Source organism: Lygodium microphyllum, chromosome 7 (genome assembly GCF_053477565.2).
Source record: "Lygodium microphyllum isolate KBCC chromosome 7, Lygodium_microphyllum_v1.1.10, whole genome shotgun sequence".
Taxonomy (NCBI): domain Eukaryota; kingdom Viridiplantae; phylum Streptophyta; class Polypodiopsida; order Schizaeales; family Lygodiaceae; genus Lygodium; species Lygodium microphyllum.
In genome coordinates this window covers 50,019,374-50,163,552 of record NC_141141.1, presented here as the reverse complement: position 1 = coordinate 50,163,552, position 144,179 = coordinate 50,019,374, and the positions used below count along the sequence as shown (strand labels likewise).

The following is a 144,179-nucleotide window of genomic DNA, read 5'->3' as shown; positions in this document are numbered from 1 at the left end:
TTGACCAATAAGCCTATTAGGCTCGAAACAACGTGAGAGTGCGTAAGACGCCTAGAAATTGGTTGCTGCACTCACCCTGAATTTTCGCACTTGAAGTACACTTAAGGAAACTGAAAGCCTGATTGAGTACAAGTGCACATGGAAAGACACACACATTGAGTGGCCATAAATTGAGGATTGTATTCAATAACTGAAGGAACTCACCCAGATAAACCACTCAAGGAACCCTCCAGTAGGAGAGGACCTAAGACATAGACGAACCATCAATGTGCAAAAGTAGGACCAAGCAAGGGACGCCGACAAAGTGGATTTGACAAGTCTACTGAACTTGATCGATAGCTTGGTCCGCAAAGCATTGCAAAGCATGGCTGAATACAATAGGGATCAGCAGGCTAGGAGCCAAAGGCAAGGCATGGAGTTGCGAGAGGTGCAAGGGTGCTGAACCTAGCTGGCAGAAATCAAACAGACCATGAGAGAGCACTAGAAGGAGACTTAACATTGAGTGAGCTTCTCATGAAGTGGCTGCTCGATAACACCGCTACAGAGCAAAGTGCCACGGCTCTAGCAACATCGCTGCTCATAGGATTAGGAGCAAACCAGGGCTCAAAGTGCCAGTCTAAAATCCCTATTGTTGCCAAGCAACTCGATAAGTACCAAACCCAATCCATATAGCTTTGTTGAGCAGTTTGAGCAAGTCTGCGAAGCCAACGGCCTCAACGACCTGACTCAATGCTCTCAAGCTTTCGGGCTTTGCTTGGGCGACAAGGGTAGGACGTGGTATATGAGCTTAGATAACGCAGAGCAAGCCAAATTTGATGGCCTTAAGGATCTCTTCATTAAGAGATTCGCCGAGTCCGGATACTCCCATAATCTACTAGTACGCTTGATGAACGTCAAGCAAAAAGAGAAGGAGGACATTCGCGATTACATGACCCATGTGTGGAGTCTCTTCAAGAGAATCCCTACTGGAGAGCGACCAACTGAAAGAGTAGTATCAACTGTATTCATTAGTGGGATTTAGAACGAGGAACTATACAAGGCTTTGGCAGGCAACTCGAGCTTGCAGCGAGACGTGCTAGCCAGGGTCTTTGAGGAAGCCATCCGAGTCGACGATCAGCTGAAGGAGTGGAGCTCGAGAAGCGCAAACCTAGAAGAGACCAACTCACGAAGCTCAGAGAGAGCGTCAGCCTCGAGTGAGTGATCAGCCCCATCATTCCAGGACAAGGGGAAAACCACCGAGACGAACCAAGACTTGGCTGACATTAAGATGGAACTAGCCAAGTTGCAAGACATGTTGAGATGACCAACGCGCCCACACGTCCAATGCGTGTAATGTGGCAGAAACCACTTGCCAGCCGAGTGTCAAGACCCTAGGTCAAGACCTTGCACTAACTGCGGTAGGTTTGGTCATGACGTCGCGCATTGTAGATTGCCAAGGAGACTTCCATACTCACAACCATACGGCCAGCCTTACCTAGTGAACATGCCACTGCCATTCTTCGGAAGGGGAGCCCCATTGGTCCTCCTTGCACCTAACGACATTAAGCCGGCTGTTCTTAGGATGGAAATAAATCCTACATGTGTTCCTAGACCACCTGGTCCTTACGTAACCCATCCACCGAGTGTCGCTCCTGTCCACTATGTGGAAGAACCAAACGAGGAAGAAGCTTACATATGCCCTTACATCTCGCATGACGATGAGGAAAACGTTGTCCTCATGGATTATCGCCCCGTACCGGTGATGGCGTTAGGAAGAGGACGAGGTAAAGGCCTAGGAGGGCAGACGCAAGATCCAATCACTTGTTGGACTTGTGATCACCCAGGTCATGTCTCATCACGCTGCTTTGAAACGGAGCAGCAAAATAGGGACAAGGCTGACCTGAGTGTGGAATCACCCATCTCTTCGTCGATTGCCTAAGGCGAAATCCATCGTCTAGCTCGGCTAACGAGCCACCTATCCCATTGGGGTTGTTTGGTGTCGAGAACCACGATGGGGAGGCCACGCCTATCCCATTGCGCATCCTGACCTGTGCCCAAACGATGCAGGCCGGCATCTCTCTGCCAAGACTTAGCAATCTCGATGCAGCCTCAATAGGGAAGAAGAGCCGTAAACAGAGGAGGAAGAGGTCGGAAGCTAAAATCGCACTAAAAACGGAGAGTGCTACAACTTTGCCTGCTGGAAAGAAGGTCTCTGACGTAGAGGCAGAAATTTTAGCCCCTAAGACTGCCGAAAAAGAAAGTGCTAAGGTAGGGGAATACCCGCATCCGAAACGACAATTAGAGGCCATAGAAAAGGTGAAGGAATGGGTGAAGGAAGCCCAAGAGCATCTAAAAGATGCCAGCGCCCATCCTAGAGGACGAAATCGATGACCTCTCCAGCATAAGTACGCCAACCTCACCTCCACAACCAAAGTCGGGAGAAGCAACTGCACCACAAGCAGTGCCGCTAAGGCCAAGCCTCGGCGCTACAAGGCCGCGGTTCAGTCACGGCTACTGGTCAGGACGATCTAGGTTAGGGGAGAGCCTTACACCCAATGATCTCCTGACCATGTTGGTGACTACCCCTGTAACACTTAACCTAGGAGATTTGCTTAGGCAGCATCCCACCCTATGGCAAGATCTTAAGCAGTGGGTTGAAGGGTCACAAGAGCATGTCACGGCAGACCCTCATGACCATGATGCAGAGACACAAATACCGAGTTTGACGCTACACTCTATGCCTAAATCCTTGCACGTCAATGCCTTCTGGGAAGGTTCCAAGATGCATGCGGTCTTACCCGTTTTAGCCCTAGGCGATACAATGAGGAAGGGAATTGTGGACATGGGGGCTGAGGTTAGTGTGGTTAGCCACATAGTGCTTGAGACTTGGGAAAACCCACCCGTTGAGACTGCTAGGTTTAATGTCACACTAGCAAACGGTATGAGAGTCAAGCCATTCGGGGTGCTTAAGAATTGGCCAGTGAAGATCGCAGGTGTCTAGTTCTCCGTTGACTTTATAGTCATGAAGGGAGTGGACTATGACATCCTAATAGGCCGCCCCTGGATGCGCAATGCTAGAGTCATCGAAGATAGGGGTAACGGCTTGATCTTCCTTGGAAATAGGACAGACGCCGTGAGAGTAGAGATGGACACCTAAAAGACCTCGCCAATCGACTTAGATGCCATCTCTGCTATGCTCAAGGGTAATGCTTAGGTCAAGAAGTCCTATGGGCCCTTGACCAAGTATATTCCATGCCCGGAGGACGAAGGGGATTGGATGCATGTCCTTGCTACAATCGACCTGCTGTTCTCTGATCATGAGGCGTATGAGCAAGCCATCAAAACAACCGACAAGGCTAATGACACACCTTCCGTACCAGTCTACATGATGGCAAGAAGCCTTCGTGGAAAATCGAAGCTTGTCAACTTCCAAGTCCCAACCAACAAAAGGGAACTCTAGGAGATACTGGAATACCTAACGGACAAGCTAGCTAGCAATCCAGCTGCAAATTTCAAACCACTCCAGGATCTCTTAAATGAATCCAAGTGGCAATGGACCAGAGTGCATGACTTAAACCTCATGTATAACTGGGCCCTGGTTCCTGACCAACGACTAGAGATATACCAAGCCCTAGGAGACGACGAGTAGTCTGATGAAGAGAATTCTAACGATGAATACAAAGACTGCCAATCCTTCAGTGATGAAAGTGAGGGTGAGATAGATACTGTGGAATATGACATGGAAGGACAAGAAATAGAGCAAATACTAGCAAACTCCAAGCCACAGAAAAAGAGTATCTTTAGGATGGAGCGAGGAGTCATGCATATGGAATGTGATCGTGCCTGGTTGGAGCACGTAGGAGCCATATACCTTGAGCAAGCAAGCCTAGCCCAGCCAAGAACGACATCAGTACTTAGGACTAAATCACCATCTGAACTGCGCCCACCAGGGGAGACCACCTCTTCGCTAGAAGAGGGAGGGTTCGACTCTGAATCGGAGGTTAGTTCGGATAGTGATTTAGAAATCCCTAGGCCGTCCACAACCAAACACACCAAGGGGGACCTACCCGTCCACTTGAGGCGCAGACGATTAAGGTAGGAAAAGGCAAAACAACCCAGGGATACACGAACGGAAGAATAGCGAAAACTGCAGGTTCTTCATAAACGATTTACGAAATTCAAAAAAGGGGATAGGGTGGTAGTTCTGTTAGGTGCCAAATGTCAAGCACAGACAAGCGAACCAATCGAGGGACCAGCCAAGGTCAAGGAGGTGGATCTAGCCCAGGAAGGGGAAACACCCCGATCAGTCTTCATTGCCAATGACTTGACTAATGAAGAAGAAACGAGTCTTGTCGCTCTCTTGCGAGAGTACATAGACTTGTTTGCCTGGTCCTTAGAAGAGCTTAAGGGGGTAGATCCAAGTGTCGTGACTCACAACATACCCATGACGCCAGACGCAATGCCGGTCAACCAGCGACCGTACCCTATGAATCCAAAACATGCTCATGCTATCAAGGAAGAGATTGATAAGCTGATGAGAGCACAATTCATTTATGAAATTGAGCACACAGACTGGGTATCGTCCATAGTCATCGTGATGAAGAAGAATGGAAAAATCCGAGTGTGCGTCAATTACAAGAAGGTAAATGCTGCTACCAAGAGGGACAACTATCAGTTGCCGTACACTGAGCACATGCTTGAGAGAATGGCAGGCAAGGAAGCCTATAGTTTTCTGGACGACTTCTCAGGGTACAACCAGGTGCAAGTGCATCTTGCGGACATACATAAGACTGCCTTCGCCACTGAGTGGGGCATCTTTGCTTACATAGTCATGCCCTTCGGGCTGACTAATGCCCCTGCCACTTTCCAATGCCTCATGTGCACCATCTTTAAGGACATGCTTTGAAGGAGGTAGAAGTCTTTGTCGATGACCTCTGTGTCCACTCGACCTAGATCGAACACTTAGACAAACTCCGAGTAGTCTTTGGGCGGTGTCACTTATATCGTCTCTCCTTGAACCCCTTAAAGTGCCAGTTTTGGGTGAAGCATGGATGCATCCTAGGGCATGTGGTGTCGAAGAACAGCATTGCCACTGACTTCTCGAAGGTCAGGGTCATTGTTGACCTTCCACCCCCCAAAAAACTACAAGGAAGTTCAATGCTTCCTAGGCCACACTGGATACTATCGGCAATTTGTACTGAATTATGCATTGATCGCCAGACCCTTGTACAAGCTGCTTATTGTATTTGAATGGACTGAAGCATGCCAATGGGCATACGAAGAATTGAAGAAGGCTCTAACCACAGCACCAATCCTACGAGCCTCAGATTGGACCATCACCTTCCACGTGCATATCGATGCTTCTAAGTTTGCCGTGGGGGCAATGTTGTGCCAACCTGGCGAACACAATTTAGACTATCTAGCGAGCTTTGCTAGCAGACAACTCACTGAGATGGAAATGAACTACTCAACGATGGAAAGAGAGGGATTAGCCATGGTGTTCGCTGTGAAGAAATTCCGGTATTATCTTTTGGCCACGCCCTTTATCTTCTTTGTGGACCATCAATCCTTGCTCTATCTAGTAAACAAACCTTGCGCTATAGGAGGCATAGCTCGATGGCTCCTTCTGCTTTTAGAGTTCGACTTCTCCGTGGTGGTATGGAAGGAAAAACAACATTACATGGATGATCACATATCATGCATTCCCACCGGACAAGCCGCTGGACAAGGTGTTGTTGATGAATTACCCAACGCCCATCTGTTTAACCTGTCTAGCGAGAGAGATCTATTTAAGGCTGATCTAACGCCGTATTGGGCAAATGACATAGTCCAAGTGCTTGAGCATGGACTGCCTGACCGACCAATAAAAAAAGCCTGACTTAGGCGATTAATCCTTAGGATCACGCCCTATCAGCTGATAGCATGCCAACTCTATAGGCTGGGGCAAGACGGATTGTGGCGTAGATGCGTATGAAAATATGAGATGCACGATGTGCTCTTAGCAGCGCACGGTGGCATTGCCGGAGGGCACTTTAGCGGAGACACGATAGCATGAAAAGTGTTGCAGTCTCAACTGTGGTGGCCCACACTTTTTCGCGACGCAGCACGATTCATCAAGCACTGTGATGAGTGCCAGACGAAGGTCCCAATTCGCAAGGATCAAATGGAATTAACCCCAGTTATTACTCGACAAACCTTCAAAAAATGGGAAATTGATTTCATTGGACCCATCAGTCTTGCGGCGTAGTATTCGCAGGCCAAGTACATCATTGTGGCCACGGATTACCTCACTAAATGGGTAGAAGCGTGAGCAATACGAAAAAACGACGCTAGAACGACGGCTAAGTTTTTATGGGAGCAAGTGATTTCACGATTCAGCTGTCCCATCGAACTGGTCAGTGACCAAGGCACCCACTTCATCAATGAAGTAATTGCGCATCTCTTGTCCACCTTCCTCATCATCCACTGCAAATCCTCGCCATACTACCCTCAAGAAAACGGCCAGGCCGAATCAACGAATAAGATTCTTGTCAATGTCCTAACTAAGGTTGTCTCTGCTTCATGCAGTGACTGGGACAACAAGCCGATGGCAGCCTTGTGGGCTTACCACACAGCTTATAAAACGGCTGTCGGTCAAACCCCCTTTAGGCTGACATATGGAACAGAAGCGATTCTACCATTAGAATTCTTCGTTTCTAGCTTGAGAATAGCGCTTCAAGAACGATGGGAAGGGAAGGAGGCATGAACACAACGCCTAGTTGAACTCAAATGCCTCTCGGAGACTCGTCTTCTAGCCACCCATGCCCTGATCTATGAGAAAGCCCGATGCAAGAGCTGGTTTGACTAGCACATCAAGCAACGTGAGTTCGAATAGGGTGACTTAGTGCTCCTCTACTCAATTAAGGGGAATAAGAAAAAAATGAAATTTAGAGGTCTTGGACCCTTCAAAGTTCGTGCGATCAGCCAAACAGGCAATGTCGAACTTGAGATCCTAAACGGTGAAGGAATATGCTTCTTTAATGGCAGTCGTGTCAAGAAGTACTACCCTCCTACGCATCCTTTGCATGAGCCACCGATGTTAGAACTGCCTGTCAAAGTATGCGTAGCCACAATCACTAAAATTCACGACGAGGATGAGGAAGCCGTAGAACCCGCATACCTCCGTATCACAGTTACGGCAAAACAAACATGTGCTTTCAACGCCTTGATTGACGAGGGAGCATACATCAATGTCTTAACCCACGATCATTGGACTCAACTTGGCAAACCACAACTTCAACCCACCACTACCAAATTAAGTGCATATGGGGCCCATTCCTACGCACTACTTGGCAAGTGCAAAGCAGCGATTTCTATCGAGTCTAAGACTGTTCCAATGATTTTTTATGTGTTGCCAAATGCTAAAAACACAGGCACAGAGTCCTTGCTGGGGCGAACCTTCAAAAAGCAGACCCACTACAATGTTGACTACGCGTCGCAGCACATCCACCTCACAATAGTCAACGTTCACATTGTTATAGATTTAGCAAGGGCTGCATGACCTCATCCCAAGCCACAAAGCCACTGATAGAAACATATGAAGTCAAGTCTAGGGAGGGGGTAGTGCACGGCCGCCACTCCCCGAGTTTCATAGACCGCAATCCATAGTAGCCAAAGCTAAGGCCCCACAGCCTCGCCTTCAATGGATGCCTAAACAACCGCAACAACTGCCTAGGAGTCGATGCTCCTATCCTCATAAGACTAGAAACTCTAAACCTAGGAGGCCCAAATGCAGTTACAAGAATAGACGTGTAATCAATCAAAGATGGGTCCCCAAGGCCCTCTTGCACGCACAAGGCTACTATGAGGGCAATGCTTGGCTATGGATACCTAAGGCCCACACGGCCAAAGGCACCACTCGTACGCCAACCTTAAGCTTGGTCATCCCAAAAACTGTAGAACCTCAAGACCACACGCCGCAGAGCTTCCCTGACCCGCAACCATCAAGTTCATCCACGCGCGAACCCAAGAGAGTCGCCCAAGCCTATCGACCTATGGGAGCTTTCGCTCAACCGCCAAGACCCACGGACTGCTTATTGCTTCAAGCATTTCAAGCGAGCTCTAATGGCTATCTCTCACCTAGCCGACGCGTTGTCGATCCTACGAATGTAGTGAGCTTACCTTGATGCTGATGTGAGTAGCCTCCTCCCTCACACACCTCGATAGCTCCATGATTCTTGATGCTAGCTCAAGCATCCTCAAGCCTCCTTCATCTCCAAGCTCCATCCTCCATAGCTGCGCATATGGAAAAAGAGAAGAGAAGAGAAGAGAATAAGAGAAGAGGAGATGGTGAAGAGCTTCTCCCTCTTGATCCCTCACTCCCACACACTCACTCTCTCACACTCTCACACTCCCTCTCTCAAGAGCACACACAAGCAAGAAGAAGAGAAGAAGAAGAGAGCTCTTGTTAGCCACACACCAAAGAATGCGTTTCCATTCACTTTTTGAACTTTATATACAAACCCTAAAATCTCATGGGCACCCGTCCCCTTTTTTACATGACCGACCATTTTGGCAAGGTCCTTTTTCCATTTTACTCTTCTAGCATTATGCCTTTAGCATACACCCGTCTAATATTTTACAATTGGCACAGGAGGGAGCCTGGCGCTCTTTTACAAGAGTTTTCCAAGTTTTTGAGGTGCCTTTCATTTAAAATTGTGCTTTTTGTCACGGCTTAGCTTTAGCGGTCGCCTGCGTGTCTTTGCTCTTTTTCCGTGCTTTTTCTGCTTTTTCCTTCATTTTTCACCATCTTGACTTGGGGTTAACATTACCCTCCTCCTAGATGGGTGCCAGTCCCATGGCACTTCTGTGTTGTTGCAGAGTGGTAGGCAGTTGGACAAATGATGATGTAAAGGGGAGGGCCATGTGGAGATTTAGGTGCTCGTGGAAGCTGAGAAAGGATGGTTGTCGGAGAAATTTAACGGATAGCGAGTGGTTGACGAGGCCTCCGAAGTTGGTGGTTTATTGCTTTCTGTGATGCCTGACAGGAGAAGGTGCTGTGCTCTATCTAAGGAGAGTGTCTATTGTACCGTGTTAGTGTACTGTGCTCGTGCTAGTGGAATGGGGAGGTGGGTCTAACCGCATGCAAACCTGGGTGATGTCCCACACTTGAGGACCCCATTTGTGCCGAGGGAGGTGCAGTGCAAGTGGCTTAGGGCGACAGGTCTAACCATAGGCGAGTGTTACCTTCCTAGGTATGCCTACCCTTGATGTGCCCTAAGGGTGAAGTGGGGGAGCAAAAGGGGCTAGGGGGTTAGGAGCGGAGCCGGCCAACCGAATCCACCGGGCATGCCTAACTTGAGAACCCCTAGGTGTAGTGATAGTGCTTATGTGGTGATTGAGTGCTTCGACAAGTGAGTGCTTGGGTGGTCATGCTTTCTGCTTTGCCTTTCTTTCTTAGCTTTTCTCTTTTTGTACGTTCTTTGCTTTTCTTTTCTTTTCTTTTCTTTTCTTTTTTTCTTACAGAGGAGGATATGGCTACTGTTGCTCACTCTGATCATGTTGGGAAGGCGGTTGGGGTTTGCAGGATCTGTTAAGGAAGGGTCGGCTTTGCAGATACCTACATAGATCGAGGCGGGTTTAGAGTGTGGTGGTGGAGAGGAAGGGATGATTACAAGTCGAAAATTGGCTCTCGCTCATATCCTCTAAAAGGGCTAGGCAAAATGAGGGTAGGAGCGTGGCTTGCATCATGAGACGGGCCATGGCACAGCTATCGATCATGTTAGGATTGAAGAAGAGAGGGGGTAAGTTGCGCTCTTGCAGAGTGGGATCTATCCTAAGGAGAATTCTAAGTAGGCGAAGGTAATTACAAGTGGTGATAAATGCTGGGTCAGGGCAAGAGGAGAACGTGTCTAGGAAGTGTACAATGGCATTACATAGATCGCTAGGGATGAAGGTAAGAGCATTCTTGTAATTTGTACAATTAGGGTTGTAGATGATTGGGAAATTATACCTTCCATGGGCACTTTGGTCAAAATTGACTCCAATCCTCCGAGGGTACGACATGTGAGTGGGATTGTTACGCTCGGAGGGGAGTGCGTTGCAAAAGGTCATCCAAGTGTGCATATTCATCAAACATAACCTTCTCCTCCATAGAGGCTGGCTTTCGAATCCTAGCACAGATCTTGGCGGTCTAAATATCTTGTTCTGCCAGTATTCATTGTCTACATTGCTCCATGCAGTCGGATGCTGCTCTCTTTCCAGCAACCACCTGTCTCGTAGCCTTTCAGCAACACCTATGACTTTGTCCACCACTTTAATGGGTAAAGCTATTCTTAAGTTCATGGGGAAGCTGAAAGCAAAGTCATAGGATTGTCTATTCAGCTCCTGCTATTCCCAGGCGGTGATGTCTGCTTGGAAGCACGCAGGGTGCTCTTCTAGGGTGGCCAAAATTGGCACTGCGGCCGCTATCACTGGCCGAGCCCTCTGTCTAGCCCTGACCTCTTCAATAAGCTTCCTCTGCCTTTCTTCTTGAGAGGTTGCTCTCTCTGCAGATGGGTTAGTGGGCGCTGGTCTTCTGGTGGTGGCGAAGGGGGTGGATGGACCAACTCCTCCTCTTGAGGCCCCATTTCGAAATTGAAGTCGGTCTCATCCCCCTCTTGCCGTTGCTCTTGCTGCACTGCCTCTGTTGTGAAGCCCAATGAGTCTATTTCCTGGGAGATAGCCCTGCCTTTAGTAGTGAATTACGTTGTTCTTCTAGGCTTGGGCTGGCTCTTGTCATTCGAGCCGGCAGCTGTAGTCTTGCTTTTAGTGCTCTACATGCCATGCCTAGTTTCTTGCAGGCTATTTCCATGGTTTCGTTGTCTTTTGGCACTGTTACATCCAGCAGGGTGGTCATGAAAGTACGTTGTTGAGTATTGAAGCTCATGAAGACGGCACCTGCCCTGTTTTTCGCCATCAGTTTATCTTTCTCCAGTTGTCCTAGGCATTGGGCGAGAGTCTTCACCCGCCTTTCATTATGAGCGGCCCACTCCTCGGCCCTCTTTCTCATATCCTCTAGACTCTCGCCTTGCCTTTGAGCCAACGCTGCTAGTGCTACTCTTGGTCTTGCATGTCCTTCTTCAGCTGTACCTGTTTCTCTTACTCTACACTCAGCTCCTGTTTTAACTTTTCTATCTCTTGCTCATACCTACGAGCTCTCTCTTCTTGTACCACTTCCAAGTCATTCATAGCCTTCTGGATCTTCTCCCCTTGGGCTTGCATATCCTCGCAAAATCCTACAAGTTCATCATTTCGCTGTCTTAAAGATGCCATGACCTCGGCGTCTTCACTGGCCTTGGTCTCATACTCGGCTTTTGCATCCTCCTTTTCGTGGAGCTGCCCTTTCAACTCGTGTAGTTCTCTCTGAGCTGCGGCTAGCTGCCTCATTGTTTCCAGCTGGAAGGCAGCTCTAGCCTCTTTCTCAGCTTCCAGCTCAGTAGTTGCCGCCGCTTTCTTCTCTTCCTTTGCCTTTTCGAGCTGAGCTAGCAGCTGCTTCATGTATTCATCATATTCTTGTGCTGGCATGCCTGTTGTGGGGACGGAGGTGGTGGAAGTTTTTGTTTTTTGTCTCTTTGGGTCCCTTTGCGACTCTGCATCAGTAGCAGCTATAGGTCTCTTAGTTCCGGGTGCAGAGGGCGTGACCTCTCCTCCTCCTTGGCCCATCTGCTTGTCAACAAAAAACTGCACCCACTCCAAGACATTGCTGAGATCAACCTTGGGAGTGGAGCCTTGGGTGGCGGTGGTAGTGGGCGTTGTCGTGATGAGAGTGGCTGGTGTGGTAGGTACAAAGAGAGGGGGAATTGGCGCCATTGGTTCTTTGCCTTTTCCTTCTGCTGGGGGCGGGGGTGTGATTTCCAGTACACTGGTACTGGAACCAGGTGCTTTTGTTCTGCGCGGGCTCTTTGCGCCCTCCTCATCTCTTTTATGCTGTCCTCAATGAAGCGACGAGTAGCCAATGCTATTTCTTCCCCTTCCTGTCTTCTCAACTCCTCTTCAGTCTTCTTCCTCTCCTCCTTTGCCTTCTTTGATTCCATCTTAGCTAATCTTGCCTCCTCTTGCTCCTTCTTTTTTCTCTTCTCCTCATTCCTGAGCGACTCCCTCTGAGCCCTCTCCAGATCTTCTTTTTCTTTTTTCTTGCACTCTTCTTCCCTCTTTCCATGCAGGGCTTTCGTTCTTTGTTCTGCATGCCTCTGTGGGCTGCCCTGGGACTCTCCCTCTTCGTCTTTATCAGTCTCTGTTTCATCTGAAGACCTGTGCTATTCTTCTGTGTGAGGTGAGGGTTGTGATGGTGACTCGTCACTTCCTTCTTTGTCTCCCTTCTTATCTTCTTCTTCCCGTCCTTGCCCTAGTGCTTCTCAGATTATGGCAGTAAGGACGCCTCCAAATCCTATGGTTGAGGCCTTGGAGGACGATGCCTTGCATTTTGATTTGGACGATGGGGATTCTCCTCCAGCGGCTCTTGCTCCCATTGCTAGAGCCTTAGCTGAAGCCTCTATGGTTCTCCTCACAAACCCGTTTAGGTTTACCTCGTCCAGTGATTGTGCCGCAATGCTGTCGAGCATAGGCACATTGATCCGGCTCATTATGGAGTTGTACCTCTGGCTCGAGAACAAAGTGTGCACCATTTTTGCTTGCAGCTGGATATCTGGGTTTGGGATGTCTGCCAAGCTAATCCCATCGTTGGTATGGACCTTCACCTTGTCCATTCCCAACATGGCGTAGACGTCCCTCTTCGGCTTTCTTTCCACTTTAGTTGGTAGCCCTAGTGCCCTCTCCACCAATTCTGGGGTCATCTCAATCTGTACTTGCCGGGTGGCTTCATTCTCGCGCACTGTGATGGTGCCTCTGTTTCTATTAAAGGTGCGCAAAAAGTCGGTGCATTGGGTGTAGTCCACCCTCTGGCCCACTGCTTCTAGGTATTTCTACAGATGGCACTAGTCTATAATCTGGCGCACTGCCGGCTCTTCGATGGCCACCTCTTCAAGGTTGAAGATGTGATGGAACTTCAACTGGCTAAAGGCTCTAGTCTCCACCGTGAGCCCATACTTCGCTTGCTCCTCCTCCGAGAAGGGGAGCTTGCTAGCCTTGTCCTGGCTTGCCATGATAGATGCCTGCAAGTTCAGCCATTTCCACTATTAGTGCTTTTTGACAAGTAACTTGTTGAAAGAAGAAAAGCATAGCAGATTTTATTGATTTGAAATATTTTGAGTATAGCCTTAACTTTTCTTTTTAGACTTCTACCATTACATTTTACCATTGCATTTCAACTTTTATTGACATTTCATACTTGGTTCATTTTTTAAATTCCACCTTACCCCCTCTCCCTTTGGAATGAGAAGAATCCGTCCCAGGATTGGAGGTTGAGAGGACAAGGGCATTCAGCATACAGAGCGTCGGTCTATTTGCGCAGGAGCCAAGCATAGAAGTTGGGGTTGTACTCTAGCTGAACTTCACGGTCTAAATCGAATGGATGGGTACCCACGTGCGTGATGTATGTCAGAACATCGATTAGGAGATCGCCAGAATCGACGTGACTAGTAATGTGGAGTTCTTCCTCTGCTAAGAGGCGGTCAAGGTAGGGATGCCCCTTGATGTGCTCTTCCATGGGTCGGCCAACGAAGAGTGGTTAATACTCGATACACGGTTGGTGGGATGTAAGTGGGATCGTACTCTGCTGTTTTGATTGCACGGCAATGCTCAGTGTTGGTCATTATGCGGCACCCCTCAACTTCCCATTGCAGCTTAAGAGTGTACCAATGCTTCAAAAATGTGGAGTTAGTATCAACAAGCTTGGATAATTCTGTGATTTCCTGATCAGTGATAGCAGAAGTGGTTTGCTGATCGTAGGATGTGATGAGACGTTGTTTAATGGCTTGCTCTTTGGAGATCTTGCTGTTGAGCAACTCAGCAACAGCAGAGCGAGAAGCTTTTGCAAATGCGAATTCAAAGGTCTCCCAAGAGCAAGGCATATTGCGCACTTCCGTTGCAAAGGATTCTTCTAATAGACCTAAGTCCAAGCAGTCGTAGTTGAGGGCTAGCAACACGAAGGTGGCATCGAGTCGTTTAATGCATTCCACCACGTCATCCTCGGTGTCCTTAGCGAGGTCGGCGGCTAGTGCTAGAAAGGATTTTTGTTCATAGGAGGGCGTAAGGCTGACAGGTGGTCGAGGTTTGACAGAACAAGAGCTTTTGACAATGAATAATGGGCGGTTGGGAGGGTTTGTGAGTTTGTGGTTGGGCCGCTTGGATGTTAAGTGGATTGGGAGTAGCCATGACGGATGGGCTGCTGCATTCAGGTTGGAGTTGGGGAGGCGGATTGACTTCGGCGGGTGATGACTCTTGTGATGGAGCCTATGGTTTGGGCCAGTAGACTTGTGAGACTCCCTTGGGTCTAGGCGTGGATGAGGTAGATGGTTGTGGTTCAGGAGAGCACTGCGGCTTGCGGTTTTGAGGGTTTATGGAATGCGGTTTGATCAAGCTTGAGGGCAGTGTATTGAATGGTGCCTTTGGGCGTGTGGGCCTTAGGGATCCACAGCCAAGTTTTTCCCTCATAGTAGCCTTGCGCATGTAAGAGGGCTTTAGGGACCCATCTTTGCTTGATCATGCGGCGCTTTCTGTTACTGCGTCTTGGTATCCTAGGGCTAGAGTTTTTGGTTTTACGAGCATAGGAGTGTCGACTCCTAGGCGACAATTGCGGCTGTTTGGGCTTCCATGAAATCTAGGCTGTTGAGTCTGATGTTTTGCTACTGTGGGCTGTGATTCTTGAATTCTGGAGGGTGGTGGCCGCGCACTACCCCCCTCCGTAGATTTGGTCATGGAGAAATCTATCGGTGGCTTTGCAGACGATGATGAAGTCGCCCAACCCTTGCTGAAAGCTGTGACAATGCGAACGTTGCCTATTGCGAGGTGGATGCGCTGCGACTCATAATCAACATTGCAGTGAGTCTGGTTTTTGAAAGTGCGTCCTAGCAGTGACTCCGTGCCTGCGTCTTTAGCATTTGGCAATACGTAAAAAACCATTGCGACAGTCTCAAACTCGATAGAAATGGCTACTTTGCACTTGCCAAGGAGTGCATAGGTATGGGCCCCATATGGGCTTAATTTAGCATTCGTAGGCTGAAGTGGTGGGTTGCCAAGTTTGGTCCAATGATCATGAGTTAGGACATTGCAGTCTACTCCCTCATCGATTAGAGCGTTGAAAGTGCAGGTTTGTTTTGCAGTGACCATTATATGGAGGTATGCGGGCTCTACGGCTTCCCCATCCTCATCATCAATCTCCATGATTGTGGCTACTCATACTTTGACAGCCGGTTCTAACATCGGGGGCTCGTGCAAAGGATGGTTGGGAGGGTAGTACTTCTTGACATGACTGCCATTGAAGATGCCTATTCCCTCACCATCTAAGGTTTCGAGTTCGACATTGCTTGTGCAGCTGATTGCACGAACCTTGAAGGGTCCGAGACCTTTGAATTTCATTTTTTGCTTATGCCCCTTAACTGAGTAAAGGAGCACTAAGTCATGCTGTTCAAAGTCGTGCTGCTTGACATGCTTGTCAAACCAACTCTTGCGACGGGCCTTCTCACATATAAGTGCATGGGTGGCTAGAAGACGGGTCTTTGATAGGTGTTCGAGCTCGACCAGGCATTGCGTCCATGCCTCATTCCCTTCCCATCGTTCTTGAAGGGCTATTCTCAGGCTAGGAACAAAGAATTCTAAGGGTAGGATTGCTTCAGTTCCATAGGTTAGTCTAAAGGGGGTTTGGTCGACAGCCGTTTTATAAGTTGTGCGGTAGGCCCACAAAGCTGCTATATGCTTGTTGTCCTAGTAGCTGTGTGAGGCTGAGACTACTTTGGTTAAGACATTGATGAGAATCTTATTCATGGATTCTGCTTGACCGTTCACCTGAGGGTAGTATGGCAATGATTTACGATGGATAATGAGAAAGGTGGACAGGAGATGCGCTATCACTTCGTTGACGAAGTGCGTGCCTTGGTCAATAACCAGTTCGATGGGGTAGCCGAATCGCGAGATCACTTGCTCCCATAAGAACTTGGCAGTCGTCCTAGCGTTGTTTTTATGCGTGGCTCTTGCCTCTACCCATTTCATGAGGTAATCCGTGGCCACAATGATATACTTGGTTTGTGAGTACTGCGCTGCAGGACTGATGGGTCCTATGAAGTCGATTCCCCATTTTTCAAAGGGTTGTCGAGCAATAATTGGGGTCAACTCCATTCGATCCTTGCGAATCGGGACTTTTGTCCATTGTTGGCACTCATCATAATGCTTGATGAATCACGCTGCGTCGCGGAAAAGCGTGGGCCACCACAGTTGAGACTGCAGCACCTTTCGTGATGTCGTGTCTCCGCTAAAGTGTCCTCTCGCAATGCCGCTATGTGCCTCCTAGAGAACATCGTGCATCTCATGCTCACATACGCATCTACGCAGCAATCCGTCTTGCCCCAGCCTATAGAGTTGGCCTGCAATCAGCTAATAGGGTTGGACCTTAAGGATTAAGTGCCTAAGTCGGGCTTTTTCTATTGGTTGCTCAGGTAGTCTGTGCTCAAGCACTTGGACTATGTCATCCACCCAATATGGCGTTAGATTAGCCTTAAATAACTCTCTCTTGCTAGACAGGTTAAATAGATGGGCATCGGGTAATTCATCAACGATACCTTGTCCAGCAGCTTCTCTCGTGGGGATGCGTGACATGTGATTAGCCATGTAATGCTGTTTTCCCTTTCGTACTACCACGGAGAAATCAAACTCTAGAAGCAGAAGGAGCCATCGAGCTATGCGTCCTGTAGCGCAAGGTTTGTTTACGAGATAGAGCAAGGCTTGATGGTCCATGAAGAAGGTAAAGGGTGTGGCCAAAAGATAATGCCGGAATTTCTTCACAGCGAACACCATGGCTAATCCCTCTCTTTCTGTTATCGAGTAGTTCATTTCTGTCTCAGTGAGTTGTCTGCTAGCAAAGCTCATTGGATAATCTAAGTTGTGTTTGCCAGGTTGACACAATACTACCCCCACGGCAAACTTAGAAGCGTCGATGTGCACGTGGAAGGTAATGGTCCAACAATCTAGGGCTCGTAGAATTGGTGTTGTTGTTAGAGCCTTTTTCAATTCTTCATATGCTTGTTGGCATGCCTCGGTCCATTCGAAGACGATTAGCAACTTGTATAATGGTCTGGTGATCAACGCGTAGTTCAGTACAAGCCGCGATAGTATCCCTTATGGCCTAAAAAGCATTGAACTCCCTTGTAGTTAATTGGGGGTGGAAGTTCAACAATAACCTTGACCTTTGAGAAGTCAGTGGCAGTGCCGTTCTTCGACACCACGTGCCCTAAGATGCATCTGTGCTTAATCCAAAACTGGCACTTTAAGGGATTCAAGGAGAGACAATACAAGCGACACCGCTCAAAGACTGCGCGGAGTTGGTCTAAGTGTTGGATCCAGGTCGAGTGGACACAGAGATCGTCAACAAAGACTTTTAACTCCTTGCAAAGCATGTCCTTAGAGATGGTGCACATGAGACGTTGAAAAGTGGCAGGGGCATTGGTCAACCCGAAGGGCATGACTATGTATGCAAAGACGCCCCACTCAGTGGCAAAGGCGGTCTTGTGCCTGTCCGCAGGATGCACTTGCACCTGGTTGTACCCTGAGAAGCCGTCCAAAAAACTATAGGCTTCCTTGCCTGCCACCCTCTCAAGCATGTGCTCAATGTACGGCAATGGATAGTTGTCCCTCTTCGTAGCAGCGTCCATTCACCTTCTTGTAATTGATACACACTTAGATTTTTCCGTTCTTTTTCATCAAGATGACTATGGGTGATACCCAGTCTGTGTGCTCAATTTCATAAATGAATCCCGCTCTCATCAGCTCGTCAATTTCCTCTTTGACAGCATGAGCGTGTTTTGGATCTCATAGGATACGGTCGCTGCTTGACCGACGTTGCGTTTGGCGTCATGGGTATGTTGTGAGTCACGACACTTGGATCTACCTCCTTAAGCTCCTCTAAGGACCAGGCAAACACATCTATATACTCTCGCAAGAGAGCGACAAGACTTGTTTCTTCTTCATTAGTCAAGTCATCGGCAATGAATACTAGTCGGGGTGTTTCCCCTTCTTGGGCTAAGTCTACCTCCTTGACTTTGGCTAGTCCCTTGATTGGTTCGCTTGTCTGCCCTTGACGTTTGGCACCTAATAGAACTACTACCCTATCCCCTTTTTTGAATTTCGTGAAGCGTTTAGGGAGGTCCTGCGGCTTTCACTGTTATTCTGTTCGTATATCCCTAGGTTGCTTTGCCTTTTCCTACCTTAACCGTCTACGCCTCAGGTGGATAGGTAGGTCCCCCTTTGTACGTCTGGTCGTGGGCGGCCTAGGGATCTTTGGATCACTATCCAAACTAACTTCCAATTCAGAGACAAACCCTCTATCTTCGCTAGAAGAGGTGGTCTCCCCTGGTGGCCGCAGTTCAGATGGTGATTCAGTCCTAAGTATTGATGTCGTTCTTGGCTGGGCTAGGCCTGCTTGCTCAAGGTCTATGGCTCGTCCGTGTTCCAACCAAGCGCGATCACATTCCATGCGCATGACTCCTCAGTCTACCCTAAAGGTTTGCCTTTTCTGTGGCTTGGAGTCTGCTCGTATCTACTCAATTTCTTGTCCTTCAGTGTTGTATTCTATGGTATCTACTTCACCCTCACTCTCATCACTAAAGGATTGACAGTCTTCGTATTCGTCGTTAGAATCCCCTTCATCAGATTGCTCGTCATCTCCTAGGGGTTGCTACACCTCTTGTCGTTTGTCAGGGAGTAGGGCCCAGTTATACATGAGGTTGAAGTCATGCACTCTGGTCCATTGCCACTTGGATTCACCTAAGAGATCCTGGAGTGGTTTGAAGTTTGCAGCTGAGTTGCTAGCTAGCTTGTCTATCAAGTATTCCAGCATCTCCTGGAGTTCCCTTTTGTTAGTTGGGACGTGGAAGTCGACAGGCTTAGGCTTTCCTCGAAGGGTTCCTGCCATCATGCAGACCGGTACGGAGAGTGTGTTGCTAGGCTTGCCGATCGTTTTCATGGTTTGCTCATATGCCTCATGCTCTGAAAATGGTAGGTCGATTGTAGCAAGGACGTGCATCCAATCCTGCTCATCCTCTAGGCATAGGATATACTTAGTCAAGGGCCCATAGGACTCCTTGACTTGAGTGTTACACTTGAGCATAGCGGAGATGGCGTCTAGGTCGACCGGTGAGGTCTTCCAAGTATCCATCTCTATTCTTACGGCATCTGTTCTGTTGCCAAGGAAGATCAAGCCGTTACCCCAATCTTCGATGACTCTAGCGTTGCGCATCCAGGGTCGGCCTAATAGGATATCATAGTCCACTCCCTTCATGACTATAAAGTCAATAGAGAACTAGATGCCTACAATCTTCACTGGCTAGTTCTTAAGTACCCCGAATGGCTTTACTCTCATACCATTCGCTAGTGTGACATTAAACCTAGCAGTTTTGACAGGCGGGTTTTCCCAAGTCTGAAGCACTGTGTGGCTAAGCACACTAACCCCAGCTCCCGTGTCTACAATTCTCTTTCTTGTTGTGTTGCCTAGGGCTAGGACCGGTAAGACTGCGTGCATCTCAGAATCTTCCCAGAAGGCATTGACGTGCAAGGATTTAGGCACAGAGTGCAGTGTCAAACTCGGTATTTGCGTTTCTGCGTCATAGTCTTGAGGGTCTGCCATGACTTGCTCTTGTGAACCTTCGACCCACTACTTAAGATCTTGCCATAGGGTAGGATGCTGCCTAAGTAGATCTCCTAGGCTAAGTGTTACAGGGGTAGTCACTAGTGTGGTTAGGAGATCGTTGGATACTCGTCTTTCCCCTAACCTAGATTGTCCTGGCCAATGGCTGCGACTGATCTGCGGCTCTGTAGCATTAAGGCTTGGTCTAAGCGGCACTGCTTGTGGCAAGGTTGCTTCTGCCAACTTAGGTTGGGGCGGTGCTATTGGCGTGCTTATGTTGGAGAGATCATCGATCTCATCCTCTATGATGGGCTTAGCGTCCTTGAGATGCTCTTGAGCGTCCTTCACCCATTCCTTCACCTTTTCTATGGCCTCTAACTGTCGCTTTGGATGCGGGTATTCCCCTACCTTAGCGCTTCCCTTTTCGGCCGTCTTAGGGGCTGAAGTATCTGCTTCTGTGACTGAAACCTTCTTTCCAGCAGGCAGAGTCGTAGCACTCTCGGTTTTTAGTGCGACTTTAGCTTCCAATCTCTTCTTCTTACGCCTGTGGCTTTTCTTCCCTATTGAGGCTGCGTCAAGATTGCTAGGTCCTGGTAGAGAGATGCCAGCCTGCTTTGTTTGGGCTCAGGTCATGACCCACAATGGGATAGGTGTGGCCTCCCCATCGAGGTTTTCGACACCAAACAGCCCCAATGGGACAGATGGTACGTTGGCTGAGCTAGAAGATGGCTTTCGCTTTGGGCAATCTACAAAGAGATGGGTGATTCTGTACTTTGCGCACCTTTGGTCAGTCTTGTCTCTGTTTTGCTGCTATCTTTCAGGGCAGTATGATGAGACATGACCGGGGTGACCACAAGTCCAACAGGTGACTGGATCTTGCATCTGTCCTCCTAGGCCTCTACCTCGTCCTCTTCCTAACACCATCACCGGCACGGGTCGATAGTCCATGAGGACAGTGTTGCCCTCGTCGTCATGCGAGATGTAAGGGTATATATAGGTTTCTTCCTCACTAGGCTCTTCCACATAGTGGATTGGAGCATCGCTTGGTGGATGGGTCATGTAAGGACTAGGCGGTCTAGGGATGCCCGTAGGATTTATTTCCATCCTAGGAATAGCTGCTTCATATCGTTAGGCGCGGGAAGGGCCAATGGGGCTCCCCTTCCAAGGAAAGGCTACGGCCTGTTCGCTAGGTAAGGTTGGCCGTAGGGTTGCAAGTATGGAAGTCTTCTTGGTAATCTGCATTGCGCGATGTCATGGCCAAACCTACCACAGTTACTACAAGGTCTTGACCTAGGGTCTTGAAACTCGGCCGGTAAGTGGTTTCCGCCACAATACACGCATTGGAAGTGCGGGCGCATTGGCCATCTCAACATGTCTTGCAACTTGGCTAATTCCATCTTGACATCAGCCAAGCCTTGGTCTGTCTCGGTGGCCTTCCCCTTATCTTGGGATGATGGGATTGATCGCTCACTAGAGGTTGACGCTCTCTCTGAACCCTGCGAGTTGGTCTCCTCTACACGAGCTCCTGGAGCTCCGCTCTTTCAGCTGATCATCGACTCTGATGGCTTCCTCAAACACTCTAGCTACCGCGTCTTGCTGCAAGCTTGAATTTCCTACCAAAGCCTTATATAACTCCTTGTCTCGAATTCCGCTGATGAATACAGTCGAAACTGCTCTTTCAGTCGGTCGCTCGCCCAGAGGGATTCTCTTGAAGAGACTCCTCATATGGGTTACGTAGTTGCGAATGTCCTCCTTCTCTTTCTGCTTGACGTTCATCAAGCGCACTAGTAGATTATTGGAGTATCCGGGCTCGGCAAATCTCTTAATGTAGAGATTCTTGAGGCTATTGAAATTGGCAGGCTCTGCAGCATCTAAGCTCGTATACCACGTCCTACCCTTGTCGCCTAGGCAAAGATTGAACGCTTGCGAGCGTTGAGTTTGGTCGTTGAGGTCGTTGGCTTCGCAGACTTGCTCAAACTGCTCAACAAAGCTATATGGGTCGTCATGAGGTTGGTACTTATCGAGTTGCTTGGCAACAATCGGTATTTTGGCTTGGCTCTTTGAGCCTTGGCTTGCCCCCAATCCTGCGAGCAGCGACGTCGCTAGTGCGGTGGCACTCTGCTCTGCTGCTGTATTATCGAGCAGCCGCTTCATGAGAAGCTCGCTCAACGTCAAGTCTCCCTCTAGTGCTCTCTCATGGTCCATTCGGTTTCAACCAGCTAAGTTCAGCACTCGATGCACCTCATGCAGCTCCATGCTTTGCCTTTAGCTCCTAGCCTGCTGATCCCTATTGTACTCGGCTATGCTCTACAATGCTTTGCGGGCTAGCCTTCTCTCCTCTTCTAGATCTGCGATGATTGTGTCTACTGTCCTGCCGCGGTGCTCGTACCGGGTGTGCAGGTCGTAACTGCTCACTAGCTGCTGAATAGCATATGGGAATACGTTCAAATCGAGCTCCTCATTAGACCGATGGTCTGAGCTCTCTTGCTCCATGGTTGAGTTCTCGCGCTCCACTAAGCTGTCCATCAGGTTGAATAGACTTGACAGATCCACGTCATTGGCGCTCCTTGCTTGGTCCTACTTTGCGCTTTGATGGTTTGTCTATGTCTTGGTTCTCTCCTACTGGTGGGTTCCTTGAGTGGTTTTATCTGAGTGAGGTCCTTGACTTATTGAATACAATCCTCAATTTATGATCACTCAGTGTGTGTTGTTTCTCGTGCACTTGTGGTCAATCAGGCTTTCAGCTTTCTTATGTGTACTTGAAGTGCGGAATTCAATGTGAGTGCGACAAACAATCTCTATATGCCTTACGTCCTCTTGTCTCGTCTCGGGCCTAATAAGCTTCGTCGCTGAAGTCCTGGCCGTTCTAGCGGATTCTAGGGTCTGCGCTGCTTCTTGCTGTTCACTCAGGAGTCGATCACATGTCCTACGATTGGATTTCCATTCTCAACATGTCAGGTCGCTGGGGAGTGCTCTAGCACTGTTCACTTATCCCTTGGTCGTAACTCCTACGTCGAGAACTGCCTACAAGGCGTTTGCTATGTTGTCTTGGAGCGGGTTATGTGACCACTCGGACCAACCCGTCCGATTTTGGAAATCGGACCATAGGAAATTGGACCATGTGTCCAATCGGACGCCTTGTCCGATCAAGGCAATCGGATGCCTTGTCCGATCGAGGCAATCGAACTCACCCCTGTCCGATTCGTAGAATCAGACCCACGGATTAGGACACGTCAACAATCGGACCACTCACCTGGTCCGATCGGACCACTTGTCCAATTTTCAAAAATTCGACACTTGACCCTTGTCTGATCGGACGGTTGTACTACACTTGACCCCTGTCCAATAGGATGGTTGTCTGAGCGTCTGATTCTGAGAATCGGACACTGGATCGGATATTCGATCCCACTGACCCGAACGCACTTTCGACCATAAAATCGTCAAAAATCTTAAGGTATTGATTATTACAAGCTACAAGATTCAACAGGAATGATGCTAAAGTGATGAGGAAGAGATCTATATACCTGGGGATCGTCGATAGCAATGTAACTCCTCGCACTGATCGATCGAAATGGGTTACCCAAGCTCTCTCTCTCTCTCTCTCTCTCTCTCTCTCTCTCAACTAGTTGCAAATGAGGATTTCCTTGCCCTCCAAGAACTTATACCCCTGCTGGACATTACCCGGATGTTTCCGATCACTCTCCTTGCGATTCCTACACATTCAAACGAGCATTTCCTCCATTTTCCACTTGTTTTCCCCAATTTTCTCCCTGTTTTACAATAGCAAACCCTATGCCTCTCGGGTGCGATTTCCTAATGTTAGCCTACTCTAAACGCAACAAGAATCGAAAGCAAAAAATTGAAATAATTTCTCCATGTTTTCCAATTATCAAACACACAAAATGTCCCAAAATACTTACTTGTCTTTGAAGATCAAAAACACCCAAACTTCCTACCTATCTCAAGCTTCGTTTCGGGGATGAATCCCCTACTTTGATGCTCGATATGAAGCGTGCAAGTGCTCAAGCTTGAATCCATTTGTCCCGGCAACGGAACCAAAATGTGGGAGCTTTCGCTCAACTGCTAAGACCCATGGACCGCTTATTGCTTCAAGCATTTCAAGCGAGCTCTAATGGCTATCTCTCACCTAGCCGACGCACCGTCGATCCTACGAATGTAGTGAGCTTACCTTGATGCTGATGTGAGTAGTCTCCTCCCTTGCACACCTCAATAGCTCCATGATTCTTGATGCTAGCTCAAGCATCCTCAAGCCTCCTCCATCTCCAAGCTCCATCCTCCATAGCCGCGCGCGCGGGAAAAGAGAAGAGAAGAGAAGAGAAGAAGAGAAGAGGAGATGGTGAAGAGCTTCTCCCTCTTGATCCCTCTCTCCCGCACACTCACTCCCTCACATTCTCACACTCCCTCTCTCAAGAGCACACGCAAGTAAGAAGAAGAGAAGAAGAGAAGAAGAAGAGAGCTCTTGTTAGCCACACACCAAAGAATGAGTTTTCATTTACTTTTTGAACTTTATATACAAACCCTAAAATCCCATGGGTACCCATCCCCTTTTTTACATGACCGGCCATTGTGGCAAGGTCCTTTTTCCATTTTACTCTTCTAGAATTATGCCTTTAGCCTACGCCCGTCTAATATTTTACAATTGGCACAGGAGGGAGCCTGGTGCTCTTTTACAAGAGTTTTCCAAGTTTTTGAGGCGCCTTTCATTTAAAATTGCGCTTTGTATCTCGGCTTAGCTTTAGCGGTCGCCTGCGTGTCTTTGCTCTTTTTTCGTGCTTTTTTTTGCTTTTTCCTTCATTTTTCGCCATCTTGACTCGGGGTTAACAAGACCCAAACGACAACCGCTGTCAGAAGAGTCATCACTTGCCAGCATCGATCTGACTTTCCAAATCCATCCTGAAAGCAGCAGGTCGTCACTCGAGGCTGCTAGTAACCCAGCCTTCGTCCCAGCGACCCAATCGCAAGCTCAAGAACACTCATCATTGCAACTTTTCGTCGCCAAAGGCTCAAGTCCTACCAAACCCCAACCACCCCCGCAGGCCTTAGGCCCTCTTATGAGAGGAAATTCTTTCTCTCACTAGCAGCAGATTTAGCTGAAGAAAGAGGGGATGACGTGGTGGATTGCATTAAGCGACTGGACACCACTTTTGTGTCACTAGCTTTGAGCTACAATCGCCTCAACTTAGGCCTATTGGACGAATCCTTCGCAACCGAAGTTCAGACGATGTCTTGTTCTTGGGAAACATTTGAATTCGCATTTGAAAAGGCCGCCACCTCCATTGCTAAATTGCTCAGCAGTGAGATCTCCAAAGAGCAAGCAATCAAACAACGCCTCATCACGTCGTATGATCAGCGAACCACTTCTGCCATCACTGACCAAGAAGTGGCAGAGCTGTCAAGACTTGCTGAGACAAAATCCCAGTTCTTAAGGCATTGGTACGCTCTTAGTTTGCAATGGGAAGTTGAAGGATGTCAAATAATGACCAACACTGAGCAGCGCCGCGCTATCAATACAGCAGAGTTCGACCCCACATACACTGCGCCAACTTCATATCGCATGTTAACCACTCTTTGAAGCCATCCGATAGAAGAACACATCAAAGGGCACCCCTAGCTCAACCGCTTGTTGACTGAGGAAGAGTTACACATTGCTAGCTGAGTCAATTCTGGTGACTTCCTAAGAGATGTTCTCACATACATCACCCAAGTGGGGATTAAGCCCTGTGATTTGGACCGCGAGGCCCAATTGGAATAGAATCCCAATTTCTATACTTGGCTCCTTCACAAGTAACCCCTACACCTCCATGCCGAAAGCCCTTAACCTTCTGACCCCAAATCCTGGGAAGGATTCTTCTCAAGTTAGAAGGGGAGGGGGTAAGGTGAATCAAATCAGAATCAGTAAATCAAAGCAAAGTTAGTCAAATACATAGCCATATATTATAAAAAATAGATGGGGTAGGAAAAGGGCATGGAAACTTTGAAGTAAAGGGCAAAAAGTCAAAGTCTAAAAAGGAGAATCTGCATTAGATCTTAATGAATTCATTCAAAAGCATACAGTTTTTCTTTTTCAGCAAATTATTATGTCGCAAGCACTAATGAAAATTACGGTTTATGACATGAACAAAAAATGTCGTAGCAAGACCGAGCCCATCGACTCCCATTTACGGAAGAGGAGAGAATGCAGTAGAGCATCACCTTGGAAAGCCGCGCCTACAATAAATTGAAATTCCGAACTAATCACAATTTAGAAGAATTAGTGGCCAAGGAAGAGGTAGCCAGGAGAGTCATGGAAAGCTGCAACTTCAGGAAGTACCTGGAAAGTTCCGCACAAGAACTTGACCACACGAGCTGTGTGGAATTTCTCAGGTCCTACAATCCCGACAGCGAATGCGGCACCGTCACAGTGGAAAGAGGACAGAATGCCAAGCAAGTATTGGCGTCTAACCTTGGCCTTGGTGAAGAAGGCACTGGGATTGGAACGAAAGGTGGAAAAGAAGCAGAAGAGAGATGTATACGCCATGCTGGGGATGAGAAAGGAGGACGTGTTGACAAACGACGGCACTAGTATCCAGGACATTCCCAATGTAGAGACTAGGTTATAGGTGAAACTCATACATGCGCTCTTTTATAGCCAGTGCTACAACGTGTTGATGCACAGGATCAGTGTACCGATACTGGAGAATGTGGTGGCCCATATCCTGCACGAAGTCGACTCGAACGGCTACGTGCGCAAGACCATTGACCAGGTAGCTCGAGTGCTAGCCTTAGGAAGCATGCCCATAGGAGAATCCCCAGTGTCGAAGGCTGCAGAAAGAAAGAGGGCCTTCTCCAAAGCCTCGTTCATCGCCTACGGGAGCATCTTAACGGCGCTTATCCAGGAGGCTGTGAAGGAAGTGCATGAGGCACAAGAGGGGGAGGGGGAAACACCCGACAGATCACCTCCTCATCAACACCTGGAGAGGTCCAGTGATAGGACTGAGACCGAGGAAGAAGGGGAGGAACAGAAAAGTAAGAAGTAGGTCAAGGAGACTGAGAAGAAGGCAACGCAAAGGAAAAAGAAAAAGGATGACGAGGGCCACAGGAAAGAGAAAGAAGACTTGGAGAAGGCCAAGAGAGAGTCCCTTAGGGAGGCCAAAGAGAGGGAGAAGAAGAAAAGACAGGAATAAGAAAAGGAAAGGGAGCAATTATAGAAGGCAAAGAAGGCATCGAAGCAAGAGACAGAGGAGAGAAAAAGAAAGAAAAAGGAAGAAAAAGAGAAGAAGAAGGAAGAGCAGAGAAAAGTAGAAGAGGAAAGGCGGAGGAAGGCTGATGAAGAAGAGGAAGAGCTAAGAAGAAAGGAGGAAGGGGACCTGGTGGAAGCTACACGCCGATCCATAGAACAACAATGCAGAGCTGATGAACTGGGGAGTTTGAGCCCACATGGAGAAGAAAGGCGAGGGTCAAGCACACAGGTGCCAGATATTGTGCCACCTGCCATCACTGAGGGCAAGGGTAAGGTCCCGATCCACCCAATTCCTACTCTATTGGTGCCTCCCACCGAGCCGACCACCATCACTCCCAGCATCCCCACCAGTGCAGACGTATCAAATCTTGTGGCGTGGATGCAGTATTTCATTAACAAGGAGATAGCCCAGGGGACGAGCACTGAAACTACGGCTACAGGACAAAAGCGGCCGGTCACAGACGCCGAGCCGAGTCTAGGCAAGATCCTAAGCAACAAAAGGTGGAGGCCTCAACAACACCCATTTAAACAACGATGACACCGCCAGCTAATTACGATGAATACGTCACCGAGCTACTCTCATAGTTGGAGAGAGCTAAGGAGGAGCGAAGGGTAGCGGTGGCTGAGTTGGCAGTTGAGAAGGAATCAATAGCCACCTTCCAACTTGACAAAACAAGGATGATAGCCATGCAACAAAGGGAGATCGCAGATCTCAAACAGGAAATAAAGGCTAAGGATGACAGAGAGGAGCACTGGAGGCAATAGCTTGAGAATGAAACACATGAGCTGGTGAAGATGCAAAGAGAACATAAGCTCTTGATAATGCAATATCAGGAGCTCGTTACAAAAACTGCTAAAATTGAAGGACTCATGGCTGCACTCAACGCCAAGGATGAGAAAAGGAAGCAAGACATGGAAGAGCAGCAAGAAGAGATTGAGCGCCTAACCGAACAGTTGAACTCTGAAAGAGAAGAACAGGAGAGGCTGATTAGGGAATTGGAGGACCAAGAGCAAAAGCTCATGAGATTGACCCTGAAGCAAGGGGAGAGCATGGAGGACATGAACAAGAAGGCAGAGGAGTGGGCGGTGCATAATGAAAAGAGGGTGAAGACACTGGCACGGCATCTCGCTCTGGTAGAAAAGGAAAAGATCATTTCAGAGAGCAAGGCAGAAGCCGCCCAAATGGCCTTCAATTCCCAACAAAAAGCCTTCCTTGACACCATCATCGACACTACATGCTCAGAGGAAGAAGAGCTGTTAGAGGTGGCACAAAGGAAGCTCAGCATTGTACGAAGAGCCCTACGCACAGGAGTGCAAATGCCTACTGCTGGCCGGCCTAACCCCCAGGAAGCGGATGCCCTAGGATTTGAAGAGAGAGCACCACAGGAAGACCGGTAGGGGGAGGAAGCTGAATTTAAAGTTGACGTGAATAGATTCACGGAAGATGTCATCCCACAACCCTCGTCGCCGCACAATCAGGAATAGCAACCACTTGAACTGCCACTGGACAAACAAGCCATGCTCAAGGAGAGATGGAAAAAATTGGTGGAAGAAGCCAGGAAAAGGCCGCAGGCCAAGCTAGTCGTGCGGCCATTCGTATCCCTCCCACCATGCCCCGATGACCTCCCAACGCAATTCCACGTGGAGTTGGTGTTCTGGGAACGACAGGAAATCGAAAAGGACCCTTTCTCTTTCAGCTTCCTTATGCCTAACAGCCTGAGAAGGGTCTTGTCGATCAAAGTAATGGAGGAGGTGATCGTGGCTGGCAGCCGACTAGGCCAAAAATGGCTGGACGACAGGGCAAAGACCCCCACTTTGTGGGGCATGGAGGAAGCAAAATTTTGGCAAGACAGTGTACGAAGTGCCAAACACCGTAAGGGGCTACAACTGCCAACCCCTTTGGAGAAGGCGAATATGCAATACCAACATGCTTACTTGGATGGCATTTTGCAACACCCTACCCTATGAGAGGAACGACCCCACATTCATGGCGTATCCTCGTAGGGTAGGTGTGGATTTTGTCACCACCCTCCATGGGAGGCATGACTTCCCTGTCATCTACAATTCCAATGCCACCTCCTTTGAGAATGCTGTACTTTTTGATTTAGAAAGCCTAACCGACTCCATGATGTGCTTCCTCGTGGAGTTCTGTTCCTGTCCCGATCCCGCTTTCATAACTACGTGTAATTACCTTAGGCTCCTTAAGCTCCTACTCAAGCAAGATCTGGCACCGCAAGAAAACTGCTTGCCTCCTCTCTTTTTTGATCCCAATGCTATTGATAGCTGCACTATGGCCCGCTTAATGATGAGAACTAGCCTACTACATTCCTTTTGCCTAGCTCTCCTAGAGGATATGAGCGACAGCCAATTCACTAGGTGTAATCACCCCTTCCTATCCTCCACCTCCCTCCACATCCGCATGAACCTGAAAGGGTACATGCAATGCCACCAATTTTTACGCAAATCCATCCGCCCTCCTTCTCCCCCTCATTCCGATGATGAGAATTAGGCTTGGTTGTCATTCTCCTGATGTAATACTACCCCTAAATGTATCCATACAAAAAAAAAAGAAGGAAAAGAAAGGAACAGAAGAAAAGAAAAGCACGATCATTGCACCTAGGGATCCTTAAGTTAGGTGTGTCTGGTGGCTTCAGTCGGCTGGCTCCGCTCCTAACCCCCTAGCCCTTTTTGCTCCCCCACATTACGCTTAGGGCACATCAAGGGCAGGACACATCTAGGGAGGTAACACTTACCTATGTTTATACTTGTCACCCTAAGCCACTAACATTGCATCCCCTTGGCACAAATGGGGTCTTCAAGTGTGGGACATCACCCGGGCTTGCTTGCAGTTAGACCCACCTCCCCATTCCACTAGCAGGAGCACAATGCACCAACACGCTGAGGAAAGCACTCCCCTTAGGTAGAGCACCACACCTTCTTCTTCAAGCACCCCAAAAGTGCCAAACCACCAACTTCGGAGGCCCTTGTCTACCCATGACATCCAATGAGCTGCTCCGACGAACATAATTCTTGAGCTTCCACAAGCACCTGAGTTTACATGTGGCCCTCACCCTTACACCAATGCCGAAGTGCCATGGGATTGGCACCCGTCTAGGAGGGGGGTAATGTTAACCCCAAGTCGAGATGGCGGAAAAATGGAGGAAAAAGCAAAAGGAAGATGGAAAAAGAGCAAAGACACGTAGGCGGCCTCTAAAGATGAACTAGGGCAAAAAGCGCAACCTTAAATGAAAAGGCGCCTCAAAAAACTCAGAAAAATCTTGTAAAAGAGCGCCAGGCTCCCTCCTATGCCAATTGTAAAATATTAGATGGGTGTAGGCTAGAGGCACAAGGCTAGAAGAGGGAAACGGAAAAAGGACCTTGCCACAATGGCCGGTCATGTAAAAAAGGAATGGGTGCCCATGGGATTTTAGGGTTTGTATATATAAAGTTTAAAAAGTGAATAAGAGATCATTCTTTGGTGTGTGGCAACAAGAGTTTTCTTCTTCTTCCCTCCTTCTCACCTTCTTGCTTGTGTGTGCTCTTGAGAGAGGGAGTGTGAGAGTGTGAGGGAGTGAGTATGTGAGAGTGAGGGATCAAGAGGGTAAATCTCTTCACCATCTCCTCTTCTCTTCTTCTCTTCCCTTCTCTCTTCTTGCGCGCATGGCGATGGAGGATGGAGCTTGGAGGTGGAGGAGGCTTGAGGATGCTTGAGTTAGCATCTAGGATTGTGGAGCTACCGGCGTGTGTGAGAGAGGAGGCAACTCATATCGGCACTAAGGTAAGCTCACTACACTCGTAGGATCGACGGCGCGTCGGCTAGGTGAGAGATAGCCATTAGAGCTCACTTGGAACGCTTGAAACATTAAGCGGTACGTGGGTCTTGGCGGTTGAGCGAAAGCTCCCACATCCAAGGTTCCATATGCATTTGTATTGGGAAATTTGATGTATGACATGATAGCCATTCACCTTGACATGGCATTTGTAGTGGGGGTTGTGGCACATTATATGGCTACACCTAGTAGGAAACATTGAGATGTGGTGAAGGGTATCGTGAGATATGTTAAAGGCAGAGGAGATATCTGCATTTACTATGGTAGCAAGGATATAGAAGTCATGGATTACATTGACTCAAATTATGTAATACGCGTAGATAGTAGGAAATCCACTTCTGGATATGTATTTACCTTTGCTCGAGATGCTATCTCTTGGATGTCCAAGGTATAGAAATGCACAGCCTTGTCTAATATCGAGGTTAAGTACATTGCAACCACCATTGAGGCTTGTAAGGAGGCCCTTTAGTTAGATTGTCTAGTTGCAGATCCTGATATGACTATGACTCCTATACTGCGTTTGGATTTGATAAGTACCATTCAATTGGTCCATAATCTAGTCTTCCGTGAAAAGACCAAGAACATTGAGGTATACCATCACTTCATTAGAGAGGTGGTAGAGGATAAGTCCATTGAGCTTGTCAAGATCCCTGTGGCAGTTGATACAAATTCCACATATCCTCTCAATTGAATGATATGCCTTTCTTATGAAGATGATAGGCATAGGATGAGATGACGTTGTCAAGCGTTTTGTGAAAACTGAAAAGCCCTAGTCAAACTGTAGTTAGGTTTGATTTTTGCTAGCTTAGTTATTTGCGTGACAGTTTGTTTTGTTATTTTGTAGTTGGATTTCTTGCGTTTCTTTAGCCTAGGATTTGCTTCTGTCATTTTGTTTGATTTGTTGAGTGTGAAACTTGATAGCCTTGGTCGAGATTGGTATTTTTTTTAACAGGATGAAGCTTGTGTTTGCCAATAGCTACTGAACGTTGAGGAGCTAGGTATGTTTTCTTGTCGAAACTTTTGCACATCACGGGGATAATGGGTTCACGAGCACTTTACGCTGCACTTGTTGATGCACTACACTCGGGGGTCGTCTCCTGTTCTTATCAAATAGTTCCATGCCATGGGTTGAGATTATGCACATTTTTACACCATCATTGAGCACTAGCACGGCATGAGATCCACTGTAGTTATATGCAGTAAGTTTTAGATGCATGGGCACATGAGAGAGCACCTATCATTGAGCATGCACATTTATTGCACACACGATATTTGGGATGCTCATCACAAAGTTAGGAAACTTTGGTTGAGTGTGTAAGGAGGTTGGGTGAGTTTGAGGGTTGAGAAGGACGTCGTCAATTGTGAGATGGATTGTTCTTATCTGGTCAACATCTTGAGGACCATCATTTTCTAGAGTGATTGTGAGATTTTGGATGGGTGGATCGGAGTATATCATATCTTTTTTATGAGAGTTGAGAGGTGAGGATAAGAAATTTTAAATTAATCAAGAAATTTTGTTTGCATTTTGCATGACGCACAAGCACATCTAGATAGGCTAGGCACAAATATCTTCAGTGCATCCATATTTTTTGTGTGAGCATTGTTTGAATGGTAGCATGTCATGGATTGGATCAATTGCATGCTTTCTCAAATCATGTATGGTTGTGCACGGAGTTCTCTTTCATAGCATATTCATGCTAGGGCACATTGCATAAAAACAGGGTCATATCTAGAGAATGTTTATTTTGAAGACTCAAGGATCAAAGGAAAAGATTGTACGTTTTATATCGTTAGCGAGTATTTCTTGAAGAAAAAGAGGACATGTGTGCTGAAAGTGTGTGCAATTACAAGAACAATAGGCCAAGGAAGGGAATAAGTCGTCCAAGATAAAAGATGGAGAGAAATGATGCGATTTACAAAAATCAATATTTTTGCCCATTTTTGATAGATTTTTGTAATTCTGCCCACGCTAGCTTGTCGACTAGATGTGTTTTGATCGTTTTGAGTACCCGAATAACTATATTCAGAGTTCAAATGACAAAGTTATGATCCAAACAAGTTGCAAACAAGCATAGGGCATAACAAATGAAAATAGTAAAAAGCAGTAGAAAAGCAAAAGCCAAAAGCTGAAAGCAAAAAGCCTAATGCGTATGAGTGTGGATAGAAAACTATATAAGGAGATGAGAATGGAGAGTTAAGGGCCTTCCCCCTTGATTACAATTGTATTTTGTGAGAGAGGAGAGTGGAGGGTCGCATGCCAATTGTATTTTGTGTCAAAGCGCCAAGAATTGGCTCAAGATTGTTAAGGTACGAAAATATATCTCACTTGGTTTGTTTTTGAATTGTTGGTATTTTCATTGTGTTGTGGTTGTGTGATGCTCTACCCACATTCGGGTTTTTAGTTGTTTTGAGCTTCAAGAGGCATTGTGTTTTGTCTTGTTTTTATATGTGGCTTGTGGTGTATTATCAAATATTTGGATTTTTCAAGTTGTGCTGTGCATTCGACAAACTCAATTACCCCAACCGACACTCCTTAACGTCTCGTTATCAGGTTGTGAGTGAGGTTTGCTCTCGATCACCGCTCGCGTAACAACGTCTTTCCTCATCTTGTTGTACTCTCTATGTACATGTTGTACTTTTCTCTTGTGTCTTTTAGTCTTGACTCAAGCACATTTTCCTTTAAGTGGGAGGTTTTTGGGGGTAAAAGCACTTGTGCCTTATTTGCCTTGTATTAGCTCTATACATTGCTTTCACACACCTGCACACTACAAGTGGTAGGCACCCATCGTTGTCACTTTATTCTCTGTTCTTTTAGTGGCAATTGAATAAGGGAAGGCAGGTCACACATTGTGGTTGTTGGAGTTTCCACACATTGGTCTCTCTCTTTTTGATTGAACCTCCATAGCTCTTGCTCCCTTCTTGCTCTCACTCATGCTTCCACTTTCACTCCACCCTTTAGTTCCTAGTACATTGATATGAAGAAAGTGTAAGATTTTGGCTAGAACTTCCTCTTCGGTATCATACACTTCACTTTGCTCCCTCTCCTTAGGTCTTCAATGAAGATAGTTAACCAATCTTTATCACCACATAAGTCCTCCTTAGTAAGTGTCTTGGGAACCCTATTAGCCTTGTTGAGATTGTAGATATTATGTGCCTGTATTTGCTCATGCAAAACACACATTTTCTCTCAAAGCTAACTCAAGGAGGCTAGCATTGATACATCTTCTTCATAAAAGTTGAAGTGCTTGTGTGAGGTTGAGGGATAAATAGTGAAGGAATTAACCCTTCTGATGGTGATGATCTCAAGGATCTAACCTCTTCTTGGTGGTTTTTGGCTACCTTTGAAATTTTCTTGCTTCCCTATCTGCCTGTTTGCTTGTTCTACTATGTTTTTGATGGTGTGTTTGTAATACTTGTTGATAGCATTTTTCTCTTTCAACTCCATGATGATGGCAAAAATTGCTAGGTTGACACTAAAAGAAAGAAGGGCCCAACTCCCTATATTATGTATTAATGAACAACAAATTCCAAGTAAACTATATTAAATTAAGTTTTTGTATGAAAATAATTACTCCCCCACAACTTGAAATATATGCTAGTATGGTCACACTAACTCCATGCAAAGCTTTGATAGCTATTGTGTCACCTTATTACCATATACCAAAGAAGAAGAAGAAGACAAATAAGAAAAAGAGGAGAAGGAGGAGGAGCTTGGAGCTTCTTTAACTAGTCCCTCAATCTTAATCTCTCTCCCTCTCTCTTGTATTAATTCTTCACACTCATGATCTAACCTTCTTATAGATTGGCGAACAAGTTGGGGAGGAGGAGGAGGAGGAGGAGGAGGAAAATGCTAGATAGCTTTGCTTCTTTGAGTCCCTCACTAACTCCCTTACTCTCTCTAACTCTCAAGCTATAGTGAGGCAAACAAGAAGATAGGGAAGATAGTAAGGCTCTTAATAGTTTACAAACACTAGAATGCGATTTTTATCACTTTATACATCACATACATTAGGGTAAGGGTTCAAAAGAGGAGGATGTAGCTTCTTTAACTAGTCCCTCAGTCTTAATATCTCTCCCTCTCTCCTGTATTAATTCTTCACACTCATGATCTAACCTTCTTATAGATTGGTCTACAAGTTGGGGAAGGAGGAGGAGGAGGAGGAGGAGGAGGAGGAGGAGGAGGAGGAGGAGGAGGAGGAGGCAGCATCGATAGTGGAAAATGCTAGATAGCTTTGCTTCTTTGAGTCCCTCACTAACTCCCTTACTCTCTCGAACTCTCAAGCTATAGTGAGGCAAGTAAGAAGATAGGGAAGATAGTAAAGCAGAGGCTCTCAATAGTTTACAAACACTAGAACGAGCTTTTTTTAATCACTTTATACCTCACATACATTAGGGTTAGGGTTCACCTTCATTGGGTTATCTCTACTAGCCTTCCACATGTGATTGGTCTTAAAAAAAAAATAAAATCACTTTGGGCATTATGGACATGGTCTTGAGATAAAAGCACATAAAGTCTCCCCCAACCTCCTCATCCATTGTAGGTCTTCTAGTTTAACTTGAGTGATACTATAACTTAGCTCGTGTGATACTATACCTTACATGAGAGGGAGCTCAAATTTCACTTTGTTTGTATAGAAATATAAGAGTCCCATATTTATAAGTAATGGATGGAAAAATTTATATATTCACCTTGTGGACTCTCTATCATAAGTAATGTGCTTAATCTTGCACCAAACATGTGGAATGATCCAACTCGAGTGGTAAGGTTGAAGGAGGAGCAAAAGGTGTTGTTGATGATGAAGGTTGATGTTTTCATAGATGAGGAATGTGATTGACCTTGCTTTTGAATGGGACTTGAATGGTTGACTAATTTTTAAGGCCATTGATCATTTTAGGTGTTGTAGTTGTTGATAAGCTTGAGTGGTATTACTTTCTTTTATTGAATATAACTTGAAGAGCTAGGAAGGATAAATTGTAGGTGTGGAAGATGGAAAGTTCTCTATAGAACTAGAAATGGTGACTTGAGGTCCTCCACAAGTGCTAGTCTTCATTTCTCATGCACAATGCATATTTTATTGTATTGCGAGGTTGGTCAAACTATAAGCCTAAAGTGTCATCCCACACACTTGAGGATCCAATCCATGTGTACATTACAATGCAATTATTATGTGAGTGCACATGCTTACATATACCAACACTTATTTATATGATAGCTTCATTGAGGCTTTTCTTGTTGGTAGTGATTGATGTAGTAAGGGATAGGGTAATTTTCTTTGCAAAGAGAAGTTTCATGAAGAAAATCATAAAGAGACATAAGAAGTATAATAATCAAAATTTGGGTCCAACCTAAGTAATTCTTGAAGGAACATTTTCCATTGGACTAACTACTAGCTTAAATGGCAATTTTTGATATGAAGGGTATCTTTCTTCTTGAAGCACTTTCTACACCTTGCTTTTTATGGGTTTGATATTTTGGCATTGGAGTGAATGGGGTGTAGAGGAAAGACATGCAAGTGACTCAAGGTGACATGTCTATTGTAGGCTAGTTGTAGGTAAGCCAAGGCTTCCTAGGCATATACTTCCCTTGATATACCATAAGTGTGTGTGGGTGAATTTGAAAAAGTGGGATAGGAGGCTAGAAATGGAGACAATTGAGATGCAACCTAGCATCTCTAATTTAAGAACCCCTTGGTGGTGTGTAGTACTTGTTGGTGCTTATTTATTCTTTTTTTTGTGGTACAATACAATTATCACATGCAATTAAGCTCTTAATCACATATACTTAAGGATTCAAATACAAAGGTTAATAGGAAATAACATCCTGATAGCTCTCTAGATTTGTTGCATCCACATAGGTGTGTACAACAATAGTTGAAGGTTGAGAATCGAAGTAAAATGCCTCAATATTGATGGGATTTTCAAAGAATATTTGACCTTCATTTAGGTGTGTCAGAAAAGAAGCTAAATTTGGGTTGTAGCTCCTCTTGCAAAAGGCTATTGTTGGTGAGATATAAGTTAATATTTGTGTCCTTAAAGAAGATATGATATGATTAGTGGATGGCTCTTGAGTTCCTTCTTGAGCTATCGAGGAAGTAGAGTGGATCTTGCATCCTCCTAGCCTTGTTCGTGTGTTGAAAGACTCAACATTATCTTTTCTTATCACTCTTCTCTTAAAATTTGGGTTTTTCCACTTAATTTTTGCAACCACTTGATAAAACCATAAAGAACAACATGCCATTGATCAAGAAAGATAATTCAAAATCCTGGTATAATTCCTCTTTCTGTTTGCTATTGTATGGAGTCATTCTTAACTTTTTTTCTCTTTCCACAATTACTATTATGAATAAGAAAGAATGGGCCTTTCTTATTTATCAAAAAAGGAATGTGAAAGAAACCATTGGTAGAAATTTGAATTGTATTGAAGAGAAGCAGATAGGTCTAGGTCAAGGGATTGAATACATGATATAATGTATAATGCCTTAGATAATGTAATAGAGGATGGTTTTTTGTGTTGCATGATAGTTCATACTTTCTAGTAGTAGTCATGACTCTAAGAAAACTAGGAGCTATATATGTTAGATCATACTTGGATCTCCTTATGGCCCTTTGCTCTTTAGCATTGGTCATGAGTTGAATTCCTTTTTGCTCAAGCTTTCTCATATCATGATTTTAAGAATGGGGATGTGGCATTTTGTACATTTGGATCTCTTCCTCATTGATCATATTGATGTTAGTTCTAAATTAGCTAAGAAGCCTTGCTACTTTAGCCATAGTCTCTGGTAGAGTGTCTTTAAGTTTATCTATTATTGTTTAATGGTAGCTAAAGATATAATTTCATTCCTCACAACTATTGGGTATAGCCTTAGGTGCATTAGCATTCTCTTCATGTATGGCACCAATATCGATGAGAGCATATTGGAGGCATATTGTTATGCCAGAAAATCAAACAAGCTATCTAGGGGTTTTTTAATCCTCACAAAAGAAGAGTTGATGAAGACAAGTTGGAAGTCAAATCAAGGTGTAAAGAGGATTGATCAAGAATGCAATAAATTCATTTTTAAAGTCATGCTAAAATTTAAAGAGCTCATGTATTACTTTAGACACTGGTAATTTATAAGGTACTCATGTAAGGCACTCATATCATATCTAAAGAGAGAAGAGAAAATGAGACTAAAAAGAGCATAATCCCAAACTTAGATTAGGTCACAAGCACTACACCTACGGTCCCTCCAGTGAGAGACACATGGTGGTTTGACTAGTTGGCTCTATTTCTAACCACCTTGCCCTATCCTTCCCCCATTACACAAATTTAGGGCACCTCACCCTAGGATTGCTTGTAGACTTGCCACCCTAAATTCAACCACCCTTCCACCAATAATTGTGTCCTCAAGTGTTTAATAGAAACCAAAGATCTTGAAAAATTTGATCTAGTTGCACTCTCACATGCATTATCCCACTTCATAGTTAGATAGCATATTCAGAGGGAGACCATTTTTGTAGGTAAACTAAAGATAGAGTGTGGTAGCCATCTACTTTAACAACCCGTAATCCTCATTAGCAATTATCATTTTGTACCATTAGCCTTCCATCCATTGAGTTCCATGCACATCCAAGACCTAGATATTTTGATGAGGACCACTACATTATTACAAAGATAAAGGGTGCCATGGGGCTGCACTTGGCTAGTAAGGGGGATAAATGTTAATCCTCATAAGAGAAAAATTGATGGAGACAAGTTTGAAGCCAAGTAAAAGTGTAAACATGACTAATCAAGTTTGCCAAAAATTAATTTTCTAGCTATGCTAAAATTTGAAGAGTTCAATGTATTATTTTAGGCACCCTTCATCCATAAGTTTCTCATAGGATATTATTCTACCATGGGTGAAATAAATCTTTATTTTGTAAATATTAGTGAGATTTAGGCTCACAGCCATGCAAAGTGTAGATGATTCCCAAAGTTACATTAGAAGACCCGCAAGTGATCATGATGATTGCATGTAATCTCTATTTGGTTCTACATAAAATGTGACCATAAAGAGCTAGTGTATGCTTAAAGGAGGAGGATTGGTCACAAGCATAATGAAAGAGGAGAGGGTGCTTGATAAAAAAATTGGAAACCCCAATCCTAATGTATATAATGTGTAAAAGTGAATAGAGAGCTCATTCTCTTGTGTATGCAACTTTTGAGCAAAAGGCTTCTCACCAAGCCACTACCCCCTTGATCTTGTCCACATGGATTTGTGTAGCCGCATCTGCACTTAGTAATTGGATAATACTATTTACCTTATGTTGATTGTTTATGACCACACTAGATTTATATTGGCATCAATAGACTGTCCACTTCTTTCTTGACCATGGCCTTGGGTGGCATGATTATGACCCTAACCTCTATTTTAGATTGTTTGATGGGCTGTAATGTATGTCCTTGATATGACACATTCATACCCAACTAGATGTTTCTTTTGAAATTCCCATCTTGACTTCATACATGTAGATCATCCCATTAGCAAGCCACCATTGGATAGATTGAAATTGGGTTAGTAACATAAACTCCTAGAGGTATACTAAAGGTTTTTATTTAACCTTGGTATTAGGCCTAATTCCTTGATAATCTCAACTCCAAATAAGCTCAACAATACATATAGGATGATTGCCTTTGTAGTGCTTACTTTACACTTTGAGCAATGTAGGTACATGTGGGTCATTCCATATTTAGCATATTTTTAAGATGTTTTTTTTCTTGCAATGGTTTTTATGTCAATGGGCACTTCAATAACACTTGCCCTGACCAACCATATTGATAGTACTTGACAAGCTCTCTAGGTTGGATCATTCATCACCCACAATCATGTCTTAGCATTGCTAGAATGGGCCTATAGTTAATAAGGACTATATTGCCATCTTTGCCACAAGTGACGCAAAGGTTAGTGAATTCATCTTTGTCAAGTTATTCTTCAATGTATTGCACTAGCGCTTTACTCAAAGGGTGAGTTATGATCAAACCTAGATGTTTAGGGGTCCTTCATGGATTGATGCCTACCTCAGATGTTGTTGGTGTTTGGTCAAGTGGGACTAGAAGAGCCAATTATTGTAGTTTCATAGAATGGCACTCTATTCTATTGATATCCAATGCTGCATAAGGAGAAGCATAAGCGAGCCATTTGGGGGCTCTAGAAAATCCAACTTTGTGTTCCACAATGGCCACAATTAGTGCATGCCCAACAAGGTCGTGCATATTTTGATGGTAGGTGGTCTCTACTACTTTCTAGGCAATGCACATTTTGGCTTGGGTTACTTTAGAGCATCCATGAGTTTTGGAATCTCTCGTCGCTATTGACTGAGGGTAGCTAGAATATCTTGCATAATGTTGGACTCTAAGCCAGTTCTATTTAGCTAGTTATCTTGCTGTACCATGCCTTACTTGATCTTGTTTCTATCCTTATGCATATTGTCAATGCACACAAATTCATCAAGGATATCACTGATGTTGGATCTATCTAAGATGGATTTTTTTGCCATGGCCTTGTATATTTTTTTGTATCTAATCCACTTGATGAAGGCTTTGGTTGGCATTGGGACTTTCTACATGGAATTCTTGTGTATAGACTCCTAATTTTTTACATGTAATACCTCATCATCTCTCCTTCTTGATGCTTCACATTCATTAGTCACACAATAAGATTTTTTGCACATTTGACTTTTGTGAAGCAGATAATGAAGAGGTCCTTCATAGCTGAGAACACATACTTTTTCTATAACATCTAAGCTAGTGAATCATATTCTTCCCTTTTCATTGGAGTAGGGTCTAAAGACTTATGCCTTCTTGGAAGCTGATGTGAAGATATTAGCCTCACATATTTTCTCATCCTATTTGTTGCCAAAGCTATAAGGGTCATCCCCAACTCTATAGTTTATAGTTGTGTAGCAATTAATGGCGTCTTAGATTGCTATTTGGTACTAGGAGTCATGCATAGTCTTATAAACAAATTGTTGATCATTTGTAAGCCTTCATAGATTGTGCTAGAGTTATTAAAAAACCACCTCTCTTAACCAAGTTTGACAAGGAATTAGTAGAGGATCCAGCTACACTTGAATTCAAAACTATAATCTTGAGGTCATGTGTCTTCCTTTACACCTTGGTTCTATCTCTTTAAGTGGCTATCATTAGGTTCGACGAGTTATTTGAGGCTATTTAGCCCTTCGTCATTTAGATTCTGCAACTTGTTGTCTATGATGACATTTCCATAATGATGACATCCATTGTCACTTCAGAGTCTCATAAGGACTCCCCCAAGGTCCTCTAAAAACTCTCTAAAGTTTCTTTTGACTACATTGCACTAGTTTTTTTTCTTAGTTTACTAGCTCAAAAATATGATTGATTCAGGGGATGGGGATGTTCTCAAACTTCCAATTTCTTGCCTCTCATATGGGAATAAAGAATATACTTGCCATTGGTGTTTTGATATCATGCCCACTCCTAAGTGCATAAATAAGTTTAGGCTCTAAGTATCCAAGTCGGCTAGTCCTTCCTACAAGGATAAGGCTTTATGAATCAATCTTCTCTAGTTCTTGCATGTATTGATTTGTTCTTTGAGAGCTATGCTCTTTGTTTTGGGTTTTGGTTGATCCTCACAATTTCTTAGCCTTTCTTGTTTAATTTCTTACTTAGGTTTGCTTCCTTTATCTCTTATTGTCAAGATAATTGTTTAGTTTCCCAAGGTTTCCTATGTTTCAAAACTTTGCAAGAGATATTCCTCTAGTTTCAAGCTATCAAGTCTCACTCTTGTTCACAAATTTAGGAGTCCCTTGACTAGGTATGCTATAGGAAAATCTAAAGTACAAATCATGATGTTGGCAAGGTCCTCTTAGTTAAGGTTTGAATAATCTTTGAGGAAGACTTATGGAGTAAGCTTCTAGGGTTTTCAAGAGACTTAGTTGTACAGTTCTCAAGGGTTCAAACCTTTAGGGTCCTTATCCCATTTAGGTTTAATTCTTTTCCAAAATTTTTGACCAATCACTTCAATGCAAGAATTCAAACACACATGATCCAAAAAATCAATAACTGGAACCAAAAAAGTGATCATTAATATATGCAACCCTAGCCTTGCTCTATGTGATCCTAGTGTAGCTAGATGGTGCATGCATTGAGAAAATAAGGTACTTTTGCCAATGAAATGAGAAATTATTAGTCACAATGTCTAGTTGTGAATGCTTTTCACATAGGCAATCCTAGAGATCCTTGGTACTTGCAATCCTAAAGCACAAACTCTACTAATCTTCATTATTGTCAATGCCTAGCCTGAGAGATTCAGAGCTCTATAGATATGTAATCACATTGATGACATAAAATATTGGAGATCATGTGGAGATTGCAATCTTATGATTCCGTGGAAGTTGTAGTCTTAGTGATAACTCAACCCACTCATGTAAGCACTTGTACTTCAATCAATGCTCTCAACTAGATCCAACAATGCAACTTGTGCACTAGCTATCTCTTAATTGGAATGACAAACAAAAGCCTAAAGAAGATTGAGAATGGGATTTTTAATGGCCTTTTTTAATCCTTTTTTCGATAGTTGAATCCAACCTAATCTACTCTCTACTTTAAGCTATCTTCTTTCTCAAAATAGGTTGTGCTCCAATTTGGCATCCTACCTAGTCATACATTTTTCAAAGTAAGAAAAGTATCCAAGCAAAAGAGTGGTTCCTTACCAGTCCATTTCTCTCAAACAAACTCAACATTGTAGCCCTTTACATACAATACCCAAACATTGACGAAAATTGAAAGAAATAGAAGTTGAGTAAGACAAAAAATAGACACAAGAGTACACATTACAATCATTGGGTACAATCTTCCCCCATCATGGGTGAGCATCTCTCCCGTGTATGTATTTATGAATTTGTATTAGCAGTCTGTGCTCAAAATACATTGAAAAAGCATCCTTTTTGGACTCTTTTCTTTCTCTACTTGAAAGCCATGCTTTTGGCGTAATAAGTTCTAAATCCTATCTAATAAATCTACTCTAATGTATCCAAAACTAATAATCTAGCCCTTTAGGCCTTGTGTAAAGGTTACAATCAAATAAATAAATTATGCATGCTTATATACAATATCATTGCATCATCGCACTAGAGAGCACCCAAAAATAATTAATCCATGCATAAACCTAAATAATAAATCCATATAAATAATTTTAACAATTGGATCACAATTTAGTACACATGGATTAATTATCTTTGGGTGCTCTCTAGCATAATGATATTGTATACAGACATGTGTAATTTAATTATTTGGTTGTAATATTTATGCAAGGTATAAGGGCTAGATTATTAATTTTGGATGCCCTGGACTAGATTTATTAGATAGGAGTTAGAAATTATTAGGCCAAAAGCATGGAGTTCTAGTAAAGAAAGCAAGAAGCCAAAAATGATGTTTTTTCAATGTATTTTGAGTAAAAAGAAAGATAGAAGCTAGAAATTATTAGGCCAAAAGCATGACATTCTTGTAAAGAAAGGAAGAAGCCTAAAAATGATGCTTTTTCAATGTATCGTGAGTAGAAAAGGCTAATATAAATCCATAAATACATGCATGGGAGGTACATGCTTTTTGCTTACAATTTGTGAGTTTTACCAACTTTCTTGTGATTCAGTTTATTATATGGTGAAGAGCTACAAATTTGAGACTGGTTGCAAATCATATCACAAATGGATAATGGCAATCCACAAAAATAAATAGACAAAAATCATCTTATTTTCATAGAAATTATCATAACACTCAATGCCTCCTATTTTACCACACAATAAGAATACATGTACCAATGAGTGAGTTTACTTTATTTAGAACTTCACAATGGAACCAAAATGTGAAGCTTAGGTACGATAATGGGACATCAATGGATCTTTTATTATTTCAAGAGTTCAGCCATTTCTATGGCTCAAGCTACATCTCAAAAAGCCATCTCATACTCTAGCTTTGAGACATAAATGCTCTCACTATAGTCAAATGAATGAAATAAAGAAATCAAGATGATTCTTGAGGTGTAGTATACTCACTTGGCTTATCTCTCTATTGTTGTAGTTTTAAATGGGAGATTTTGGTGGCCTCACGATTCAAGTGATGCTCCTCAATCCACACTCCATCTTCAAACCATAAGCCACTGACATTCCAAGTTAGTAAAAGAGAATAGATGAAAAGAAGAAGAAGAAGGTAGAGAAGAGCTTCTCTACATAGGTTCGTCACTCTTTGTCACACACACACACACACACACACACACACACACACACACACACTCTCTCTCTCTCTCTCTCTCTCTCTCTCTCTCTCTCTCTCTCTCTCTCTCTCTCTCTCTCTCTCTCTCTCTCTCTCTCTCTCTCTCTCTCTCTCAACCTCTTACACTCTCAAATGAGAGGAAAAATAGATGAAGGGAGGAAGTGATGACAGAGCTTCATCCTCACTAGATCCTCAATCTCTCTCATACTCTCACTCACTCACTCTACTTGTGATCTATCCACAATGATTTGTGCATATAGTGCATATAAAGATGAATAAGCTTGCATGCAGCCTCTACAATTGTTGTAGGTCTTCTATTTTAACTTGGGAGAGATATTACAACCTACACAAGAGTGATCTTAGATCTAAATATTACTGGGAAAATATATAAGAATATTTTTTGCAAATGCTAAATGGGAAAAACTAAATATGTACCTTATGGACTTGCCATGCCTAAAATAGACAATTACATCACCTTTTCCAAAACAATATTGGGACCAATGGTTAGCATGATTCACTTCTTGTTCTTCCAATTGACTTGCTCTTTTGTAGCTTGTTGTCTCTTTGGGTTAACAATTTCTTTTCCTATCTAGGATCCATCCATTTTCAGGAGTCATGTAAGGTTGCTAATCTATGATTTCTTTGTTTGAAATTACAATTGCCTTGCTATTTGATGCCCTCCTTCTTAGGGAAATCCACAAAAACTTGAGTAATGCCACATTCAAGGCATGTCTATTCAACTTTGTCTCTATTTCATTTATGCTTTTGGGGGCATTACATTGCCAAGTAACTTGGTTGTCCGTAATGCCAAGAAATCATGGGTTCTATGTATTACTCTATGTCTCTTGTACGACCTCTTCCCCAACACCATCAATGGAATTGGTCGATAGTCCATTAGTACTACATTACCATTGTCATTGTAAGGATTCATGTAGGTTTCATCTTCTATTGGTCTTTCAACATAGTTTTCTTCTACCTTACTAGGTGGATGTCTAATGATTAGGACTGCCTATTTGAGGGATTCCTAATGGATTGATTTTAGTTTTGGAGCAATAATTCTATGTTCTAGAGGGATTGGTAGGGTAAGAGAGGTTGCTCTTCCATAGGAAAGTCCTCTATTGACATGGTAAGAGTTATTGCAATAGAGTATTAAGGTACAAAATCCTTTGTGGTGTATGTTAGATGGCTACATCATGACCATACCATCTACAATTGGAACAAACTCTAGGCCTAAATTTGGTACATTCTCATGGCAAGTGATTGCTACCACAATGGATGCATTAGACATTGGTTACTGTAAGGTCTAGGCCTTAGCTTTCTAGGGAAACACGTCAGAGTGAATTCAAAATCACATTCTGCCCTTGATTATACAAACTAGGTGAAGGGATGTAGGGTCTGACCAAGCTCACTAGGAAACTCTACCTTGAAGACCTCTAGGTGTAGGTGCAATGCACATCAAACCAAGTCTCAACTAGCACAACAATTCTAGATATGATAGATGCATATTTGTTCATCATGAATTCTTCACTCTCAAGCAACTCGTCTAACTTTCATAGGTGGCTTATACTCAAGCTTTAAATCTATCTCTACACTCTCATCCCCAAGAATGCAAGAAGAAAGAAAAGACAAATCAAATGCAAATAGGAGAACTCACCATTGCCTCAAGCTCACCCATTGTAGTCTAGCATTTAAGGCAAAGATTCGATGATTGAATGATCATCAATGTACAAAAAATCAAAGCTCCTCTTGCTTCTACTCTTCTTCCTTGCTCTTGAGAGTGAAAGAGAAGAAGATGAAGGAGAAGAAAAGAGGGAAAGCAAAAACTATGGTGGATTTCTCTCTCTCTCTCTCTCTCTCTCTCTCTCTCTCTCTCTCTCTCTCTCTCACGCATGCACTCACGCACACACGCACACACACACACAAACACGTGCGCGCGCGTGTGTGTGTGTGTGTGATATTATGGATTTGGGAAGAAGTAGAAGAAGATAAAAAACTAGAAATACACAAAGTTAGTGCAAGAAATAATGTACTCTTCATTCATTTTTGAACTTTGAATACCTAATGTTGCATGGATGGGGACCTGTGAAATGTATCAAAAGTAGAAGATTTACAATACTAAGTTTTCCCTAAAGAGAATAGGGAACATACAAGGCTAATGAAAAAACACTTGTAGTGATGGAAAAAAGGTACCCTAGAGTCCTAAGTGTCTTTACACATGCATGAATATGGTAACATATTATGATAGATTTAAATGTATGTAAACACTAATGACAATTATTCAACAATCAACATGTACTTGCATAACAAAGTGTAATGAATATTGTTAGGAACCTAATTTGAGAAATCTACATATACTAATATGCAAGAAAGGGCCTATCTAACAAATGGCTAGCATTATTGTATGAAATAGTAATTTTTTGCAATATTGATGTTTTGGTATTATCTTAGTAAAAAATTAAGATATGGATAGTTGTGACGCTAAGACAAAACTGTGGGATTTGTAGTACAACTAGAAGAGCTACATCTTATCCCATCCCAAGCAATGAGACCATCTTGTGTAGCTTAGATCTTAAAATGAGAACCTTGAAATTGAGCAAAGGTGTGCTATATTAGTGCCACTCTACCTCTGTATGGATAAATTATAAGGAGCTCATGTGAATTTGCAACTTGAGCAAGTAGGAACACAACAATAATCATTAGACCTTTATGTATGCAATGCAAGCTTTGTAACTCTTGAATAGATGGTATGTGATATTGCATTCCCCATGCTATAATTCCAAAACCTTGATTTGGTTTGGTTTTAAACTATGAATGTATGAGATGTTTTCTCAACACTTCCCCTAAAGCCCAATCCCATGACTTTTATTCCTAGTAAGCTTCTAAGATTTTAAAATTGTATCCACCCAAGGTATTTGTTATTATTAAAGGCCTTGATTTGGTTTGGTTTTAAAATATGGAGGTATGAGATTATTTCTCAACACTCCTTATGAAGCCCAATTTCATGACTTGTATTGCTAGCAGTAAGCTTCTAAGCTTTTAAGATTGTATCCACCCAAGTTACTTGTAATGACTAAAGGTGTGTTTGTAACACTCCAAAAAGAAAAACCTTACTAGGATATTTCCTTACATAAGCCATACTTTCCTTTCACATGCTTTGACTTGCATGAAAGTCTAGGCTCTATGCTAACTTCTTATTCAATTTCTCACCTACTACCAAAAGATTTTGCAAAGATCCTATGACATGCAACCATACTAGCATCGGTTTATTCTACCTCCATTTGTGGACCTTGTAAAATGCTACCAACCTAGGGAGTGTTTGCTTAACCATGCAACTCTAATATTCTCCAAGCATCATAGAAAAATTAGCAATGCGAAATCGATTGTTGCAAATATTCCAATAAATTTTATACCACATCTAGGTGCATATGATTTATGGACAAAATCACTAGTTTCACAACACAGCTCAACATAACACAACTCAAATCTAGTGTTTTGAAAGTCATGTAAATCAAATTTTCTATGATCTCCTTATATATAGTAGCGTCTTGTAACAACTATTCTATGTGGAACATCAATTTTGCATTTTTGCTCAATCCATATTAACTTGTGCTATAAGTCATCACACTAGCATATCCAAACCATGTTGACTTTGCCTCAATAAGATCTTGTTCTTTGTCATAGAACATTAATGGTAAGGAAGTATTCTAGCTTATGTAATTGGACAAATTCATGTAAGAATGTGATTTGCACATGTTATAGTTATTATTGAAATCTTGAAGTGCTATCAGGGCTTTCAAAATCATGAGAATTTTGAACTAATCTATCATTCCATTTCCTTTGTATATAGCATGAGTTTCTATATTTTGAGCTATAGCAACATTATAATGTGATTGTAACATCCTTCAACAAAGACATGCATTGAAACCATTTGTAGAGAACTTTTGAGGTCTACTAAGCAAAAAAAATATTTACAACATAAAATTGTCATTCTTCTCAACATCTTTCATATCTTTGTTCATCTTATCAAACCTATAGTAAAGGGTTGTACAAACTTAATTCTTTTACTGAAGTGAATATAAGTTATATAAGTGCATTTTTTGCCCTAGGATCCAACTTATTTCTCATCTCATCACCAAGAGTAATTATATATGCAATTTGCCCAAACAATGAGTGTGACAAACGTGGTCGTTTGCAATTGATGTCTCATTTGTCTTTGTAGCATGGATTATAGAAGGATGCTTCAATTCACAATGTACACAAAGCATGTAAAGCATAACCAAATAATCAGCATACATATTTCCTCACCAATACAGGAGATTTTTATAAAGTCAAATTTTCATTCTCTAATGGAATTTTGCTTTGGTAGATACTTGCATTTTTTACTACCTTTGCTTTTCTTTAAAAGCACTAACCTCATTTGGAAAATATTAACCCAACCATCTATTGATAGATACTTTAACTACATCCCTTTTGTCCTTTTAAGTGCAACATCAATTTTAACATAAACCATGTATTTCTATCGAAATCATATGTGAAAGTATAACATGTATAATAAGCATATGTTAATATTCCACATAAGCATTTGATTAAGTTTATTTCCTTTCATGATTAGAATCTTATTAAAGCTCACTTAAAATCCCTTGGGTAACTATATTCTCCCAAAAATTAAAGTTCTTTTGTGATACTTTACACATGACATGCATATGATAGGTACTTTTTAGACCATCATCTTGAAAAATAAAATTCTCTCAAATTTTTCAATAGAGTAACATGATCAATATTTTTAAGCAAGCATGCATGTGTGCATACCTACATACATATGTGTGTGTTTTTAGATTAAAAGACATGACAATTGACTTGTCAAATGAAAATATACTCAAGATATTCAATGTGAAGCTGTGATGTTGGGGTATGCCATGCTTTGTTTTTTTTTTTTCTCGAGGGGGGGGGGGGGGGGAGGTTTACAACAAGGTTTTTAAGACAAGTTGTAATGAGATAGAGGAAACTTAAAAGAACATTGTAACAGACCATGAATGGAAAATAAACATGATTATTGGCCAAAAAATTATCACTTGTAAATTGTAATGAACAAAATATAAAGAAGCCAAAATACATTAGACTGAGAGGGAATGACACCACATGTTACCTGTGAAACTATGAGGACTAAATAATGTAACTTGTGTTGCAAGGCTTAGAAGTGGAAACTAGTTGCTATCTTGGTCATTCTCAAAGCTCAAGTTTACCTTGTGTCCATAAGACTGCCTCAAAAAGGTTGTCATGAGAGAGAGAGAGAGAGAGAGAGAGAGAGAGAGAGAGAGAGAGAGTGTGTGTGTGTGTGTGTATATGTATATATATATATATATATATATATATATATATATATATATATATATAGAGAGAGAGAGAGAGAGAGAGAGAGAGAAAGAAAGTTGTATTAACATCTACAAAAGGCCAAGTTGGCCCGAGACCAAAAGGTTACACACAAAATGTATGGGAAGTTTTCCAAGTCCCAGTAAAGCTACTATCTAGTGTTATGGTGAACTAGGTGAATAGGTACAAAATGGTATACAGACTCGATACAATCTAGATGCACTTCAAGTGCAGTGTGGAATGTCTCATGGAGGGGGCCATCTTAAGATGTCCCGCCGTGGGCTATCTAGCATGGAGAGGTTGAAGTGGCGGGGTATGGTTCAATGGTGGTGATGTAGTATCCGTTGTGTGTGTGTGTGTGTGTGTGTGTGTGTGTGTGTGTGTTTATTTGAAAACTTAATGGAGACTTGGAATTTTACTAGTATAAATAGGCAAGGGAAAACCCTAATCTCAAAAAATTAGAGAATATCATAGTAGCTTCCAAAGCTTAGGATGGTAGAGTAGTGGGATTCTCATGGCTGGTGAAAAGCACTAGTCATGGGGTTATAAAGAGTATTGAATCCTTGATTAGACTATTGCCATGCACTTATTAGCTTCATTGTAGTGTGTGTTTTTTCAAGGAAATGCAAGGGCTTTGAGTTAATCATAAAAAGGTTGCTAATATGCACAACTAAAAGAGATTATTAGTAGTTATGCCTACTTATGACGAATAAGGGCATAATGCTCAAAGGCACAAGTCATATGGCATTAATGTGCTATAGAGATGCTTGTGAATAGAAATGTCGAATAGGGAGGATGAATTCCTATTCATCATGATATCAATGTGATTCTTTTAACACGAAGCCAATGTAAAAGTAATGAAACAACTGCTTGTATAAAACGTGCAAGCTACCCTTATCTTAGGTGCTATGAATTGGTGGTAGCAAACCAAGGGACCACCACCACATTGTGGTCATGATTATTTAAATAAATAATTGGTACAATTTGAGATAAGAGTGACTTTGTATGATTGAGAAGAAGATAAAGTGGTAACGAGCCACAATATGCTTGGTCTTCACATGGAAGACTAGATTACGTGTTGCGTGGCATTGATAGAGTTCCAATGCAATGTAGGAGTCATATATATGATAGTAAGGTCTAAACCAAGCAACCTAACCATAGGGCCTCCTTGCAAGCCTCACTGGCTGCAATGCACTCAGCCTCGGTAGCAAACAAGGCAGTGCATTTATACACCCTAGACATCCAAGAAACAACACTAGCAAATTTGAAGATATAACAAAAGTTGGAATTCCTACTATCTCTATGTCCTACATAATTTGAGCATGTGTAATCCGCAATTCTAGTGTCCTAGCATCTGCTACTACTATCGCTATATAAGGAGCTACAAATCCCAACAAATGCTATATAGGATATCGCTATATAAGGAGCCACAAATCCCACTGCAAATACTATGTCAAGTCTAATGGCTATCATAGCATACATCAAGTTGCTCATGGTAGCTACATACATGATCTTGGCCATCTCGGCCCTCTCATCATTTGACTAGGGACAATAAGCCTAACTCACCTTCACATGAGAAGGTAAAGGGGTGTCAATCATCTTACCACCCTACATATGTACTTCTTTTGTGAGAAGTAGAGGAGTCCCTTAGAGCAATTGTGCATAATGTACATAACAAGTATTTGAGATGTATTTTCCATATCCTTCATCTCAAAGCTCTTTGAACTAAGTCTTCAAAGCATCCAACTCCTCATGGGCACTTCCAGCAATCAGCATGTCATCAATATATAGTACCAAAATGACAAGGCTACCATCATCAACCTTGTTTGTGTAAAGAAACGGATCCATATCATTGCGAGAACAACCTTGTAAATGCATAAAGGCATTTAACTTGTGATAGTACTCCCTAGGTGCCTACTTAATAAAGATATTTCCTCAACTTTCACACTAGGCGTTCCCTGTCCTTTTACACAAGGCCCTTTGGTTGTTGCACATAGATGTCCTCACACAAGTCCCCATGTTAGAAGGTTATCTTAACACCCATCTAGTATAAGTCTAGATCCAACTGTGTAGCAAGGCCAAAACCAAGTGAAGGGTGGTCATCTTTACCACAGGGAAGAATATCTCATCAAAATCAACTCCCTTTTCCTATTTAAAACCCTTAGCAACCAAATGTACCTTATATGTTGGCTTAGGGCGACCAGGGGTGCTTTTCAACTTATACATCTACTTTCATGGCAATGCATGTCTTCCATTGGGCAATGGAATCAAATCCCACATGATATTCTTCTACACTAAATCAAACTCAAATTGCATGGCCCTTTTCCAACATCTCCTAGTCTCAGAAAACCTATCATAGGACGATAGGTATACAAGCAAGCATAATGTGGGGTCACATGAAAGGAAGCCCTTGAATCAAGCAACCACCAACAGTAAGAGAAACATGATTGAGTATTAGTCAACTGGACATTAGGTGGAGAAGTAGCTAAAATATACTCATCAAAATTGTACTCCAATGTATTTATCTCCTCTAGACTTTGTGATGGTACGCTCATGAGAAGTATTAGCATTATCATGCACTTTTCCCTTGCCTTTGTCTTGCCTATCTTGGCACATTTAATGGAAATGTGGCCAAATATGACCATACTTCCCACAAAAATGACATTTAAGAGATGACTCAGGACCACTAGATTTACTGCAATTCTACCCATGAGATTTAGACTTTGACTTGTCATGTTGTGCATCTTTGCTACAATGGGCATTACCATATCTGCTATCATTACAACATCTAATAGTGAGTGCATGAGAAGGGGGGGGGGGGGGGGGGGGTTGCATCAATTTACTTTCTCAGTAAGCAAGGCACCCTCTATATCTTTGAGCATAGAACTATCTACAAGACCATTAGTACTTATGACAGTGCATAAAGTATCCCAAGACTCAAGGAGAGTGACAAGCAAGAACATAGCCTTTACATTTTCCTCAAAGGTAATCCTATGGGTTTTGCTTATTATAGAGACCACATATTTTCTCCCATAACTCCCAAGCACCATCCTCTCTCTCAATGACATTAAAGTAAACCTACTTTGACATAGACAAGATAATAGTGGACTTGAATAACTCATCAATATCAAACCAATCCTCTACATCAAACTCTTTAGGCTTTATACCTTTGCATTTCAATGGTTGAATTTGCTTCTTTTGAACCAAAACTTACCATATTCGGGTCTTCCAATAATTGGAGTTGTTGCCGTTCAACTTGTCTATGTTAAAAATAGCACTTAGAAGTAGATGCCATGATAATTACTAAGTAGAGAGTGAATGGGTTGCTGTAACAATAGTAAATTAGCCCAAAAAGAAATGCAGGAAGCAAGGTGCAATACAATATATGATTGTCCACAAAATAAATGCACTAAAGTGCTCAAATGAAGTGTTTGCTCTCAATAAATTGACTCAAAATTGAATTTTGGCATTGTTGTCCATAAAACTACAATAAAAGAGTAAATAACTATAGGAAAAATGCCAAAATACAAAGTCCCCCACTACTAGGAAAATCTCAATATAGTAACTAGAATATTGAATGCGATTGGTAGTGTCAAGGAGCATAAACCATCAAGGTACCAAATACTATTAGGGACCCATAGATGTTAGGTACATAGATGCATTCCCAAGAAAAAGAGTAGCATATACATAAGCCAAATGTGCATAAGAGATCTCCAAAAGCAATAGAGATCCACCAAATTGCAATTGTCTCATTACATATAAATAGTGAAGCTCAAGTACATAACCAAGCATGCATCCAAAGTTAACAAAGTGATCTAATAGGAGGAAGTACTAGGTGTACAAATCAAATCAAAATTAGCTCATAGTCATCAATCTCTACAAAGATACTACATGCAACAAAAACCAACTAAGCATGTATGCATAAACAAGAGATGTCCACTATCTATAACAAGCTAAGATCTTCAACAATGGATGTCAAGGTGTTCCCACTGAAACAAAGTTCGGAATGGTAAAGAGCAATGCAAGGTCAACACATAAGTGTCATAACATCTAGGAACCCAAGAAGAATCAAATGTGCATCCAAGATCATATGCATAACATAAGTGACAAAACCCATAAAATTTGACAAAGCTCCAAAGAAAGGAGCAATTGCACATAAATATTGGAGCTCAAGATCAAATCTCAAATCTCAATGAGAGCATATCCAAGCATATACATAAGTGGCAAGCATCCATAAGTCCATGTGGCATCCCCAGGTGGCATGTAGGCATCAATTACATCAAATACAAAGTAGACAAGTTGTATGCTTGCTCTCCACAGAGTATTACAGTAATAAACCTTCCGAATGTTGAGCTTATGTATTGTTGTAATACCATGTGGGCGACATCAATATCTTACAAGAAGCTTTTTCAAGCATTAATACATCATTGGGGGATTAGCAACTTTCCCCGTAAGCATCAATAGAGCATTAAATAATCAAATGCATGCTACCCCAAATAGTGAACAATAGTCTACCTTGAACTACGAAGCAGCGGCTAACTTCAATCTCTCCAAATAGTGCTCAAGATCAAGCCAAAAGTACCCGAGAGCAAGTGCCAAGGTTTGCCAAAGTACTAGGAGCCAATCAATTGCTAGAGATAAAGTGCCAAATGGGAAAATAAATAGATACCTCAATGAGTGACTACCATAAAAACTGTGAATGAAGCTCTCTTCCCAAGTTGAAGTGGAGGTTGATGAAGCTCCTCGAATGCCCGCTCTAATATTGGTCGAAAGGTGGAAGGACTTTGCAAGAACTAGAGCACAAGCGGAAGTAAGAAGCTATGGAGATTGGAGCAAGAAGAAAGAGCAAATCCATATGTGGGAACTCCAATGGTCACAATGTGTGACTTGCCTTTCCTTATTCTTTTGTCATAGTATGAATAAATAAAAAAGTGATAGTGATGGGTGGCCGTCACCTACGGTGTTCAAATTGCTTTATAAGTGCCAAATCTTTTAGAAAATTTGAATTCAAAAAACAAGAGATACACATTAAACAATATAGGAGACTGGTTAGAACCCCATAGGAATACCCCAACTTTGCATTTTTGTTTGGACAACTAAGGTGATAAAGGTATTCTCAATTATCCAAGAATTTAGTTTAAGGTGTTCCTCAAGTGAGAATGTGTATTGTTTAGCATTGGCATTGTTAGTCCAACATGCATTATTATGTAAAAGTAGTTTAAAGAAAGGAAGGTAGATATATTATGGGATAAGGCAAGAGAGATTCCTTTCCTAATGACTAAGAAGAGGCCATATTCCCCTTGATGTGAAATATTCTCATAGCATTTTGTGATATCACCTAAGCAATAGCTAAAGTTGGTGGAGAAAAGATCGATACAAGACTCTTGGGTTGATTCAATTAATAGGATTGTATTTGATAAAAAGAGACTAAATAAACATACTCATTTAATTTCATAACAAAACTCATCATAATAACTTTGAAAGCATTGAGAATAGTTGAAAGCTTAAGCATATACTTAGAAGCGAATTGAGTTAATTGCATTTATAAACCAACATAATTCTTGTTTGTGGGCTTTGTAAGTGTCCATAAGATAAGGAACTTTCATCATCAAAGAGAAAGTATTATTGATCTTTTTGCATTGATGGAGGTACTATCAATAACAAGGTCAATATCCAACTCTACTTGCTCAAAATGTAAGCAATTCAATAGTTGTTTAGCAAGAGAAACAAGAAGTTTTACACCATATAATTATTTACAAATATTAAATCATGAATAGAAAATGGTACTTTGTAAATTATTATGAATAAAGTACTCAAATTGTTGCAAGTAGTTTTTCTCCTCATGACTAAGGACTTTTAACGAACTCTTTGAAACCTAGTGTTAGGGAATCCTTTAGTCCATTTAAGTCATAAGGGCTAGAAGGAATATGATTATGACCTTTGGCCATCATTTCTTTTCAATTGGACATTTGAGATAATGTCAAGGCTAGTAATACCAATATGTCCAAACATTAGAAATTGAAAAGCTCTAAAATACTTATGTTGATTGCATTCCACAACACACATTAAAGGTATCACGAGGTTTATAAACTAGGGATTTGAGAAAGGGTAAACACCTCTAGCCAAAAATTACATCAATAATACATGTGGGGCAATGATAGCCCTATTAAAGAAGAGAATTTCCTTTAAGCATTTTTTGAGTGAAATTTTGTCAAGTAGCCCATTACAAAAAGTTAGATAATTGCTAAAGTAAAATTTTTCCCAATAAGCCTAATATAATGATATTGTTGATGAATAGGCACATGAATACATAAATCAAAAAGTATCCTTTAACAATCAAGCTGCAATATTTGAGAATGAACCTTTTCTCTTTAGGTTTTGTGATCTAGATCTATTCCAAGCTTGAACAGAAAAGGTAGCAAATCTATTGCCAAAGTTTGTGCCCTTATGGATGTCTACAACCCCTTAAGGTAGTATTTGGTCCCCACTAAAGGGGTGCTATTTTTACTGTGAGTACCTTGGGTGGGTTGAAGAATCTTTCAATGATTTCACACCTTCACCCTTCTTATTAAAAAGCAAAATTGTGCCATTTATGAAAAGCATGAGATTTTTAGTAGCAGTAAGTACCATGTCTTTGTAGTAAGCATGAAATTGTGCCATTTTTGAAAAGAATGACATTTTTAGCAGCAGTAAGTACCATGTTCAAACACACCATAAAGGACTTCACATCATGTCTTGCTTCATTAGATTTGAAAGACTTGCTAGTAAGGCACATACCATATGTGAAGGGGCATTTGTCAGGCTCAAACATGGCTATGGTAATAGACTCATTCAAGATGTAGCTTCCAATACTAGGGAAGAAAATTCATTTTTTCTAGAGTGCCAAATTCTCCTTCCCAAGTAGCAATAACCACATCTCTGTTGGGGTGGGGGTAGCCGAAATAAAAACAATGTAAGACCAAGGTAATGGTTACATGACTGAAGATAGATCTCAAGAAGCCTTGGGTAGGATGAATGCATGTCCCAAACCTAACAAATCTAGGTGCCACCAAATGCTACAATGACATAACATTGCATATTAAACGTGATTTGATAGAGTTTTTGGGGTAGCCTTATGGATGCTTGCAAGGTAAACTTGAGCTGTGAGGATAACTAGGATAGCACTTGGATATTACTTCTGACATTAGCAATATAACTTAGATTATTTCGTCCTCACTAAGAATCTCACATTGCATACTAAACTTGACTTGATAGAGTTTTCGGGGTAGCCTTATGGATGCTTGCAAGGTAAACTTGAGTTGTGAGGATAACTAGGATAACAATTGGACATCACTTCCAACATTAGCAGCATAACTTAGATTATTTTGTCCTCACTAAGAATCTTCCTATTCAATTTTGTAAGTAGCAAGTGGCGTCCCTCTCTCTCAATCTCATGTATTTTTGCTTCATCTTGGCAACTTTGCATTTAATTCATTAGAATGTATACTCTTTTTGCCAATAATTATGTTATTCATCTTCCATTCACGATCTCTTATAATATTATTTTAGGTACCGTTTCTCTCACTACAAGCTCATCTTCTCTTAAACCTTGTTGTAATATACACTCTTGAGGATTGTGCTATTGAAACTATCTTTTGTAATTGTTCAACTTGAAACTTTGGAGAGAGAGAGAGAGAGAGAGAGAGAGAGAGAGAGAGAGAGAGAGAGAGAGAGAGAGAGAGAGAGAGAGAGAGAGAGAGAGAGAGAGAGAGAGAGAGAGAGAGAGAGAGAGGCTCTTGAAAACTTATAAAGGCTTGGAATATTATGGGTATAAATGTGCAAGGAAAAACCCTAATCTCAAATGATTAGAGAAGATCATGATAAGTTCCAAAGCTTGGATTTGAGTTGCAAGATAGTTGAGTAGTGGGCTTCTTATGGTTGGAGAAAAGCACTAATAATGAGGTTTTGAAGAATCTTGAAGCCCTTATTAGACTAGTGCTCTACACTTATTAACATTGTTAAAGTGTGTGTTTTATCAAGGAAATACATGGCCCTTGAGTTTTAAGTATTGTTAAGAAGTGCACTTTTATAAAAGAAAACCTGGGGCAAAAAAGTTCTATATGAATGTAATCTTGTAACAAGTACAAAATAAGGATTATAAGATAGTAAAGCTCATAGCATAAGCCATGTAGCATTAATATGCTCAACATGATTTGATAGAAAGCAATATACATTAGCAAGGGCCATGCCTTTTAAGATCTTGGCTTAAATTCTTTTACATGATATTGCATCACAACAAATAAGTATAGTCATACATTAAAGTTAAAAGATACTAACCATTATACAACTATGTTAAAGAATACAGGACCTTGAGTTCTTAGCAACTAAACAATGCAACATCTGTGCATAAACTAAAATTTTAAATATTATTGAACTTTTGCAATAAAACAACACAAGGATGGGTGGCTTAGTATAAGGCTATTTCTTAAATACCAACATTACAACCCACAACTATATAGATAGCATATTCATGCATTAACATTAACATTTTATTTCAAATAAAACAAATCATCATTAACAAAACAATGTTGCAATATCAAGAGCACATATATAGCATGCATCCATTACAACTATTGGGTGTAGAAATTTGCAACATAATTATTAAGAAAAAAATAATGCACCTTAGTAAATGAGAGAATAACCAATATAATCGCTAGTCATAGGCAACTTTGAAAGTAGAGAGTTGTCATTTTCTATAATGAAGTAGACCGCATAACAAAGATAGGGACTCCTACCTAAGAGTGAAAATTTAATGATCTTAAAGTAAGGAAATGATACTATGAATAAAACACTATTAAGTGTTTGCTTGAACAATAGGTGGCCAAAATCACGGAGTGGTCCCATAGACAAGGAATATCTCCACCATCATGAACCATCGAATAAAGAGGGTGAAAAGGGGAGTAAAGAAAGCAATCAAAAGAGCTCATTCTCATGCATCATGATAGCAATGGAAGAAGTAAAGAGAATGTCAATTGGTTTAAGAACCATGAATCCTTGAATAGTCATAGCTCACAAGATGTGCTCAAACTAAAAGCGAGGGGAGACATTCTCCTAAGTCAAAAAGAGGAAAAACCCTTCATAATAACTAGGACTAGGATGGGAGAAACTCTAACCCTACTCAAAAAAACTTACCATACCAAATAATAAGCAAGATGGGAGAAACCCAACCCTACTCAAAAAAACCCTACCATACCAACGGTAATCAAAAGGCATCATATCACATTTCACAAGATTTTGATTGTGATGTAAAAATTTTGCACTTTGCAAATTTAGTGAGGTGAGAGCTAATGACTTACAATTGTATCCTTCAATTCTCATCATGGATTCTAGCTCTCATATTTTTGTCGTTTCCAATTTCAATTTATGTTCATTATATCCTATTCAACCCCTTCCGTGCTTTTTATTTCAAATTGCATTATACATTCGAATCTTGAAAAGCTTTGATCATCACCATAATCCTAGTTTCACTACACACAAGTTTACTATTGGTCTTAATGGTTGAGTGGCTATACAAGCTACAATTGTACATGCCACATTCACCCAACCTAATGCTCAAGCTAAACTAACGTGTTAATTTTGCTACTATTTGGTATTGCCATTGCTTACATGCCTTGATTGTACACAACATTATCTATGACAATGCGTATGCAATTGCTCGTAGCTTAGTGTTGTTGATTAGAATTGACTAATGGCATGTCAAGAGCTAGTGATAAACAAGCTAACATTTCATTGAATACCTCACAACGTGGTTATTTTGTATGTTGCACAAGTGTTGTAAGCCAACCAATTTATGGTGACAAACACATACACACTCTTGTTGATAGCAACTATTCTTAATTCCATGTTGCTTCCCAAGGTTTTATCCACTACTCACATTGAGATTACATTAGCTAGGTTGTGTGCATATGAACTCGTGGCTCCCAAATTGTGTCATAAATTTGACTCTTTTTTTTCCTAGAATTACAACTTTCCTCTTTTCAACATAGATTGAGAATCTACCTACTTATATACCCTCATGGCTCATCATAATTAGGTATTTAAGGACATTTGATGACCAAGTTTCAAAGATTTTCCTTGTATTTTATTAAATATTAGAACAAATACAATGCCAACAAATTTCTCACCCCCCTTTTGTACCTCCAAGACATGGTTTCATTACAACATTATGATAGTTCCAAAGATGTTCAAGCTCACTCTCAATATATAGAACGATGAAGCGACAAGCCTAAGGACTCTGATATGGAAATCAACAATTTGTATGTTCCTTTTTTTGCAATGGACCTCCCTAACTCATTAGCTAGAAATAAAAAATAGTGAGTTGAAACTAGAATTCAAGTAAACTAGTAAAAGTGCAACTACTATGTCCAATGAAAAATCACCAACACAATTGTCAATCATGCCCAATGTACTACAACCCTAAGTACAATTGTCAATTAAGCAAGGCAAGAACATAAAGAAAGAGCTCGACTTTCTAACCAAATGATATTTATTAAATTTGCTGTATCAATAGTCATAAATTTATGGCTTATCATTTTAGATCATGCTTCATCATTCTATATAAAATTTGACCCACAAAATTCTTAGTCCTTGAAGCAAAAACCACCATAAAAATGCTACTAATATCTGCCACTATTCTCTTATTATGAGACTTCTTAAGGAGAAACAACAAGATAAATGCTACTAATATCCAATATCAACTTCAAAATCGTTATATTACTCTTATTATGAGACTCAAAGTTATAGGTTAGAAGGATAAATATTGAATAATTTCCTATTATCCATTGTTTAATCAAACAAGCGCTATAAAACGAACAATCATGAAGTTTTAAAAATGTTCAATTTTTTATGAAAAAGTGGTGCGCTTGTACATTAGTGGCTTGTTACAACGAATTGTTGAGTACAAAACTATGAAGAACTTGAGGAAACATGAGGCATTTTTGTTGTCTTCTAAACCAAAAAGCAAGTATAGTATATATCTCTAATAGCCTTTTTGACAATCAACATTAGTGTGTGTGAACCTCAAGAATTCATACTCTACCAAACCTCAAAAGCAGTTCTTCAATGAAAAATAAATAAGCTCATTTGACTATGTGATTTGCTAGGGCTAAAGAAGCGTTTTCCAACATATAACTCTTTTGTTTTCATCTCCTACCTTGACAATTAGTATCTACTTCAATCAATGAGAGAAAATCCACACCCCTTACTAGAAACTATTAAGTGAAGCGATCTTGCCTTCTGTCCAACGCTTTATTGATTAATGCTATTGATTGAGAATCTAGAAAGTTGTTGTGGTATGGAAGAGATAACTGGACCATACCTCTGCATGAAGAGAACACAAGTAAATTATAATTAACAAGAAAACTAATTGCAAGGCCCCATTTTTTTGAGAAACATATACTTTTGAGACAAGGACTAACATCTACAAAGGCAAAAATGATCATTTAAAAGTATAATTGCAACTAAACATGAGTGCACCTAAGTGTAACAAGCACATAGACAAGGTGAACAATGTTTCACTAAAATCAATATATATTAATTCTTACAATAAAATTTTCCAATAAGCTTACTTCTAAATTATGATTATCATACTCCAAATATATGAGAAACAAAATCTTGAGAATATAAAAGAAAGTTCAAGTCCAATTGCTTTAACGGGACTACTTGTTGGCACAAGCTATTCGAACATCACATAAAATCCATCCATAATGGCAACACACATGAACTAATATTCTCGAGCCTCTAGAACAAATGCCAAAAAGAGAGTTGCATGCATCATGTTTGTTTCTTAAATTGCTCCTCTTTGTTTGGAGTTGAAAGTAGAGAAGCTATACCTACCCAAAGCATCATATACAACCATGTGTCACATACCATTGTTAGACTCACACATCCAATAAAATATGCATGAGTGGCAATACATAGATAATAAGTGGGTAGAAATGGTGATAGGTGGGTGGATGGGCAAATCAATAGGAACTTGGGTCTATCTAAATTGATGTATATATGTGTTTGTGTATGTCTATCTATATCCAACTCACTCATTGTCTATGTTCACATGCCTATGTATGTGATGTGTTTGGCTACGTACACACTCAAGGACAAGAATGGAGAGGTCAACAAGAGAATAATGAATAGAACAAAGTTAAAAAACACCATTTAGCATTGAGCCATGTAGATGACACTAAGAGGGCCTCTTTCCAAGTTATAGCACAAGAATCCACCTTTATCAATTACATGTATTCTACATCATAAGCACATAATCATTGGGTCAACTATGTGCAAGACTAATAGAGTCCCAATTTTTTGAGAGGGTATATTTATTGGTCATTTCATAGCTCACTCGAAACATGCTCATTACTACATCCACTAGATAGCTAAAAACCAAACTGCAAGGCTAAAATAGAGATCAAGTGCCCAATAGGCATGCAAAGCTACCAAACTAGTTGCAACTTACCAGCATATAACTCCCTTGTGAGTTGTATTTTTAACAAGAGCACCCAAACTCCAAGGATGGCATTATACAATCCATATCATCTACTCTATACACATCCACATGAAAACCCTAAAAGTACAATCCACATGAGTCTAATTCACCATCATCCCATGTGCATGTAAGTGGTTCACACTTTTATCAACCAAAGCATTCAATGTGTGCACTTACATTACTAAAGATCCTAAAAGTAATAAAATAATCATATTTCTATTCCACCCACCTCTAAATCGAATCTTTGGGATGTTTTCATGACAACCAATTTAACTCTTGTTATTGTTCTTACTACCTAGCCAACTATAAAAAAATTAGAAAAGAATTGTGCTACATTTAACCCAATTGCATATAAGGCTAAAGAAGGTTATACTTGAGCCTTAGAACATAGAATGCAGTCGCCTTTCTCCATTTGGAGGTGATTGAGGATTCAATACAAATGGCTCATAATGAGATGATGATGGCCCCACAACCTCTTGAGTGGATTATGGACAATGACACTTCATGCCACATGACTTCTACATATAGCATTGCTCATATCCGTCCAATGCATGGGCAAATCTTCATTGGTGACAAGTCTTTAGTCCCCATCAAAGGCAAAGGCGATATGTAGTTGATTCCAAATGGGCACGGTGGTGCTCACACATCAGAGATTGTCTATGTGTCGGGTTTGGGATATCATCTTCTTTTAGTGAGCAAGATTTGTGCCCTTGGCCTTATAGTCAAGTTTGAGGGAGATTTGAGACATTCTTTGTGCAAATCATGAGAAGAATGAAGTCTACAAGATGCAAACTTCATTAGCCTTTACCTCTCTTGTTCTTTCTTCTCGAGCTATGATGGCATATTGGGTTCGGACACCTCAATTATAAGTACCATCTCACATGGCCACTGACTTATTACTTATTATATTCAGGTTGTTACACCTATTTATAGTTGGCATAGTTATAGCGCTAGTCGACTAGTGTAGTTGGTTATGCATTGTTTGACTTAGTAGGCCACTTTCCTTTATGTTGTATCTTATCTATACTTTGTGTACATTGAAAAGTGTGTGGAAGAAGAAGAAGAAGAAACCAACAAGAAAACGTTTTGGCCTCCATCTCTCTTCTTGTCTCTTGAGTGAGCTTTTCCTTGTGCATTCTGTGTATGTTCGGCGCAGCATCTTGAGCAAGTCCCCCCACAACACGATTCGTGACATGGTATCAGAGCTGCACCACTGATTGAGGTTGATTTTGAAGGCTAAAGCAAAGGAGAGGAGCCAAGGATTCGAGCAAGCAAGCAACATGTAAGAAGCTCTTCAATTCTCTACTTCTTCTCTTGGACAGACTAACCTGACTTTAACACTAATTACAACAAGTATTGAAATCACATAAACAAAAACTGCAAATGTTACCACTTGATCTTGGACATTGGATAGTTTGTTGGCCCCAAAACTTGGTAGCCCTTACAATATTTCTTTAACTTGTATTGCAAATGGATGGAATATAACTAAGATTTTGCAAACTTCTCTACTAATCCAAGCACCTCTTGCTATCATAAATGCCTAGCAAGCCTTCAAATCAATTTGCCCCTTGATTTGCTAGGAGATTGACCTTTACACATACTCCTTGGGAAAAAATTTAGCCCCAAATTCAATGTTGTTGTCTGGCCTCTTGAATCCTCTTGAAATACACTAATTTCAACTATAAATCTTCAAGTCTAAAGCCTTCAAATTTGGGTTGGCTTTCCGAGGTGGCTGTGAAATCCTAATTTTTACTGTAAATTAGTGTTTACAACAAAGATTTACCAAAATCTCCACCTCCAATGACTGGATTGCGATAAAACTTGAAGCGAAGTTAGGAAATGACTGGAGAAACATATAATGTTGTAGAGAAAAAGTTTGGAGATTTGTCGCAAGAATTTGATGAAATCTAGCTGCTGACTCGGTTTTTCAATCCCAAATGGATTCATGAACAACAAAAGGGAGCATTAGAGGTTGTAATCTTTAGAAGAAAAAGTATCAACCGCGATCATCAATTTTCCATAATCAAGAATACTCTTAAAAGACAATTGAGTTTAGCCTTCTCAATGAAAGATTTGCAGGCAGCTAAACACATTTTGGGCATGTGCATTAAAAGAGATAAGAGAGCAACACTTGTTTACCTCACAAGACAAGTACATTAGCAAAGTATTTGACAGGTTTAATATGGCTAATGCTAAGCCTCTTGATGTGCCTTTACCGCCACATACCAAGCTTAGTAAAGTTGATTATCCAAAGGATAATGCAGCTGCTAGTGCTATGAAGGGTATATCTTATGCATCAACGTGTGGTTCTTTGATGTATGCCATGGTTGCAACTCACCCTAACATTGCTCATGCAGTGGGAGTTGTTAGTAGATTCATGTCTTGGCAAGCTACATTGGGAAGCAATCAAATGTATCTTTAGAAACTTAAAAAGGTACACAACAAAAGTGTATATGCTATGAAAAGGGTACACTCGGACATGACAAGAGATCTTGACACTAGAAAATCTACCAGTAAATATGTCTTTACTTTAGCTGGTGGGGCCATTTCTTGGTGTTCAAGGTCGCAAAAAATTATGGCACTGAGTACTGCAAAGATTGAATATATTTCAACCACAGAAGCTTCTAAGGAAGCTATTTGGCTTGTCCGTTTGGTCAAAGGATTTTGGTCTCTCTTCACGTACTCCAGTGCTTGGTTGTGATAGCTCGAGTGCCGTATGTCTAGCTAAGAATGCCATGTTTCATGCACGTATCAAACACATAGATGTTCAGTACCACTTCATTCAACAAGTCTTAGATAATAGTCTTGTCACACTAAGGTCAAAACCCAAGATAACCTTGCAAATATTCTCACTAAGAGTCTTGCAAAGGCTCAACATGAGTATTGCATTCGATTACTGGGAGTTGGCTACCTTAAAGGTACCACTTCGAGCCTTTAAGTGGGAGGTTGTTGCGTATACAATCCCTTCAAGTGTAAAGTCTCTTAATCTCTGTGTATAAACTTAAACGGGTGTGAACACGCCCTTATTTGTACCCTAACATATAAATACATTTTATTCTTTGTATATCGTGATGAGCTGGTACACTCTTCTTGCGATTCTCTCTCTCTCACTCAACATTGCTCATGCTCCATTTTTGACTTGCATTCCCATTGCACACTCATCCCAACAAACAATACCCATTAGCATATCAATTGTACTGACCAGTACATAGAATAGTGGCATCATAATACATAAATGAATTATGAAAACTACTAAAAGTCAATCCTTAGTCGTAGAGAATGTATCATGACTCATGACTCATGCTAAATGTCCTCAATCTCTTCATTCTTCTCCTCATCACTCTTGTTGCTAATGTTGGAGCTCTGAAGAAGATCCTCATCATCAATAGCTATCACTTGTGCTAAGTGCATTAGAAGTATGACCTCTTGTATCTTGTAACTTGAAGAGGCATCATAAGCTACTCATAGGTTCATAGAGTGTAACGTGGCCCGTAATGTGGGGAAGGGTTATAGCATATCACGATTCATGAATCCCAAGGTTTTGGATAGAAAGCACAATTGCAAGGGAAAAAATGTCATTTTCCGATCTTTTCACAAGAAAATACGCTTTCACGACAGGACACACTCTTTTGGGCCAAAACGTCACTTTCCACCCACAGACCTTTTTTTGATGTATAAGAAACACCTTAAAAAGGTAGGAAATGTTTCTTAGCCATTTCATACATTTTCTACCTTGGGAAACGTGTTTCCATGCAACTATGGCTGCCCTACTCAAACAACCATGGAAGTTGTCATCTACTCCTTAAGACACCAAAAAGATTACTGCCCCCTCGTATATACTCTCACTTACACCAAAAGGACCTTAGCTACTCTCACCTATACTTGAAGGGCTCCAAATTGCAATCACGTGCCGTAGGATCTAACTGATCCCTAGTGGTTGTAAATCACATTACTAGCCTCTTCTTGCTCTCTAATAGCCTCCTCTCTCACAATGGCTAGAAATGACTTCCATCGATCCCCAAAAGCGTTATTCCTACTTGTATGGGCAAGTTTTGCCAAGTGGCAAACTTCTAATCCCATTTTCTAGCATTATCCATCCAATTAAATTAATTTTTAAAAGATTAATTTTAAACATTAACTTAATAATTATTCTAGTACCCAAAAAAATAATTCCACTAGCCAATAATTAAATTGGCTAGGTTAATTTATATTCAAAGTATCCTTGAGCAGTTATTGAAACAGAGATCGGCATTAATTAATTAATTAATGTCTAGTCTTTAATATCACAATTGACATTAGTGACCAATAGGTTGGTTTAGACCTAACTCTTATATCGGATACCACCTAGTATTTATCATGCATAACTCATTATAACTTTTGCCTTTGGTACCCAACTAATATCTTGGGATCTTGGATCCCACACTGAAATAATTAACTTGTACCTCATACGTGCAAGATACATTTGCACATTTGATTAACTTTTAATCAAATGCTATGCAAACCAATAAAATTTCACATCCTCATGACATCTAGTCCTACATGTCCTTGAGGCTTTGCCAATGGTCACTAGGGGTTGTAGTCTGCTAATTGCTTTGGGAGATACAAGGAGCAAGTACTAGTAAGTGTTATGGGAGCACTAGATTGTGCTTGAGAGACTAGACTAGATGCAAGATTTATTACAAGAATTCTAATTACAAGATAATCCCACGTAGGGACACAAGGTACAATGATAACTTAATACGATACGAAAAATCCCACAACCCAGGACCATAGGTATAGACAACAAGACTTGATATGATATGAAGGATCCCAGAACCCAAGACCATAGGTATAAATACAAGATATCAGAATTACAAAATCTCCCTCGACGGGGATAAATTAATAAGATACAAGACAATACTAGACTAGATCTCATACTACGAGATTACAAGGTGAGAGGATAACAAGAGCATAATGGAAGACAAGACAAGACTAGATACCATGACTAGACAAGAACTAGAACTGGAACTCGTAATTACTTACTTGGAGGTCTTGACTCCTTGAGCTCCCAGGACTAGCATTGGCAAGACGGAGGCGAGCCCCTCCTTGGAGGTCTCGACTTCTTGAGCTCCCAAGACTACTGGCATTGGCAAGACAGAGGAGCTCTATGGCGAGCCCCTCCTTTTATAGGTATTGGAGATCGACTAAAGATATTCTAGAATGTTCCATGATAATATTATCGATCATGCATGTGATGACATGGCATATCTTCTATAAGGTTCAATGATGACATGGTAAAGATGCATTCGCATGGGGTGTGGATTCATATGGCATGAGCAAGAATTAATCCCTACATTTGATCATGGCATGTCTGTGACATCACCCTCCTCGAGGAACAAGTTCCATGAGGAGCGGCTTGGTAATTTGGTCCAAGTTTCGTTAGATTCCTCTTGTGAAATTGAACTTTAAGAGCTGCTCTTTGGAGATATTCTGTAGGATATCAAGTGCGATCATTGATGTCATATCCTTTCCAGTGAGCAAGGTATTCCAATCGACCTCGAGAGATAACATGCTCGATCTCAAATTCTTCATGATCTTCAATCTGGACAGGTAGTGGGGAATTAGATCTCTCCTCTCTCACTGGTAAGCTATGGTAAGGCTTGAGCAAGGAAACATGGAAGACTGGGTGCATCTTTATGTTGCTCGGGAGTTGGAGTCAATAAGCAAGTGGGTTGATCTCGACTACAAAAGTAAAGGGCCAAAATCTCTTGTGGTCTAGCTTGGTGGAGGGCCTTGTTATCTGGAGGTTAGGTCTGAGTAACCATACTTTTATCACCGACTTTGTATGCTCGATGTTGGAGACGATGCTAGTCCGCATAGTACTTGTACTGATTCTGAGTCATTTGGATTTGTTGCTTGAGTTCTTGGTGTATATCTACTAGGTGTTGAGCTTTATCTCGGGCAACAGAAACCCGTTCTATTTGACCATTAGTTTGTGGATGATTGGCTGTGGATAGCTTAACTTAGACTCCAACGAGATTGCAAAGGCTCTTCCAAAAACTAGATATGAATTGGGGACCCTGATAGTTGATGATGTCATTTGGGAGCCTATGTAATCTAAAAATGTATTTGAGGAAGAGTCTAGTGGCAGCTACGCCTATGATGGTCTTGGTGGTAGGGATGAAATGTGCCATTTTTGTGAACCTATCTACCACAACAAGAATAGAGTCATATTTGTATGATTTGGAAAGATCTATAATGAAATCCATGGACAGAGAAGACCAGGGTCGCGTTCGAATGGGCAAGGGTTGCAGGCGACCATGTGGTTTATGACGAAGTACCTTGGCTCTGTTGTAGGTATCACATGATTTTATATATTCATTAATTTCTTTCCACACTTGGGGCCACTAGAAATCTCTTGAAATAAGCTCTAAGGTTTTATTAACTCCAAAGTGTCTTATTGTTGGGATGTCATGGCATTGTTAGAGTACCTAGAGCCTCAGCTTTCTTGGAGGGATGTGAAGTATATCCTTATAGTATAACAATCCATTAGTTTTCTGAAACTCAAAAACTTCATTTCCTTTTTCCTCTTGATTTTTTATCTTGACATTGTTGGCCAAATCATCATGCGGTAAGGCTTCATGGATTAACTGAGTTGGAGGTGCTCTGGGCTTGAGTAGTATTGCTCATTGTTGATCAAAAGCTTCTCCCCCCTTCTTATTTGCCAGGTTAGATCTTCTTGATAAAGCATCCGATTGGCATTGTTGGTATCTTGGACAATAGGTGATAACGAAGTCAAATCTAGATAAGAAGTTACTCCAGCGGGATTGTCTTTGATTGAGAATGCAGGTTGCCATAAAGTATTTTGGATTTTTGTGATCTGTGTAGACGATAACTTAATGGGCTATACCCTCTAGATGATGATGCCAAGTATCAAAGGCATCTACAATGGCAAGGAGTTCTTTGTCATGGATCTCATATTTTATCTCTGGAGGGGAGAACTTCCTTGAGTGGAATGCCACTAGATGCATATGACCATCATCTCCATGCTAAGACAAGATGGCTCTTAAGGCATAGTTTGATGCATCAGTCTCCAAGGGAAATGGCTTGGTAGAATCTAGGTGGACCAAGATTGAGGCAATGGTAAAAGCGGTGTTCAGGGTCTAGAAGGCCTTCTCGGCTTCTGGGATCCATGAGAACTTTGAGTTTCTTGTGAGTCTGGTGAGTGGTGTGACTATCTTCGAGTAATCCTTGACAAATATCTTGTAGAAGTTGGCAAAACTAAGGAAACATTGGACATTGCGGACACATATGGGTGTCTACCAATCAAGAATAGTCTCGATCTTCTTGGGATCCATGAAGATTCCTCTCGAGGAGACATTGTACCCCAAGAATTCCACTCCTGTCCAATGGAAAAAACACTTCTTAAGTTTTGCATATAGTCCTTTTTTGAGCTTTTTGAAAACTAATTTTACATGGTGCTCATGCTTCTTTGGATCTTTTGAGAATATCAAGATATCATCCAAGTATATAACTACAAAATCATCTAGATGCTGTCGGAAGATATCATTCATTATCTATTGAAACGCTACAAGAGTATTGGTGAGACCAAATGGCATAACAACATACTCGAAGTGACCATACCTTGTGCGGAAGGCTGTCTTCATTCGTTTCCTTCTCTGATCTGTACAAGATTGTAAGCCTCTCATAGATCAATCTTTGTGAAGATCTTGGCTTTTACAAAACATTTCAAGAGCTCTCGTATCAACAGCAAAGGGTATCGATTCTTGACTGTTATCTTGCTAAGTCCTCAATAATCCATACACATTCGAAGTGACCCGTCTTTCTTCTTTACGAACAGAATTGGAGCCCTAGCAAAAGACTTCGAGTGTCTAATGAACCCCTTGGCTAGATTCTCATCAATGTTATTACGTAGTTCGGCAAGTTCATCAAGGAACAGTAAGTAGATTGGTCCAAAAGGTGGTTGAGCCCCCTCTATAGCACAATCATATGGTATGTGCTCAAGCAAGAGATCTGCATTCTCTTTCAAAGACATCTTGGAATTCTTGATATTGGCTTAGTTGCTTGATTGACTCATCTTTACTAGATTCTTGAGCTGGTATATGATATATCATGTAGGTTAATTCCTACCTTGTTATATGCATAAAGGCTTTGGCTTCTAGATATACTCACTTTCCTTAGTTTTCATGACATGTAATCTTTTGCTTAACCCAATCAATTTCTAAGTTGTGTTTCTTTAGCCAAGGCATCCCAAAGATGATTGGATTTGTGGGATTGGATTTGACATTAAAGCATACACGAGATTTGTGATTGCCAAGAGTTACCAGGAGTGGTCAGGTTTTCTTGGTAATATCTCCAAATACTGGAGGTCTTCCACGACTTTAGTTGTTGCAAGATTGGTCTTTTGAAGTACTGGAATCTAGCATCTATTCATAAAGCCATCATCAATGAAACAAGCTGAGGCCCCGGAGTCAACCAAGGCTTTGAGAGATGACTTTTCTCAACAGGATCATCTAGACTGGCAAGGAAAGTTTCTATGGGTGTGGCTGGGAGAACAAGAGACCCTTTCTTATATCAAGGTCTCGTTGTACGATCTCATTTATAACCAGATATCCTCGTTTTCCTACTCGAGGATGGTTACAGTAACTCTTGGGGTTCTTCCCTCTTATTTGGGCAAAATTTAGGGCAATGTGTCCAAGGTTTCCACTAGACATAGATAATTCTCTCTTCGTCTTTGCCTTTCTTATGGGATCAAGGACTGGAATTTGGTATCATCTATTTGCGTTGGTTCGTTCGGGCTTGGTTTCTTCTCTGGTTGAGTCTTTCATTGTGGAGAAGGGTTTCATTGACAAGGCCTTAATTTATCTCGCTTTTTTGCTTCCTCTTGAACAATCTATTATCACACTGGATGGGTTGCATAATATAATCGTTAAGTGTTTTTACCTCAAGCATAGTGAGTATGAGGTCCTTGAAGTCATCTCGAAGACCCCATCCAAATTGGCTAATAAAATACCCCTCATGCCAAGGCCACATATTAATTGCCTAAATTCAAATGCATAAGCAAAAGACAAGGTCGTTACCTTGTCATAGCTTCGGAAGTTTTGTTTTTGCTACTCGACCAATGTCTGCATCTCTAAATGTAAAAGTGAGCTCGCAAAGAAATGCCTCATAGTTAGGAAGTACTGGTATATTCTTTTACAAGATTGGGGCGAACCATGATAAAGCTTGACTACAAAGCAAAGTCCCAATGAATCCCACCTTGAAAGCATCATCTGGATACCTATTCGGTTACATGCGGATATAGAGCTTTACTTGTTGCACGAATCCCCTGAACTTCGAACAATCACCATTCAGCTTCTTTGGCATGCTGATCTTGGGTTCTCTTGTTAGGGATTGATAAACACACAGAATCATATAATCACTTTCTTTATTATTCTAGAAGTCTCGGATCTGGTCTTGCATCTCTTGAAGCGCAAGGCGTAGATGCATAGGGTATTCTATTTGAAGTTGTGATTGTCATTCATTCAAGTCTTGAATTTGTTGTTAGAGGTTTTAAAGGGAGGCCATGATTCTTACAAAAGTCACCTCCATGGTGCTCAATAGGGCAAAAAAGTGTTCCAAACTATGATGAGAATACTAGACTATGTTCAAGAGACTAGACTAGATGCAAGATTTGTTACAAGAATTTTAATTACAAGATATTTCCACGTAGGGGCATAAGGTACAATGATAACTTAACAAGATACGGAAAATCCCACAACCCGCGACTATAGCTATAGACAACTAGATTCAATAGAATATAAAGGATCCCACAACCCAGGACCGTAGGTATGGATACAAGATATTAGAATTACAAGATCTCCCTTGACGAGGATGAACAAGACACAAGGCAATACTAGACAAGATCTCGTACTAAAAGATTACAAGGTGACAAGACAACAAGAGTATGATGAAAGACAAGACAAGACTAGATACCATGACTAGATAAGAACTAGAACTAGAACTCGAAGTTACTTACTTGGAGATCTCAACTCCTTAAGTCTCGACTCCTTATGCTCCCAAGACTACATTGTAAGATTGAGGAGCTCTATGGCAAGCCCCTCCTTTTATAGGTGTTGAAGGGCAGCTAAAGATTTTCTAGAATGTTCCATGATGACATCATCGATGATGTAGACGATGACATGGCATGTCTTCTAGAAGGTTCTATGATGATATGGCAAGAGTGTGTTTGCATGGGGTGTGGATTCATATGACATGAGTAAGAATTAATCCATATACTTGATCATGGCATATCTGTGACAGTAAGTGAAAAACTAATAATTTCTAAGTGTTAGTTGTCATATCTTAGATATTGATCATTACTACTCAAAATCAAAATATTAAGTCTTGACATCTATGTAATTCCAAAAAGTAGATCCCTAAATCTATGGTCATGGCATAAGGCAAAGAACCGAATAACTCATTAAAAATCATTCATATTTCTTAGTATACAAGGCACCTATATACGTAGTGCCTCCACCTTCATCTACATATTTATCATATCCTATTTCATGTGCTTATCTCGAGTATCTCATTGTTGGGAATAAAGGTGCATGTGCCTAGCCACCAATGTATTACTACACTGATAGTATCCGCACACTTGTACATTAAAGGTGACAAGCACCCATCACTATCACTTCATTTTTTATTCTTTTAGTGACATTTGAATAAAAGAAAGGCCAGTCACGCATTGTATTGTTGGAGTTCCCACATCTTATATGTGTGTCTCTCTCTTTCTCTTGCTCTTACTTCTTCCACCATGGCTCTTGCTTCCACTCACGTGCTTCCATTTCGAGCTCACTCCCTTCAACTAATATCAAAGCCAACCATTCGAGAAGCTTCTTCATCCTTTGCTTCAGTCTAAATTCAAAGCTTCAACTCAAGGTTTCATGGCAGCCATTGTTTCTTTCTCGCGAGGTATACATTGAGTCTTCCTTCTTCCAACTTGTTCCGGCTTGCTCACCACTCGTTGAAAAGCTTCCCAAGGCTTAGCTGAGTCTTGTTGAGGGCTTATTGAGCTGAGGAGCCACCATTTTATCCATTTTGAGTGGATACAGAGCATGCTATAGAAGTCATGGATAGCTATGGCAACTTGATAGCATTATCATATTTTGGCCATAACTTTTGCATATGATATTGGATTTAGGTACTCTATAGCTAGAAACAAAAAGCATGATGAAATCTACAAATATGGGCACTCACAGAGTTGATTATGTGTAGTTTTCTGTTCTTTGTTTCACACAACAGAACTGTTCTGGTTTGGACAACAAATAGTAAATCCCATAATGCATATTTGATGCTTCGAGGATACCATTTTAAAACCCGAATGGTATGGTTATGCTTTTGGGATTGATTTGAACTTGAAATAGCTCAAATTTCACTGTCATTCCAGAGCTATAATACAACACAACAAGCATTTATAAGTGAAAAGCTTATGCCTAATGTTCGTTGATGCTTTATGAGATACTTAATGGATGTACCACTACTTCTATTGTTATGTATACTTCCCAATATGCTATGCCATGCTTTTGAGCTGAGATTTGAGCTCCATCACATTGATATCAGCTATGGTTACATGCCTTGGTTGCTTCAATGGCTTATGCAGTTACGGATTTGAAGAATATATTGGGTTTTCTGCTTTCGGATGTATGCTCTATGGATCTTGGATGTCTAGATGTAATTCACATGATGCTTTGAGCTTTGCTTACTCCTTTGGCATTCGACTCTTGCTTCAAGGGAGACTACTCGACTTTATGTACTGAGCCACATTGACACTTGAACGTACTACAAAGCATTTGGTTTATATAGTTGAGCTTAAGCTTATTACAATGAGATAGTAAAACTCATTGTGATATGTACATGCTCTCGTGATATTTATTGGATGTAGTTACCCTATCATGGGCTGATTTGATCTCTTGGCTTGGACCTCGTACTTATGTCTATCAAGGTGTTATCGGTGGTATTTATATGCTTCTAGGTTATGTATTGAGCTTTGCGCAGTGGGTTATGCATCTTGCAATTCTCTTCATTTCCTTTGAGACCTACCCTGTGCATGATGTCTATGCCTATTGCATGTATGGTTTCTGACACACTATAGTTGTGATAGTCTTTAATGCTGGTTATTCCTGGCTTCTTCCTTCTTGGTTGCTCATAGTTGGTTGTTGGCATATTGCTGCAATTTATTACAGCAACCTATCATTTCAGTTTTATGTATTCTATTTGAGGGCAGTCACCTAGACTTGATAGTCTTTTGCTTATAGTTTGTGGACAAATCATTACTTTGGCAATATCTCCTCTCTCTTGCTTGATTTAGCAATGGTTTTGGGGCTAATTTGCAGGGTATTACAGTAACGTGTCTTGCCCTTCTGTGTACTTGCTTGGTCTCATTATGGCTAGTGATTCTCGCAATAGTGCTATCTTTAATGTTGAGAAACTGGATGGGACTAATTACAGCTATTGGAAGACCCAGATATAGCAGGTTTTAATGCAAAACGTGCAGGTTAGACCACTCAAAAATGGGGGTGCTAAACCCGGAAACATTGCAACCAAGGATTGGAATAAACTAGATGAGTTGTGCAAGTCCACAATCATTTTATCACTCTCTAAGCCAGTTCACTACAATGTTATAACGGACACAGATTAAATATCTTTATGACAAGCAAAGTCCCGTATCTCAAATGTATTAGCTAAAACAATTGATGGACCTTTGCATGAAGTAATGGACTTCTATGTCTACACACTTGAATGAGTTTTACTCCATTATAAGCCATTTAGCTTCACATGAGGGGCTCTTTTATCTGTTACAAAAGAAGTATATCCAAAAAGTCCTTGAGCGGTTTTATATGCAGGATGGTAAGCCTATTAATAGTCCTCTACCGAGATGGCCAAGATCCCTTATGTATCCGTCGTGGGTAGTTTGATGTATACCATGATAACCACTCATCCTGACATAGCATTTGCAGTGGGAGTTGTGGCATGCTATATGTTTACACCTGGCAGACGACATTGGAATGCCATCAAGGGTATCATGAGATACCTGGGCATAGCAACTATATGCATATGTTATGGTGAGTACGATACAAGAGTCATAGGCTACACTGACCCTGATTATACAAGACATGCAGACAATAGGAAGTCCACCTCTGGCTATGTCTTCACCTTTGCTGGAGGTGATGTTTTTGGATGTCCAAGGTACAGAAATGTACGACCCTCTTTACTACCAAGGCCGAGTATGTTGCAGCCACTGAGGCTTGCAAGAAGGCTCTCTAGTTAGGCCGTTTGGTGGCACACCTTGGTATTATTGATGTGGTCCCTACACTGCATTCGGATTCTATGAGTACTATCAAGTTAGCCAAGAATCCGGCCCTCTATGCAAAGATGAAATACATTGAGGTGCGTTATCACTTCATTAAAGAGGTCGTTGAGGACAAGTCTGTTGACCTTGTCAAGATCTCAACTGACCAAAATCCAACAGATCTACTCATGAAAAGTCTCTCAATGGAGCGTTTGCCTTTCTTCGGAAATTGATGGGCGTTGGATGAGATGACATCTTTCCTCATCCTATTGTACTTATGTGCATTTGTACTTTGTCACTTTTTTCTTCTTCTCTCCTCACTAGTGACACGTTCGCCTTTAAGTGGGAGGTTGTTGGGGATACACGTCCTTGTGTCTAGCCGCCCGTGTATTACTAAATTGACAATACCCGCACAACTATACACTGCAGGTGGTGGGCACCCATCACTGTCACTTCATTCTTTATTCTTTCAATGCCATTTGAAAAAATGGAGGGACACTCGCACATTGCAATTATTGGAGTTCCTCTCTTTCTCTCTCTCTCCTTCCACCATAGCTCTTACTTCCGCTCATGTGTGTCCACTTCGGGCTCACTCCCTTCACTCCCCGTATCAACTCGAAGTTACTACAAGGAGGTCCATGACATGATCTACATCAATGTGCATCTAAAATGGCATATGCATATCCATTTATCATCTTCTAACATCGATCCATCCTCAAAAATCCTGGGAAGATGGTTATTATAGAAGGCCACCTCTGTGCTGCTTAAGTGGTGCCTCTCATCCAATCCAAGCCATCTCATGTCTATCCTGATAATGCCCATCTACAAGGAAAAGGTGTTCATAAAGACAGCTCAAGAAACCTCTGGCTGTTTGATACACTAGCTGCTACCCCACTACTCTACATATATGTTTATGGGGACTGACTTTACACCACATAAGGACCTAGGGAGAGGAGCCTGCTAATTCAGACGCTTAAAAGACTTATGACAGCTAGAAAAATCATAGAATGGTGAGCTGATGATTAGAAGGCCTCAAATTTGACCTTCGTTTTCCCCTTGTTTCTTTTTTTAGTTTTTTGAACCTTGACATGGAGTTTAGACCCCACAGACACACAAACAATTGAAGAAAATATACTTCCAAGCTTACCGCAACATTGTCGTACAGCTCAAATAGAGGTACTGCAAGCAATTTGTAGTTCTTTGGTACAGCAAAATGTTGTCGTTCTGCCAAGTGAACCACAAACATCTTTTTGCATTCCTACAGAAACAAGCTGCGTGTTTCACTCTGAAAGCTAAAAGAGTATATTGATATAAAAGAGTGACCAAGAAATCCCTTCAAGACCATGCACAAGATATGAACACAGAATCAAAATTAAGGGGAGGGACAGAGTATGCAATCTTGCCCACCTTGGGTTTAGTTATATGTGGTGGACAGTAAGGATACATCAGGGTCTCAAAGTTAGGCCTCCACCATACTGCTACACATTCTCCAATCTGCACAAAAACAGCATATTTGACAATAACTATGAAATCAAAACCCTGCCTTGTTCATTTAAAACAACCAGGGGGTAGAAAAAGACAACAGAACTGCAATCATGCATGGTACACATTGTAAAGCTTCGCTAGATGCTCTGAAATTTCTGAATCACATGCTTCAAGGACATTAGAAATTGGAGAAACCTGATTCAAATCTGCAAAGACAAAATAGGTCATAGCTGGAAGTAAGATATAACTCAATGAATACAGATTTCTAGAATGGAAAATTGGCAATCCTGACCAATTAAGGTTGGGCAATTACGTGACCAAGTTTGTGCCTTCTTTAAAGGGTCGGTGTATGGCAATAAATGTATGGCATATGCTTGCATCTATCATGCACAATGTGAGAGGCTTTTTGATATACCTTTGAATTTCCACCTATATTGTCTTATATCACTGATACCCCTTTGATAACTCTTCCTAGGTCACTACTAGTCCTCCAATGAACCGATTAATTCTTCTATGAAGTAATGAAAATCAAATTTGATTCTGTTTGATTAATACTTGTTGTATCTAAAGTCACGAAAAACCTTTGTAAGTTAATGAAAATGGATTTCTATTTCAATGCATGTTTGTATGAACTATTTAGGCAGTTATCAAGAGACGTTCATGATTGACAAAGTAGCAATTTTTCTTTGAAAGTGATAGGTTATTTGATGTTTGTTGAGCTAACATAAGCATTATATGCTGAATTAGCCACTTACACAGCCCCAAAAATGCTTAATTAATCAAAACCCTAAAATGGTGCATGGTTTGAGAGAGTTTTAAAACGTTGTGTTGTACGAGTATCGAAACTTTCTATAAATAGGTAGGCTGCCCTCCATTCAGCCTCAATCTCGTTTTTGAAGGTTTCAAGAGCTGTGTCTTTGCTGCCCACACCCTATTCACAGAGGACATCTCAGTCAAAGCTTCCCCTTGCTATTTGCTACCATCTGGTGCCTGGTTCCAGCCTCCACCTGCATCTTCTGGCTATCGCCAGGTCCTCTGGAGTTTGCATTTGCTGCTGTCGTCCCTTGCTGGAGCTATCGACATCATCCACTTTGAGTTTTCCCCTTTAGACTTGGTGCACTAATGATTTTGTAGAAAGGACAAAAGCTCCCCAAAGGACTATTGGCCATCCTGACGTGGAAACTAGTATTGCATACAAACTATTTTCCTCTCTATCACCATCGTCTTCATCTTTACCTCTTTCATCTTTTCCACACACTTCTTCACCTTCATTCACTCTATGTCAAGTACGCATGCTACTGAATCTTTTGATTTTACTTCCTTTTTTCTATAAGATATCATAGATGGCCATGATGAAGGAACTCTTCAAACTAAGTATTGGTTCATTAGTCCCGAAGAGGATAGGTTTTTCCAATTGCACTCGAGTAAAGATAAACAAAAATTGCAAGAATCTATGATGAGTGCTCTTTTTTCATCTTTTCTTTCTGATGTTACATCTCATGGTCAATATGATTTTGGTGATTCATCTTTTTCATCATTTGCATTTAATGGCCAAAAGGACCCCACATTTCCTACAACTCCTCAAATGAGTAATCCATTTCATCTCCCACCCATCCCACCCACTAGTTTCACCGTAGGCACGCCTTTTAGACCTCATCTTTTCCTTAGCCAAGTGTTGTCTCCATGATGGAACTCCCATTCCCACAGTTTCAAGTTTTTCACAACTTGGGAATGCCATCCAACCTTCATACGGAGTATAGATTAGTTGGTACCATAGTTTGCCTCCATGGCATTACCTAGTGGATAAACTCCCATCCCCACACTTTCGAGTTTTTCACGACTTGGAAATGCCACCCAACCTTCACGGAGTGTGGATCAGTTGGTACCACAATTTGCCTCCATGGCATTACCTAGTGGGTCTTCTCCTCATTTTGTTTCTTGGGTTCCACTGCTTCAAGGCTTTAGCCGCAGCATGGGAGCCTACGAGCATTGAGTATCTTTGGTAGTTTCAGTTAGGGCATCTCAAATACGACTCTCTTTATGAGTTGTCGCATCAACAGATGGTTAATGGACTTCCCCGCCTGAAGCTATCGTGGGATGTCTGTAAAGCTTGTCAACTTAGGAAACAACACCATATCCCATTCTCTCAGCAATCTACATATAGAGCTTAGGTGCCTCTTAGATTGATTCATGTTTATCTTTGTGGGCTAATATCCATCGATGCCTTAAACAGCACATTGTACTTCTTTTTTATTGTGGATGATCATTCTCGTTACACAAGCATAAGTCTAATATCTTCGCATATTTTTCTACTTGGGTGCTACTAGTGCATAACCAAACCGGTCATCATGTAGGATGCATGAGAAACGACAGTGGGGGTGAGTTTACCTCCCACAAGTTTTTCGAGTTTCTACAAGAGCATGGTATTTCATGCCAGCTCACCTCTACCAACTCCCCCTCACACAATGGAGTCATAGAGCATAGAAACCACACCATCATGAACATGGCACACTCCACGCTATTCACAGCAAAGCTCCCTGAGTGCCTTTGAGTCAAGGATATTAACACTTCAATGTGCATCCTAAACCAGTGCCCAACTGCGGGGTTGTTCCTGAGAGAACACTGTATGAGGCATTCTTTGGTTCTCGGCCTGTCGTTTCCCACTTCAAAGTCTTTGGGAATTATGCTTACACATAAACCCCTAATAACAAAATAGGCAAGCTTACTCCCTAAGCTGATCTCTTGATTTTTGTGGAATACTCCTCCGAAGCAAAAGCCTATTGTCTATTCAATCCTCGAACCACCAAGTTTATTGTTAGGAGAGATGTAGTGTTTGATGAGAGGGACATTGTATAGTCTTTTGTACCAGATTATGTATCCTTTCCTCACATTGTTTCTTTCAAGATAGTGCCTTTTGAGCCAGGTCTACTATCCCAAGCCTCCTTCACGAGACACGTTACTCTTGATTTTTGTAGCATACTCCTCCAAAGCGAAAGCCTATCATCTATTATCCCAAGCCTCCTTCACAAGACCCGTTACTCTTGATTTTTGTAGTATACTCCTCCAAAGCAAAAGCCTATCATCTACTATCCCAAGCCTCCTTCACGAGACCCGTTACTCTTGATTTTTGTAGCATACTCCTCCAAAGCAAAAGCCTATCCGTCTATTCAACCCTCGGATAAACAAGGTGATCGTTAGGAGAGATGTAGTATTTGATAAGAGGGGCATTGTGCAATCTTCTATACCACATTCTATGCCCTTTCCTCACATTGTTCCTTTCGAAATAGTGCCTTCTGAGTTGCGTCTACTACCTACTCCTGACCCACCCGCAAATTCTTCACCTCCCAATCCCCCTCCACGAGACCCGTTACCTCACTGATACCCGCAAACCATGCAAGATTCGAGGATCCTTCCACTGGATTCCACTCCAAAGGGCCCTAGATAATCTACCTGTGGGCTTGCATCTCAAGCTTCATTTGTATCGCTGTTTAGACATGATTATATAACGTATTCTGAGCCTGATAGTTGACAAGATACTCTTCAACACCCCCAACGGCGAGAGGCCATGGAAAAGAAGCTTGAGAGTATTGACTGAAATGAGACTTAAACCTTGGTGGATCGTCTGAGCCACAAGAAAGTCATCAAGACAAAGTGGATTTTTAGGATTAAGCTAAAAGCTGATGATACTCAAGACAAGTACAAGGCTTACCTTGTGCTGCAAGGGTTTCGGTAGAAGTAAGGTATTGACTATGAAGAGACCTTTGCTCCTACTGCACAGTTAACATCATTTCGAATATTGGTTGCACTTGCGGCTCACTATGGTTGGCCAATGTATTAAATCAACGTCAAAAGTGCCTTTTTGAATGGTTATTTGGAGGAGAAGACTATGTGTAGCAGCCTCTCAGATTATCTTCAGCTGACCGGAAAGATAAGATCTCTCACTTGCGGAAAGCTCTTTACGGGCTAAAGTAAGCACCATGGTCTTGGTTCTAGAGGATGGATGAGTTACTTAGGACTCACGAATACCATTCTACTTCTTATGACCCGAACTTATATATCCGTGCTACTTCACAGGGGGTCAGCTATATCGTGTTGTGTGTTGATGATTTACTTATCACTAGCTAAGATTTTGATGCCATAGTAGAAATAAAGGTCTAGCTTTGCTCTACTTTTGAGATGACAGACCTTCGTCTCTTGTCTTATTTTTATAGGGATGGAGGTAGTTTAATCTAGGAATAATATTTTTGTGTCACAGCAACAGTATGCTCTTCCGTTAGTGGACTAGCATATTCGACGAGCACACCTATAGGTTCGTTGTAAGGAAGCTTCTTTGGTTGATTTTAGCTTACTCTGTTACTTTGCTTAGTCAGTATTTCATTGCACCTAGAATATCACATTGGATTGCATACATTCGTGTTTTGAGATATTTGCGGTATACCTATTCATATGGCCTAACTTATGGATCTAATTTATGTTTACAAGGGTATACTAACTTTGACTGGGCAGGAGATCCTGGCACTCAACTTTCCCACGGCGGCTATCTCTTTACCTTAGGTACAGCACCCATCTCTTGGGCCAATCATAAGCACAAGACGGTGGTAGCTTTCACGGCTCACGCTAAGTATCAGGCTCCTTTTTATGGTACCACCAAGGCTATCTACTTGAGGAGCTTACTGGCAACTTTATACTTTTCATGTCACTCTTTTATTATTGTCTACTACGACAACCAAAGTGCCATTGCCCTTGTGGACAATCCAATCATTACACCACAAACACGACATGTGGGACTCCACTCCCACTTCACTAAAAAGCAGGTTGAGCCAAGCACCATACACTTAGAGTTTGTACCTTACTTCAACAACTATACAAACATATTAATCAAGGCAGTCAATCAATCAATGTTGAAATACATTTTACCTAGGATCGGCTTGGACACACTCTCCTCTACTTCTTCAAATTGACAGGAAGAGTGTGCTTCCCTCTAGCTTTCCCTTCCAATTTGAGAGGAGACAACTTTCTTTTCTTGGTGGTGACAAGTTGTTTACAATTTTTTTTCAAGACATTATTGTATATTGTACTTTGTATCTTCATTCGCATCATCAAGATGACATGATTGTAACAGAATACTAGGACAAGTGAACAATTCCTCTGCGAGGGCAATGTCCAAGTGACACTGTTGCATAGCATTTTGTATGAGCATGATAACATCTACATTACCTCTTGCATATTCTGTTTTATAAACATACATATGTGCGCATTTATCATTTTTCAATAATTCTGAGTGGTTGACTCTAAATCCACCATATTCGCGATATTGCACATGGCAATCTCCCTTGCTTACTTAGCCTTGCTAGCTTGCTTTTCACCAATCTTTTTGGTCTCTTCACATATCCCCTATATTTGCTACATACTCCACTAGCCTATTTCTTCGTCATCAAAATTCAATAGTTATAGGGATAATCTGTTTAATTTGTAAAAGCCTTTGGATCTAGCTACAGGTCTCCCATCTATTGCTTAATCGATGGCCACCTCTCTTTTTAAAGCAATCATTATTAAACCATTTATTTATTTAGAAAACCAATTTATTATGGTTCCATCCACCTTTACAAGATTTGGTAGACCACTAGGCAGGCAATGTGTATCCTTTATCTGATGCTCAATCTCTCTAGGGTGACTACTTGGACGCCCTTCGTAAGATAACCATTCCCTTTGTAGTCATCTCTCATTAATATATTTCATTGTGGCACTACAGTGACATAAGACAAATTATAGAATAAGTTTTAAATCACACATATAATTTGGAACCCCCAAAAGAAATGCGATTGCTGAGTGAAATAGTATCATCCTTTTATAAGTGTCATGAGCACCATGGCAGAATGTGATGGAACATACCAAGGGTATCATGGATGTTAATCGACTACTAGACTAATTCACTCATTCAACTAAACTTAATCAACTTGATCAATTATCACCATGAAAATTAGACAATAGAGAGAGAGAGAGAGAGAGAGAGAAGTTAACACTACATTGAAAGGGAAACCAATCTCTCCTCCTTTGTAGGAATTTATTGAAGCAAACCATAAGCACCACGTGCTTGAACCATATACAAAAGGATTGATTTGCTACAATTTTGAAAATAAGGGTTTTGAAACCCCAATTTCTACATACTCCTAGCAGTATGTTAATTTTCTTCTTTAGTGCCTTAACTAGATCAAGCTAAGTAGAAAGTGCTTCTCGGATGAGTAATAAACACAAGAGTACAAAGTATGTTGCTAAAATTTTAGCATAAGAGCTTATTCAAAATGAAAAGAAATATCTCTAATATATAGATGTGGACCTTGGATGCTCAAAAGTGGAAGATAGAGGCTAGAAATTATAAGTGTTTGCTGAAAATGACAGGTGTAGGGACACTTGTCTCTTCAAAATGATACATGTCTTATTTTAAATGCCACATGTCACTTTACTAGATGAAAAATTTTCTAAACCTTCTACTCTAAGAATCTCTCAAATGGTTAAGAATTTGAGATAGCCGCTAAAGACAAAATTATTCCTTATTAAAATTTGGAGTCTTTGACATAAATAGAATTTCCATTTGAGTACTTTCAAAAATAGCAACCTTCTAAATTTTAGTAGACATAAAATTTAGATTCTAGAGAGCTTTTTATATAGGTATACCAGTTCATGGTTTGTTTCTTTGATCATGAGTATCTACTTTCACTTTTTAAAACAACTCATTATATGGGCTTCTAGTCAATGTGACTACTTGAGTGTAAAATTCTTAATCATCTGAGCTTTCTAGCCAATCTAACCACCTGACTCAACTTTTAATTTCTCTTAGGTATCTCATCAATGATTACCCAAGTATAACTATAGGGTATTCTAACCATTGGCTACCCTTGAATAGAAAGATGAATATTTGATTATATTTTTGAAACACTCAAATAATACAAATCACCTTTCAAAGCATATAAATATCAAATTAATTTGAATCATTGAGCCAATATGCCTTGGTAACAATCAATATACAAAAGGTTGGTTACACAAGCCATCATTTTGCTTGCTGTAGTGTCCAACCATCACGAGTTCTTTATCCATAGATACCAAGAACAGGAAATTGAAAATAAGAACTGCATAGCAATCAGAAGGCCCTATTTTCAGAATTTGAGAGAATGGCATATTAAGAAACTAACTTTAAGAATCTCCTATTAATTTGAAATAAACTTTCAAAAAGTACGTAAAGACACTAGTATCACTTTAAAATGATATGAATGGGCTCCTTCACCATGGGTCGAGTGCCCATTCATCCCACCATGACAATATTTAGATACACTTTGCCTAATCCAGCTTGCTTGCAAAGAAGATTGTTGGTTGCTTGAAATCAGAAAACTTGGCTGGTAAATGGTTATTACGGCCTACACTATTTGTGATGAGAGAGAGAGAGAGAGAGAGAGAGAGAGAGAGAGAGAGAGAGGGAGGGAGGGGGAGGCTCCAAGAAAATGCAAGTAGACTACATGCAAATGTTAGCCTATCTTATTTCATGTTGTTATCTCCTGGTTGTGAGCTCCATTAGATCCTAATACAGATGAAGGAGCTCTGGCTATCTTCAACCCTTTCTTTGGGTGCATTTCAGTTTTCAACCTGCTTTACTGTATTCACACTGGCTGTTTGAGAGATCTAGCTCAGTGCATTTCCTTTTCAATGCCCAAAGGCTGCATTCAAATTGTTGCAATCAGCTCAAGGCTCGCAATATGCATTTCCTCCAGTCGGCCTACATCAAATGCATTGCAAGAAGCAGGTCGGCCACTTTCAGGCTTCAGCACACACACTTGCAGCAGTCAGCCAGATTGGGCTGCATCATCTATTTATAGCAACCCCAGTTCATTGACTGCCATCCTGTTTAATAGATTTTCAGCAATCTCCATCTGTCAGTGGCATTCCTCCGTCATCTGATGCTTTCTCTATTGTTAGCCTGATCCGATGCCCTCGATGATGCTTTGCACTGCATGCAAGGACTGATCAGTCCGCTTTGTATTCAGCATTCTTTGTAGTTCAGTGCAGATTTCTTGTTCCATCCTTTGCTTTCTCTTCAATCTCTCTCTTCCCTTCTCTCTCCTGTTGTTGTTCTTCTGTTGTGCACTCTCACATGGTATCATCACCAAAAGAGAGGACCTAGAGGTTCTAGGAAGAGGAGACCACACCGCAGTCACTGTTTGGTGCAGATTTGTTGTGAAAAACATGAATTTTCTGCATTCTTTAGGTCTTATATGAAGTGTGCAAAGCATCTACAACTTGTTTTGCATGAGTTTAGCTGATTTCAAAATGAGTTGTTTGTTGTGTTTTGCAGATTCTTGAAGAAAGATGGATCGCCAATTTCAACAGTCTGCTGATGAAGATGACCACCACTCAGAAGACTGACACTCCCATCACTCCAAGCCTTGCAATGTCTGTCTTGATCGTGAAAATCACGAAGATTGCTGCGAAACACATCCCCCCCAAACGAAAAAACAAAAATAAAAAATAAAAATAAACTATTTGATAGCTAAGCCCCCTCTTGTCTTGATCATAAAAATCACGAAGATTGCTGCAAAACACATCCCCCACCCCCAAAAAAAAAAATTAAAACAAACTATTTGATACCTAAACCCCCCATCCCCCCAATGATTTGGGGGGCCATTCTTTATTTGTGATTCCTCTCAACACCTCTCCTTGCCCCCCCAGGGCCTTTCTCCAACATCAGTTCACCCCCCCCCCCCCCCCAGCAAAAGAAAACAATTTTAAAATGCTGCATAAATCCTGCCTACTACATGGCAGCTTGCACAAACTGCCTAACCTATCCCGATACTGCTTGAGCTGCCCAGAAATGCTGAAAACATGTTGGTGAATACATCATACTATCTGGCTTGCTCTGAAATGCACGTATCTACCCTAAAATTCTTGTACAATGCTTGTACCCCTTCAAGGGATGACCAAATCTCTAACATCCCATTCGTACTGTTATTACTTTGGCTGCCCATTTTGATTGGCATCTGCATTGGTTGGATATGAACACTCCTTTTCTAAATGGAGATCTTCATGAGGAGGTTCATGTGACATGACCTCTTGGCTTTGTTCAAAAAGGCTCAAAGAGCAAAGTGTGTCAATTGCATAAGGCCCTCTATGGTTTGAAACAAGCGCCTAGAGCATGGTATGAAAAGATACATGCATATTTGATTGCTCTTGGCTTAGATAATCACACAATGTAAGCATTGTCTATTTATAGCAAGGTAACCATGAAATGTTTCTCACTCTTCAAATGTTGTGTTTCACCTTGAAATATTTCACCTCTAGGTAGGTCCCAAGTGGAACACCAAGTGAAATGGTTCAAAAAGACAAATGAGGCAGTTTTCTCTATAAACAATAAGCATTAAATGAGATGTCTCTTCACTTGGAGCTCGCCTGCAGTCTAGCTGCGCCGCCCCCTGGTCTAGCCACCTCCGCCTCCCAGTCCCAACCACCTTCACCACCCTATCTTGCACCGCATGTCGCCTATCCCTGCCGACACCTCCCTATTCGCCAATTCCTCCTCCAGCCACCACCAGCTCAATAGTTGCTCCCTCCGTCTACACCAACATTCCCCCCAATATCGCAATAGCTAGCTCGATAGGTCCTTAGCAACAGTGACGCACAATGGAAACCTCTGGTCAGATGCCGATGCATTTTGCAAGTGCCCCCCAATCAAACACCTTGCGCGTCGTCCTTTTTGAGGAACACCTCTTATCCGTCCGTGCCATAAAGCTGGAGCTGAAAGAAATAGCAATCTTTGGACAGGTCGTAGGGCACCTCTCCATCTAGGGCCCAGCTTCGAGATTGGCTTCACTCCACGCTACACATTGGTACAGTGCAGATTGCGAAGGCAATTCTCATGGGTCAAGGGATCTTCATGGTCCGACTCACCTCCATGGATACAGCCCGTGAGCTAGTGGATAGCTCACCTTATGCCTCCACGAAGGGGGTCATCTATATGGTTCCCTCGTATAGTGGCTTCACAGTGGAGGACTTCGCGCTCCACAACAGGTTTCCTAGATATGTAGTCACCCTTCTATTCCCCGGATTGGCGGTAGAGTATCGTCAATTAGTGGAGGACTTTGGACAGCTTTTCCGCACAATTCTTCCTCCCTCCTTCGCCGATGCAGTGACAGCCACAAGAGTCCCGAAGGTACGGATGGATGTGGAAGATACAAAGAACATACCTAAGTTTCTTGAGATTGAGGCAAGCAGACACTCTTTCAAGCAGCAGGTTATTGTGACAGGGCAGCCTGGTCAATGCCTGCGATGCCATGACTCTGGGCATCAGGCAGCAGATTGCACGCGTTTCGAAGCCAAGGCAGCTCAGTCGGCAAACCCACAGGTGGATGCTGACGGTTTTACACAAATCCAGCAACGATAGAGAGGGAGATGGCAAGGGGAGCCTCAACCAATCCCTCAAACAAAACCACGGCAACAAAGTGCAGGAGGGCGGGCGAACAGCACCCTTCCCGTCCCACCCAACAAGATCACAGGCCTCCACCCCCACCACCCACTAAGGTATCACAACCCACCCCATCCAAGATCCCCCAACCCCCTTGCCCACCCCCAACTTATGGATTGCCCCCCAACCCTATCCCACAGCCACTAGCTCATCTGGCCCACCAACTGCCCGTCACACTTTCCCTCGACACACGCAATTGCTCCCACAGTAGTTTTTCCGCAGTGGTCCGTAGTCCTATTTGAGAGTTGCAAAGTGCGGAGAGTTTCCACTCCCTCTAGAGGTGGGGATCTTCATGGTCTGCAAGTCAAGGAGCAGCAAGGTCCATTTACTAGCACCACCGAATAGACCAAACTATGCTTTCTTTCTTCAGACCTCTCATTCAGGAGACTGGACGATGACACAAATAGAGGAGGAAGTGAGGGTCCAGGTTGCAGAAGACATCTCCCATTGGATGGGTGAAGGAGGGCTAGCACTCTTTTTCCAACAATGGCCAGGTTGCATGATGGACATTAACCGGTGGAGTGGAGCCGAGATCCCACATCTGAGCATTATTTTTCGAGCCCCTACCCAGTGGAGCTCACTAGTGGATGTGATCGAGTGGCCCCTCGCATAGACTGCTCGCTTCTTCTACCAATGCACAGAGTCACGTCTCTCAGCTTGGCTGATGGACGCCTTGGTTGTACCGCCTGGAGCATCTATCATCCCCATGGTCCGCCCGAGAGCCACCATGGGGGAATGGAGTTCACCCTCCAAGCTTGCGGCCAAGCGCATTCACATGCCTCGTAGCTCTTCTTCTTCATCAGCAACTTCCACACTGAACAGATGCCTCTTCGGTCACTCACAGGTTTTCCCATGAGTCTACACCTAGCATCCTAGAACGTGAACAGCCTACACTATAATGGGGCACGTGGTTCCAAAAAATTGATTGTTCGGCAAGAGCTGTAGCCTGCCCTTGCCGGACAGATCAATATCTTACTTCTTCAACAGCATAAGCTCACCCCCTCGCAGGCCTATCGGGTGGGGAAGGTACTTCCAAACAGCTCACACATCTACTGGGACTACTCCATCAATGCCCACGACAAAAGTGGAGGCGTATACACCTCTATTGGCCCAAGCCTTACTGCCTGTGTGCGAGACCACAGGACGATTGTGGCAGGGAGGATCCTATGGATCAGATTGGATTTAGGGGACTCATGCCTTGGAGTCCTCAATGCAGGTCTAGGATTGCATTACGTTCCTTGTCATAGAGGAGATGAGACACTCCCTCCTAGACCCCTTCATAGAGAAGGAGCTAGCTGAGACCTTCCATGCACAGGTTAGGCAGAAATGCCTGGCACAGGATGGTCTTTCTAAGGCCTTCTTCACTACCTATTGGGAGGTGGTGAATGACCCCCTACTACTAGCCTTTCAGGAGATTTTCAGCTCACGACAGAAGCCAGGGAGTTTATCGGCAAGTCTTGTCAATCTCCTCCCCAAAGGGGGATACCGATTGGAGCTATCCCAATTGAGATCGATCACCTTGTTGTCAATGGCCTATAAGGCACTAGCCAAGATGATCGACTCCGCCTCGTGCTTCCAAACATCATTCATGACACCCAAACAAGTTTTGTCCATGATAGAAGCATCCTAGACAATGTCTTCACTTTCTTCGAGGCGACCGAGTGGGCTTAGCATAGTGGTCACGGATTGGCAGTACTCCTGGATTTTGAGAAGACCTATGACAAGGTTGACTGGAACTTCTTAGAGGACACCATGGCGAGGTTGGGCTTCCCCCAGGCATGGATCAGTGGGGTTTCTGCACTTTACAAATCAGCCACTAGCACGGTTCTCATTGGTAGCAAGAGGGGAGAGGAGTTTCGGCTAGAGAGATCTATCCGGCAAGGCTGCCCTCTTGCCCCATATCTTTTCTTACTATTTGTAGAGGCAATGTCCTACTTTCTCTGCTCACGTGTGAGCGCGCTATGTGGCCTTCAATTTTCGGTGAGGGAGGAGACTGAGCTGCTGGACTCAGAGTATGCAGATTATACCACTCTTTATGTAGAGGATGATGACCTGATGTTGGAGAGAGAGAGACTAGCTTTGGAGGTATTTTGAACTACAGCACCTGGAGCGAAAATCAACTAGCAAAAGTCGGTCGGTTTTCTTATAGATCCAAACTCTAACACGGAATGGGGTGTCCACTTGGGGTTCAGATGGGTGAGCACGGAACCCGACCATCCGATATCTAGGGTTCCATGTGGGACTCGACATCACTCCTGCCTCGTAGTTTCTTCCAATTCTCAACTCTATTGGGCAAAAGCTGACCTACTGGAGCACAGTCCGCCTTTCCTTAGCGGACCAAGCCCTGGTGGTCAACCAAGTCCTCCTAGCAACGGCCTCGTACAATGCCTCTTGTAGGTGCCTCTCCTTGTCTTGTGTGGTTCAGCTTCGCCGCCTTGTGCGGAATTTTCTCTAGGCTGGCTCAGACGATTCCAGGGATTCCCAAGCCAAGGTGGCGAGACCATCATCCGGCATCGGTCTAAGGGACTCCCCGGGATCATCGACCCGGAGTTCCAAAGCTTGGCCCTTTCGAGCAAGCTAGTGGTCCGTGGTCTCACACCAAGTGGACAGACCTGGAAAGTCCTTCAGCAGGAGGGTCTCCAGGAGTGTAGACCATTGGCAGTGGATGGAGACCATCCTTGAGATGGATCTTCACAACTGCCCAGATCACGCCACCCAGATCTTCCTTCCTCCGCAGCTTACTTCGAGTGTGGCAAGGCCTTCACAAGGCCCTAGTTCAGAGGCCCCTAGGATGTTAAGAGGAGATAGACCGTCAATCGATGGTTTGGAACCCCTAGGTTAGAGATCGGAATGATTGGTGAGCGCCCCCACATCCAATGGGCTGGCTAGGAGGTTGGCCTTGCTCGTACTATCAGGACATGGCGGGAGGTGTACAGGATGGTCGATCAAGAGTGTTGCAACAAGCATCAGGTTGTCAGCGAGGAGCTAAGGTGAAAAGAAGAGAGATTTACTCAACAATGCCTCAGGAGGAGTGGCTAGACCCCTCGATCTGAGAACCGATGGAACCTGGTGAGGTGTGGACTGCTAGATTCTCATCGGCACGTATCCCCTTACAGGTGGCAAGCAGAGTGGGCGGTGCCCCCTACCGGACTTTCTTCACCGTGCAAGATGGGAAGCGGTTGATTCTTGACAAAGGGCAATAGGATGAGGAGATTGTTGTCCTTCCTTGGAGGAGGATTCGTGTGGTTGGACTCCAGGGAAAGACCTAGCGATTGGACCCTTATGTGCCATGCGAGGAGTTTCAAGAGTGGCGCCTTTGGATATGGGAGAGCATGCCACTTGATGAGCTAGAGTGGGACCCTGGAGAGTGGCTATGGCTGGCCATTGCGGTCGCCAAGAAGCCACTGAGGTTCTTGGAGTACACAGCCATGATTGGTAGACATGTACTGATGCAGGAGGACATGGATTGGGTGCCTTCACGTAGCACATACTAAGTGGAGCATAGCATTATGGATGCCTTCCATCGGACTTTCTGGCGTCGCCTATGGGACAGCTGGAGGCCGAGGAGGGTGTCATATTTCCTTTGGCTCTTGGCACATGGGGGTCTGGCAGTTGGGAGTTGGTTGGCTCAAATGCAGCAGGATGGAAGTTGCAAGCGCTACCCACAACAGCACTTGAAAACTCCAAAGCACTACCTTTGGTCTTGCGAGGTGGCACAACTCGTGTGGAGAGGAGCCTGCCGTATTCTTCACCGTGTGGCACCCAGTCTTGGATGTATCTCATGGGGGGCTTTTTGCTGGCAAGTAGCCAACCAGGGCCGTCACCTTTTGTATGAGGCCAAGATGCAGGACACGATTTTTCTCATCGAGGCTGGGTCTTGTGCAGTGGTCGGCTTGGAGGCTTTACCCAGCCGCCAAGTATTGGATCCCACAGTAGAGCGCTCAGAGGTATGGGAGATCATAGGGAGTCTTACAAGATGGCACAATTGAAAGGCATGCTGTCAAGTGGTTTTTTGGCAAGGAGTGTCTTTCAGTATATGCCACTTTGGCAGAGCTTTGGGCCTCCATCATCCACTCCCTCTATGGCCATTAGGACCAAGTGCAGGGTGAGTCTTGAGCTCGTCAAGAGCTCCATCTTCACTTTCTGATCACTTGAGGCGGCCATGACCTGTTCTTCACGATGCAGGCGGGCAGTCCCAGATGGCGATACCGTCTTCAATTTCTAATCACTTGGAGCGGCCATGGCCTGTTCTTCACGATGCTCCAGCTAGTGTCTGTTGAGCATGTGCACTTCGTTGTAATCAGCCTTTTGAGTAATATAATTAGCCACATTTTACTTGCAAAAAAAATAATAATAAGTAAACAATAAGCTAGAGCTTACACATCTACACCATGCAATTTGTTTCATGTCAATTTAGGTGCATGCATGCTACACGTGTGTACATTAAAATAGAGTAGAGACCAAGTATCTACATCAAGCATTAGAATATGAGGCTCATAAAGTTGAAACGTAAGAAATCTATTCAATTTTATCTTTTTCTTGGCAATGTATCTACTATGGTAAGGTTAGGCTTTTGTCTTTGACTTATCTCAAAGGTTCCAATTCAAGCTAATAGCATATCTTTACTAGTGATGAATTAAAAGGTTTCAATTCAAGGCAACAATGTTTCCTCAACAAATTACACAAGATCAATAAGGATGTTATCCTATACAAAGTATATTCAAAAACCCTTAAAAAAGGCCAAAAAAATCGATCAATTTTTTTAAATTTAGAAATCATGTTTTATTCAGTCATTCACTCAAGGCATTCCAAGTTTCAGAGAAACATGTCACACATTTCAATACTAGTGAAACACGCTTCATAGTTATCCTATTTTATAAAGGATTTTTGCGCATTTTTTCTATTGTTCAAAAATAAAACCTTTTATTTTCGATAATCAAAATTTGATTGCTTTTTGGGGATGTTTTAAGTAGAATTAAAAAACCATTAATCCATAATGTCTTTATTAGTGCATGCCTTAATTTTAGCGACTTAACAACATCTATTGTCGTGATCATACATACCATGATATTGAGGGTTTTCTAATGTCTATTGTGGTATACGACATGGCAAACATTTAGAGGATCTTCTTTAGTGGCTAATTCTAAGCACTTCATCATCATAAATTTCATTGTATGATCACCCATGATTTGAGATATGGTATAGCGTACTGTATAACATGTGAATATTAGGTCTTTTATCGGATTGTATATGGGTGTGTGTGACCATTTTATGGGCATCTTAGTGCCACTTTAATGAGCCGATTTTGGTCTTGTCAAGTGGTGTCCAACCTCTCATACTAAATATATGTGCGTCTTTCATCACATTCATCGCATCATTGGAGCAAAAGAGCGAGGGAGGGAGGGGGAGGGATTGTGGTTTTTTTTCATTTTTTTCTCTTTGTTTTTGGGAGGAAAGAGAACTAGGATTGCTGAAGGAGATCCACTCTTGAAGCTATGTGCCTTCACTCTTAGTATACTTTGCATCTCTTAATTATGATATGAACTTCATTGCTTGTCATTGAGATCTTATATTCATTGTCTTCGCTTTTGTTCATGTGTTCTTTGCATGCTTGTCTTGTATACTTGTACTCTTTTACCAGTTGCCACTTCAATGGGCCGACTTTGGTCTTGTAAAGAGGCATCCCAACCCCTTACACTACATATATGTGTGTCTCTGAAACCAGCCTTCCTTCTATGGATGGGTGGTAAATCCCTGATTACAACTTAATTATAGCAACAAACAATAAATGTAAATCTGAAAATACAAATTTACCTACTAATCTTGGACAATGCACACCCGATTGGCCTCAAAATTTGCACCCCTTTCGGTATTTCTTTAGCTTTATTGAAGGAAAAGTTAATTTACAATGGGATTCTCTTAATCCCCTTCGCAATCCACACTCCCGTTGCTGTCCAAAGTGACCAACAAGTCTTTAATTTGATTTGCCCCTTGATTCAGGCACTTAATTGGCCTTCGCCCACTTCATAGATTATGGAAATGCCCCAAATTCAATGGTTGGCTAATCCTCCACCTGAATTCAGCTGAAATTCACCTTCAGCCTTGAAAAATCCAAGTCTTGGAGCTTCCAATTCCTGGCACATTTCCCGAGGCTGCTGCTAAACCCTAAATTCTACTGCAGATTAAGGATTACAGCAAAGAAATCTGAAATTTCTCAGCCTCTGGTGATCTCAATGTTGAGATCTTCAGAGCAAGGCTGTGAAATGGTTGGGAGATGAGAGAGAAAGCTGTAGAGAGAGAAAATTCAGAGTTTTGTCACAAAGAATGACTGAAAATTAGTCAAATGCAGCTGCTGTCCTACCACTATGGCATTAAATGCTGTCCCCTACAGTTGAAACATCCAAATTAGCTGTGACCTTAAACTTGGATGCAATCGTCCAGGTGTGGAGGGTCCGAATCTACAATGGCCTCATCAAAACTCTCTCGTGGCTGGCTGCAATAGCTGAAAATAGGCTGGCCATGGCTGCTCACAACTCTCCCATATTTGCTACAACAAAAATGATCTAGTTTTTCCTCTTCTTCGGCCTTTTACCAACCTGTATGGGCAAGTTTGCCAAGTGGCAACCTTCCCAAATGGTTTTTCCAACATTATCCATCATTAAATATTAATTTTCAGCCTTTACTTATTGAAAATTAATCTAATAATTATTTTGGTGCCCAAAAAAATCATCTGACTAGCCAATAATTAAATTGGCTGGGCAACTTCCACTCTCGAGTCTCTCTATGCCATCTTTGACCATTAGATCGGTGTTAGGTACTATTAAATGCCACATCTCTAGTGTCACCAACTAACACTTATGGCCAAATGAATGACTTAGACCAACGATTGACACCAGATACCACCAAGTACCTGTGCAACATAATTTATAGCAACTTTTGCCTTTGACATCCTGTGATTTTCTCAAGTCCCGAGCTCATAAATTTACTCTAACCCCAATTGCACCTCACATATGCAACATTTACTTAATCATGAGATTAAAACTTAATCCATATGTTAAGTGAGGTTTCAAAAATACATGTCCTCATGACAACCTCTCATCACATTCATTGTTTTTTTTTGGGGGGGGGGGGGGGGGGGGTGTGGAGGGAAAGAGGAGAGAGAGCTAGGAATGTTGGAGAAGGTCCATCCTTCGAGCTATGTGCCTTCACTCTTAGCATGCTTTGCATCTCTCGTTTATGATATGGATTTCATTGCTCGTCATTGAGACCTTGTATTCATTGTCTTCACTTTTCATTCATGTGTTTTCTATATTCTTTGCATTCTTAATGCTTCCACCTTGTACATTTTCACAGGTTTACCAATTGGTGGTTTCTAGTTATTAATGTAGATGATATTTTGCAACATCTTGGACAAGTGCAAGAGCAAAAGTTGCTCCAATGTAACTCGATGCTATGATTCGTTATTGGTAATATAGCCATGATGCTTAACTATGGTAGCATTGACAAGTACTCAAGATCAAGGACAATTCAAGAGAGAAGACAATAGTGAGAAGTTGAATTACTAGGTTCCATGGGCTTGAGACTTGTAGCCATCTTCAAAGAGACTGGTCATGCGTTCACGGATTTAGAGGGGTACAACACAGCAGAGGACAATTGCAATTCTAGTGGGAAAGAATGTAGTGCACCTTGTGACATGGACTAGCACTTAAGCGGAAGGTTGTTGAGCTAAATTATGATTAGCTTCCATTAAACAGCCCCAAAACTCAACTTCATTAACCAATTTTAACCATTCTTTCAAACCAGGAGCGGTTGCTAGAATTTTGTTGTCCTCACCTCGTTCATAGAGTACATCTCAGCCAAAGCTGGTCATACTTTCTTCACCCATCTGGCCCCTGTTTCCAGCCTCTACCTCAGAGTATATGCCACTTCATGCTGCATTTTACTGTTGTGTTTTACTGCATTGGGGCCTTTCCATCAGCTAGCAATATCCTACCAGGCTCTGTTTGTTGTTCATCAGGCTGTGTTTGCACTTGTCTCTATCCTCACTACTCCATCTATCACTAATCCAACATCTACTGCTGTGTTTGTTGATACCACACGTCTTCAAAGGCTGGCTTGCAACATTTCAGGATCATCAAAGTATGACACTCTCCAGCTCATTGCTTGTGCCTCGATCCTCAGGACGAGAGTTCGAGGTATAATATTCATTCACTGCATAGTGTGTTTGTTGCATAAGCATTGTATTATTCAGATTCATTCATTTCTGATCTTCATTGTGTTCATTGTCTCTGAGTTACCCTAACCCTAATTGTGTTTTGTTCAATTTGTGCTTTGTCATACGATTGTATTTGTGCTTTTACGTTAGGGTATTTCTTTACATGGTATCAAAGCTAGGGGCTCTCTAAAGAAACCTAGACAAACACGTTATTGGTTCATAAGTCCTAAAGAAGATTGACTTTTGTTTTTGAACACAAAGAATGGTGATCAGTACAAAATATTAATTCAAACACCTTTAAGTTCTCTCTCTTCTTTTCCTTCTCAATGTCATTTTTAAGTAGGTGAACCATCTCCATTTTTATTCAATGCATTCAATGGACAAAAGAAACCAAAATCATTTCCAACAACTGCATCAACCAATCTATTCAATTTCCCACCAATCCCACCCTCTACTTCCGTTGCACCTTTCTTTTCATCTCCATTAATTACACCTCATATAACTTCACGCATCACACCGGGGGGTCCTTCATTAGGTACAACCTTTAGGACCTCATATTTTTCTCAACCAGGTGGTATACCTATGATGGAGGTTCATCCTCCCATCCACACACTTTCAAGATTTTCACAACCTGAGAATGCCACCAAGCCATTACCGGGTGTGGATCAGTTTACTTCTTCCATGGCATTACCTAGTGAAACCGGTCTATGACTAACAACTGCATCAACCAATCTATTCAATTTCCCACCAATCCCACCCTCTACTTCCGTTGCATCTTTCTTTTCATCTCCATTAAGTACACCTCATATAACTTCACACATCACACCGGGGGGTCCTTCACTAGGTACAACCTTTAGGACCTCATATTTTTCTCAACCAGGTGGTATACCTATGATGGAGGTTCATCCTCCCATCCACACACTTTCAAGATTTTCACAACCTGAGAATGCCACCAAGCCATTACCGGGTGTGGATCAGTTTACTTCTTCCATGGCATTACCTAGTAAAACCGGTCTATGACTAACATAAAGCAGTAGTTCCTTCAATTAACACCTAGTCTTTACACACACACACACACACACATAAGCACAGACCTCACTCCCTTGCTCAACACTAGATTGGCCCTAAAGACCGATGCCCTCTCAATATTTCTTTATCAATTAAAAGATGGAAATTTACAAAAATGATAATGTTCCAAAATACATAACCTGTGAACAGTTGGTTTTCATCTCTTCTGAGTAAATCCCAGCTGCATAAGAACAGTACGGCTTGTCCAGATCAACATTCTCTTTAGGAAAGCATTTTCTATGACCAAAACTCAATGATTCCTGTGCAGAATTGCAGTCTGCATATCTCTGAATTCACTGTTCTTACTGTCCACCATGTCTAGATATACTATTCTTACTGTCCAGCATATGCAGAGTTCATTGTTCTTACTATCCAGCACACTGTTCATACTGTCCAGCATGTGCAAAATTCACTGTTCTTACTATTCAACATGTGACCAAAACTCAATGATTCATGTGCAGAATTACAGACTGTAGATCTCTGAATTCACTGTTCTTACTATCCAGCATGTCCTGCATTTTCTTTGACCAAAACTCAATGATTCGTATGCAGAATTACAGTCTGCAAGTCTCTTAATTCATTGTTCTTACTGTCCTGCATTTTCTGTGACCAATACTCAATGATTCATGTGCAAAATTTCAAAGAAAACACAAAATTGTACCTTCGATGGAATCAGCCCATCATGAAAGCATTTCCTGTGAGAATAGGGAGAGAGTTGATTAGAGGGAGCAAGCTCTACCTCTGTACTTGAGTCAGAGACGTAGAAGTACTCTCCATGAATGATTTTCTTGCAACAATCTGTCCTCAGCACCTCAAAACTTCATTCTCCCATCTGCCCCTTATGCCTATTACGTTTTTTTTAATGCTCTCTCTCTCTCTCTCTCTCTCTCTCTCTCTCTCTCTCTCTCTCTCTCTTGGGAATTTGTGCCACATGGCATGCATGTAACAATTTTCCCGTTTAAACCTTCTGGTCTAAAATTCTCCATGATCGGTGCAAAATTGGACCTTCACACAGACCAGAGAATTAATCCTCGTTCAAAAACGAAGATAATGACGTGAACAGATTCTAGGATCCAAAAGTAGTAATCCCCTAAATTTTAGGAATGGTGACCCCTGCATTCCCCAAGTTGTTTTGAGCAACTTTTATCATTGTGATCACATCAAAAAGTGTAATGTGGCTCAGTTACGGTGACTTTTATTCCGTGAGCATTCTCACATGTGCATCTTTTGTCTTGGCTAGGCTCATTGTCCAGCACCATCTCCAATGGCTAAGCATACAGTCCCAAACCACTGGCATTCTATTCTTCAATCCCTATTCAATATGGAACCGGTCCTAAGGCTCAGACAAACCATTAGTCCAATTTGTCCCAATGGCTGCCTCTTCTAGCCATGCAAAGATCTCGGCTTATTCCAAGAGAACTCTCGGGATAAGAAGCAATAGCAACAAAAGAAAACAAAAATAAAATATTTATATAAGTAAATAAGAAAAGCAATTGTAAAAAGTATCACCACCTGGTGACATACCCTCCTCTTGAAAGAAGCAAGCGATCTCGATTGCATGCCACACATGCTAACAAATGACACGGGGCAATAACAAGATTCTCCATGTTATTAGTGTCATCGCATGTATCACTTACTAACAAATAACACGGGGTAGGAGTTTCCCCACTACCATTTGTGTCATTGCAAGTTCAAGTCTCACATAGATAGAGGATTACCTCCTGTATCCAACTATGATTACTAGGAGCATTTCTAGTATACATGTTTCCAGATGCAACACAGGGCGATAGCACCTATGCGCGAACTACTAGTGTCACAACATACATATTCATTCAACTGAAGCGTACCAAATACAACTTCAAAGCACTGAGATTTCATTCAATGATACACATGTTAATGCTAAATGTAAACCATACATTGTGCATTATTCAATGAGATACAGTATTCAACTGTACAATACAGAATGTACGTTGCTTCAAAAAGCATTCTAAGTCACTGTAGATTCCAGTAAGAAAGCTTCTCGGTAAAGTTGCAATAACTGAGGCGAATCTACCAATTCAGCCTCTTCCATCCATTTGGCATCCATTGGTGAATAGTTCTTGAACTTTACCAAAAATCTTCTTGTAACTCTACCTTTCGCTTTCCTATCCTTATGTGCCAGGATCTGCTAAAGAACTAGAGTCTCATCTAATTCCTCTACTTCAAGCTGTTCCTCTTGAACCATATCTTCTGGCACTTCACCAATAAAAGGCCTCAATAGACTCACATGGAATGCATTATAAATTTTCCAATTCTCTGGCAATTTCAGCCTATATGCTGTGTCATTGATCTTCTATGAGACTTAAAAACGGCAATAGTAATGCATACTCACCTTTGAAAACAAATGTTCCTTGCCCTTCTGTTTACTCAAACGTGCATTTTCAAAACGCAATAAGACCCAATCATCCTTTTTGAACAAGAGCTCCCGACGATGACTATCAGCAACTCTTTTCTGTTTATCTTGTGACTTTTCTAGGCCATACTTAACCTTTTTATATGCTTCTTCCAATCTTTTCCATAACAATTTGCTTCAAAGATCTTATCTTTTGTCTGCAAAATGGGAGGCAATTTCTTTCCACCTTTCACAATCTCAAAAGGTGCTTTGCCAATAGATGAGTGCACTGTATTATTGTATGCATACTCCACCAATGGCAAGTAGTATTCCCAAGAAGTCTTATGATCTGAAACATAACACTTCAATAGATCTAAAACAGTCGAATTTGCTTCTTCAAACTGTCCATCAATTTGTCGATGGAAAGAAGATGAAAATTTCAGCATAGTGCCCATGTTTTAAAACAATGCTATTCCATGCTAAAATGTAATCCCTATCAAGATTGTGGGAGAGAAGGAAGGAGTCTCACTTGTAGCTTTTTTGATTGCACAATGGGGGAATACACACAGAGGTGGAGGCTGAAAACAGTTTTCCTCTTCTTAGTTGTGTAAGCCGAAAGAACTCTAGTACATAGAAGTAGAAGAACCCTATATATGGGTCTCAAACCAAACTCAACTAACTAAGGTGGCATACTAACTGAGCCACGAACTAGAGTAGATAAGGATAGCTGTCATCTAGCTATTATTCATGGGCGGTGTACCAACCGCATCTGCAACTGACAAAACAAGCTAGTCATTCTTGGGTCTCTATCACTCACAATTGACCGTGGCATTCCATGGTACTTGAAGATATTTTGCATAAATATCTTTACCATGTACTCTGACTTAATATTTTTCCTTGCAGGAATGAAATGTGTCTATTTGCTGAATCTGCAAATGATAGTCCAAATTTCATCGTTCCCTGAAGAAGTTCTTGGAAGATCAAAAATGAAATCCATGGCAATACTTTCCCATGGCCTTTCTGGAATAGAGAGTGGTTGCAATAACCCTGATGCCTTCTGTCTATCAAATTTGACCTTTTGGCATACAAGGCAAGATCTAACATATGCATCAATATTAGATCTCAAGGCTGGCCAATAGAAGAAAGTCTCTACCACTTTGACTGTAGCATCAATACCATGATGTCCTGCATATGGTAAAGCATGACTTTCCAATAAAAATTTTGGCCTTAACTGTTTTGTAACGCATAGTCTTCAATGCATCATGATAAAGCCTTCTTTGAACACATAATGATCATGATGTTGACCATTGATCCACTATTCATAGATTTCAGAGAAATCTTTGTCATCATCATACTGCTCTTTCATATCATCCAATTCACGGTGATAAGAATTGAAATAGCTAACACCTGTGGTTTGCGAGATAAAGCATCTGCAACTACATTCTTCTTGCCTTTCACATGTACTATTTGAAAGTAAAACATAGATAGGAAATTTGCCCAACGCATATGTTTCTCTGACAATTTAGCCTATGTGAGAAAGTATCTAAGTGTTTGATAATCCGTTTGCACCACAAAATCAGCACCAAGCAAATAGTGGTTCCAACTAGAGAGTGCATGGATCACAGCCAATAATTCTTTCTCATAAATTTGGTAAGTCCTTTCAATGACAGAAAGTACTCTACTCTTGTATGCCACAACTCCGCCATTCTGCACTAATATAGCACCAATGCTGTTTGCACATGCATCACATTGCACTACGAATGGCTTAGACAGATTTGGCAAAATAAGTATTGGATCTGTAGTCATTTTCCCCTTCAAAAATCTATATGTTGATTTCTCTTTGTCAATCCATTGCCATTTGACATCCTTCTTTTCAAGGGCATGTAAAGGAGAAGCAATCTCTGCAAAGTGTCTTACAAATCTTCTGTAGTAAGAGCATAGGCCAAGAAAACTACGAACATCATGAACGGTTTTCAAGTCTGGCCAAGAGACAATTGCTTCTATCTTTACACGATCCATCTTCACACCATCTTAGAAACTATGTGCCCAAGGAAGTAAATCTCTTTTAAAAAGAATTCACTTTTCTTACAAATAATAAGCAATTTGTTACACTTAAGCTCATTAAAGACTACAACTAGGTGTTTTCTATGCTCCTCTTCATTCTTTGAAAAGATAATCATATCATCAAAGAATGTGCCAACAAAACTTCGATAAGGACGGAAAATTCTATCCATCATCCTGTTAAACGAAGCAAGAGCATTGGTCAATCCAAACAGCATGACTAAAAATTCATAGAGACCAAATGTCGTTCTAAAAGCAGTCTTCTGGATATCCTCTGGCTTCATTTTGATTTGATGGTACCCACTTTTCAAATCTATCCTGCTAAACATTCCTACTTCCTGTAATCGATCAAGAATGTCATCTATCCTCAGAATCGGAAACCTATTTTTTATCGTATTCTTATTCAAGGCTTTGTAGTCAATACACATTCGCCAAGAGCCGTCCTTTTTCTGAACTAACAACACAGGTGAACAAAACGGAGAACCACTGGGCTCAATTAGTCCCTTCTCTAAAAGCTCATTAACCTGTGTCATAATCTCTTTCTGTTGTGCCACAGTCACCCTGTACGGTGGCCTATTGGACGGATTAGTCCCTAGAATAAGATCTATGGTATGATCTTCAAGCCTCTCAGGGGGTAACTCTCTTGGTAACGAATTTGAGAAACACTCACTGAATTTATCCAAGAAAGCCCTTCTACTTTCATCTAGTACAGACACATTACTGTCAACTTCATTAACTTGCTTTGCTAAAATCAAGTACGTAGAAATATGATTTTTCATTACAAAAGGAATTGCAGAAGCAAAAACAACTAGGACAGACTCTCCTTTAAGCTTCATATCTAACACATGAGTCTTGCCCCTATGGACAAGAGTAATTGTTCTATTGTAAGTATCCAAGATAGCGTGCTTCCTGTGGCACCATGGGATACCCAACAGAACATCACAACCCTCTAAAAGCATAATATGGAACTCCTTGTGTCCACATAGCTCTAAATATGCATATGAAGTTTGCCAAGAATGGGGGTAAGAGGTTCAGTATGTCCTAGGCATGCCAAATGAGCCTATCCAACTGGTCCCATTTCCTTGGGATGTATACCCAGCTTAGCTGCAATGCCGGTGAGATAAGATTTGCACGAGCTCCAGGATCAAAGAAAATAAGCACTGTGGAATCTTTGATCTTTCCCCAAGCTCTGCACAATTCTGTAGCATCATCAGCTGATTGATCTCCCACCATATCAGGCACTAAGCCAATGCTGGGCTTCTTTTTACTTGGCGCATCTTTATCCTACGTATCTTTAGAAGATTGTTGTGGGCACTCAGAAGCAATATGGCCTTTCTATTCACATATAAAGCATTTGCCAACCATCATTAAAGACTTTCTTTCTTCAAATGATTTGTCAAAAAGTGGCCTCTTCTATCCTTTACCCTGTTTAAAAGAAATCTGAGGTTGCTGCTAAAATCTTTTCTTCCAAGAAGACTTCTTTGTAAAGGTGGTCTTTTTTGGAAATTGCTTCTTCTTTTTGCTAGGATCCTGCTTAAACTGAGAATCCTTCTTTTCAGTGCCTTTAAAACTGTCAGCTTTTCCTTTCAACAATGCAATTGCCACACCAGCATTTTCAATTAACTGTACCATATTTGTAACCCTAGTCTTGGTACGATAATCCCTGATGGCTTCGGGCAAGCCACAACAGTACTTTTCAATTTGTTCCAACGGGGGCACTGTCCTGTAAGAACTCACGGGCAAAAGTGCTTCCCAAAATTTCATATTGCACTCTTCTAAATCCGTACAATTTGCCGTTTCCAATTTATGCCATGCAATCATGACATCTACTTCAAATGTGTTAGTTAACTATGGGGCTGCAAACAACTGTTTAAAATGGACCCAAGTGGCAAGTGCATATCCTTGCATCAACAATATGTTCCACCACTACAAAGCATTACCTTTCAAAAAACTTGCAACCTTCCTCACCTTAGAAGTCTGAGTAAAATTCCCTCCTATGTAAGCTGCATCAAACTGTTGTATAAATGTCAAAACTTTCAGCTTATCTTGCATATCACTGAAGGTTTCAAACTTTATTGCCTGACCACCCTCTTTATAGTCTTTAGACTTTGCACTTTTTGGTGTCAGGTTATCATAGACAAGTGGCTATAAAAAGGGGAGTCCCTTACGTGCATTATCAGCATTCATTTCACCTGTCTTAGCTGCCATATGTCCACTAGGCTGAAAAAAACCAGGGGCTGCATTTTGTACTCTAGGCATCAAATAAGGACTCTGCAGAGTCTGATAACCGGGCTGTAGACCAGTATTAGCATAAAGTGGATTCATTGCCTCAATAGGCATCATTCCTGGTGGCCCTCTAGGCAAGTATCCCTGATAACCCGTGGGTAATCCAGCCATTGCTTGAAAAACTGACCCACCACCAAAGTAACCAGGATAGGCAGCAAACTGAGGAGGAATAGTCTGCTGTGCCACTTGTGCATTACTACCTTGAACATTCACTCCCTGGTTCTGTGCTCGTGCTTCTTGTTGCACTGGACATGTCTCCATGTTTGGTGTCTTTTCCACATGCTCACGCACATTAGAAGTTTGCCTTTTTGAGCACTCCATGGTATGATGTGATGACTCAGCCTGAGAATCCTCATTATGTGACTTCAAAATTTTTTGCATCCGCGGATTCTTTACAACCTAGCAAACCATACTGAGAAGTTGTGCCATAAACAAGTCCTCCTATTCTTGCTCCTTATCCTATGGTTCAATGTCGGTTCTAGAAGATGCTGACACATGTGCATCAATACTCTCTCTTCAGTGTCTACGAGCAGAATAAGAACTCTCTTCTTCATGAGGGAGTTTTCCTTTGCCTTTATCCATGTCTGCCATCTCTCTAGTCCTATAATCTCTGTAAAACCTATGTGTATGGCCTTTTCACCCAAAATTGTTCGAGCTTAAATTCTTACAGAAAAGAACTCAAATCTCGGGGATGGAACCATGAAACTGGTCTATGACTCACATAAAGTGGTAGTTCCTCCAATTAACACCTAGTCTTTACACACACGCAAACATAAGCAGAGACCTCACTCCCTCACTCAACACCAGATTGGCCTCAAAGACCAACGCTCCTCTCGGTATTTCTTTGTCAATTAAAAGATGAAAATTTACAAAAATGATAATGTTCCAAAATACATAACCTATGAACAATTGGTTTTCATCTCTTCTGAGTAAATCCCAGCTGCATAAGAACAGTACAGCATGTCCAAATCAACATCCCTTATAGGAATTCATTGTTCTTACTGTCCAGCATGTGCAGAGTTCACTGTTCTTACTATCCAGCACGTGCAGAATTCACTGTTCTTTTTGTTCAACATGTGACCAAAACTCAATGATTCATGTGCAGAATTACAGTCTGTAGATCTCTGAATTCCTTGTTCTTACTGTCTAGCATGTCTTGCATTTTTTGTGACCAATACTCAATGATTCATGTGCAGAAATTCAGAGAAAACACAGAATTGTACCTTCGATGGAATCAGCCCATCATGCGAAGCATTTCCTCTGAAAATAGAGAGAGAGTTTATCAGAGGGAGCAAGCTCTACCTCCGTACTTGAGTCAAAGACGTAGAAGTACTCTCCCTGGCTGATTTTCTTGCAGCAATCTGCCCTAAACTCCTCAAAACTTCATTCTCCCATCTGCCCCTTATGCCTATTACGTTTTTTTAACTCTCTCTCTCTCTTTTGGGAATTTGTGCCACATGGCATATATGTAACAATTTTCCCGTTTAAACCTTCTGGTCTAAAATTCTCCATGATCGGTGCAAAATTTGACCTCGGCACAAACCAGAGAATTAATCCTCGTGCAAAAACGAAAATAATGACGTGAACAAATTCTAGGGTCCAAAAATAGTAACTCCCTAAATCTTAGGGATGGTGACCCCTGCATTCCTCAAGTTGTTCTGAGCAACTTCTATCATTGTGACCACATCAAAAAGTGTAATGTGGCTCAGTTACGGTGACTTTTATTCTGTGAGCATTCTCACATATGCATCTTCTGTCTTGGCCAGGCTCAATGTCCTGCACCATCTCCTGTGGCTAAGTACACAGTCCCAAACCACTGGCATTCTATTCTTCAGTGCCCATTCAATATGGAACAGGTCCTAAGGCTCAGACAAACCATTAGTCCAATTTGTCCCAATGGCTGCCTCTTCTAGCTATGCAAAGATCCTGGCTTATTCCAAGAGAACTGTGGGGGTAAGAAGCAACAGCAACAAAAGAAAAGAAAAATAAAATATTTATATAAGTAAATAAGAAAAGCAACTGTAAAAAGTATCACCACCTAGTGCACCTAGTGGGTCTTCTAGTTATTTTGTTGTGCTGCAACCGTCATTTGGAGGGGCTCATGTATCCCCCTGCCTCCACCTCTGCCACTATCCTATGGAAACATTCATGTTCCAATGCCGCCACATCAATCGTCACCCATTGGACACTTCCAACCTATTTCTACGTATCTACCTACCTCCTCTTTCACCTACTTCTCTCCCCCTCCTCCACCTCCTTCTTATCCTACCTATCAAATACCTCATGGTTTGTCCTCCTCACCAACCAAACATGCCTTTATTGACAAGACTAATTTTAGTAGGCCAAACTTCAATACTTGGTCCAATTTGATGAGACATATTCTTGACTCCCAAAACATATGGGATATTGTGCAAGGGTCGGAACCCCAACTTGATCTCGCACTTATTCCATACAAGAGCGTCCCCTCATGGATGGCTAGAAATGCCTCCGCTATTGTTGAGCTGATGTAGGGCTTATTGCCTGAATTTCGTTCTCAACTTCAGCATTTTGATCTAGCATCAAAGCGTTGGGCACACTTGATTGACTGCTATGCGGCTTGCACCCATCGCATAAATCCTTGATCATGAGCTCCAAAATTTTAATATCATTAACCAGGATAACTTGAAAGTCAAATTGGCTGAGTATCGGCAACTTCTCATCTAGTTCTCTACTAGCACGGGGGTTGCTAAGTCCTCGAATGATCAGGTCACATTGTTCCTTAACAAGTTGTCATGGAAGTACTTCCATTTTACGCACAAATAATCTCACAATCCCCCATGCCCACATTCTACAAATTTAAGTGTCAACTACTGCGTTATGCTCGACTGTTCAATCATATAGTATAACCTCTACAAAGGGGGCTCTCATTACTTCTTCTCAGACATGGCAACAAGGAAAGGCCAAACAAAACCAAAATTCAAATCAAAATCAAAACCAAGCTAGTGAAACCCAAGGAAGCACCCAATCTTCTCTTAAACTTAGCTGGTAGAATATACTAAAAAGAATAGATATTGTCAGCATTGTCAAAAGGCTAGTCACTTTAACAACAGCTGCCGATCGAAGGCAAAAGGCACAATACCCAAATCCAAGACTCAAACCCCGCGACCCCCAGCAAGGGAGGCAAGGTGGTGGCAACCCTCAATAAGGGCAATAGTGAGACTAGACCTACACTACCACTGGTCAACCTTCGCAATCTACATCATTCTCAACACTAGAAAGCATGTCAAACTAGTCTGCCAAGGCCCACATTGTCTCCTTAGAGACATTTGAGGACGTAAGTCTCATTCGTATCTACAAGTGGCCTCCTAACGAGGTGACCACTGAGGCCCACTCGTCACAGCCAAGTACTTTAGCTAACTCGGATTGTGAACAGTGGAGACACTCATCATATGACCCCCATCTCAGACATTTTCATCTCCCAAGCCCCTACAACCAAAATAGTCCACATTGGGAACAACCCCTCATTCAAGATTCAAGCTCACTATCATGTCAATTTTGCCATTGACCAAGGCATGTATCTCACTAAGCTGAATGATGTATACTATGTTCCCTAACTTGGGGTGAACTTGTTATCCGTTCAATAACTTTGCCGATTGGGATGATCAATATTGTTTATCATGACCACAGTCGAAGTCCTTGACTCTCAAACTCGTTTAGTGATTGCTCGCGGTGAGGCACAACCTAGTGGCTTGTACCACATGACTTAGTTTCTTTCAAAGTTGATTGCTGAGGGCTCTGAGTTCTACTACTTCCAACCTTAGCCACTACATGGGAGCCTATGGACTGAGCATCTTTGGCATTTCACTTAGGCCATCTTGGATATGACTCTCTTTATGAGTTGCCATATCGATAGAGGGTTGAGGGCCTTCCACACATGAAGCTACCTCGGGATACTTGTAAAGCCTCTCGACTCAAGAAATAGCATTGTACCCCATTCCCTCAGTAGTTCACACATAGAGATGAGGTGCCTCTTAGATTGATTCATGTTGATCTTTGTGGGCTGACATCCACTACCGCCTTGAACGGCATGTACTTCTTTTTTATATTGAATGATCTTTCTAGATACATGTGGGTGTACTTTCTCAAGAATAAATCTGACACGTTTATATATAATTTTTCCTTGGGTGCTACTAGTTCATAACCAAATTCGTCATCATGTATAATATACGAGTGATAGTGATAGTGAGTTTACCTCCCACAAGATTTTTGAGTTTCTACAGGAGAATGGCATCTCTCGCCAACTTACCTCTACCAACTCCCCCTCTCAGAATGGAGTCATAGAGCATGGGAACTGGACTATCATCAACATGACACTCTTTATGATATCACAACAAAACTCCTTGAGCACCTTTGGATCGAGGCTGTTAACACTTTCATGTACATCCTCAATCAATCCCCGACTGCGGCTATCCCTCAAAAGACTCTACATGAAGCATTTTTTGGCTCTCGGCCTATCATTTCCCACTTTAGAGTCTTTGAGAGTCATGTGTACATGCACACCCCTAATGATAAGATAGGAAAGCTCACTACCTGAGCTGATCGCTTGATTTTTTAGGTTACTTTTCCAAATTGAAGGCATGTTCAATCCTCGAACAAACATGGTGATCGTTAGGAGAAATGTAGTTTCTTATTAAAGGGATATTGTGCAGTCTTCTATACCGGACTCTACACCGTTTCTTCATATTATTCCATCAGAAATCATGCCTTTGGAGTCGGATCTACAACCCGCTCTTGACCTTCTCGCAAATTCTTCATCTCCCAAGCGCCCTTTGCGAGACTTGTTACCTCACTGGTACCAACAAACCATGTGGAATCGAAGGATCCTTCCACGAATCCCACTTTGGAGGGCCCTAGAAGATCTGCCCAACTTGTACCTCAGGCTTCATTTGTATCATTGTTTACAACTACTACATAGCGCATTTTTGAGCTAGATAGTTGGCAGGAGACTCTTCAACACCCCCCAATGGCAATGGCCATGAAGAAGGAGCTAGAGAGTATTGGCCAAAATGAGACTTGGACTTTGGCGGATTATCAAAGTCACAAGAAAGTCATCGTGACGAAGTGGATCTTAGAACCAAGCTAAAGGCGAATGAAACTTTAGACAAGTACAAGACTTGCCTTGTAGTGCAAGGGTTTCGTCAAAAGCAACACATTGATTATGAAGAGACCTTTGCTCCTATTGCGTGGTTGATATCATTCCATTTGTTGGTTGTGCTAGCCGCTCATCACGATTGGTTGATCTATGAAATGGATGTCAATAGTGCCTTTCTAAACGGTTATCTAGAGGAGGAAATCTATGTGGAGCAACCACCTGGGTTTTTTCTCCTGACCGGAAAGATAAGGTCTTGCAAAAAGCTATTTATAGGCTAAATGAAGCACTACGGTCTTAGTTCCAAAAGATAGATGAGTTCCTTCAAACTCATGGATACCATTCTACCCCTACTGATACAAACTTATATGTTTCTATTACTTTAGAGGGTGTCAGCTATATCCTATCGTATGTAAATGACTTACTTATCACTAGCTCAAAATCTGTTGCGATAGTGAAAATTAAGACCAAGCTCTATGCTACATTTCAAATGATAGACCTCGAATTGTTGTCTGACCTTTTGGGGATGGAGGCAATTTGATCTAGGGGATGTATTTTTGTGTCACGATAGAAGTATGCTCTTCAATTGGTGGATCCGTATTGCCAAGATCAAACATGGCCTATGCCCATACCTATCAATCTTACTATTCACTTGTCTAAGGATACCTTGGGTCAGCCTTCAACAAGCATATCTATAGATCTATAGTAGGAAAACTCCTTTGGTTAATTCGTACTAGGCAAAATTTAGCATACTTGGTTAGTTTACTCAATCAGGGACAGGGTCTTGCCCATCACGTCGCGTTGCTGCCCCCGCCATCACGCCAGCTCTCCCCCACCTACTGCCCCGTGGTGCGCTGTCCCTCCCACCTAGCTCCCTTCCCCCCCCCTAGAGCGCTGCTCCCTCACGCTACCCCGTCTTATCTACCCCCGCCTGCTGTTCCCCCTCCCCCCCGCACCAGTTCTCCACCCGCCTTGATCCCCTGCCTGCTGTCCTGCGCAAGCTCTCCCTTGCCCTGGTCCCCCTCCCCACGCTATCCCTGCCTCCATAACAGGGGTTTCACCTTGTCCCGCAGACCCACCACCCATATTGTGCCCGTTGTGAGCCGATCACCTGTGGTGTCCAACACCTCCCCCACCGTCAAAAAACAGCATTCCCCCCTCCTCGACATCACCCCCCCCCCCTCTAGTTGCTCCCTCCCTCTACAGCAACTTTCCCCCCTCCGGTAGCACAACAGCGTGATTGGTAGGTTCTCAACAGGGACGCGCAATGGAAACCTCTGGTCAGACGCCGGTGCATTCTACCAATGCCCCCCAATCAAACACCTTGTGCATCGTCCTCTCTGAGGAACAGCTCTTAGCCGTCCATGCCACAGAGTTGGAGCTGAAAGAAACAGTGATCTTTGGTCAGGTCGTAGGACACTCCCCATCTAGGGCCCAGCTTCGGGATTGGCTTCACTCCACGCTGTGCATTGGCGCAGCGCAGATCGCGGAGGCAATTCTCATGGGTCAAGAGATCTTCATGGTTCGACTCACCTCTGCGGACGCAGCTCGTGAGCTAGTGGATAGCTCACCATATGCCTCCACGAAGGGGGTCATTTACATGGTTCCCTGGTACAATGGCTTCACAGTGGAGGCATTTGCGCTCCACAACAGGTTTCTTAGACATCCAGTTACCTTACTTTTCTCCGAACTGGCGATAGAGTATCGCCAGTTAGTGGAGGACTTTGGACGGCTCTTCAGCACAGTTCTTCCTAGCTCCTTCGCAGGTGCAATGGCAGTCGCAGGAGTCCCAAAGGTACGGATGGCAGTGAAAGATACAAAGAATATACCAAAGTTTCTGGAGATTGAGACAAACGGACACTCTTTCAAGTAGTAGGTTATTGTGACTGGGCAACCAGAGCAATACCTATGTTGCCATGACTTTGGGCATCAGGCAACAGATTGCACGCACTTCAAAGCCAAGGCGGCTTTGCCAACAAAGCCCGCATGTGGACACTAACGGTTTTACACCGGTCCAGAGACGACAAAGAGAGAGACGGCAGGGGGGGGCGCAATCAGCCTCTCAAACATAGCCACAGTAGTAGCAGGGAGCAAGAGGGCGAGTATCGGCCCCACGACAGAGCACCCTATAGCCCCCCTACTTGTCCCACCTGGCAGGAACACAAGCCTCCACATCCAACACCCATGGAGGCGTCATAGGCTGCTACACCACCCGAGATCCCATAGCCTCCACATCCACCTCCCCCCTCCCCATGGTTCCCCCTCTGACCCTAGCCCACAGCCACCCCCTTCCAGGGCCACCGGTCCCAGCACCCACACCCGCCTCGTACCTCCAACCACCCCACCATCGCTCGATCTTCCTCCTCCCCACCATCTCCCCCACTGATCAATCCCCCTGATCCTCACCTAGTACAAGTGTCCCCCCCGCCCATCCCCCCCTTCCCACAGGAGGTGATGAGCCCCATATGCCTACATCCTCCACTCACCAACACCCTAGCCCCTCCCCCTCCCCCACACAATCACCAGCTCATATGTCCCTCCCGCCCGTCATACTTTCTTGAGACAGGCGCAACTGCTACCACAGAAGTTCTTTCATAGTGGTCTGTGGTCCTACCTAAGAGTTGCGGAGCGTGGAGAGTTTCCACTACCTCTGGAAGTGGGAATCTTCATGGTACACAAGTCAAGGAGCGGCAAGGTCCATTTACTAGCACCACCGGATGGACCAAACTATACTTTCTTCCTTCAAACCTCTCACTCAAGAGCCTGGACGATGGCACAGATAGAGGAGGAGGTAAAGAGTCAAGTGGCAGACCACATCTCCCACTGGATGGGAGAAGCAGGACTAGTATTCTTCTCCAATGAGTGGCCTGGTTGCATGATGGACATTAACTGGTGGGGTTGGTGTCGAGGTCCCACATCTAAGCATTATCTGCACAATGGAGAGCACTGATGGATGTGATCGAGTGGGCCCTTGGCACAAGTGGCCCGTTTCTACAAGTGTACAGAGTCACGTCTCTAAGCATGGCTGATAGATGCCCTGGTGGTACTACCTGGAGCATCTATCACCCCCATGGTCCCGGCTTGAGGGCCATCATGGGGGAATGGAGTTCACCATCCAGGCCTGCAGCCCCAACCATAAGTCTCAATCCATCCTACCGCTTCCCTTGAGAGAGTATTTTTAATTCCCTACCACCTTAGGTTCTTTCTATTGGGAATATAGGCGGCTCGGCGGAGTTTTGCTGGAGCGGTTGAACAGGTTCTATATGGAGGAGTGGGGATGCTCTCGCGAAGGCCAGGTAGGGCAATTGGCTGGCAACACTTTGTCTGATCACTGCCCGGTTCTCCTGACACTTGATGCCCCAACTTCAACCTTGGACACACAATCCTCTCGGATCTCTGACTCGATCTACATGAGGGAGGAGGTGAGGAGGCAGATTGAGCAGCTCTAGACTAGGGAGTAGGACACGAGGGATCGGATCGCAGAGGAGGTTGTAGAGGTCCTAGCCGAGTCAAGCAAGATCTGCAAAGAGGCAGCCCTACAGACTAGGCAGTAGAGCTAGGAGGAGGAGAGAGCACTTCGGTAAGACCTAACAGCCACGCAAAGACTTCTAAAGGAGGCACCAAAGGATCCCACTCTCCACGCACAGGAGGTGCGCACACGCGCAGTCCTTGCCGGCCTCGAGGTCAGGCGCTCAAAGTTTTCCTTCCGCACCTAAGCAACCTTTTAGGCGAAGAAGGGGGACACGATGTGCAAGGATTTCTTCTAGGTGTATCAGCCCCGCACCTCAGAAGAGCAAATTCGCAGCCTCCGGGATCAGTATGGGAGAATTTGCTCTGGCCCAAATGAGGTGATGGAGATTGCCACTAACTACTATAGACACCTTTTTCAACAGGAGGCAATCTCAACCAAAGGACAACACTGTAGACAGCAGGTTTGGGCCCACATTCCGTCCCTCGTCACAGAAGTAATGGGATGCTCCCTCCTAGACCCCTTCACAAAGAAGGAATTAGAGGAGGCTTTCCATGCACAGGATGGGTAAAAATGCCCGAGAGAGGACTGTCTTTCTAAGGCCTTCTTCACTACCTACTGGGAGGCGGTAAAGGATCCCCTATTGCTGGCCTTTCAAGAGATTTTCAACTCACGACAGATGCAAGGGAGTCTATCGATAGGTCTTATCAGTCTCCTCCCAAAAGGGGGAGACAAATTGAAGCTATCCCATTGGAGACCGATCACCCTGTTGTCAGTGGCCTATAAGGCACTGGCCAAGATGATTAGTAGGTGACTCCGTCCCGTGCTTCCAGATATCATTTATGACACACAGACAGGTTTTATCTAAGATAGAAGCATCCTAGACAATGTCTTCACCTTCTTTGAGGCAATTAAGTGGGCCCAACACAATGGTCACGAATTGGTTGTACTCCTCGACTTCAAAAAAGCCTATGACAGGGTTGACTGGGACTTCTTAGAGGGCACCATGGTAAGGTTGGATTCCCCCCACGCATGGATCTGCGGGGTCTGCACTTTATAGATCGGCTACCAGCAAGGTTCTCACAGGTGGCAGGAGGGGGGAGGAATTTCGGCTAGAGAGATCCGTCCGGTAGGGCTGTCCTCTAGCCCCGTATCTGATCCTACTCTTTGCAGAGGTGATGTCTTACTTCCTCAAGTCACGTGTGAATAGGCTACATGGCCTTCAACTTCTGGTGAGAGAGGAGATGAAGCTATTAGATTCAAAGTATGTAGATGATACCGCACTTTATATAGAGGATGATGAGCTGATGATGGAGAGAGTGAGACTAGCTCTGGAGGTGTTTTGCACTGCACCAGGAGCGAAAATCAACTGGTGAAAGTCGGTTGGTTTCCTTACAGACCCAAACTTTAGTATAGAGTGGGGCGTCCACTTGGGATTCAGATGGGTGTGCAGAGGGCAGACCGTCTGATACCTAGGGTTCTAGGTGGAACTCGACATTACTCCTGCCCAGCAGTTTCTTCCAGTTCTTGACTCTATCAGGCGGAAGCTGACCTACTAGAGTACTGCCCACCTTTCCTTAGCGGGCCGAGCCCTGGTGGTCAATCAAGTCCTCCTAGCGATGGCTTGGTACATCGCATCGTGTTGGTGTTTTTCCTGGTCTTTTGTAGCTCAACTTTGCCACCTAGTACAGAATTTTCTCAGGGTTGGATCAGACAGTTCCAGGGATTCTCGAGCCAAGCTGGCGTGGGCAACCATCATCCGGCATCAATCTGAGGGAGGACCAAGATCATAGACCAAGAGTTCCAAAGCTTGGCCTTTTGGACAAGCCAGTAGTCCGCAGGCTCACACAAGGACGGCAGACCTAGAATGTCCTACTACAGAAGGATCTCCAAAAGTACAAACCAAGGCTTGGTGGTGATTAAAGGCCATCCTTGACACGGATCTTCACAACGGCCCAAATCACACCCCCCAGATCCTCCTTCCTCCGCAGCCTACTTTGTGTGTGGCAAGGCCTCCATAAGGCTGTCACCATGTGGTGATACTTTTTATGGTTGCTTTTCTTATTTACTTATATAAATATTTTATTTCTCTTTTCTTTTGTTGTTGTTGCTTCTTATCCCCAGAGTTCTCTTGGAATAAGCCGAGATCTTTGCATGGCTAGAAAATGCAGTCATTGGGACAAATTGGACTAATGCTTAGAGCCTTAGGACCGGCTCCATATTGAATGGGCACTGAAGAATAGAATGTCAGTAATTTGAGACTATGTGCTTAGCCACTGGAGATAGTGTAGAATAATGAGTCTAGACAAGACAGAAGATGCAGATGTGAGAATGCTCATGGAATAAAAGTCACCGTAACTAAGCCACATTACACTTTTTGATGTGGTCACAATGATAAAAGTTACTCAAAACAACTTGGGGAATGCAAGGGTCACCATCCCTAAAATTTAGGGGATTACTACTTTTGGATCCTAGAATCTGTTCACGTCATTATCTTCGTTTTTGAACGATGATTAATTCTCTGGTCTGTGTGAAGGTCCAATTTTGCACCGATCATGGAGAATTTTAGACCATAAGGTTTAAACGAGAAAATTGTTACATGCATGCCATGTGGCACAAATTCCCAAAAGAGAGAGAGAGAGAGAGAGAGAGAGAGAGCATTAAAAAAAACGTAATAGGCATAAGGGACAGATGGGAGAATGAAGTTTTGAGATGCTGAAGACAGATTGTTGCAAGAAAATCATTCATGGAGAGTACTTCTACGTCTCTGACTCAAGTACGAAGGTAGAGCTTGCTCCCTCTAATCAACTCTCTCTCTATTCTCACAGGAAATGCTTCGCATGATGGGCTGATTCCATCCAAGGTACAATTCTGTGTTTTCTCTGAAATTTTGCACATGAATCATTGAGTATTGGTCACAAAAAATGCAGGACATGCTGGACAATAAGAACAATGAATTAAGAGACCTGCAGACTGTAATTCTGCACACGAATCATTGAGTTTTGGTCAAAGAAAATGCAGGATATGCCGGACAGTAAGAACAGTGAATTCAGAGATCTGCAGACTGTAATTCTGGACACGAATCATTGAGTTTGGGTCACATGCTGAACAGTAAGAACAGTGAATTCTGCACATGTTGTACTGTCCAGTGAACTCTACACATGCTGGACAGTAAGAACAATGAATTTTGGACATGATGGACAATAAGAATAGTGAATTCAGAGATCTGCAGACTGCAATTCTGCACAGGAATCATTGGGTTTTGGTCAAAGAACATGCTTTCCTAAAAGGGATGTTGATCTGGACATGCTGTACTATTCTTATGCAGCTAGGATTTACTTAGAAGAGATGAAACCCAATTGTTCACAGGTTATGTATTTTGGAACATTATCATTTTTGTAATTTTTCATCTTTTAATTGATAAAGAAATACCGAGAGGGGCACTGGTCTTCGAGGCCAATCTGGTGTTGAGCGAGGGAGTGAGGTCTCTACTTATGTGTGTGTGTGTGTGTATGTGTGTATGTGTGTGTGTGTGTGCAAAGACCAAGTGTTAATTGAAGGAACTACCGCTTTATGTGAATCATAGACCAGATTCATGGTTCCATCCTCAAGATTTGAATTCTTTTCTATAAGAATTTAAGATCGGACAGTTTTGGATGAAAAGGCCATACACACAGGTTTTATAGAGATTACAAGACTAGAGAGATGGCAGACATGGATAAAGGCAAAGGAAAACTCCCTCATGAAGAAGAGAGTTCTTCTTCTGCTCGTAGACACTGAAGAGAGAGTATTGGTGCATAGGTGTTAGCACCTTCTAGAACCGACATTCAACCATAGGATGAGGACCAAGTACAGGAGGACTTGTTTATGGCACAACTCCTCAGTATGGTTTCCTAGGTTGTAAAGAATCCGTGGATGCAAAAAATTTTGAAGTCACATAATGAGGATTCTCAGGCTGAGTCATCACATCATACCATGGAGCGCTTAAAAATGCAAGCTTCTAATGTGCATGAGCATGTGGAAAAGACACCAAACATGGAGACAGGTCCAGTGCAACAAGAAGCACAAGCACAAGACCAGGGAGTGAATGGTTAACCTCCCTCAAGGCAGTAATGCACAACTAGCACAGCAAACTATTCCTCCTCAGTTTGCATCCTATCCTCGTTACTTTGGTGGTGGGTCAGTTTTTCGAGCAATGGCTGGATTACCCACGGGTTATCAGGGATACTTACCTAGAGGGCCACCAGGAATGATGCCTATTGAGGCAGTGAACCCACTTTATGCTAATATTGGTCTACAGCCTGGTTAACAAACTCTGCAGAGTCCTTATTTGATGCCTGGAGTACAAAATGCAGCCGCTGGCTTTTTTCAGCCTAGTGGAAATATAGTAGCTAAGACAAGTGAAATGAATGTTGATAATGCGTGTAAGGGGACTCCCCTTTTTACAGCCACCTATCTATGACAACCTAACACCAAAAAGTGCAAAGCCTAAAGACTATAAAGAGGGTGGTCATGCAATAAAGTTTGAAACCTTCAATGGTCTACAAAATAAGCTGAAAGTTTTGACATTTATACAGCAGTTTGATGCAGTTTACACAAGAGTTAATTTTACTGAGACTTCTAAGGTGAGAAAGGCTGCAACTTTTTTGAAAGGTAATGCTTTGCAGTGGTGGAACATATTGTTGATGCAAGGATATGCACCTGCCACTTGGGTCCATTTTAAACAGTTGTTTGCAGCCCCATGGTTAACTAACACTTTTGAAGTAGATGTCACGACTGCATGGCATAAATTGGACGCGGCAAATTGTACAGATTTAGAAGAGTACAATATGAAGTTTTGGGAAGCACTTTTGCACGTGAGTTGTTACAGGACAGTGCCCCTATCAGAACAAATTGAAATGTATTGTTGTGGCTTGCCTGAAGCCATCAGGGATTATTGTACCAAGCCTAGGGTTACAAATATGGTACAGTTAATTGAAAATGCTGGTATGGCAATTGCATTGTTGAAAGGAAAAGCTGACAGGTTTAAAGGCACTGAAAAGAAGGATTCTCAATTTAAGCAGGATCCTGGCAAAAAGAAGAAGCAATTTCCAGAAAAGACCAGCTTTACAAAGAAGTCTTCTTGGAAGAAAAGATTTCAGCAGCAACCTCAGACTTCTTTTAAACAGGGTAAAGGATAGAAGAGGCCACTTTTTGACAAATCATTTGAAGAAAGAAAGTCTTTAATGATGGTTGGCAAATGCTTTATATGTGAATAGAAAGGCCATATTGCTTCTGAGTGCCCACAACAATCTTCTAAAGATACGTAGGATAAAGATGCACCAAGTAAAAAGAAGCCCAGCATTGGCTTAGTGCCTGATATGGTGGGAGATCAATCAGCTGATGCTACAAAATTGTGCAGAGCTTGGGGAAAGATCAAAGATTCCACAGTGCTTATTTTCTTTGATCCTGGAGCTGCAAACCTTATCTCACCGGCATTGCAGCTAAGCTGGGTATACATCCCAAGGAAATGGGACCAGTTAGATAGGCTCATTTGGCATGCCTAGGACATATTGAACCTCTTACCCCCATTCTTGGCAAACTTCATATGCATATTCAGAGCTATGTGGACACAAGGAGTTCCATATTATGCTTTTAGAGGGTTGTGATGTTCTGTTGGGTATCCCATGGTGCCACAGGAAGCACGCTATCTTGGATACTTACAATAGAACAATTACTCTTGTCCATAGGGGCAAGACTCATGTGTTAGATATGAAGCTTAAAGGAGAGTCTATCCTAGTTGTTTTTGCTTCTGCAATTCCTTTTGTAATAAAAAATCATATTTCTACGTACTTGATTTTAGCAAAGCAAGTTAATGAAGTTGACAGTAATGTGTCTGTACTAGATGAAAGTAGAAGGGCTTTCTTGGATAAATTCAGTGAGTGTTTCTCAAATTCGTTACCAAGAGAGTTACCCCCTGAGAGGCCTGAAGATCATACCATAGATCTTATTCTAGAGACTAGTCCGCCCAATAGGCCACCGTACAGGGTGACTGTGGCACAACAGAAAGAGATTATGACACAGGTTAATGAGCTTTTAGAGAAGGGACTAATTGAGCCTAGTGGTTCTCCGTTTTGTTCACCTGTGTTGTTAGTTCAGAAAAAGGACGGCTCTTGGCGAATGTGTATTGACTACAGAGCCTTGAATAAGAACACGATCAAGAATAGGTTTCCGATTCGGAGGATAGATGACATTCTTGATCGATTACAAGAAGCAGGAATGTTTAGTAGGATAGATTTGAAAAGTGGGTACCATCAAATCAAAATCAAGCTAGAGAATATCCAAAAGACTGCTTTTAGAACGACATTTGGTCTCTATGAATTTTTAGTCATGCCGTTTGGATTGACCAATGCTCCTGCTTCGTTTAACAGGATGATGGATAGAATTTTCCTCCCTTATAGAAGTTTTGTTGGCACATTCTTTGATGATATGATTATCTTTTCAAAGAATGAAAAAAACACCTAGTTGCAGTCTTTCATGAGCTTAAGCGTAACAGATTGCTTATTAATGGTAAGAAAAGTGAATTCTTTTTGGAAGAGATTTACTTCCTTGGGCACATAGTTTCTAAAGACAGTGTGAAGATGGATCCTGCAAAGATAGAAGCAATTGTCTCTTGGCCAGACTTGAAAACCGTTCATGATGTCCGCAGTTTTCTTGGCCTATGCTCTTACTACAGAAGTTTTGTAAGACACTTTGCAGAGATTGCTTCTCCTTTACATGCCCTTGAAAAGAAGGATGTCAAATGGCAATGGACTGACAAAGAGAAATCAGCATTTAGATTTTTGAAGGAGAAAATGACTACAGATCCAATACTTATTTTGCCAGATCTATCTAAGCCATTCCTAGTGCAGTGTGATGCATGTGCAAACAGCATTTGTGCTATATTTGTGCAAAATGGCGGAGTTATGGCATACGAGAGTAGAGTACTTTCTGTCATTGAAAGGACTTACCAAATTTATGAGAAAGAATTATTGGTTGTGATCCATGCACTCTCTAGTTGGAACCACTATTTCCTTATCACCATGAATTGGATGATATGAAAGAGCAATATGTTGATAACGAAGATTTCTCTGAAATCTATGAACAGTTGATCAATGGCCAACATCATGATCATTATATGTTCAAAGAAGGCTTTATCATGATGCATGGAAGACTATGCGTTACAAAACAGTTAAGGCCAAAAGTTTTATTGGAAAGTCATGCTCCACCATATGCAGGACATCGTGGTATTGATGCTACAGTCAAAGCGGTAGAGACTTTCTTTTATTGGCCAGCCTTGAGATCTAATGTTGATGCATATGTCAGATCTTGCCTTGTATGCCAAATGGTCAAATTTGATAGATAGAAGGCACCAGGGTTATTGCAACACTGCCTACTCCAGAAAGTCCATGGGAAAGTATTGCCATGGATTTCATTTTTTATCTTTCAAGAACTTCTTCAAGGATTGATGGAATCTGGACTATCATTTGCAGATTCAGCAAACAGACACATTTCATTTCTGTAAGGAAAAAGATTAAGTTAGAACAAATGGTAAAGATATTTATGCAAAATATCTTCAAGTACCATGGAATGCCACGGTCAATTGTGAGTAATGTTTTTGAGATTCTTTGCGAGTCTTATGTTATGTTATATTGGCTGGTAATTTTAAGCATATGTCGGGCATATGGAATGGTTGAACAGCAGTGCGCAATGTTGTGTTGACTGTGATGCCGTATGGAAATACCAGTGTAGTACTTTGCTTTTGATACATTTGGCAGTGCAATCGAGGACGATTGCAAGGATTTCAAGGGGGAGGACTGTCATGAGGACATGTATTTTTTAAACCTCACTTAACATGTGGATTAATATTTAATCACATGATTAAGTAAATGTTGCACATGTGAGATGCAACTAGGGTTACAGTAAATTTACGAGCTCGGACCCGAGGAAATCATAGAATGTCAAAGGTTAAAGTTACTATAAGCTATGCCACACAAGTACTTGGTGGTATATGGTGCCAATTGTTAGCCTAGGTCATTCATTTGGCCATAAGTGTCAGTTGGTGACACTAGAGAAGTGACATTTAATTGTATCTAACGCCAATCTGATGATCAGAGATGGCACAGAGACACTCGGGAATGCAAATTACCTAGCCAATTTAATTATTGGCCAGTCTGATTATTTTTCAGGGCACCGAAATAATTATTAAAGTAATTTTCAATATTTAAAGACTGAATATTAATATTTAATTATGGATAATGCTGAAAAAACCATTTGGGAAGGCTGACACCGGTCAAAATGTCCATGCAACTGAAAAAAGTCTTTAGAGGCTAGAGAGAGGCATTTTTAGTGTATTCAACCTACAAGAGAGCGGGAGGAGATGCTACTGGTCTGATTTGCAGCCATCGGAGGACCTTTTGAGGAAGCCAAGGACAAGAGAATACCAATCAACAACAAGTGACAGCATCTACAGGTTATTGAGACAGGGCAACAACAGTAAATAGCTGATTTTCTTTAGTTCTTTGCATCTACAAGCTGTTGAGACACGGCAACAGCAGTAAATGATAGATTTTCTTTAGTTCTTCATGAAGAAAGTCTCAATTTTCTCTCTCCTCAACATTCTCTCTCATCTCCCAGCCTTTCTACAACCATGCTCTAGAGATTGCAACATTGAGATCACCAAAGGCTAAGAAATTTCAGATTTCTCTGTTGTAACCCTAATCTGCAGAGTAAAAATTAGGGTTTAGTGGCAACGTCAAGAAGCATGCCAAAAATCGGAAGCTCCAAGACTTGGAGAGAATGCTGAGGAGTGAGAAATTTCAAATTTCTCTATTCTAAACCCTAATCTGCAGAGTAGAAATTAGGATTTAGTAGCAGCCTTGAGAAGCGTGCTAAAAATCGAAAGGTCCAAGACTTAGATTTTTCAGGGCTGAAGGTGAATTTCAACTAAATTTAGATGGAGGACTAGCCAGCCATTCAATTTGGGGCATTTCCATCATCTATGAAGTGGGTGAATAAATGCCTGAATCAAGGGGCAAATCAAATTGAAGACTTGCTGGTCACTTTGGACAGCAAGAGGAGTTTGGATTGCGAAGGGGATCGAGAGAATTCTATTGTAAATCAACTTTTTCTTCAATAAAGCTAAAGAAATACCGAAAGGGGCGCCAATTTTGGGGCCAATCGGGTGTGCATTGTCCAATATCAGTAGGTAAATTTGTATTTTCAGATTTGCATTTATTGTTTGCTGTTGTAATTAAGTTGTAATCAGGGATTTACTACCCATCCATGAAAGGAAGGTTGGTTACAATATTTGCTGCCATAACAAACTCCATGGCATGTGCAGTATCATGCATACGAGCTTGCCTTCTAGTACGACCAACCATGGGAACATCCAAATGGCTATCTTTCATAGTCTGTAAATAATATCTAGGCATTTGTCTTGCCTCCTGACTATGCACAAGCTCTTGCTGAATTTCAGATTCAACACTTTGCTAAATATTCAGATCAGCCATTGGCCAATTTTCTGCATTTTCCAATGATGTAGCTAGCCGAACACTAAGTTCACTTGCTAAAACTCCAGCTGAATCACCAAATGAAATGGGCAACAACCCTTCAAATACATCACTGGAAGCCTGATATGTGTCGAAACCAGTAAGGGATAATTCTGATTTTTCATCGAAAAGTACATCCCTATTAACGAATACCTTTTTAGAGACAGGATCATATAGTCTATATCCTTTGCTCTCACTGTTGTACCCTACAAAAATGCATTTGACAGCCTTGTTATCCAACTTTTTCTAAGCACCTTGGGAATGTGTGCATATGCAAGACACCCAAAAGTACGAAAGCGCCCAACAGAAGGTTTCCGACTGTTCCAAGCCTCAAAAGGCATGATATTCTTTAACGCTTTGGTGGGGCATCTGTTCAAAACATAGCAAGCACACATAACGGCTTCCATCCAAAAACTATGTGGCAATCTCTTTGCTTTCAGCATACATCTGGCCATCTCCATGAGTGACCAATTTTTCCTCTCTACAACCCCATTTTGCTGTGGAGTATAAGCAGTAGTGAACTGATGAGCAATGCCCTTCTGCTTCAAAAAAGAATTCAGCATAGAGGACATATATTCCCCCCCCTCCCCCCCTCTCCTCGGTCCGAATAGAGAGTCTTTATCCTACAGCCAGATTGGTTCTCAACAAGTGCTACAAAAGCCAAAAATGCATCATACACTTCTGTCTTCTTCACTAAAGAATAGACCCAACAGTAGCTAGTAAAGTCATCAATAAAAATCACAAAATAGTAACATCCACCCAGTGACTTTGTCTGCATAGGGCCACATATATCTGAGTGCACTAACTGTAACCTGGCTATGGCTCTAAAAGCAACATCACGGGGAAATGAAAACTGATGCATTTTCCCCAAAATACAACCCTCGCATAAGTGCTCAGGAGGTCTCTCCAAGAGAGGTAATCTATCTAGCATCTGGATATGCTGTAAAAGCATCAAGCTACCATAGTTTACATGCCCCATGTGGGCATCCCATAACTCCATCTATAACATAGCAAGAGTAAGAGTGGACGCTAAATATACTGACTGTTCAACTAAAAGAGTATCCAACTCATATAACCCATGACATAGAGTGCCAGTCAAGACCAAAGTCACGTGTTCCTTATCTCGCACCATGCATTTGTCATCATCAAAGGTGACCTACAAACCACAACGTACCAAAGAAGACTTCTTTATACCTGGCACAAACAAAGCATCCTATAGGTGAGAATAGAGCCATCAATGGCTATGAGCACAATCTCCCCAATACCTCTAACAAGGTATGACGCATTGTTGGCACGCTGTACAGACTTACTTGAGCGCCACATGGCATTCCCTGTCTGCATTCCTAACAAGGAATGTTTTGCCAAATAGGGACGTGATTCTTGATGCATGTCAGAAACAAGACAAGGAACGTTTCGCCAAACATGGACGCAATTCTTGACACATTTCAAGCAAGAACGATATTTTGGCATCCCAAGGGGCCATTCTAGCCATTTCCTATTTCTATGCATTAAACAGCCCCAAAATTCAACTTAATTAATGAATTTTAACCATTCTTTTACAAAGAGAGCAGTTTGAAAGACTTTCAGGTCCCAAATGTAAACCCTAATTTGGGAGGTCCCAAACTTTCTATAAATAGACAGCCTGCCCTACCATCCAATCTAATCTCATTTTTGCAAGTTTAAGGTGCTAGAACTTCATTGTCCACACCCCATTTGCAAAGAACATCTCAATCGAAGCTGACCCATACTTTCTTCGCACATCTGGCACCTGTTTATAGCCTCTACCTCACAGCCTGTGCGACTTCCTACTACGTCTTACTGCACTAGCGTCTTCCCATCAGCTGGTGACATCCTACCAGGTTGTGTTCGCTGTTCATCAAGCTGCGTTTACTGTTTTCTCCCTCCTCACTGCTCCGTTTGTCACACTGATTTTCACGGCATATCTTCCATGTTGCATATGTGGATTGCAATGGCAATTTCCTATTTCCATGTTGCATATGTCGATTTCTCAGCAAGCCCTAGCATATCTTCACAATGACATGGCAGTCGCTATGTGGATGAATCACATATATGATGTGATATGCTGTCCAGAAGTGCATGTGGCCTTGCTCAAAAGTAACAGGCCTTAAAGCATATATTTGCAAGGCATGCCTTTTAGGCAACAATGGTTGTCTCTTCTTGTCTTCCTCTTCAATTGGCTCACCTTTTAAAGCACTTCTAACTAGACAAGAACAATCATAGAGAAGCGATCCGGCCAGTGGCACTTGGTTAGAAGAAGGCTGCAACAGAAGATAAGACCTCTCACAAATGTGAATGTCGGTTGGAAATGAGGCCTATCAGGAGCCTCACATCTCATGCGCAAGACCATGAAACCTCAAGCACCAATGTTTTTCAAGTGTAAAGGCGACTTTGAACTCTTTTGAGCTCTCTCAATGTTCATCCACCATCAGTCATGCTACACAAGTTGTTGACACAAGGGGAGAGAGATTTACGATCTGTATCATACACTTAAAACTTGGGGACATTAGACCATGAACCAAGTTTGTTATGTTCATCTATCATGGTTTCATAAAATGCATGCATGGTAGGCCCCATGAAATGCACATCATCCAGTAACCACCTAAGTAATTATTTTTCTTACATGGAGTAAGACATTCTCTAAATAACAGCAGAAAGAGACAACAGAACCATCCTGCATTACCAAAGAGCAGCTCCATTCGTACACGGAGTAAGTCATTCTCTAAAATAACAGCAGAAAGAAACAAGAGAGCCATCCTGCACTACCAAAGAACAGCTCCATCATTGCTAACATAACTACAACTACAGAGCCTAGCAGTTAATCTACCTGAAAAAAGAAAAGGCACAATGCGGCCACACGATAATTACCTGCCAATCTGGTTGTACAGAAGATGCAGCTGGTGCTAATTTGCTGGTCAATTTGCGTTTGAGTCCCTCGATCTCTGTAAATAGGTTATAGCACTTTGAAGACTGCATCTACATTAAAATAAAACATGCTTCTCAAGTAAAAAAAGAGATGAAGTTTACAAACTGACCATCTTCACCAGGCTTCAAACGTCCACCGGGTAGCTTACAGAAGGTGTTCCCTATTTGTAGCATGAGCACATGAGGATGATTATGCTCTTGTACCTGTCTTTATGCAAGCACTCATCAATTCTCACATATGTAAACTCTATGATACCTGAATTGGCAAACTCGGCTGAAAATGAGAACAGCAGATTTCATGAACATGTAGTATAACAGCAATACTGTCAGTGAACAAACCAGGTCCCATATATGTGACATTCTACGACTGGCCTGTTCACATTATTAATTAATTAGCAACAAAACAAAAAATTATGCCTTTTACAGAAGTGCCTACCAACATAGAGTAAGGAGCTTAGTGAGTAGGAGCTCTTATCGTTCTCTCTGAAATAGCCTTTTACCTTCCCAGCACATTTTAAATACACCTTTGTTACCTCTCACACATCACTAGATTGACCATATTATCAAGATAAACAAAAATTATGCCTTTTACAGAAGTGCCTACCAACATAGAGTAAGAAGCTTCGTAAGTAGAAGCTCTAAAAGTTCTCTCTGAAATAGCCTTTTGCCTTCCTGGTACATTTTAAATACACCTTTGTTATCTCTCACACATCATGAGATCGGCAATATCATCAAGATGGACATATCACTCATAGGTCCAAATCCACTTATACGAATACCAATTTTTACACCTCATCTCAATGGGACACATTTGGATGTCAAGTTATTTATGTGGGCACGTGGCTAATGCGATGAGGATTGTGCAATGCACCCAAGTGCCACCCATGTCAAGGTGATCATAACTTGGGTGGGTCCAAAACTAGGTCCAGGCAGGAGTGACCAATTTGATGAACAGGTATGACCACTGACACAGATTGTAGGATCTGAATGAACCCTTCATACTGATTTGTGACACCAACAATCGTTTTCAAGGCTTGACTATAGGGTTTACAAAGCAAAATTTGAACATTCTGCTTAAATTTTGTCTCCAAACCACCATCTCCTATGTATACTCTAGTACTTATTGGTTGGATGATAGGAATTTTTGCTATTAATATAGAACACATTTATCAAAAACATATTAGCATTCTAGATAGCTCATATGTTTGTCTCGGGCATTGCTAGGTTATTTAGTCTAGATAGCTCATGTGTGAGTCTAACCTATGCCGGGCATGGCTAGGTTATTTAGGCATTTTATTATGGTATTTACGATGCTTATTTGGGGAATTTCATGCTGGCCAACCAGCATTAAATGCTGGCGGGCCTGTCCCTAGTTTGGCATTATTTTCTTCATTATATACCCGGCTCCCTCATTCAATCACGTCATTACCTACAAGTTCTATGGAGAGAGGGAGCTGGTGCCAGTGCCTAGGAGCCAAAGACTCACTGATGTGCGCGTCATTCTTGTGTTTGGTATATGGTTTCCATTTCCAGAGCATATCTTTGAGTTCTCTTCCTTTGCAATGTTCTTCTGTTTTCTTTCTTTTCTATCTTGTGTTCAACAGTTCATTTTAGCACTTGTCTATGCTTCCATTGCTACACCACTTCAGACATAGTATCAAATTGCAAGTTCTAGGTTCTTGCTGCGATTTTTCTGCTGATTACACGTCTTTCTACCCCCTGTTGATCAGGCACTCTATTGCTGCTCATGTTTAACTTGTGTGTACTCTGCTGCTGCTTGTGTTTTCAGACCAGCAACCTGTGTTTTCGGCCTACACCTGGATTCCAGCCTGCAGTCGTCAATTTGCTGCATTAAAAGCTCAACCAACCTGCATTTTTCATTTTCTGCCCCTAACTGTGGCTAGGCGACTATTTGTATAGAACGTTTTTGCTGTTTCTGGCAGTTTTTGATTGGTTTTTCTTCATTTTGCAACAGTTGCCCTTTGTTTCTGATCAGATTTTTGGTTACGCTACATGTTAACTCTCATTTTGTGACATCTTTGCTGTTGGTTTGGCTATATTCTCTCTCTATATACCTTCTCTTCTCTATCTTCTCTTCTTATCCTCTCCACGCAAAAGCAAATTTGGTACATTGTCTATGGAGCTATTCCTCAACCTCAACGTCCTTTTCCTCTTCCCAAAGATTTTGATAAGGGCAACCATGAGAAAGCTATGCACACATGGGATTTGGACGATGCACGTGCAGATTCTGCACTATTTCGGTGTATTTCTAAAGAAGTTCTACTTGCAAGACATCCCTAGAAATATGGTCAAAGCTTTAGATGGTGTATAAGATACCTTCCACCATGCATGCAGTGACCCTTTATGGATAGCTTTTGCAGATGAAGTTTGAGCCGAAGGACACCATTCAACCCTTTTTGCTCCATGTTACACAAGTATAGACCCAACTTTGGCACATACAGTATGCCCTTCCAGAGGCACACCTCATGGGAATAGTACTCTATAAACTCCTCCAGAAGTTTGATGGAGTGGTGAATGCTATGCAGGCACAAACATCATCTACTCATGTGAGCTTTACACATATGTCCTCAATGCTACCTGAGCACAAGGCATCTTTGCATTTATAGGGAAAGCTTTCGTCTCATTATGAAGGTTCTAGTGAGGCCTTTACAGCTTCAGAGAGGCATAACACAAAGAAAAAGTTAATGGCCCAATGTTATCACTATGGTAAAAAGGGACACTTGCAGAAGGACTACAAGGTGCTAGCAATCTCACAAAAGGAGAAAAAGAAGAAGCGGAATACACACTCCTCCAATAAGTCATCCTCTTCCTCAGACTCCACTTCGATCCTCCGGCTAAGGAGAAGTCCAAGACGCAGTCCAAGTGATGCAGTCATCCCTCATGACTCTTGAGTGCCAAAGAGGGAGGAGGGTGGTGAGATGGGGCAGCTAAGCTGCATCTATGTAGGTATACAGGAGCACACGTTCTAGAGAGGGACGTCCCTAATGTATCGGCAGGTTCAAATCCAAGAGCTGGGATTTACATTGAAGTTTATGATGGAGAGCAGGATTGGCTCCTAGTCCAAGCTCACATGAGTGGACACTTTGACGATTGAGAAATCCATGGTCACATATGTTTAGAGGCATTTTTGACAAGATGGTCTTGTATGCTACTACAAGACCTGTTGAGATATCGAGCTCTACATGAGCTAGCATCAACTACATGCCTTGGTGATATGGCACAATATTATTCACTGGCGTGTTAGATGACTAACATGAGGATTCTATAGTTGGACTACATCCACGTAGTCCAATCTTAGTTATGACACATTCATTGTGCCACCTCTTCTTTTCTAGCAAGTTCACACTTAGTGACCAGGTGTACATATGTTGTGGACAGCGTGTACATACGTTGTGGTACTTTCATATTAGTCTTTCATCATGTTGTAGACTTAGTTTCTTTGTGTGGAAGAAGAAGATTTTAGCCCTATCTCTCTATATTCTCAAGTCTCCATTGCTTTTGTATATGTGTGCTCTTGGGTGCTTCATCTCTCTTCCCTCTTGTCTATTTTCATGATATCAAAGCCGTCCCACGGCTGCGCACAGCTCGATTGAAGGCTAAGGTGAAGATGTTGGAGCACGAAAGTAAGCAAGCAAGCAACAAGTAAGAAACTCTTCCACCCTGCTCAATTTGCCTTAGGTTATAGCCGTAAGAGGCTCCTAGGGTTAGCAAAGCTGCAGTCTCCAATTGCAATGAAACTTAGTGAGTAAAAAGAATGGTGTATATACTACAGTTAAACTCGTTAGAGCTTACCTGCTGTGATCTTTTGGCATCTAAGCCATTTCAATCTCCGTTCTGGATCTACAACTGGTCCCAATAGCAATTTTTGGATATACTGCAACTTTGGTTGTATCCACCGTTTGCAGATGCACAAGTTACAGATTTCGAATATATAAGGTTTCAAGTATTTACTGGGTTGTAAATAAAAAAGGCATCTATATACAGATTGCAAATTGCAGTTATTGTTTTGCAGTCAATGAAAAAGGCTGCATGTTTAGTTGTGGTGCACCTAGTATCAGCTTGCTTGCAAATTGTAGTTTTTTGCAAGGTTTTCTATTTATCAAAATGTCTGACAACTTCAACTAGATTGTCAACGAGAAGTTTGATAAGAACAATTATCCTACATGAAAGTTCAAAATGACAAATCTTGAAGTGCAAAGGTATTTGGAATTACATTGAAGGAGCCATGGCAGTAGCATCTAAAATTCTTACACGAAATGCTATTGCAAAACAAGTAAAGGATAAGAAAGATTGAGAGGAGACAAAGTAAAGTCATGTATTGACTATCTATCAATATCATAGATAGCATGATGGGCTATTTGCAGAATTTGAAACCCCTGCAATTGCATGGAAGAATTTGGCAAGGTTGTTTGAAGTGAATATGAAGGCCAAAAAGTTGCAGCAAGTCAAAGCTGAACCAAGTGAAAAGAAAAAACATGTCCATTAATGATTATGCCTTAAAGATCAAGAGTAATGTGAAAGCTCTTGGATTTATCAGTGTGGTAGTTAATGATGATGATGCTGTGCATGCATGCTTAGATGGACTTGGAGATAAATACAAAAGCTTTAGGTCATCTATGAATACAAGTGATGATATCTATGCTGATACTTGAGGAGAAAAACCTTGGCTTGGATTCCTTTTTTTCTCAAAGCAAAAATAAGTCTGAACAAGTGTTTTACTCTACTAGTAGAGGTAGAGATCATGGCAAGGACCAAGGTAGTAGTCATGGTCAAGGTTATGATACACAGCAAAATAAAGTAAGATAGTCTTGAGGAAGGGAGAGTCAAAGAGGACAAGTTGCAGATTCTAATAGACAACAAGATTCTGGTGATAGCAGATAGTACTAGCATTGTGGTCAAAAAGGCTACATTTCTAAAAATTGCTTTAAAAAGAATGCTGAAATTAGAAATGGTAAAAGCAACAAGGTGATTATGCATCCAATAACAAAAATAATGATAACAAAAGTAAACAATTGTTTGTTATACAGTACTTCATGAATACTATGACTACTGATAGTTCATCAAAGAATGATTCCGAGCTATGTGGAGACAATGGATAATAGAACTCACCTCAACACTCATGTTAAAAATGTTCCTTTGAGTATGCAAGATGGCAAAACCAAGTACTAAACTAATGTACTACATGTACAAAATATTACAAAAAACATGGTTTCTGTTAGTCAGATGATAGAACAGGGATTGCAGGTTCAGTTCACATCTAATAGTTGTTATGTAGAAGATCTTAAAAATGATTGCAAGTTGATTACAAAAGAAAAACGTGCTGTCAGATTATTTATTCTTGATGTAAGTCTGTCCAAAATGGATACTGCCATGTTTGCACAAGGTTCAGGTGTTGTGGCTGATATTGAAATTTAGCATAAGAGAATTGGTCATGTGAATGTGCAACAGCTGAAAGACATGCAATCAAACCAAATTATGGATAGCTTGTCTAAGTTTAGGGTTGATGAGATGCATAAAGTATGTAAAGCATGTCACTTTGAAACATGTGTTTCCACATGAAAAGCATATATACAAGAAGCCACTTGAATTGATACATTCTGATGTGTGGTGTCCTACAAAGACTGCAACTTTGAGTGGTTGCAGATATTATGTTTCCTTCATTGATAATCATACTCGCAAAGTATAGGCTTACTTTATGTGTGAGAAAAGTGAGGTTTGCTCACTTCAAAATATTTAAGGCTTTGGTTGAGAAGGAGACAAGGTTGCATATTAAATACCCAAGGTCAAATGGAGAGGAAGAATCTCTCTCCAATGAGTTTTTTTATTTTTTGTAGAAAATTTGTATAAAAGTAGTATATATGTAGACATATTCCGCAGCAAAATGGAGTTGCTAATGAGTTTTTTTATTTTTTGTAGAAAATTTGTATAAAAGTAGTATATATGTAGACATATTCCGCACCAAAATGGAGTTGCTAAGCGGAAAAACATGCATATTGTAGAGGTGGCTCATACATTGATGTCAGAAAAAAACTTACTTCATTACTATTGGGCTGAAGCAGTTGCTATTGCTTTATACATTATGAACAGGATACCCACTGCTATTGTACATAGTATGAAACCTGAAGAGAAGTTTATGTGTAGAAAGCCAAGTCTGTCCCATTTGAAAGTATTTGGATGTATTGCTTATATGCATAAGCCTGATGAGTTGCACAATAAATTGGATCCCAAAGTAGAAAAATGTGTATTTATTAAATATTCTCGAGCAAAAGGAATATAGATGTTATAACCTTGTTACACTTAAGCTGAGTTAGAAAGGGGGATGTTTTTTATTAAATGAGTACCTAGTATAGTAATGTACAAAATACAATTGGGATTGATGAGCATGAGAGTGTGGTTGTGCAAAAAACAGGTCAACGGCCATAGACATAGAGTGAACCACAAGAGTCTCCTAGTTATGGTTTTGTTTATAGACCTTGGAATAGCAAATTGAGATCACAAGTTACTCCACCAAGTACATCACAAATATCAAGAAAAGATAAAGAGAAAGTTAGAGACTCGTCTATTGTGATAGATGTATCATCAGGTTTCTCTCATGTTGATACTGATTCAGATGGCTCTGAGTAGAGCTTAGATGAGAAATTTGGGATTCCTCTATTAAGCCACCTAGTGTGCAGAAGGCACAAAAGCATGCTAAAGCACCTGATAGTGATCCAAGTCCACGTATGTCAAGTAGAGTGAGAAAGCTGACACAACAATTGACATATGATAGCTATGTAGCTTATCACTATGTATACATGGCTAAGGTTATGCAAGATGTGGAACCCACTTATTTTGAGGATACAGTGGGTAATGAATATTGGGATCGTACTATGGATGAAGAAATGGTTACACTTATGGATAATGACAGATGGGAGTTTGTAACAAAACTTTTCTATATCAATTGTTATGAAGATATATTGGCTCAATGATTCCAAATTAATTTTATGCTCATATACTTTGAAAAACGATTAATATTATTTAAGTGTTTCAAAATATAATTAAATGTTTATCTATCTATCTAAGGATAGTCAATGGCAAAACGCCCTATAATTATACTTGGATCGTCATTGACGAGATACCCAAGAGAAATTAAAAGTTTAATGGAGTGGTTAGACTAACCAAAAAGCTCAAATGACTACACCGCCGTATGGCTAACCATCAATTACTAGTGATTCTGGCTTCACGCAGGCGAGTTGCAGCCTGCAATCCGAACTAAAGCACTCGGATAGTCACATCGACTAGAAGCCCATATAATTAGTGATTTTAGAAAGTGAAACTAGATGCTCATAATGAAAGAAACAAACCATGAACCAGTGAACTTATATAATGAACTCTCCAGAAGCTAAATTTGGTATCTCCTAAAATTGAGGAGATTACTATTTTTGAAAGTTGCTCAAATGTAAATTCTATTCGCGTCAAAGGCACAAGAATTTCGCAATGAACAATTTTGTTTTCAATAGCTATCTCAAATTCTTAACCATTTGAGAGATTTTTAGAATAGAATATTTGAAAGCTTCTTTCTCTAGAAAAGTAACATGTGGTATATAGAATAGTACGTGTCATTTTGAAGAGACAAGTGGGACACTTGTCATTTTCAACAAACACTTATCATTTATAGCATCGACTTCCCACTTTTGAGTACCCAAGCCCCATACCTATATATTAGAGATCTCTCTCTTTATTTGGAATAAGCTCTCATGCTAAAATTTCAGCCACATACTTTGTACTCTCCTATCTATCTCTCATTCAAGAAGCACTTTCTACTTAGCTTGATCTAATCCAAGCACTAAAGAAGAAAATCGGTTTGCTACTCCAAGTTTCCAAAAATTAGGGTTTCAAAACCCTAATTTTCAGAATTGTAGCAAATCAACCCTTTTGTATATGGTTCAAATACTTGGTGCCCATGGTTTTATTTCAATAAATTCTCGTAAAGAGAGAGGGGACGATTCCTCTCTCAATGTGGTGTCAACTCTCTTATTTCAATAAATTCCCGTAAAGAGAGAGGGGACGATTCCTCTCTCTCTCTCTCTCTCTCTCTCTCTCTCTCTCTCTCTCTCTCTCTCTCTCTCTCTCTCTCTCTCTCCCCTAATTTTCATGGTGATAATTGACTGAGTTGGTTAACTTCAAAGTATTGTTATTCTCATGTTCTTCCCAGCGCTTACATTGGTATCAGAGCAAGGACTTCTTTTTTGCAAGAACTTTTCTGGGTGACAATCTTTAAGCCCAACTTTCTCACCATGTCAAGAGGCGAAGAGAATTTTAGGGAACCACCGGAAGGCTCCCGACACTCTGTATCCATATACGTCCCTGATTATGAGAAGATATAAAGATACAAGGAGCTAGAAGTCAATTCAGAAATTCTAGCTTTGATAAAGAGAAAGACTAAAGCATGGGCTGAAGCGAAGGTATTTGAAGTTTTCCTTACTAAGACAGTTATTGAGACAAATGATATTACACCTACGAAGACCTATCTCAACGTAAAAGATATCAATGTTATTGATACAATTAATTCTATGAAAGGTAACACATCACCTATCATTCGAGGATCCACCCAAGCAATGACTTCAAAGTCTCATCATACACAAGCTCCTTCCTCTTGTCCGAATAATCCCTCCATGGAGAAGGGCAAGGAGAAAGTCAAAGAACTGGTCATTTTCATGGTAGCTAAATCTCCAAAGATGCTTTAGCAAAGGAAAACAATACTAAAAGAGACTTCAACGTGTCAAGTTTGACGTTTCTATGGTAACAGAGATTCTCAGAAAGCTATATCTTTTACTAGACAATTTGATGGTTCTTTTGGCAATGAAGATTACACAAAAAAATCAAAAATTAGATTGGTTAAAATGCATCTACAGGATGCCGCTTTGAATTGGTGGCTCAAAGTTACTCAAGAGAGAAAGGAACCCAAGTCTTGGAAAGACTTTAGGGAGATGTTCAACAAAAAGTTTCTACCTTCATCCTTTAAAGCCAATGTGCAGCAAGAATGGGATGAGTTGAAACAAAGCCATAGAGACAATGTTAAAACATATATCAACAAGTTTGTAGCTATTTCTCTTAAATTTTACATCTAAAGTTCCTTCCAATATGGAGATGAGAAAGTTTATCCATGAATCATATTCAAGGTTACAGCGAGCTGTCAAGATGTTAAAGCCTAATACTTTAGAAGCAGCCCAAGATGCGGCCTTAGAAACTAAAGGATTGCATATGCCACGAATGCTTAGTAAAGCCTCACCAGAAGAACCACAAAGGAAGAAGACAAGATGTTTGACCAAAAGAAGTCAAATAAACAAGAACCAAAGCATAAGGATGATGGTTCATCACCTTTGCCATCCAAAGAGTAGCTAACATATCAGCAGTTAGTAGAATATACAAGAGGAGGACAATGTTTCTCTTGTGGAGAAAAAGGGCATATGGCTGGTCAATGTTCTAATAAGGCAAAGAAGGAAAATAAACCCCAAAAGACACCTCAAGTAAATGCTGCACCTAAGGAATCCTTGCAAGAGGTTGAAACTCTATCAGAGAAAAGGAAGCTTTTTATGTCTTAGGGTAAGATTGCTAATCAACTTGCATTTTGATAGAGAGACTACATATTATTATATCCATCCTCGGATTATCGAAGCCCTACATCTACCAAAGGAGAGGTTTGGAACCCCAGAAATGTCAAGTACTGCTTTTCAAGGAATGGAGTCTAAAAATACATTACTCCCATTCTTGGGAAACTACAAATTGAGATAGGAGATTATATAGATTATAAGAGTTTTGTCATGAGAGATCTTGCTCATTGTGATGTTGTATTAGGAATAAGTTGGCATAGAAGAATAGATCCGGCCATTGATTGAATCAAAATAAGTATAGATTCCCTTCAAGGATAAAATTGTATTTTTTTATGTGGAGTGGAAGAAAACTTTATTCCTATCTTATCCCATGTACAAATTTATAAAGCAATGAAAAAGTCTACTTCTTGTACTTGATTTTTGTCAAAGATTCTAACAAAGAGTCTAGAATTAAAGAGTCCATCTCATATATGAATGAGGACCGAATGAGTTTCTTAAAGGAGTATGAAGATTTTTTTGCAGACACTTTACTTCACGAGTTACCACCAAAGAGGCCAGAAGATCATCACATTGATCTCATTCCTGGGAGCTCACCTCTAAATAGGCCACCCTATTGTGTGAGTCCAACACAACAAGAGGAGAATATGAAACAAGTGAATGAGCTCTTGGAAAAGGATCTTATAAGATCCAGTTCCTTACCTTTTTATTCTCCAGTCCTTAGTGCAAAAGAAAGATAGGTCTTGGCACATGTGTACAAGGCCCCCAGCAAAATTACAATTCGAAATAGGTTTCCCATTCTAAGAATTGATGATATCTTTGATAGATTGGATGGCTCCAAAGTATTCAGCTAGATTGACTTGAAAAGTGCATACCATTAGAGAAAGACTGCTCCTCAAGATATTCATAAAACACGATTCAGGACAACTTTTGGTTTGTATGAGTTTCTTGTGCTACCATTTAGTCTCACCAAAACTCCTGCAACCTTTAATAGAATAATGGAAAGAATCTTTGAAGCACATCGAGAGTTCACACGTCTTTCTTTGTTGATATTTTGGTTCATTCAAAAGATGAATAAGAGCATAAGCAACACTTGAAAATAGTGTTTCAAGGACTCCACAAACACAAACTTTATGTGAATGGCAAAAAGAGTGAATTTTTCCCAAAAAAGATTCACTACTTAGGCTATATTGTATCCAAAGATTGAATTTGGAGGATCCAAAAAAAGTCAAGACTATTGTAGAATGGCCAGAATTGAATAGTGTTCATGAAGTTTGAAGTTTCTTGGGATTATGCTATTATTACAGGAGATTCATTAAACGGTTTGCAGCAGTGGTTGCTCACCCATTTTACTTGATTTAACCAAGAAAGCAATGCATTTCAGTGGACCAAACTAGAGAAGAAAGCTTTTGAAACTCTAAAATTCTATATCAACAAAAGGTTTGTTTCGATTATACCTAATTTGTCAAAACCTTTCTTTGGAGAATGTGATGCTTCAAGGATTGCATTGGTGCAGTCTTAAAACCAAGAAGTGCATGCAGTTACTTATGCAAGCAAAAGGTTACGAAATACAAAAAAGAATACTACTAGCGATAAAAAGGAGCTAATAGCCATTATTCAAGCTTTAAAAGATTGGAGACACTATGTTTTAGGTTGAGAATTTCTCATCAAGACGAACCATGATGATTTGAGACATTTTCTCAACCAGCCAAAGATTTCTAAAAAGCATATTCGATGGGCCAATTATTAAGCTCAATTTAACTTTTAAATACTGCATATTCTTAGGAAGCAAAACAAAGTAGCTAATACCCTGTCAAGAAGACCTCAAATTCATGCAATGTCCATGATTCATCATACAGATTTCACTACTATGAGGGACATGTATGCTTCTAATGAAGATTTTAAAATCATCTGGGAACGTTTAAAACTTGGTATAAGGATAAACTCCTATGTTATCAAAGATGGATTTCTTTTGATGGAGAATAAGTTATACATTACTAAAGATTTCAAGCCTAAAGTAATGCAAGAATGTCATGCGGCTCATCGTGGTATTTTGGCCACAACTAAGGCACTTGAAATGTATTTCTTTTGGCCAAGTCTTCGACAAGAGATTGAACAATTTATCAAAGAATATCTTGTGTGCCAAAAGATTAAGTTTAATTGCCGAAAGTCTATAGAGCTTTTACGACCATTATCAATTTCGAGCCAACCTTGAAAAAGCATTGCTATGGATTTTATTTTTGGCTCACCGAAATCAACAAACTGCAATGATAGCATATAGACTATTATTGACAGGTTTAACAAACAAACTCATTTCATTCCAATCAATAAGACTATCGAGTCTCAACATATGGCCAGAATATTTATTCAACAAATCTTTAAATATCATGGGTTACCACAATCCATGGTAGGTGATAGAGATCCATGAGCCACTAGTCTCTCTTGGCGAGCTCTTTTTGAAAATTTGAGTACAAAGCTTGCTTTTCTTTTATTCCTATCATGTGAAGCCAACCAACAATGGAAAAAGTATTTACGTTTGATAAAATATGCCTATAACAACACAATTCATATTTCTATAGGTGAAGCACCATTTGAGATCATATATGGATAATCACTCTTACTACTTATTCTCAAAACTAAGGAGAAGATATTTCATACCGATAAGTTCCTATATGATATGGATACAGCTTTTACCAAGTCACACAAGCTATCCAAAGATCTCAAGAAAAACAAAAAAAAGCAGCAGATAAGCATAGAAGACACTTGATTTTACAAAAAGAAGATTAGGTTTGGCTAAAACTTGATAAAGCTCGTTTAAGAAGCTCTAACAAGTCTTCATACCAAGTCACTAAGCTCGCAACAAGAAATTATGAGTCATTTTAAGTCATTGAAAATATTAATGATGTTTGTTGCAAGTTACAACCTCCAAAGCATTAGAGAATTCACAATGCTCTTCATATCCATCTTTTGAAGCCTTATGAAGCGCATTCACTATTGGAACTTATAATAGAGGATTCACCTGAAGTAGATGAACAGGAAGAGATACTTCAACCAAAGCAAATAGTCTTTCATATGACCAGGAAACGAGAAAGAAACATTTCTTAAATATTCCTTCTGAAATTTTGCTCTCATTTAGATTCTAAATGGATGCCAAAAGAATATGTAAAAGACTATCCACAAATACTTGCAGCTTATGAAAAAGTTATAAGATCAAAAATACTTCAAGCAACGTCTTAAGGACAAGACAAATTTCAAAAGGGAGAGATATAACAAATCTTTTATATATCAATTGTTATGAAGATATATTGGCTCAATGATTTCAAATTAATTTAATGCTCATATACTTTGAAAGGTGATTTATACTATTTAAGTGTTTTAAAATATGATTAAATATTCATCTTTCTATTGCAGTCAATGGCCAAAACGCCCTGTTATTATACTTGGATCGTCATTGATGAGATATCCAAAAGAAAGCAAAAGTTTAATTAAGCAGTCAAATTGACTAGAAAGCTTAAATCACTAAGACTTTTACACTCCAATAGTCACATTGATTAGAAGCCCATATAATTAGTGGTTTCAAAAAGTGGAACCAGAAGGTCATAATCAAATAAACAAACCATGATCTAATGAACTTATATAATGAAGCTTTCCAAAAGATAAATTTGGTGACTATTAAAATTTAAATATTACTATTTTAAAAGTTGCTGGAATGTAAATTCTATTCGCATCAAAGGCTCCGAAATTTCGCAAGAAACAATTTTATCTTCAGTAGCTATCTCAAATTCTTAACCATTTGAGAGATTTTTAGAGTAGAAGGTTTGGAAGCTTCTTTCCTTAGAAAAGTAGCATGTGGCATTTAGAATAGAACATGTGTCATTTTGAAGACAAGTGTGTCCCTACACTTGTCATTTTCAACAAACACTTATCGTTTTTAACCTCTATTTTTCACTTTTGAGTACCCAAGCCCCACACCTGTATGTTGGAGGTCTCTTTTCATTTGGAATAAACTCTCATGCTGAAATTTCAAGCACATACTTTGTACTCTTCATCCAACAAGCACTTTTCACTTCGCTTAATCTAATCCATTGATCTAATCCAAGCATCAAAGAAGAAAATCAGCTTGTTGCTCGAAGTTTGTAGAAATTAGGATTTCAAAACCCTACTTTTCAGAATTGCAGTAAATTAGCCTTTTCGTAAATGGTTGAACAAGTACTTGGTGCTCATGGTTTTCTTTCAATAAATTCCTATAAACAAGGAGGGTCCGGTTCTCTTCTCAATGTGGTGTCAACTCTCTTCTCTCTCTTCTCTCTCTCTCTCTCTCTTTAATTTTCATAGTGATAATCGATCGAGTTGGTTAAGTTCAAATTCAAAGTATTATTATTCTCACGTTCTTCCCAACGCTTACAAAGTTAGTACCCTAACCTGAAGGCAAAAAAACCATTGACGGCAAATGGGTTTACAAAATCAAGCATAAGCTAGATGGATCTATTGAGCACTATAAGACACAACTGGTGGCCAAAGGGTATGCGCAAACTCATATTATTGATTATGAGGAGACCTTTGCTCCAATGGCTAAAATGGCCACTATAAGGACTGTCATAGCAGTGGCTACATCAAAAGGATAGATCATACATAATGGATGTTAAGAATGCCTTCTTGCAGGGGGAGTTGTAAGAGGAAGTTTATGTTGAGCAACCACCTCGTTATGTAAATGAGAATCATCCAGATTATGTATACAGGCTGCATAAGGCCTTATATAGACTGAAGCAAGCACCTAGGGCATGGCATGACAGGATTACAAAATACCTTGTCAGCATTGGATTTCGCAGAGCACAAGCTAATCACTCACTCTATGTATGTGAGAGTGATGCAGGTATTGTGGTCATTACTATATATGCGGATAATTTGATCATTGTGGGTGATGCTGAAACAGAGATTGACAGTGTGAAGGGTCTTCTCAAGGCTGAATTTGAGATGAAAGATTTTGGAGAGCTGTGCTATTTTCTCAATATAGAGATAATCAAGATTCCAAAGGTATATGGTTGTCAAAGGAGACACTATGCATTGGATATGTTAAAGAAGTATGGTATGACTAATTGCAAGCCTAATTCTATATCTTTGGATGTTAATGCTAAGCTTAGTGCACATGAGGGTGACTTGATTAAGGATGTCATTATGTATTGGAAGATTGTGGATAGTGTTATCTATGTGACAACCACTAGACTAGACTTAAACTACACAATTGGTTTGGAAAGTCAGTTTATACAACTTCCACAGAAGCCACATTTGGATGGAATGTGGCACACATTTGACTATGCCTTATTCTACAATGCAAGTGTACCATTGGATTTGCATCGTTACACAGATGCAGATTGGCCTGGTAGTATTTCAAATAGATCTACTAGTTGTTTTATGTTTTCCTTTGGGAGTGCTACTATTACTTGGAGCAGCAAGAAATAGCCGATAGTTACCTTATCTAGTACAAAGATACTACACTTGCAACATGTAAGATAGCTTGGTTACACAAACTACTTGGTGATTTGAAAATGCAAGTGGATAAGAAGGTCATCATCTACTTTGATAACCTTAGTAGCATTCAATTGGTTAAAAAACCACTGTATTATGCACGGACCAAACACATAAAGGTCCATTACCATTTCATTCAAGACCGGATTCTAGCAAGTGATATTAACTTGGTTTATGTTAACACAAAGAATCAAGTTGCTAACATTTTTACCAAGGCCTTGAGAGTTCAGAACTTCAACGCTTCGGGACTATGCTTGGAGTGCACGAGCTCATATTGAGCTCAAGGGGAAGTGTTAAGATGTCAAGCTCTACATGAGTTGGCATCCACTACATGCCTTGGTGATGTGGCACAAAATCCTTCACTGGCGTATTAGATGACTGACATGAGGATACGCCAATGATTCTACAATTGGACTATACCCATATAGTCCATCCTTGGTTATGGCATGTTCATTGTGCCACCTCTTCTTTCCTAGCAAGTTCACACTTAGTAACCACATGTACATACGTTGTGGTACTTTCATATTAGTCTTTTATCATGTTGTAGACTTAGTTCCTTTGTGTGGAAGAAAAAGAAGATTTCACACCTATCTCTCTATGTTCTCAAGTCTCCATTGCATTTGTGTGTGTGTGCTCTTGGGTGCTTCATCTCTCTCCCCTCTTGTCTGTTTTCAAGACATTGTTGACAAACACAGAGATCTATTATAACTCTTCTCTTTTTTTAGGAGCTGGTATTATCAACATCAACATTAGGTTCTCTCCAAAGCACCGTGGTGGTGGTTTGATCACCCACAGCTTGAGTATCCATGGTTCTACTCTAGTGGTTCTTTGTTGTATGGCCTATGATTCGCTTTTTGTATCATTGTATTATATCGGATTACCCACAATCAAAGAGAGGGTGTTAGAAATCTAGACAGCTCATATGTGAGTCTGACCTATACCTGGCATGGCTAGGTTATTTAGGCATTTTATTATGGTTATTATGATGCTTATTTGGGGCATTTTATACTGGCCAACTTGTCCCTATTTTGGCGTTATTTTCTTCTTTATATACCTAGCTCCCTTATCATTCAGTCACATCATCACCTCCAAGTCTTGTGGAGAGAGTGAACGGGTGCCAATGCCGAGGAGCCAGCCAGTGACTATTATACGCATCATTCTCGTATTTGATATATGGATTTCATTTCTCGAGCATATCTTTAAGTCCACTTCCTTTGCAGTGTTCTTCTGTTTTCTTTATTTTTTGTCTTATGTTCAGCAATTTATTTCAACACTTGTCTATGCTTTCATTGCTACACCACTTCTTACAAAATATGCTATAAAATCTTAGTTTGAAGATATTTTCAAATCCACAAGCCCTAAGAGACACAATTAAAAGTCCCTAAGTACCAGTCCTATGCTATCTAACAATGGCTTCAAATCAACTATACAAACAATCCTAGGAAGAGGGTAGATATCCATTTCATGACATCGATTTGTTTTCACATCATAAGGCATTGGCCATAAGAAACAAACTTATGATAGAGAGATAAAGAGGCCCATGAGGAGCTTGCCAACTTTATCATTGGACTTTGAAAGGTGTCCCCACTAGTGAATGGGAGATGTCAACTATTAAAGAAAGAGACCCTATGCACCAAAAAAATGAAAACGGATTCCATGTATTCACTTGAATCAAACTAGAATGGAGCATTGGGATATTTCACCTCATAGTAGCATGGTGTATTGCTTAGAAAAGCAACCACAAATGCATCTTCCTTTGAGACAAGCCTTTCACAATAAGTTTTTGACATTTTCTCATGTTGGGGAAGAGGCTCTTGTCCCTTGTTCTTCCCTATAGTGTTTAACATCATGAGCTTCTACTCAAGAGGCACCACATAGCTAGCAACCCCTCGCCTCCAACTGCACCTAACTTAGAAATGTTCTAGTCTTTTAAGCTTAGTCAATATGAGAAACTAAATTGAACACAAAATCTTATATCTCCCTTGTGGAAGCTCGTGATGTTGTCGTCATCACAATGTGGGAATTTGTCTAAAATTTCTTATGTTTCATATCACCATCAGCACAAGCTCCAATAACTCAATAAACTTTAGTTGAGCAAAGAACTATGTACCAAAAAAGCTCCAATAACTCAAGAAACTTAAGTTGAGCAAAGATCTATTATCTATGTATCAAAAGCATGTACAATCTCTCTAATTTTATGCACAAAGCACTTCACAAAAAAGAAATGGGTTATAAAAATGGCAAATACATGTAATCTGATGCAGAAATCCCTCCAAATTTTGAATTAAAGGCCATTTTGTGAACACTGATCCTTACCAGTAAAATTCCTTCGACGCATTTCCGCATCCCTTCCTTCATATAGCTGTGTGGCATGAAAATCGAACGCTATCAACGGTATGGCAACAAAGATACAGGACGGGGGATAGGAATTACAGAGCAAACCCTAGGCCACAGAAGACGATACTTTTGCTTCATACGAGCCAGGCGATCGGCCACGGATGTGTCCTTCTCCATCTTTACATCCTTGCTGCCAAAGCTGTAATTGGAGAGTGAATACACATTCACGACCGGTCCAGAAAGCATAGTCATGGCGGGACGCGCTGTTTAGCAGGTGGCTGCTCGTGTGTACATATCGAGGGCAGAGTGGTCTAATCTTGCTTCGTGACTAGTCTAGTTCTTAATTCATCTCAAAATGAATCCATGAACGCTCCTGAGGAATCGTACTACAAACTTCTTGACTAAGGCTAAGGAAAAGTTTAAGAGACCTCGCATGCAAATAGCTCTACTTAGTGACAAGGGCCCTCTTAATCATGAGTCTTAAGCTTTGGAATGTAGTTGGAGCCCTAGTTTGAAGCACGTTTGAGCTACCACGAGCAGAATGCTCAGATGGGGGCTACATGCCCAAATGATTCCATCTTATCCATGTGGAAATTTACCCTACATGCAAGATCACCTACAAACACCTTGGACTGTGAGTAGGGTTCTTTTGGATTTATCCATGTTCTGCATGAATGTGTTTCAAATATTTGTTAATTTGAAGGAGCAAAGAAGGATGCAACATCCACTCAAAACCAAAATGGAAGCAGCAACCCAATGCCAATGTTTATTTTTTAAAATGGAGTTTTTTTGGGCCTTCATTATATTATTTTATGCATCAACCATTTGTAATGTGTAAGATGTAATTTATTCCATTTAATCCAAGCAAATGGACAAACTTCATTATTCTTGTAATATTTTGTGACAATCAAGCTCACTCCCATATAAATTATAATACCTCCCAAAGTTAGAAGACTTACAACAACAAATGTTAGGGTTACAAGCGTACAGCTCCTATTCAATTTGTCTAGTTAGGTCCATTTGTTGAGAGTGAGTGAGAGTAATGAGAGGAAAGCAATGGTGGAATGTGAGGTCGAAGCTATGTAGTGCGAGGGTTAAGAGAGAAAACCTCACAATAGTATTTTTATGGATACAATAAATGGTACCTTGTTATCTTTACTTATATATGACTATACATTGTGTACTTATATACAAGGGGTGCCCAAGTGGCTATCAACCATTGGCTTTTAGCCCAACAACCTTTCTCACTTAAAAGCTAGTGCATCTTTATGGAAGTATAAGAAGAAATTGAAGATACTATCTAATGTCCATTGATACTTTATAGTGTACAGAGTGCTTAAAAGGTAAACTCTATAAGAATATTTGCAAGGTTATCATCTGTATGGACATTAACAAACTCCATGTCCTTTTTTTCAAGCATCTCCTCGATGAAGTTATACTTCACCTCAATATGCTTTGTTTTTCTATGAAAGATAGGGTTCTATGCTAAGCGAATGGCATTTTAACTATCACATCTACTATCATAACCAAGTCATCTCTACTAGAATAACCAAGTGAATTTTAATGCAGTCATCTCTACTATAATAACTAAGTCTCCCACGAGACGGAGTAAGCCATAGAGCTTGATTGCAAGCCTCATTGGATGCAATATACTCAGCCTCACTAGTAAATCAAGCCATGCATGGTTGTAATCAAGAGACCCAAGAGACCACACCATGTGTAAAAGAAAGATAAAACTTATAGTAGTCCTCCTAAAGTCTATACTCCCAACAACAGAATCATGACCTCCATCTCCAATAACAAATGCATTCTTCCTTTTGAAGCATATGTACATAACTCTAGTGACATTCAAGTAAATGCAAGAGTGTTTACCCATAAGCACGAGCTTTGTTTTAGTAGAAATGAAATCATTCTACTATTTCCAAATCCAAATAGACTAACAACTATCCTTATCACATTCCAAGCCTTTATAATTTTATTCATAAAGCTTCCCGTTTATACCTAGATATAATTTATATCTATTTGTCATCAAACCCTCTCTCTCGATCCACTCATGAACAACTATCTCTAGACTAGTTTTAGTTTTCTACACCTTTGTTACAAGCACATCAAGTGCTCTTTGAGGGAAAGCATCATCACTCTCATAAGCTTGAGATAATAGCTCAACAAGAACTTGAGTCTTATTATCTTTGCCCAAACATGACCAAATTGATATCTATTTATCACCCAATCTTACTAGCTACCTCCAAACTACTTTCACTTCTCTATGCCTCTCTTCATGATACTCTTTACCACCTTCTGACACTTCTTG

At 41.3% G+C, this 144,179-nt stretch overlaps 1 protein-coding gene across 1 annotated transcript; it reads right to left on the bottom strand.

The window, feature by feature from the left end:
* Positions 1 to 60,318: 60,318 nt before the first annotated feature.
* Positions 60,319 to 142,326, bottom strand: LOC148033428 (Cleavage/polyadenylation specificity factor, 25kDa subunit). The gene is made up of 7 exons (XM_087682297.1): positions 141,996 to 142,326; positions 141,848 to 141,893; positions 124,505 to 124,598; positions 124,338 to 124,411; positions 76,700 to 76,786; positions 76,440 to 76,550; positions 60,319 to 60,797 (listed from the first exon to the last, which is right to left on the bottom strand). The coding sequence occupies exons 1-7, from the start codon at positions 142,118 to 142,120 to the stop codon at positions 60,726 to 60,728; spliced, it is 609 nt and encodes a 202-aa protein (XP_087538423.1). The 5' UTR covers positions 142,121 to 142,326; the 3' UTR covers positions 60,319 to 60,725.
* Positions 142,327 to 144,179: the final 1,853 nt, after the last annotated feature.

Bases quoted from the DNA above. Each gene is read 5' to 3' on its own strand.
- LOC148033428 (XM_087682297.1), bottom strand. From the start codon at position 142,120: ATGACTATGCTTTCTGGACCGGTCGTGAATGTGTATTCACTCTCCAAT. The intron at 124,412-124,504 runs GTCAGTTTGTAA...ACCTATTTACAG, and splicing joins TTTGAAGCCTGGTGAAGATG to AGATCGAGGGACTCAAACGC. The intron at 76,787-124,337 runs GTAATTATCGTG...GTTTTTGTGCAG, and splicing joins CTGTACAACCAGATTGGCAG to ATTGGAGAATGTGTAGCAGT.